The 123,243-nt window shown below is 49.0% G+C and overlaps 3 protein-coding genes across 16 annotated transcripts; 2 read left to right on the forward strand and 1 right to left on the reverse strand.

Moving 5' to 3' along the window:
- Positions 1 to 18,562: 18,562 nt before the first annotated feature.
- Positions 18,563 to 22,851, forward strand: PCBD1 (pterin-4 alpha-carbinolamine dehydratase 1). Its single transcript, XM_059170013.1, has 4 exons — positions 18,563 to 18,787; positions 21,339 to 21,470; positions 21,688 to 21,768; positions 22,314 to 22,851. Exons 1-4 carry the CDS (start codon positions 18,785 to 18,787, stop codon positions 22,410 to 22,412), a joined length of 315 nt encoding a protein of 104 aa, XP_059025996.1. The 5' UTR covers positions 18,563 to 18,784; the 3' UTR covers positions 22,413 to 22,851.
- Positions 22,852 to 25,000: 2,149 nt separating this feature from the next.
- Positions 25,001 to 93,206, reverse strand: SGPL1 (sphingosine-1-phosphate lyase 1). 8 transcript variants are annotated; one of them, XM_059170010.1, is made up of 16 exons: positions 78,194 to 78,287; positions 77,727 to 77,870; positions 77,352 to 77,413; positions 56,626 to 56,791; positions 50,593 to 50,660; positions 47,373 to 47,520; positions 44,550 to 44,626; positions 42,989 to 43,117; positions 35,430 to 35,518; positions 33,945 to 34,050; positions 32,449 to 32,547; positions 31,754 to 31,903; positions 30,290 to 30,528; positions 29,037 to 29,183; positions 27,982 to 28,102; positions 25,001 to 27,478 (listed from the first exon to the last, which is right to left on the reverse strand). In XM_059170010.1, exons 3-16 carry the CDS (start codon positions 77,376 to 77,378, stop codon positions 27,338 to 27,340), a joined length of 1,707 nt encoding a protein of 568 aa, XP_059025993.1. In that variant the 5' UTR covers positions 77,379 to 77,413; positions 77,727 to 77,870; positions 78,194 to 78,287; the 3' UTR covers positions 25,001 to 27,337. The 8 variants fall into 8 exon arrangements, with proteins under 8 accessions (XP_059025993.1, XP_059025995.1, XP_059025989.1 ...); XM_059170012.1 differs by lacking the exons at positions 77,352 to 77,413; positions 77,727 to 77,870; positions 78,194 to 78,287 and adding exons at positions 87,208 to 87,314; positions 93,045 to 93,206; XM_059170006.1 differs by lacking the exons at positions 77,727 to 77,870; positions 78,194 to 78,287 and adding an exon at positions 79,872 to 79,893.
- A 71-nt stretch (positions 93,207 to 93,277) lies between these two features.
- TBATA (thymus, brain and testes associated) lies at positions 93,278 to 107,863 on the forward strand. 7 transcript variants are annotated; one of them, XM_059170016.1, is made up of 13 exons: positions 93,278 to 93,398; positions 93,933 to 93,976; positions 95,861 to 96,014; positions 97,318 to 97,547; positions 99,437 to 99,592; positions 100,488 to 100,567; positions 102,065 to 102,238; positions 103,349 to 103,409; positions 103,643 to 104,056; positions 104,405 to 104,486; positions 105,270 to 105,414; positions 106,516 to 106,568; positions 107,530 to 107,863. In XM_059170016.1, the coding sequence occupies exons 3-13, from the start codon at positions 95,965 to 95,967 to the stop codon at positions 107,744 to 107,746; spliced, it is 1,662 nt and encodes a 553-aa protein (XP_059025999.1). In that variant the 5' UTR covers positions 93,278 to 93,398; positions 93,933 to 93,976; positions 95,861 to 95,964; the 3' UTR covers positions 107,747 to 107,863. The 7 variants fall into 7 exon arrangements, with proteins under 7 accessions (XP_059025999.1, XP_059026001.1, XP_059025997.1 ...); XM_059170015.1 differs by having other exon boundaries at positions 93,295 to 93,398; positions 93,929 to 93,976; XM_059170018.1 differs by lacking the exon at positions 93,933 to 93,976 and having other exon boundaries at positions 93,285 to 93,398.
- The last annotated feature ends 15,380 nt before the right edge of the window (positions 107,864 to 123,243 follow it).

The following is a 123,243-nucleotide window of genomic DNA, read 5'->3' on the forward strand; positions in this document are numbered from 1 at the left end:
TGTCCTGCTCCCCTCAGAGCCTAGCCTGGGCGTTGACTAGCAACCTAAGAGGTTCAAAAGCCCAGGACCTTGGACTGCCACAGCTGGAGGGGCCTTCAAAGACCCTATGGTCCAAGCTCTGCCTTTCCCAGATGGGTCATGGGGGTCCAGAGAGGGCAATGACTTGCCCGAGGCTGCACAGCAAGCCACCCACAGCCAGGACTTGTACATAAGCTGAGATCTTGGTGATGTGACTCATGGGCACGGAAGCTGTGCTAATTGTCTCATCACTGCCACTCATATGGAGTCGCCTGGGACAAGGGGGGGTCGCCCCCACCTGCCAAGAGTCCACAATCAAGACAAGAAGAAGAGATTCTAGCGGGGAACAGGAGCCAGAGAGTGTGCTGTGCCCTCCCCCATCATCTCCCCACTGCCTGTCATTCCTCCATAAGTGAACTGTCGTTTTGGGTTAAACACTGCCCTCTTTATAGAGGAAGTTAACAAAGTCATGTCCTAGCATCACGTATAAATGAATTTGTCAGAAGTCCTTCCCTGGGGCAACAGGGACCCGGGATCAAATAAAGGATCCAAAGAGAAAGACCCTTGCTTCCTCTGGGGAGCAGACGGAATGCCTAGAATTCTCTGCCCAGGGGCAGCCCTATGGTCTCATACACTGGTTTATAGCTTGTCCCAGCTCACGCACCCGCACACCACACACACACACACACACACACACAGGCGCACACATCCCACGGCCAAGGCCAGAGTGAAAGCATCAGCCAAGCAAAGACCTTCTCAGTGTCAGAGCAGGCTTTCTCAGGGGTGGGGAGCTGCCTGACCCTGGAGGCATCCAAGCCAAGGCAGCGGAATGACAAGGGGACTCTTTCATCCCAGAGAGACTCAGATACTTGGCCGCTCCCCACTTCCCCTCCTCCTGCATGAGCCTCCCAGTTCTGCCAGTCTGCATGCAAGTCCACGAACGTCCTCCCTGCCCTTCCTCTGCCGTGCTACCAGAGCCCTGGCATTCGAGGGAGTTCTCTGAGTGGCCAGTGCCGGGGTGACCCTTCACAGGAGCTGGTAGCCCCCTTGTCATGGAGGTCCAGGGCCCCCAGAGCCCCCACCAACCAGGCCATAGCCCACACCTTAGTTGCTGGCCCCAGGCTGCAGGACTGCTCGTCGGCACCCATGGGGGCACGAGGAGCCATGGGAAATGACAGCCCCCAAAGGCCCTGGCTCACAGGCAATCTCCCATGTGCCTGTGGGGACTCACCCACAGGGCGGGTGGGCAGGGCGGGCCTTGGGGGGAGACCCGGCCTTCAGCTCTCCTCCCTCTACTGCCCTCCACTGCGCATGGCTCTCCACTCTGCCAGCCTTTCCCTCCCCTCGGGCTCTTCTGTGTGTCCCACTGCCTCTCCATCTCTATCCCTCTTTGTCTCTGTGCCTTCTGCCCCTCATTCCCTACCCCCCAAGCCTCCCGCCCTCCCGCTCTCTGTGCCTGCCCCAGCCCTGCAGGGCTGCATGCTGAAGCCACTGCTGACCAGTGTTTCTGAGCCCCTGCGAGCTAAGGGTAACTCTCCCTTCTCCCCAGCACAGCCCGCCCCCTGCCCCTGTGCCCTCCTCCTTGCCCTCCCCACACCATCTCCTGGGTGCCCAACCCTGTGCCAGGCCAGAAGGCAGGCAGGGGAGAGGAGAGGCAGCCATATGCTGGCCCAGGCACTTCCCTCAAATATCCAAGGTGGGTTGTATGTCAAAGGACACAGAAACACAGAGACATAAGGAGACCACCCAGCCAAGCTGAGGTTCAAACCCAGATCTGCCCGACTCTAAAGCCCAGGGGCTTTCTTATATCCACATCCAGGAGGCCAGACAGCTGGGCTCATGGGACAGCCAGGATTTGAACCTCCAGCCCTCCGGGCACACAGGGACTAGCTCTGAGCCCAGAGATGCTCACGGAGAGGTCAGGTACCTCAGGGCCTGCTGCTGGGGGTCATGCTGTCCCAGGCCCCAAACAGGAAGTCGACGCTGAGTCCTTGGGGAGGTCAGGAGGCAGGGAAGCCTTCCCAGGGGTGGCTGAGCCACAGCCAGGTTGTGGGGGTGGGTGCTGGAGCTCTACAGGCAGGAGGAATGTGGTGAGGAAAGGCTGGAGGGGAACCCAGGAGAGCCAGGCAGCGCCGGCAGGGGCTGGGCTGGGGAGGGGGCAGTGGTGTCATACAGAAGAGTCTGGGGCTATTGCACTGCCCTCCCCAACTGCCCCAGAGCAGGACCCCACCTTCCTAGGCCTGCCGCATGCTTCAGGCGGGTGTTTCCACGGGCCCTAGCAGGAGCCCCCAATCTACCGGAGTCCCAGACCCTCATCGCAGCATACCACAAGGTGGGCTGTGGTCTCTGGCCATCCCCCGCTCCCCCAGGTGCGGTTCCTTGTGGTACATCTGAGACGGCCTCCCACCTGGGGGGCAGCCAGCTGTGGGGTATGGGGACAGGCACTGAGAACACTCCTAGTTGGATCCAGGTCCCGAGGGCTTGGAAATCCCTCTCCTTCTATTCTAGGGTTCTGTTCTCCCTGCGAACCTCTCCCTCAGGCAGGTGTTCCGTGCAGTGGGCCACACGTCCCCGAAGCTCCAGGTTGACATCCCATCAAGGGGAAAGATCCTCCTTTCCAATCCAGCAAAGACCTAGGATGGGCATCCACGGGCCAGGCCTGGTCACATGCATGGTCTGAAGCCAGATGGGGCCCACAAGCAGAACAGGGACAGGGATGAGGGATGAGGCAGGTGGGTGAGGAGGAGGAAGGGGCATCCCCACGTTGGAAGCCAAAAAGGCGGAGGGCACCGGGAAGTCCTCCCCACGGCTGCCAGATTTCCCAGCCGACGCCACAGCCAAAGGCAAGGAGCGAGTGGTGCCCACAGGCTTGTCCAGCAAGGTAAGGAGACCAGGAAAGGTCAGTGTCTCAGACACCAAGAAAAGATCAGGTTCCCAGAAGGAGGAGAGGGAGGGCGTGGTCACCATGGCCGCAGGGGCCACAAAGTGTCCACTAGATTGGCCACCAGCAGTCACACGAGATGGGGGCAAGATTGGGCATTACTCAAATGGCTGTCACCTGGGGGTACCATCCAGGACAGGGGTGGGGCGGGAAGAGGCAGCAGGGAGTGGGAGATGAGGGACCCTGGGGGAAGAGCAGGAGGCAGGGAGGGGATGAACGCAGCAGGGGAGGAAAGATGGTGGGATGGGGGAGCAGGGGGGTGAGGGGTGGGAAGGGCAGAGCAGGGAGGACCCAGGAGGAAAAGACAAAGGGAAGGAGACAGGAAAAACCGCTGCCACAGAGCCTTTCCTCCCCTCCCCCAACGCCGAAAGTTAAAAATAGGTTGTGTGGTGAAAGAGAGACAGAATGAGAGCAGGCATCTGAAGCAAGAGGTACAGGGCCGGATGAGGAGGAGTGTCCCTGCAGGCTCCCGCCGGGACAAGCCAGCGGCTGTGTCTCCCTCTCTGGCCCCGGCCCCAGCTGGAGGCTGAAGACATCCTTCCACCCAGAAATAACCTACCCGTGCAGCGTTCGGTGGGCTCAGAGCCAGGCTCTAGGCACCCAGACCAGGCAGGGGAGCCATTACAACCCCACTGTACAGATGGAGACACTGAGGTTCAAAAAGCCACATGACAGGCCTGACTCCTGGGTACCACCACAAGGATTGGGCCGCAGAGAGGACAGACACCTTGTGGGATTCCCTGGGCTCAGAATTAAAGATGCAGCCCGCCACCACCCCCTACCCAAGTGCTCTCTCTGGGCTAGCACCACGCATCAAGGATGACAGAGAGGAAAGTTTGAGGGGCGAAGTCCCAGGAGATCTGGCCACCCGTGCCATGATGCCCCACTGACTTTCTGTGTTGGCATCTCTGGGGGAGAACAGAGGCCTAGAGAGGGTGAGCCGTTCGCCCTGGTGATCACCACGGTGGCAGAAGTAGGCGCTGAGAACCAGGAGAGCTTTCTGTTCCCAGCCTGGCCCTGCCCCTAAGCAGCTGGGTGGCCGGGTTAGACCCCCCCTTCCGGGAGCTTGAGCTCCCTCATAACCCCATGCCCTTCCTGCCTACCTCCTGGGCACGCCTGTGGAGGAGCTAATTAGTGGTTAGTTTGCAGAGGCAAAGCCCCACATGAACACAGAGAGTTATTAGCCCTTGGAGCCTGAGAGGGAGGCCGGCTAGGAGCTGCCGTGCTGACGGGGCTAGTTTCTCTGCCCAACTTTAGGGCGTCATTACTTTTGTTAGCAGACAGTGTGATTATTGGATGTTGTTAATAATCTCTTAGGTTTATAAACAGCCTTTCTTCCAAGGATCTTAGAGCTCTTCCACATTTAGCTTCCCATGTTACCAGCAGGTCAATACCACAGCACGGAGAAGCCCAGATTGCCTCATAAAAGGCACAGAGAGGTTAGGCCTCTTGCCCAAAGCCACACGGAGTTGGTGGTCACGGTCTTCTGGAGCCTGGGAAGAACCTCTTCTGTAGACTTATGGATGCTCTCGGTCTCTCTCTAGTTGTGTCAGGACAAGCCCACCCCCATACTTGTCTGGGGTTTTCTATCAGAAGCGATCCCCGGTGATCAGAAGCAATCCCCGGTGATCAAGGCAGGGCTAGTGGAATCATTGTTACCATTGCGCCGGTGAGGCTCAGAGAAGTGAAGTGACTTACTAAAGATCCCACGGCAGTGGGCAGGTCTCTGGACTCCCCCTCCAGTGCTCCAGCCAGCAGCTGAGCTGGGGAGGCTCAGGGGAGCAGGGAGGTGCGTTCTACAACAATGACAGGGGAGGAAGACCTTGCCCTGTTAGTCTTTCCCGCAGGGTGTGGGGGAGGGGGCCAAGCCGGGGCAGCCCTTGGCCATCTCCCTTCCTTGGCTCACAGTTGGTCCTGAGGGTGGTAAATGAGAGGAAGGAAGGTAGCGCAGACGGAGAGGAGACCCCGAGTGGCTGACTGAAGTGGCGAGCTCCCCTGTGTGTGCCTCCATTTCCATAGCTGCCATATGAGGAAGGGGCCGGGCAAGGTGAACCCTTCTGTTCCTTCTGGTTTGGAGGCCACTGAGGTCTCAGAGAGCCCAAGGTCTGAACCCCAAGTGCAGCCCACCAGAGCCCCTCTAGCCTGTCGAGGTGGAGGTGGGGAAAGGCCTGCGGCCCCAACCTGTCTGGAGGGCCTACAGCAGAGGTGAGAACCCAGCCAGTAAGGCAGGAGGCCTGGCCTTGTATCACAGCTGACAGTGACCTTGAGCAGGTCCCTGACCCTCTGGGCATCTGTCTCCTCATCTACCCAGTAAGGAACTACCACGAGATCCCTTCTGGCCTCTGAGACTCCTAGGGGGAGCAGGTACAGTTGGCTGGTTTTGGGATGCAGAAGTCTAATTCAGACATGGATAAACACCGGTCACACAGCTTTCCCACGGCCACCAAAGGCTACAGAGAGACACCAAGGAGGCCCTGCTCATCTTCCTTCAAAGCCACAGTCCCCAGAGCTTTGGCCCAGGGTGGCCAATTCTGAATAGCACTAGGGGCCCAAGTCCCTGGTTACTGAAGACAGATGGGCTCCTCTGGGCTGCAGGGAAGGAAGGAAGTCAGCAGGGCTGGGGCTGGGGGAGCGGTCAGATGGGCAGGGGCTAGAGGGGAGAAGTGATTCCTAATGGAATCACTTCCTGGGCCTCCTCCCGAGAAACTGCCCCAGGGGCTCAAGGGTTTCCTGCTTTCTAAGCTCTCAGGGTAGGTGCAGCCCCATCCCCTGTGCCCTTCTGACTCTGGGGAGGGAAGCAACAGCAGGTTTGATCTCAGCCCACAGGTCCAGAAGCAATGCGGGAACAAAGTTAGTCATGACCCCCTCATCAACCAGGCACAGCGCTTCCATTGGTCAGGATTTGCCGGGACAATCTCCCTGGAGTGGCCTGGAGACAAGTCCTCCCACCTCATTTCGTAGCCGGAGAAACTGAAGCCCAGAAAGGGCTGGAGACTCTTACCACATCTCCCAGGATGGGCATGAGCTTGACTTAGGAAATTAGGAAAGGGATAGCTCCCTCCCCCATAACTCACATGCCAGAGGCTCCCCCTATACCCCTGCACCTGAGCTCAACCCGCCCCCACCACCCCCACCCCCGGGCCCTCAGCTACAGGGAGAGATGCAGCGAGGCAGGGCTTGGGGAATGGTGCAGTTCAGTGCCTCCAAGCTGTGGTCTCCTGACCTTGAATGAGACGTAACAAGACCTCCCTCGTGGGCTTTGTGAGATTAAGACAACACGTGCAGTGTCTGGCACCCGAATGGCTCTCCACCCCTCCCTTCTCGGCCGTCCCTTAGCCAAGTTCATGTCCTCACTGCCTCACCTCAGCCTCTCAGAAGGGTCTCCTGGCTGATGCCTGGACGCCAGCCCCTTGCCCACCCCACCCCCCACCCATCTCCCATACATATCCAGCCTCGGCGAGCTTCTGGAAATGCTAACCCAACTCCCGCCATTTCTGGGCTTAAAAATCTGTCAGTCCTGGCTATGGGATAAAGTTGAAGAATGCCTGTTAACTTTGTTCAGGTGTGCTCACGGTAGTGCGGTTGTGTTTTGCTTTTAAAGAGCCCCTAAGTTTTAGAGATCCAAAAATAATTTATATATGAAATGATATGTGATTTGCCTCAAACTAATCTGAGGGTTGGGTACAGTGGAAATGAGCCCGGCAAGCTGTTCATCGCTGAGCTAGGCAGGCAGTCGGTCTGTGAGGTTCATTATACCAGCTCCCTGCTTTGGTGCGTGTTTGAAATTCCCTATAATAAGTTTTTCAGACGTGGAGGGACAATGGATGAGAATGTGGGAGAATGTGATCATCATTGGCAGGCACAGGGAAGTCGTTATACTACATACTTTGGTGTGTATTTGTATGTTTTCACGATGAAAATTTGTTCTGAGGTTGTGTTGCTAAAGGCAAGTCTGTCTGCACCTCCTTGCTGCCCCAGGATGGAGCACAGGTCCTCCAAGAGCTGCACTCACACCTGAACACCCCTTGTCACTGTCCCAGCCTCCTGCCCACCCCCCCGCCCCCTGCACTTGCCTACACCTCATGTGCTGGAATCCAGGACCACGCTCAGCCTCCAGACATTCCTGTCTGTGTCCGCCCCCACGCACCTTGCCCTGTCCCTTCGGTGCACATCTCCAAACCCCATCTACCAAAAGGTCTCGGTTGAGCCCCCAAATGGCCTTCTCTAGGGAGCAGATCTGATGCTTCCTCTGGCCTCCACCCTGGTGGAAGTGATTGCTGCTTCCTTGCAGCCCCTATGACTCCTGTGGCCAGGGACACGGGCTGCAAGGGGCAGGGTGTGTCTTTGTCTTCATGCGTCCAGAGCCTAGCACCAAGCCTGAAGCTCAGTCATTGTCCCCTGAGTATCTTGAGGCCTCATGAAACACTGGACATCCTCTGGCTGCCCAAATCCCAGAGAACCAGGATCATTTCCTGAGGTCGCCTTGCCCCCTGTTGGTGGAAAGCAGCTTTGCAGGGATGGGTGGACACAACACGGGGTTCCTAGCACCCTCAGAGCCCATAGCTGTGGTTCAGCGGAGAAGGGGAAAGCAGGCCACAGAGGCATGCAGAGTCCATCTCCATCAGCCCCCTCCCACCCCTCGGGGCTCCCATGTCGTCCCACTAAAGACTGTCCTTAGGGATAAGCCACACCCTCCCTTGCCACCTGATTCTGGCCAGGAGCTCCCCAACATATACATACCTTGTCTCTGCCTGGCCCGCTCCTGGTGCATCTTCATGGCATACACCGAACATCCCTGCAGGTGGGCACTTTATTGCCCCCCACATGTAGAGTTACTCTGTGTCCCTCTATGACAGCCACACCACAGCCCTTGAGGATAGCACTTGTTGCCTGTATTACTGGGGTACCTGACTCCTTGCCCAGACCAGAGGGTCCTTGAAAGAGACCACTTGGTCTCAGCATGGCAGAGACCCACTAAGAACCAAACTCGTGGGTCTGGTTTCTACCACTCCTGCCAGAGCTCCCCACTGTCCTTGAGAATGAAGGCTGAGTCATTAGACAGGAGCAGGTGGCAGTTTTGGTCTCCCTGGGGAAGAAATGAAGACTTTCTATTTCTAATGTCTAGAACAGTCCTGTCCCGTATGATAGCCCCCAGTCACCTGTGGCTCTCCGAAGGTAGCTGACCTACCTTTCCATCATCAGCAAGTACTTCTGCCCAGATGGCGGGAGCCACCCCAGAACGGAGAGTATCATTAAGGGAGTGAGCGCCCCCAAACTGGGGGCATTCAGGGCACCCTGGGGACGCCTCATTCTAAAAACTAGTGGCCACCTCCAAGGGTGCTCAGGACTCTTGGGCTGCTCCAAAGCTGTCTTTCAGATCTCATTTCACCCAACAACATTTAGTGAGGGCTTGTCTGAGCCATTCGCTAAGCTGAGCACCAGCAATATTATGGGGAGGGGCCACATGATCTCTGGGGGACAAAATCATCACCACTGCCACCACCCTGATAGAGAACCATTGTCCCAGACCCTTCTGGTAGGTAAGCATGGTCCCTATGAGAGATGGATGGGAAAGAGTCATCTGTGTTAGGGGTGGGGGAGGGAGCAGCCCCCCTGCTGGAGTCTCTGTGGGCCCAGGAAGGAGGGCAAAGGCGGCAGGTTTCAGGATATCCGCCAGGCAGAGCCTGCGGTCCTTGCCCCCGCCCCGTTCTGAGGCTGTGCGCCCTTTAGGAACTGCTGAGAGGGTCCCTGAGGAGCAGCCTAGGCTGCTGGGGGCAAGGACACCCACACTTTTGCCTCGGAGAAGGCTGGTTGCTGGAACAGAAGCATGGATCAGCAGCAGAGCAGGGGCCCAGGGCTGGACAGCAGCGCCCTCTGTGGCAAACGTAGAGGCAAGCCACTTGGAAAAGCAAGACTGCTCCCAGGGAATAGAGGCTTTCCTTTGGGAGGAAGCTTTCCTGGGGTTCGTGCTTGGGGCTAGGGACATGCCTAGGGACATGCGGTGGAGGAGGAGCCTCCGAAATATACTTTGCATTTCGAGCCATTTGGGGGTGTGGGTCTCTACCATGCACTAATTGAAGAATATTTTAAGGGATACCACTTGCATCCCAAGGGTGGGAAGCATTTATATCTTCAACTCTCATCTCAATATCCCTTTCCCCTCCCTCCCGCCCCTTGTTGCAGAGCTCAGCATGTAGAAATCCAATAATAACAGAAGAAGAAGGAAAGGAAGACAGGAGGGAAGGTACCTCGTCCTTGATGATCCTGTGCTCAGGAAGATGGCTGAAAACAGACACGATGACCAGAATCACGAACTCAGGGAAGCTCACAACTGGAAGGGATCTAGGATGGGAGGTGGAGAGCTCTGACCCATGCAGCTGTCCCTACAGCAGCCCTAACCGGGTCAGCATTTAGCTGCTGCCAGCCAGGTACAACAGAGCCCTCTGCTCTTGAGGGAGGAAGCCCTTGTCCCCTGTGGGACAGGCACGGCTGGTTTGAAGTTCGGCTAACCCACAGGAAAACATTAGAACTCCATAAGGCAGCAGTGGGACTGCAGACAAGGTACCATCAAAAATTCACACCCCACCTGCCCACCCAACAATAGCCAATTAGAAATGTAATGGGAAAAATATCCCATGCACAATGGCCAACCGAGACTATAAAATATCTAAGAGTAAACTTAATGAGAAATGTCCAAGTCCTACACAAGGAACACAATAAAACTTTACTGAAGACATAAAGAAGGCTGAATAAATGGAGAGATATATCATATGCTCCAGATGGGAAGACTCGACAATATGAAGATGTCAATTCTTCCCAAATTAAATCTATAAATTCAATGCATTTCCAATCAGAACCTGAAAGGGATTTTTATAAGAACTTCACAGGCTGGTTTTTAAGCTCATCTGAGAGAGTAAACAAGTAAGCATCACCAAGAACCTTTTGAAAAAAGAAGAAAAATGAGATGAGAGTTGACCTTCCAGATACGAAAACACGTTGTAAAGCCAGAGTAATTACAACAGAGAGGAGTTGATGCATCAAAGGAACAGAACGAAGACTCAGAAGCCACGCTACGGGGATCATGGGAACTGGGCAAAATGTAAGAGCAGAATTCAGATTGGAAGGGGGCAAGATGGGCCAGTTGAGATATGGACAAATAGTGTGGGATTTTCCCTTATCCACTTGGAAACAGAACAGTAAGTATTGTTCTCCAGTTTTTTGTTGTTGCTGTGGTTAGTATTAGTATATCTGACATCATGCCCAAAAGAAAATTCCAGAGAGATTAATAATCTGAGCACTTTTTACCAGCTGTCCAATATTTGTTCATTCTCAGTATGAGGAAGTCCTTTCTAAGCTAGACCTGAAATCCAGAAGTCACAAAGGAAAAATCAGATAGATCTGCCTGTCTAAAAATTTAACATTTCAGGGTGCCTGGATGGCTCAGTCTGTGAAGCATCTGACCCTTGACTTCCCCTCAGGTCATGGTCTCGGGATTGTGAGATTGAGCCCTGCGTCAGGGTCTATGCTGGGCATGGAGTCTGCTGAAGATTCTGCTCCTCCCCTAGCCCCCTCCTTAGCACCTCCCCGCAAAATTTAACATTTTGCTGTGTCGCTAAGCTAAAAAGCAAACAAGATTCAGAGAAATATTTACAACATCTGTAATAAATAAGGGACTATTATCCTACAAATCAACAAGAAAAGGACCATCTGGAAATATGAAAAACAAAGACTGCAGGCCGGTGGGTTGGTGGGTGCGGAGGAAATCCAGGGCATGGGCTTTGGAGAGCAGGCAATGGGCTTAACCTGCTAGGGACCCCTGAGGGACCATGTAGAACACGTGAGGATTGCTCCCCCAAGGAGCAAGGGAGAGGATTTGACCCACAAAGCCCTGGTACTCACTGGTGGAGAGTGGGGCATTACCCTCTCAGTCTAAATGTCTAGACAGCTTGTTCTAGGGGTGGAGAATGCCCTCAGGTGGAGGGAAGCAGAGAGCAGCAGTGGGAAGACAGACCATGCATGTGACCTTCACCTGGGGTTGCGAAGGCACAGGCATGGTGCTGGGCACTTGCCACAGACTATCTCATTTAGTCATTGCAAAAAACCCTACAAGGCAGCTATTATCATCATCATTATTATTATTACTCCCATTGTACAGTTCAGTAAACTGAGGCTCCAAAATGTTCAGTAACTTGTCTAAGATCCCACCCTTAGGCTAGTGGAGGAGCGTGACCTCAGAGCAAATGTCACTCCAGTTCCTGCGGTGGCCTCCACATGGTGACCCTCAGTGGGCATAAGGCGGCATGGAAAGGTGATTTTTACCGTTCTCCTTATTATGCCCGGCCATATCAACACTCTTCTTGTTAATTTTTGTTGTGTGTGTGTGTGGTTTTTTTTTTTTTTTTACTATAAGCATGTGTTTCTTCCATAATTAAAAAAAAAAAGTTTGTGTGACTTATTCGATTACAATGTGTAAACCTGAAACTAAGTTATCATTGGATGTCAGTTTTACTTCTTTATACAATAGAATTAAAACATTTTTTCCTCAAGGTTGTGTATTTTTTGTTTTGTGTTTTTTACTTTAACTTTTTAGATCCTTAGCCTAGGATCTGGCAAAAAAAAAAAAAAAAAAAAAATTAAAGGTAGGGAAATGTGAGTCTGAGCGGTGTCCCTTGTAGATCCTACTTCTTGAATACAGTTGGTATGTCGCTCGGTAGCCATTCCAACCAGCAAACAGACATGAATGTGGATTTGGGAAGCATTTGTTGAAAGCATCTTAAGCAGATGGCAGAGTGCCAGACACCATGGGGAATTCAGAGATGCCATACTGCATCCTGCAGAGCAAGGGGAGGAAAGGAAATGTACTGAGGACACAGATGCAATAAAGCATGGTCAGGAAGTGGGAGGGGCCCATGGGAAAGGCCCAGGGCAGGGGTGGATTTACTGGAGCAAACAGATTCTGAGCCTCAGAGCCCTGCACCTGAATGGGACCCAGCCAGGAAGCAACCTGCTCATATCCTTTTGTGAAATTGGCAAAAGAAAGATATTTTCATATTTTAAATACAATGGGCTGAGCCCCTTGTCTTCTGTCTCTCCAACACCGTCCTGAGGTTGCTCACCTCAGGCTGGGTTGTGTTTGGCCAGATGCTGGTTGGGTTTGGGGATCTGGCTAAGGGCAAGCTGAGTTGGGGATATGCTTAATTTGTCTTCAGAAGGAAGAGTACATGGATGTTATTCTCAGTCATTTCCATGTCTAGATGAGCTACTGCTGGCCATTCTGGTTGTAGGAATGTCTTCTAGAAATATTCCCACCTCCTGCTATGCAGAATCCTCAGGTAAGTGACAAAAAGGTGTAGGGCAAGACACTGTAAGTGACATGAATGCATCCCTTGGATCCTGGCAAAGGGCACATGGGTAATGCAGGAGAGAAAAGTCTCTTTATGTACAGAGCCAGCATCTAACCTCTAGAACATTCTTCCAGTTGTCAGTTGGGTAATATTTGTAAGTAGGCATCTTCATTTTGGTCAACACCTGGTTAAAAAAAAAAAAAAAAAGACATCTCAGGGCACCTGGGTGGCTCAGTCGGTTAAACATCTGACTCTTGATTTTGGCTCAGGTCATGATCTCCAGGTCCTGAGATCAAGCCCCACACCAGGCATGGAGTCTGCTTGATAGTCTCTCTCTCCCTCTGCCCCTCCTCTCTTTCTAATAAATAAATAAATCTTTTTTTAAAAAAAGACATCTTCTCCCTTGTTAGCAAAATTCTCAATAATGTAACATATTCAATTATAAATAGTTATTTTTTTCTTTGTGTATTGCACAGATATAATGTATCAGAATTTCATTGTTGGTCAGATCCAACTAGCAAGTCTGCATATGTGTGAGGTCAGTTTGTGCATCTAAATTATGAACAAAATAATTAGTCTTTCTTCTAGCATAATGATCAAAATTTATTTTCCTATTCTCTCTCTAAAAATGCTAACGGAACTATCATCATATGAAGCAATCAAAATGTAGAAGAAATTGTAGGAAATAAAAACTATTATAGGTGCATGTCAGCCACCTAATTAAAATATTCTATTATCTCTATGAACTCTGTGATATTTATGGCAGTTCTTTTAAATTTGCAATTTGTTGTGACTGCCTTTCTCCTTCTAAATAAATATTCACATTTGAGCCTAAATTTGTGTGGAGAGATTTTTTTTTCTGTAATTTGTGTTATTTTGCTTAAAGAAGGCCTCCCCAATTGCATATACATTAAAGTTATACAAAAATTCTGGATCTGCCTCTACTTCTTGGAAGAGGTCATTAATAAGTCATTTTATTTCTTTTTAAATTTTTATTTATTTGAGAGAGAGAGAGAGCACTAGCAGAGGGAGGGGCAGAGGAAGAAGCAGACTCTCCACTGAGCAGGAAGCGCAATACCGGACCAGTCCCAGGACTCTGGGACTGTGACCTGAGCCAAAGGTAGATGCTTAATCAACTAAGCCTCCCAGGTGCCCCTATTAAGTCATTTTCATGAAGGATGAAATTCTGGGGCTACGTAGAATGGGAAGATCAGAAGATGGCCCAAATAAATCCAGACATTATGAACCTCTGGCCTCAACTAGGGAGCCTCAGAAGTTTCTCGGGGCCAGACCATGCCCCTGAAGCCTCAAACATGCCTGACCCACGGTCCCATGCTATGGAGCCTAAAGGACAGCCTCCCTTTCCACCTAGAACAGCATCCACCCTCTCTAGGTGCTCCATCATGGGGATAGTAGACTCTGGTCCTTCATGTAAGTCATCAGATACTTCCAGCATCACTTCCCAGGCATACAGTAGAATTGCATTTCCCCACTCCCTCCGAAGCTAGGCACAGCCATGTGAGCTGAAACTGAGGGGTCAGAGCTAACCCATCCTATCCCCATCCCACCCTTGTAGTGATTAGTGATTGTGGAAATAAGGAACACAAGAGATCTCCATTGGCCTAGGTCTCCATGTGACTACAATGGGTAGAATCCACCTGTCACCCTGCACTGGGCACGTTGTGAGAGGAGGGAGCTTTGGCTCTGTTAAGCCAGAAGGAGTTGGGGGGCTATTTGTTACTGCAGCATAACCCACTCCATCCTGACAGAGGCATGAAATGGAGAAGCGAGGCTGCTCAGACCAGCATGTGGCCCCAGACTGCTTGTTTATTCATCTGTTCACATTTCATCTTTCGAGAACATGGCTCATGAATCAACACATACCTCACTGGGGCAGAAGGGGCCAGAAGGGACATGACCCTTCCTACAGGAAGATAACAAGGCATTTTCACCAGAACATTGCCCTACTCCAAACTTTCCTCAAACTTGCAATAGCAGGGATAGGGTGGCTGGATAAACACTCCTGCTCAAAAAGGGGAAGGAGAAAGAGGTACATGGCAGTCAGTGGGCCTTAGCAAGTCTGAAATCCAGCAGGGCATGCTCCTTGTAAGATCCTGAGTCATAGCCCAGTCCTGCCCCTGGGAGTGAATCTTCATAGCTCTTGGCTTAGAACACTGAGTTCTTGCCTCTGAAACGGGGCTTACTTTTTCTTCTTGATAAGAAGAAGACTGTTTGAAGTACAGTCTGAATTCTGTCTGAATTCTACTCCTAGAAGGCAGGAAGTACACTGGACTCTTTGCCTTTTCAATTGTCTCTTTTTCAATCCAAGTTGTTAGTGCTATTACCAATACAATTCTCTTAAAAATTTGGTGAGGTTCCTATGAACCTTATGGAGGTTTATTCTATTAGACAAAAATTCCAGCCACAAATCTCAAGAGAGGCCCCTCTCTGCCTTGGGCTGTGAGTCAGGGCAGGGCAGGATCCTGTCCTTGGGATTTTTAACAGCCCTCCTGTCTGACAAAATTGGTCTAAGAATCACATCCTAAAGATTCTTCTAGAAGACATGTTGTCTACCTGAAAGTATGACACACAGCCTTAAATCTCTCTAAGGTCATAACAAAGAGTCTTACAACTGCACCCCTGAATTGACCTTTACTGTGAAGTCATTTCTTACTTTGAGAATCTTCTGCAACCTGGAAAGATTGTCCTGGGACCTCTCTGTTTCCTATAAATTCTGCTTAAAACAAAAAAAAAAAAAAAAAAAAAAAAAACCAAAAAAAAAAAAACCAAAAAAGACAAAAAAAACAGGTCAGGGTTCCTGGCTGGCTGAGTCTATAGAGCATGCAACTCTTGATCTCGAGGTTGTGATTTCAAGGCCCACAGTGGATATAGAGATTACTTAAAAAAAACAAAAACAAAAACCACTAATCTGCTCACCATTCCCACTTTTCTTGGTGTTATCACAGGCAGCTAGAAAGCTCAGCACAAGTTTATTAGATAATCCCTCTTCCTTCCAGGTAACTTAAAGAGATAGTCTTTGTAATTGTTCCTGAGTCCTCTTTTTTCCAAAAATTTATTCACTGTGCCTTTAAAAAAAATTTATTGACATATACATATAAAACAGTTCATAACTCATACAGGTACAGCTTAAAGAATTTTCACTAACTGACATACCCACATATCCCACACAAGGATTCAGGAACAAAACATTACCAGAAGCCCACTCACAATCTCTCCAATATTAACTATCACTGGGAAATGATTGTCCTGAGATTTCACACTCCAGGCTCATTTTTCTAACTCAAGTTTATTGAGATATAATTTATATATTCATACTTCTTGGCAGAAACATCTACTAGTCATGGGACACCACGATCATAATATAATAAAATATTATAATTACCCCCCCAAATTCCCTTGTGCCCCTCCGTAGTCAGGTCCCCCCACCAGCCCCTTGTAGTCAATCAGGAATGTTTGCCCATAGTAGTGTGGGTTTCAGAATGTTATATACATGGAATGATGTAATATGTCATATAATATGGTATGTAGACATCCAAAATGCTGTCCCTTAGCATAATGTGTTTGGGACTCACCCACTACACTGACCGGGTCCACGGTCCACTGCTTTCCCCTGCTGAGTACTATTCCACTGTCTGGATGGACCACCTGTGTTTATTCATTCACCTGCTGATGGACACTTGGATTATTTCCAAATACAGCTGCTGCACACATTTGTATGGAGGTCTTTGCATGGACATATTTTCACTTCTCTTGGAGTAGGATTGGTGATTTATAAGGTAAGGGGTGTTTAACTTCATAAAGAACTGCCAAAGCATTTTCCCAAGTGGCTGACTTATTTTGCATTTCCAACAGTGTCCTGTGAGGTGCGGCAACCAGGGTTGTTCCTCCTGCTGGAAATGAAGCCACAGTGGGTCTTTACGAGGGTCCTGGGCATGCTTGATATGTGGCCCCTCTCCTAGTGACTTAGGCTTTTGCTCCTTTGCAACAAGGGTCTGTAAGAGGAGGGAGGGGTTGGCCCTTTCCCCACAGCAGCTGCCAATCCCCTCCACCCTGCTCCTGGTTGGATCTTCCTCCCGTCTTCCACCCGGCTCCTGCCAGAGTTCCTCTATGCAAACTGTCCCGGTGTCTGCAGCCCCAGCTCCTCAGGCTGGCATGCCAGCACACACCTGGCTCCCAACTATTTGATAAGACTTGAGCTGATTTCTGGGGTCCCTGGAAACCCTCCCCTTCATGATGCACATGATGTGAGGACCAGAGCAGCCCCTGCCCACAGCGTCTGAAACTATTTTTGGATACACACCCATGAGGGAATTGCTGGATTTATATTCTGCGTGTGTTGCACACTCACAGGCTGGGGGGTGGTGGTGGTGGAGGCAGGTTGTCGGAAGCGAGCCGAGCATCCACCACTGGAGGAATGAGAACTTATGCTGGGTGCTCCCCACGGAGCAGCAGTTAGAAGCTACACATGAAGTGTATATACAAAAATGGCAAAAATAGGTGAAAGAAACAGAATGAGACACAGCACATGGATCTATTTACAAAAAATAAATGGCACAGAGATGAAACAACAGCACCTGTTGCCAAACAGATACAAACAAAACTACATATCAACACGTTAGATTTTGCAGAATAACGCACTGGGAGGAGAGGAGTAAAAGTGGACTATAGTGATGAAGGTTAATGGGAAGGAAAAACGTTTTTGACTGTTAGCGGACTTGTATTACCTGACTCCAAGACTTCCATGGCTCCAGGAATCAAGATGTATAGCATTAGCATCAGGAGGGACAAACAGGTCAATGAGCAGGCTAGAGTCCACAATATATGTCCAATTATAAGGAAACCACACATATGCCTTCAACTGAGTTTTTACAAAGGTGTAAAAGCATTTCAGGGGAGAAAGGAAGAACTGGATATTCATATGCAAAAAAGTGAATTTGGATCCATAATGCAATGCATAGGAAAAATTAACTCAAAATGGGTCATAGACCTAAATGGAAAACCAATAACTATAAAACACAGGGAAAAAACGTCACAAAAAGGAAACATAACAGAAAAATCTTCATGACGGTAGGGTAGGGAAAGATTGTTTTAGTTGCAACACCAAAACACTAATCCATAAAAGTAACATCGGATAAATTGGATTTCATCAAAATTAAGGGTGTCTGCTCTTTGGAAGACAGTGTGAAACACAAAGCAGTAACTGGCGAACCATGTCTCTGGTAAAGTGCCCATATCCAGAGTAAAGTAGTCAAAAGCCAGTAAGAACCCAACTCAAAAGTGGGGGGGGGGGCAGGAAATTCGAAGACGATTATCAGATTTACCAGTGAAAATAAACACCTGAAAGTGTTCAATATCATTAGCCATTAAGGAAACTCGAAGGAAAGCCACAATGAGATACCGCTACACACCAGTGAGAATGACTGAAATGAAAAAGATTGACCGTAGCAAAAATTGGTGCATCTTTGAGGATGTAGGGAAACTGGAACTCTCACACATTGCTGGCTGGCACCTAAAATAGTACAACCACTTTGGGAAGCGTCTGGCAGTTTCCTAACAAGTTATAAACACACATGTGCCGTATGAGGTAGCCATCCCACTCCTAGACCTTTACCCAAGAGAAATGAAAGCAGATATCTAAGTTGACTTGATGGGAAAGCGCACAGCATCTTTATTTGTAATAATGAAGAATTGCAAACAATCTAAATGCCTATCAACAAGTGAACAGATCAACAAATTGTGGTATAGCCATACAATGTAGCACTATGAAATAAATTTTACTTAGCCATAGAAAGGAAGACACTATTGATACACGCAGCCACAGGGGCAAACCGCAAAGTGACAACGTTGAGTCCTAAGGAGCCAGGCACAAGAGTGTACACTGCATGCTCTGCATTTACATAAAATTCTAGGAAATACAACCTAACATATTGTGCCCGGAAGCGGATGAGTGGTTGTCAGAGAAAGAAGGACACTTGTAGGGACGCTGGCTATGATATGTTTATGAGCGTGACTGTAGTGATGCTCGCAGGAGCGCTAACAGACGTCAAAAGGCATCATACAGTACATTTTAGTTCTGTGCGGTTTCTTCTAGGCCGATACCTCCATCTGTTGCCTTTAAAAAAGAAAAGCGTAATCTCGCGTCCAGGGTGACACGGCTGGTAAGCGGCAGAGAGCGATTCAAACGCAGAAGGCTGCACCTGGAGCCAGTCCTTCCCAGCCCCTGAGCTCCGGGTAACAGCAGACCGGAAGAAGGGACTGGAAGGGGGCAGAGGCCGAGTGCGCGGGTCGCGGCCGAGTTAACGATTACCGGTGGGCGGGTCCTCTCGGCCCCTCCCCGCCCGCGTCCCCGAACGCCCCGCGCCGTCCGCCCGCGCCGCCGCCACCTGCTGCTCGCTCGAGTCCGTCAGCACCTGCGCCCCGTCAGCACCTGCGCCGCGCCCGCACCTGCGCAGCGCCCGCCATGGTGAGGGGTTCGCTCGCCGCCGCTCGCGGGGCCCGGGCGCGCGGGAGGGCGGAGGAGAGGAAGGGGCCGATCGCGGCGGCGGCGAGGGTGGGGGACGGTCCTTGCGAGACACCCGCCCGCCGGCCGCTTGCTAGGCTTAGAGAGCCAGGGCTAGGCTTGGAGAGCCGGGGTCTCCGCCCTGCTGCCACCCGCACCCCCAGTGGCGCGCGAGGCGAGCTGAGGCCGGAGAGGGGCGGTGGCGCGGCCGAGGCCTGTCCCTGCCCCCAGGCCCTTGTCTGCCGGCCGCCTCGCAAGCGGGGCGTGGGCGGTTGGCCCAGGGCAGGGGTGGGGGAGGCAGCTGGTGAGCCTGTAGATATCTGCCCCCTCTCAGTGGCGGGTTCTCGTCCACATGGGGGTGGGGGGCGTCCGTGTGTCAGAACGTGAGTAGGAGGGAGGCTAGTAGGAGTCTGTTTACCGCCGCCCTTCTGGCTTGCACTTCCGGCAGGGTCTGGCCAGGCCCTCTGCGCACCCGGCGCTGCCCCCTTGGCCTCGTAGCCAGGCCCTAGTGCCTCGCTTGAGGCTGCGCCCAGCAGTGGGGACCGACTGCTCAGGATCAGCCCTCCTCCAGGGAGGGTGTTCCCCCAGGAGGGCCTGGGCCCTGTGGTCAGTCCTGCTTCATCACCTCCACCCTCTCTCTAGCAGTGAAGTGGAGCCCTGGCTGGGGAGAAGGGTGTAGACCTGGGAGCATTACTAAACAGCCCCTTTCAGATCCCAAAGCCTGAGGAGCAGTAGAGACTGCGGTTCGGGGCAGGGCTGGTAATCAGTAACCGGAGCGCACACTCCCCCAGAAGGCTTGGCCAGGCCTGGCCTGTGATTTACTAAGCAAACAGTGCCCCTTCCCCAGTCTGACCCCAGCTCTCAGGGGGGCCTGTCCTCTCAGCCCCAGGCTATGAAATCCCAGAAGACACTAAGGGGCACGGGGTGCCTCCTAGGAGCTCCCTATATCCCCCTACTTCTTTCTGGGCCAGAGAGCGAAGCAGTGGGTTCTGATCCCTGGGCTGACATCATTCATCCAGTTGCCTGGATACATGACCAGGCTTATCAGCCCCAGAGAAAGGGCTGGCTCTGGAATGGAGCAGGGTTTGGGGGCAGGATGCAGAGCTCTAAGAGCTGAGGAACCGGACCAAGCCAGATCAGTCCAGAGAAAACAAGTGTTTTCAGAAGGGAGGGAAAATTTACTTAGAGGAGACTGTACTGCTTTTCTAGTGCGACCCCCACAGCCGACCCCACACCTGCAGGACCTAACAAGCCCTTTACAAAACGAGATGGCAGGCCCTTAATAAGGATGGACTTACTCATAGGTCCCATAGGCTCCTCTCACTGATCTGAAATGGAAGTTCTGGGCCCCTTCTACCTTTCAAGCCAAGGGAGGTAACCATCCTGCTGGCCAATGCCAGAACTGGGGCTTGACCCAGCCCTGCCAACGCCCCCATGACTGCCAGGCTGCGGGCTGCCTCGTGAAGCTGAATTAGCCTCCCTCACATTCTCTCCCCAGACCTTACGGGTTCATTTTTCCTTCAACACTCTTACAGTTTCTGTTGGAGGAATCACAGTTCTGGGATCCCTTCCATGCCTAGGCCTGGATCCATCCCCCCAGAGAATGGAACTGGCCTTTGCTTCCGTCTGTCTCTGAAGGTTCCACTCAGCCCCTGAACTGTGCCAGCTCTGGCTGCCTGGAGGGCACTTTGCACAATAGGCAAATAGGCCAAGGGGCTAGGTTTGCCAGTCGGCCTTGGCCAAGTTACTTCCATTTGGCATGAGCTCTGTGGCTCGGGCTTCCCAGGCTGATGGAGTAGATGAGAAGGCCTAGCAGCTGGTACTCAGGGGCTGCGTGGTGGCAGGATGAATACCCAGTGGGAGGTAGTACCAGTGGGGATCAGTTCTGGTAGAATCGCCTGGAAGGTGTTGTAAGCACTTGCTCCTTTTCTCTGGGCCCAGGATGCAGATTCAGACCCCTGTGAGAACAATGTCTGTGCTCTGAGGATGGAAGGGGACGTGGGGGGAGGAGAACCATGGTCATGTTCTCTTTCTAGGCCTCAGTTTTTTTGTGCGGACCTGGGGGTGAACTGGATACAGTCTGTAACAGAAAAAGGAAGGTTGGACAGTCATGGGCAGTCTTTTTCTGAAAAGTTGTGTAGTAACACATTCGCATCTGGGTTTGATTTTGCTTTTACTCCCTCATTGATATGAGAGACCTATGGTGGGGGTGCTCTGTCAGGCTTTGGGGACAGGGGCGGGCGGGGGAGTGTTGCTCAGTCCCAGTGACTTGCGTCACAGGCTCAGTATTTTCTGTTCCCTGAGCAAAGTGTCAGAATCTAAGAACCCATCAGTGCGTGAGCCCGGGCCCCACCCCCAGGGCAGGGTGTCCACCTGAACGGCTCCCTGTCCATTGCTTTAGACCACGCCACCAGAGACCCCATGGAGGTCAGCCAAGGTCCCCTCATGACTGGGGCCCTCTCCTGGGTCCTGGAGGGAGAAATGCCCGTGGGCCTCTGCTGATTTCCTGTCTTAGGCCGGCAAAGCGCACAGGCTGAGTGCCGAGGAGCGGGACCAGCTGCTGCCAAACCTGAGGGCTGTGGGGTGGAATGAGCTGGAAGGCCGAGACGCCATCTTCAAGCAGTTCCATTTCAAAGATTTCAATCGGGTATGTTGCCTGGTGGGACAGAGTTTCTGACACTCCAGAACTTGTTCTTTCCCTTGAAGGCCTTGCCACCTAAGCCCCTCGGCCACTATCCTTGTCGGGCTGGAGTGTCCTTGGGGACGGGAGTGGGGGGCATGGGTCTTGGGGGTCTCCACACCTGGAACTCTTCGAGCAGCCCTATCTCTCACAGCGCTCACCCGGGTCTCACTTCACTTCGCAGGCTTTTGGCTTCATGACAAGAGTGGCCCTGCAGGCCGAGAAACTGGACCACCACCCCGAATGGTTTAACGTGTACAACAAGGTGAGCGAGGCGTGCCTGCTGTGCCGGGCCGGCTGAGCTCTGAAGGCCCTTCCCTGGCCTTCCCTAGGGGCCTCCCCACCTAGAATCAGCACCGTCACCCCTATGGTAGTCAGGCTCGCTACAGACTAGAAAAGTGCAAATTAAAACACTCTTGAGCGAACATGCGGTTAAGGTGCACAGTCGGCATTAGGAAAGCTGAACCACAGAAGGCTAGGCCGCAGGCACTGGCCGTATTCACGGCTCATAGCTCTGTGGCCCAAATCCTCCTGAAGGTGTGGTGTGGAGGAATGAAAAAGTAGTCACCGGAGCTGAGAACACACACGCACAGCAGACAGGTCGGACCGCAGGCTGTCGGAGGGCGGTCACGCGACCCCTGCCACAGGCCACGGCGGGAGGGTTGGCAGTGTTGCTGGAGACAGTCAGGAAGGCTGTCCCCGGGCAAGAGCATGACCAGCTACCACCCTGGCCTGGAGCGCTCTGTGTCGCCGACCCGCACAGCCCTGACCCTCTCCCGCTCTGGGCCCGAACCTCTGGTTTTGTTCCAGGTCCATATCACCTTGAGCACCCATGAGTGTGCCGGCCTTTCGGAACGGGACATAAACCTGGCCAGCTTCATCGAACAAGTAGCAGTGTCCATGACCTAGGCCCTGCCCTTCCTCTGTGAATTCTTCAGGGGAAGGGAGTGACTGAATCAGGAATCTGGGGGGGGGAATCCAGGGAGCCAAGATGTTGCTGCAGCTAGAAGGGCCAAGTGGACTGTGCTGCCACCAGCTAGGGGAGAGTCCTTGCTGTGGAACGAGATGCCGGCATCAACGCCGACCTTTCCCCAAACCCCTCTTCATCCTTGGCGCTGTTATATGTATACTAATTGAGTCTGATCTCTCTCTGGAAGACTTCCTGGCAACAGTATTGGTCTTTTTGCCAGGCTGCATCCTGCTCCCTTTCTAATTCATTTCCCAGGAAGCTGTGACAAAGAGGTACCAAGTCTTAATCTCAGAAACCAGGACCCTAAAGTCAACCTTACCATATGTAACACAAACACCTGTGCTTTTATGTCTTAAATAAAACTAGTGTTTCACTCGGTCTCAGGCTCTAGAAACTTCCTTTCCACAGGTCAATCCAAATTGGAGTCAACAGGCATTTAAATAAGCACTCTGTGGGAAGCCCTGTTCAAGGCCCCGGGGTCAGAGGACCAGACCATGGTCTTCATGTAGCGGAATTAAGCAGGAAGCAGTTCACTACCACGGGGCAGGATGGATGAAGTCAACACTAGAGGCAAGGGTAAAGAAATGAGTTAAGGGAACATGAAGTGATTGACAAGGGTGAGTCTGAAGGCTTCACTGACTTGTGCCTTGAAAACCTGAAAGGGATTCTTGACGCAGCGGTGGCCAAAGGGGTACCATGACTAACAGGTAAAGGTATGCAAGTACCATGTACTTGTGCGCGGTGGCATCTGGGATGAGGAAGGCAGTCTGCAGCCGTTGTTGCATTCCGGCCTACAGCGTCCCAGGGCGGGGAGACTGCTAATCCCGGTAGGGTCTTGCAGTTTCTTAGAGACTTAGCCCTTCTCGAGGCTTGTGCGCTTTGAGGCTTGTACGCTTTTACTGTGTGAGGGAGAGGGCAGAAATTCTAGCTTAGGAGGTGCTGGGCTACTTTCCATCCAAGCAGTTAGGGACTGGATTCCTACAGATAAGTCCTCCAACCTAGTGACTCCAGGATACTGTTCCCACTAATGCGCTGTGACTGGGAGAGGGGGTGAGGCACAGAGCTCAGTCTCCTCTCCCCCCAGTGCACGCGATGCACATAGCAGTCCAAGTGTGCCATGACGCAGGACTGTGGGAGGCCCTTCTGATGGCTTCTCATCTGAGATCCCCTAGCTGGATGCAGGCAGCTTCTGCATTCTAAGCTGACTTGCAAATGCCAGGGTTCCTTGGAGCAGACATTCAGCAATATTACAACCCAGGATGAGCTGGTCACATAACCGGGGCCAGAAGAGAGGCAGAGGTCGGTGTCTGAGAAAGAAGCATGTTGTTGGGAGAGGTACCGGCAGAATCTGAGGATTGACAACACCTACGTCAACGGGAGGTTCTCAGAAAACTTATTCTGATGGTGGCCCCCATCTGCTCCACTTCTAACTTCCCTTTTCCTAAGTGTGCTTCAATCTGATGACTGTGGCTTAGGGGACAGAAGCCACCAGACACAGAGGTATGGAGCACGTGTTATGTCACCTCCCTGCCTCTGCTCACCGAGGGATCAGGAGCTGAAAGATGCCAACCTAGAAGAAACTACAGTTCTGTGACAGACTTTGCTATAGGACAAAGACATTAATGATACTTTTTCAAAAACAAATGTTTATTCTACAATTCGTACAAATAACTGAAGTTACAGGGGAAGATGTTAAGGAGAGATTATGAAAAAAAAAAAAGCCCAAGAAAAAGAATGCCAATTAAGACTCCCAACTTGAGAAAAGGCTTGGACCCAGGCTGTAGTTGGCAGCTGTCAAGTCAGGCCTCTGAGGAGACGTAATGACGTCTCTACTACAGGGTCTGGCTACAAGTGGCTCGCTGCTACCAAAAACCCTCAGAGAAGGCAGAGGGGTTCACAGCACTAAGTAGCAGGTATAAGCATCCAAACACCAATTCTTGGATTGGTGGGGGGGGGGAGGGGCAGGCCTCATCCTCTAGGATTAACCCCAAAGCAAGCAGGTGCTCAAGAAACCAAGTCATTTAGCAGAAAACTAGCAAAGACAGGCATTCCTTGACTTGACTCTTAACAAATTCCAAATGGGCTGAAATGCTGGTTCCCGAGTGACAGGCCCCAGGACCTGTGGAAGGAATTCTCACTTCCTACTTGTAATGGAACAAGAAGCCCAGCGGTTACATGTGCAGAGAGATATTCTGAGGGGTTCCATCAGCTCCCAAACCAAATGCAGGGCTTGAAGCCAGCGCCCAGCTGGCTGGAGACCCCTCGGGGGATCCATCATCATTAAGGTATAGGCAGAAGATGGTGGTGAAGAGGACAGAAAACACAAGGCAGACCCGGGCTCTGGGGAACTAAAGGCCTGAGTTCCAGACCTTCTGTTGAAGCCACCACCCTGAGTCTGTGTGGCCACACACAACCATTTCACCACAAGGGGGCGAGCTCCCACCAGCAGCCAGGTCTCCCGTGGCCACCACCCCTCCAGGGATCTCCCACCTGCCCCTCCAGAAGCAAATGAATGCAACCACATTGGTGACGGTTTCGGTCATTTAATTACTGAATTGCTCTTTAAGATATTATTGCTGCAATCAGGAAGGGAGCACTGAGCTGGGAAGAAGGAGGTTAAACAGAAAAGACTTAAAAGAGGCAAGTACCATTTTGCAAGTATAAAACCAGTAATATTAAAAGTGACATGGCAGTATATAGTCTGGCGGCTACTCCCTCTGTATAGAACCCAGACACTACCGTTTCTGCAGAGGCCAATGTGACATCTGCTAGCAACACAACATCTGAAGACATCCTGCCTGCCTCTGCCAGACTAGGTGTTCTAGGGCGCAGGTATGCATAGAATGGAAAGCCCGCAAGTGTCAGTCAAACTAAGGCTCGTGATATAAAGTGGCTACTGTAGGTCCCTTTGAAAAAACACCACTGCCTCCGGGGCAGCAGTGCCATCACAGCAGAGGAAGGGCCCGCAGACACCGGAAGCAACAGCATGCCCATCGCTCTATCCGGCACAGGCTTCTCCATTTTCGCTGCCAACAGAGTGGTGCCAGGGTGGTTCTGGGTCCCGGGTACTCCTCCGACACCATGATCGCACCAGAGACCCAGAAGCACTGGTGCACAGCTCCGGCCACAGCAACTCTTGGGAGGTGTCCCCCAGTTCAGCAACTGGAAGGAACTTGGCTACCATGTCCAAAAGATCTTAGCATCTCCCTCTAATGAGCATGCGCGGACACACACACACACACACACACACACACGCACACCCCACCAACCCCCACTCCTGGAACCCACAAGGCACAGGAGGAACACACACTCCAGCCCGGCAATGACACAGCCAGCTAGTCACAGTTATTGTGGCGGAAGCACAATGCCAAAGGCCACTTCAGACACATGTGCTATGAAGCCCCGGGGAAGGCCTGGTCGTCCTGGCTCTCCCCACCAGCATTCCCAGTGAGGGCATGCAGGAGGACAGCAGCCTGCAGAGGCTGAATGGTTCAGAGGTCCCTGAGAAGGGGAATGAACAGAGGACATTTTCTCATGACTTTATCCTAAAGTCCTCCCCCACCCAAATAAAAGCTTGAAGACTGACCCATTTCCCCTACAGCCTGGGTCAGGAGTAGCCCCTCGCTGCTCAGTGCTGAGGAAAAAGGCACACGGTAGGTCGTCTTCAGAGGAAGACTGTGGCTCCACCTAGGTCAGGGCCCTGTGTAGGGGTGAAGAGGGCAGGGAGTGGGCGCAGGGTTTGGTTCTGTCCCTGCACCACCCTGAGAAACTAGTCTTAGGAAGGAATCCCAGGCCCCAGGCCCCAACTGACAGTTGCCATCATGCTTCCCTAGCCCAGAGTTAGCCAGGGCTGAGAAGTGTCCAGTACCTGAGGCTAAACTGCCAGAGTACCTGGGGAGCCAAAGAGACAGAAAGAGGGAGGAGGGATACACGAATGCTGAGAAGTTTCCTTGCCTTGGAGGCTCTCTCATGCCCCCTTGCACCCATCTAGGGTAGGTCAAGGCAACTTGTGAAGGTGCTCTGAGCTGTTCCTTCAAGCAAACGTACTCGCAGATGAGAGGGCTTATAGCAGCGGGGGAGTGGACGGCCACCACCAACTCTGGGACATGTATTTGAATGTGACAGAGAACCTGAGAAAAGGCTCTGGTTTCTGATCCTTAGCAGCCCAGGAGAGGGTCCAGGTGTGCTCTGAACACTGCCTGTGCAGACAGGCAGTGCCAGGGCCAGAAAGGCCTGGGCTCTCTGAAAACTGCAATCTCTTCCTAATCCAGGGCAGCAACAACAAACCAATGGGAGCCCAATTTCAAGCACATATCTCCACAGATGGGGCCACCAAGTATCAAATGGGAAAAGAAACTGAGCTGCACTACCAGTGACTCTCCGAGACAGACAACTCACTACCCAGAGAGGAGGCGGAGATAGCCTCACGCTTAGAGGGCGCCTAACTCCCACCCGGGAAAACATCTTCCAATCTGCCTCGCCAGTCTGCCTGAGAGAACAGAGAAGCTTCTTTATCACGTAAACCCCCCCAGCCTCTGTAAGGACTCAGGTCAGAGCCGCTGCACAATGATTAAGTGAAGTTGAAAGCTAGAAGGTAAGAGAGAGAAATGACTAAAACAATTCCTAGGGCAACATCTGAGAACAAGGGCAAAATAATTATATAATAGGCTCCTTCAGGTCTCCACATAAAGACCACAGGAGGAGGACGAGAGGAGGAACAAGAATCCCAAGGATCAAGCTGTCTCACGGTCTGTCTTGTCGTGCTCCATGGAGCAAGACCAGATGCTGACCCTGCACACGGCCCATTCTGCACCCCGAGCACCGTCTGGAGGCCAGGAGCCCTTCGGGGCCAGAGGGTCCAGGCTCAGCGCGGCTTCGGAGAACCATTCATCTGGCTGCTCTGAGTTACAGTGTCAGTGCTGAAGAGGCTGTCCAAGAAGACTGAGGACAATTCTGCGACCAGGTTCCTGTCAACGGTTGTCTGGGCCATGCCGTAGATCGCACCCTACAAATCCAGTCAGAGTGTTAGTGGCAACAGCGTATGGGGGTGGAGACGAAGCTGCGACTTTGATTCTCCCCCACCCCCCAGAAATCCCCACTTTCCACGTCCTCTCCACACCCTGGCTCCACACCCACCCAGGCAGCACTTCACAGGTACTTGCTAGTCTGCCTTTCTGCCCAAAGGAACTGACCCATGGGATTTGCCAAAGAAAATTCCAGAGAAAACACGCTTATTGTCTTTCCTGTGTCAAAATTTTCCATTCAAAGGGACACGACCACCACCTGCCTCTGTAGGACATGTTCAAATCTATAAGGTACGTTATCTACAGCATGCCTCACTTGAGACCAAAGAGCCTGGAAACGGGTGAGGCAAAGGTCATGAGCTCCAAGGAATAAGGTTTGCAGAGATAGAACAGAGGCAGGAAAAGACTTGAGGTCACCTGGTTCTTCCAAACGCCCCACGACACCTAAACTTCCATAGGAAGATGAAAATCCCCAGCGTCCTACCATTCCTGTGGTCTTTGCTTTAGGATTCTTCATGATTTGAGTGACAGACTCCCGGATGTCCCTTAGGAACTGTACGGCTACGCGCTTCCGGGTGTGTACTAGCGTGATGCAGAAATGAATACTGTGGGAGAACAGAGAGACAGGCGGAGATGAACCTTGGGGAAAGAAAACCAAGTTCTAAAATAAAGGAGCTCCACAGACTGGAATTTATCACTTGCTTCTTCATGTTACTTGTGAGAAGTGTTCCCAGTCCTGGAACTCGGGGCTCTCAAATACACGGCTGTCAAGCCTGGCCCGGCACGAGGGGGTCACACTTCCATGTGAGCAGCAACATCCCAACAAAAGGGAGTACAGGCTGCCTGTTCTGTCCCACCTCTCCCCTCAGAAACTGCCAACCTCTATGCCTTGAGCCACAGGGCCAAGGGGATGCTCTCCTCGCAGATGATAACCCCCCACATGCTCAGGGCCATGGGGGTCCTGAAGGACTTCAAAGCACAGAAGAAATGCTCACACCCCCTGGAGGGAGACTGAGGCCCAGAGGGATCATGAAGAGGAAGAAGCTGAGTCCAGGTGGGACTGGCAAGGGCACCACCAGGTGAAAGGATCAGGGTGCCCCGAGGATACCTGGGGGTGGGGGGTGGGGTTCTGCCCTCAGGGAGCCATGTTTATTTACAGGCATCACGGGGGATGAGATGACAGAAGCATATTATAGATCAGGGCAGTGGGCCTGAATGATGAGAAGCCTGTGGAAGGTTCTAAGCTAAGTATGACTCAGGTCATGAGTGCGTCCAAGGACAATCTGAAGGTGGTTACGAGATGGGGCGCAGAGTACACAGCCCAGGAAGAGGATAGGGTCTGCTGTAAAGGGGTTCCTGACCAACCAATGGTCCCCAGAGTTTGAGTAATGCCAGGTGGAGAGATGAAATCACACAGATAGTCCATCGGCACCAGGGCGCTGGCCTCGCCGTCAGTCTCTAGGCTTCAGGTGACCCCGCTACTCAAGCTGCTGGGAAGTCACAGAGCACATCGAGGGCAGGAAGCTCTCCGGGGCTTACCTGGGCGGGAACTGCAGCTGGTTCAGGTTCCAGCCCTTAGCAGTCATCAGGTTGAACAGCCGGTAGATGTCAAAATCTCGGGAGCCCAGAGCAATGACTGACAACTGGGGATTCCCAAAAACAAAGATGCCTTTGACATTTTCCAGTCTTAAACAAACAAAAAAAGGAACAGAAAGAAAATTTCAGCCACATATACTGCTTGGGTCATCAACTCTTTCATCATGCAACATCTCCCCTATAGCACAGTCTCCTCTTTTAGGGCTTCAGCTTGCTCACCTTCTAAAATCAGGTGGCAAGACTGAGATCAGTGGTTCCCAAACATTACAAACATCTGAAGACCCAAACTCCACTGAGCTCGGATGAGTCAGAGTCACTGGCTCCTACCCTGTCTGCCCAACTCCCAAATTATGATGTGCCCAGGGGCGTATGAGGCATAAAAGACACACTTAAAAAAATAATCCTGGAAAAGAACCCCTCCGTGTCTGCAATTTAAAAAGTCATGTATGTAATCCCTAAAGCAAGAAATGGCAGAGCAGTTCGCAAACAGATGGGTGTATTGGCTGCGTATATGTAGGCTTTGTTCAAATGAGACATGCCTCCTGGCTGCTTTCACTCACCCTCCAGATTCTGAAAAAGCCTCCCCGGGGCGGGTGAGCCACAGAGATGGGTGGGGGGGGCGGTGTGCAGATATACATGAACAGGTGTGTCAGAAAATGTGCTGCGTAGTTCTAGCTTCATCCGGGCCCTGGGTTTCCCAGCCCGCCCTTCCCCCAACTCCCTCTGCCTCATCTACCAGCGACTCTAGTCCCACAGGTTCCGCATCCCAGAAATGCCCGTCCGCAGACTCCCATTCCAAATGGACGGGATGAGAAGCCTGTGGGGGGCACAGCAACGTGTGTCGTGACTGGCCCTCCCAATGATGATGACACACGGTCACATGTGAGAGCCGCAGTCTGCAGCATTCACGGCGCACAGCGTCTGGGCAGTGGGTAAGAGCGGCCAGTCATGAAGACGTCCTCTGAGACACAGGGGCCTACACATGAAGCCTGGATTGGACCCTCCAAGTCCTAGCAGTGCCAGGGAATTCTCCTCCTCCCAGGCCAGCACCACACCCCTAAACTGCTGTCCTAAACCCCTGGCCACTAAAGGATGCTGACTGGGCTGGGGGCACAGGTGCTGGGCCCAGTACATGCCTCGAGCCTAGGAGCAGACAAAGCAAGAGACGAGGCAGAAGCCCAATCTAACACACATACTCTGACTTGAGGAAGCGAGTAGTTTTGATGATCTGTTTGGTGGCCTCAACATAGCCACTCTCACCGAAGTGCATCAAGGCAGCCCAACAGGCTGCGCTAATGCCTCCGGGCCGGGAGCCTGCGATGGTTGGGGACGCGTAGATGCCGCCCTGCCAGTCTGTTGCCACGAAGAACTGATGGCTCCTGTACTTCTTGTCACTGTAGAGCAGCACAGAAGAGCCTTTGGGGGCGTAGCCATACTGAGGGGGAGAAGCACACAGGTGAGTGCCCACCCAATGAGCTCCTCCCGCACTTCTCCTCCTGCGCCCCTTCTCAAGGGCCCACCTGCACAGGGAATTCGGAGAATTCGCACTCAGATGTGAAGGGTGGAGGGCACACAGGGCCTGTGCTGGTGAGAGGCCGAGCCCACGGCCCCCAACCCAGCACGTAGCTTCTCTTCTGTAAACAGGACCCCAGGGCAGGGCGTCAGGATGGAAGCAAAGATAAGCTCCCACTGGAAACTGGGGTAAAGGGTGGAATTCACATGAAGCAACTAAAACCCCGGCTGACTCCTTCCCATCCCTCTCGCTCAGTGTTATACTTCATTTTTAGGAACATCAGGGTGTTTAGAATCTTGAAACTACTGAATCCCCTTTAAAAAAACAACCTACTCCTTAGTTGCCTTACAGCAACCTGCCCTCCTAGTGAACTCCTGCCGCAGCAAGCACGGACGCGGCTTGGCTCCCTGAACCACACAGCAAGAGACTGGTGAGGACAAGGGCACAAGGGGTGGCCTCAGGGCTGAGGCCACCCCAAATCAGGTCCCGACAGGAGATCCATGTGCATCACGCAGGGTTTGAAACACAGGTCTCCTCTGTACTTGGGATGAAAACAAGCTCCATGAGTGAGCACACATTCCTGAGGCTGCTCCAACTCCCCCACAACTGCGTGTAGCTTCAGAGCATTCCTGACCAACTTAGACGTTGTTCTAGGCCACCGGGGGCGGCGTCCAAACCTTCTCGAGCACGCAGTTCTTCGTTTTTGCCAAAGGGCTTCCCTTAGCGGGCTCCTGTCACTCCGGGCAGTAGCCCCGGCTGGCTGTGTGGGAGCTACAGCACCAACGTCCACCCTCTCAGGAATTCCACTATCAGCTTCATCACTAGCCTCCACCCCACGGAATCTCAGCACGTCAGGAACATTGTTCTATGGGCCCCTGTCCTGTCATGTCCTAGCTACATACGGCCAGTGGATGCAGAACTTCTCTTAGCCATATGCCACAAAGATAACAGGTCCCTTTTCACGATTACCGGTCACCTCTAGCACCATACTTTGTCACCTGAACCAGCTACGCGGGGGAGATCAAAGAGCCAGGTTAAATTTTACATTTTGAGTGGAAGTTAATGCTTTAACCAATTTATTTTGTTGACAGTAGTGAAAATAATCAACCGCCTACTTTGATTAGCATTTGGTCGCTTCCCATCTCACCTTGTGGGTATCCGCTGAAATGCTGGTCACACCTTTCACCCGAAAATCAAAAGGCTGCTCCAGCGGGTATCCTGCCTTCTCCATGAAGACAATGAGGAAGCCCCCCAGACAAGCGTCTACATGAAGAGGTATTTTGTATCTGACAGCCAGCTATTCCCAAAAGACAAAGACCACAAGAGAATTTCATTATAACCATATAACAAAAACTTGCAAGACGCAGGTGGAAAGATGTGCTGTGACCACAGGCCACTATATACCGTGTCTTTCAGGCTTTAAAAAATATTTTAATACACAGGGCCTCAACCTCACTCTATAATCAAGCAGGGCAGGAGCAGCCCTCTGATGCTGGGCACAAGGTCCTGCTGTAGTAACTGCCAGGTGGGGAGGAAGGGCGACAGGCGGGGCCGCTGCTGGACGCCACCATCGGGCAGCAGACTCCAAATGCAGCTCATTTTCCCGGCTGAATCGAAATGCCAGTACTCTCCCAGAATATCCAGTTTCAACAGTCTTCTTCCCACAGCAGAAGCCAGTAACTTTCTGAGGCTCCAAACAGAGCAGCAGGGGTTCCTACAGGGCTCAGGAAATGTGTGCACGTGTCCAAGTTGAGACTTGCTTCTCCCTGCTGAGTATTACACCATTACATTCTACTCTCAAATCTCAGCCTGCGTGCCTGGCGGCCCATTTCTCCCACGTACCTTGGCCACTTCAGGGACAGGATCAATGATACCATGAGGAAACTGGGGTGTAGAACAGACAAGCATGGCCGTGTTCCTGGAGATGGCTCTCTTCATTGCCTAGGGGTTTAAAGTTGAAAGGAAAATGAGAAGCCACGTCAGAATCCCTCTTCTGTGCTGCTGCCAAGAGCACTCCAAGCCACCAGCTCAGGGTCTGCACTCGTCTAGCCCGCCTCATCTGCCTCTCCAACCTGGGAGAGGACAGCCCCACGCCACAGAGGCAGCACGCAAACGCGGCCAGAGGGCTCCATCTGGGGAAAAGTCTGAGGCCACAACTTGGCAGGAGAAAGGGCACTGGGCCAAGAGGCAGAGAAGCCTGTGTGAGTCCCAGTCCTGCTCACTAGTGTGGAACCCTGGGGCAAACGACTTAACTCCATACAAACTGTTTCCTCACCTGTGTGCTGTGCAAGGACAGACAGTTTCTACAGCCACCCCCCGCCCCCCACCCGGGCTGTCACAAGACTGAGATGCAATTCTTACAGCACCCAGGCACTAGAGAGTTCTCCACACGGCACGACATAGGAACAGTGACTAAAGGACTACTACAGGGTCTTTAAAAAAGCAAGTCTGCCACCTGTGATGACATGGATGAACCTGGAGGACACTCTGCTGAGTGAAGTAAGCCAGGGACAGAGAGACAAAGGCTGTGTGACCTCACATACATGGTGCCCGTGACAGGCAAACTCGGAAGCAGAAAGCAGGATGGCGGCTGCCAGGGGCTGGAGGATGAGGGGCACCAAGTTGCCTGTCCGGATGTTCTGGACCGCTTGCGGATGGCCATGTGGCCGGGCTGCACAATACTGCACTGTGTGCCTGAAGCCAGCTAGCGGTCCAGAGAGCAGCCCCGTGTATTCTAACCCAGAAACAAGGGAGAAGAAGGATGATGGTAACTATGTGAAATGGGATACGCTCCACAGTGCGGCTGTAGTGAGGAGCTGGCTGTGTGGACACGCGTCAGCGGAACATCCAGCCAGCACCTTAGATATGCACAATTTTTATCTGTCAATTAATTATTCAGTCAACATATCAATAAAGATGGAAGGCAGAAATAATGCTAGTGCTACGAAACTGGGCAGTTTAGTTCTGAAAAGATACAGTTCCTATTTTATTGGCAAGGATATGGATTCAGGCTCCTAAAAACCACAGGGAGAGTCCTGGGCCAAGTCAGTCCGTGCTCATCTTAGAGAGAGGAGAAAGTGAAGTTGCAGAAGTGAAGCCCAGGTCTGCCAAGTATCAACCCAGGACTGGACCATCCTGCTTCCTCAGAGCTCAAGACTTTATGCAAACACCGAGCCTCACTCCATCCCCACAGCCGGCGGCAGCTTGGCAGCCCCGTTGCCCACAGTCAGAGGCCACTGGAGCCTCTCTGCGCACAACACTGGAGAACGTCTGTCAGTCGGTTGTGTCCCTGCTCCTCACAGTCCATGGCACAACACGGGCCCTTCAGGGGAACTCACCCGAACATCCACCTCCATCATTTTGTTCAGTGGAACCCGTATAATCTTCATCCCAAAATAATTGGCTGCTTTGTCAAACGCGGCATGGGCACTTTGGGGGGCCACACTGAATGAGAGGGAAAAGATTAATGAAATTCAGATAGAAACAGGGCTCAAGAGAGAGCCAAGTTAGCAGCTGGTTATTCTTCCTCACATTTTTACAAGTGTTTATACTGTTTTACCCTTTCAAGCACAAAGAAAAAGAGGTCAACTGATTTTCTACAGATATCTTCTCCCTATGGTTTAGGAAATCCAAAGCATAAATTAGGGCTGACAGGGAGAAGATGAGGGCCTGGGAATTTAGAGCAGATTGGCATCCGGCAAAGCCTTCTTGCGTCAGTCATCCAAAGCCAGGAAGCTGTGAGGGGTAGCGGGGTCACAGCCAAGGAAGAACCCAAGACTGCTTCTATGAGGTCAGTGGTTCCTTCCAGCTCTGAGAGCCCACGAGCCTGTGAGAAACTATAATTCCTGTTGTTCCTACACACTTGGAAGCAGCACTTCCACAGTACTGAAATGGGGGTGCCTGTCGGCTCGATCAGTAGAGCCTGCAACTCTTGATCTTGGGGTCCTGAGTACAAGGCCCACACTGGGCACAGAGCGTGGACAAATCGCACTGAAAAGGGGACTGAGTCATGGTTAAGTATCTGCTTTCAAACTTCTCTCAATTACTGCACTCTCAAAATCAATCATTCCCTTTACAGAAGGAAAGACTCTATTACTGAGTACCAAGCACCAAGATTTATATACAGAGACTGATGGCAGCCTGATGGATTCTCTCAGGCCGAGGACGAAGCACAGCATGAGACCACGTGCAACCCTTGGGTCACTGATACTTGTGGGGAAACAGAAACCCAGAGGATGTAGCATAAACATTCTGAGCAAAGAGAGTGTCTAGAGAAAAAAATGCAGCCAAATATCAAAGTTATGCCCATGGGGTGGCGTTATGGATACATCTCAAAAAGATTTTTAAAAAGTTCTTCTCCCAGAAAATAGCCTGCAGGTTGATTTTCTTAGGAAGCACCCTGAGACAGCCTATCATATTTAAGTAACTAGCACTGAACTTAAGGGAATTAGAGAGTTTTTCCTTGGGCTTCAGATTATTTATAATAAATATCACAGAATTCAAAGATGTAGTCCTGTTACTCGATCACTTTTAGAAAAAGGATTTCATTCTTTTTTTTTTTTTTTTTTAAGAATTTCATTCTTGCTTTCAGTATTTACCATGTATAAACTTGGGGGTTGGGAAATGAATGACCTTTAAAATTAACTGGCTAATCCATGTAGGATTCTGTGAAATGTGAGAGGATAAGGGTTGAGGGTACAGGACAGGATGAAAGAGGACTGGAACTACCAAAGGAAGAAGGAAGAGAAGGAGAAAACAGATGGTCAGGTTGTTTCCAACCGCAGTACTCCAAACAGATAAATCCCAAAGCCACGCAAACATACATTTCTGGAGTTTTGATCCCGTTCTCAAAGGCCAGGTCCCTGTAAGCTTTGCAGGCCATCAGTATGCTTTCTGTCCCCCCAGAGGTCACCTGTAATAAAGAAGAGATGTCATCCTCGGAGAGCAGAGAAGGACAGCTATTGGTATGCATGTCCCACCCTATCTTGGTGGTGTCTCATGCAGGAGCAGGTCAGGTCAGGTCTGGCATGCACTCTGCAGAGCGGATATTACTGTGTCTTCCGGAAGGAAATGTGGCTTTATCAGCTAAGCCCAATCTTGGTTCAGAAGAGTAAAAAACTATGAAATAAGAATCTCTGCACTGTATGGAAAAATGCACCAGCTCCCCAGATGTCGGCAGCACATGGGCTGTTTACACTTCTACTACTCATCCGGCTGTGGTCAGGACAGCGCGTTTTACACCACTCAAAAGTGTCAGGATTACAGACTTTGATCTATATTCCCAGTGCCCACTGCAGAATACACTGCAGTCACAAAGTCCACTAAACTACGTAATATCTCAGCAGACCGAGAAGAAAAGTTTAGATATTCTGAAGTGAACTGTGGTTTCTCTTTGAAAAAGAAAAGCAGAAGCCTCTACTTAGAAGTTGGTTATCTAAATCTTAAAAAAAAAAAAAAAAAAAGAAGTTGGTTATCTCACTTACCTGAAATCAAAACAAAAATCCTAGTGTTTTTAAACAAAGTAAAATGTTTTCCTCAAGCTAGGCCTAGCCCTCTGTTATTGGTGAATTGCTTTATCAGAGTTGAAACGTAAATATTCAAAGGTCATGTCGTGTGTCCAATTTCCCTCACGAGACCATAAACTCATGAAGGTGGGGACCGATCCCCTCGTGACAATATTCCAAGCACCTAGCCTAAAGGCTGACACCTAACAGAACCTCACCTAACTTTCTCAAAGCCTGATCTGACACTCAGTAAACCATGACCAACAAGGCACATCATACCCATCAGGTTAACTTTTGATGACATCTAAGAATGAATCATTTCAGGGAAGTCAGGGTGGCTCAGTTGATTAAGCATCCAACTCTTGATTTCAGCTCAGATCAGGATCTCAGGGTTGTGAGATCAAGCCCCACATCAGGCTCCACGCTCAGTTGGAGGTCTCCCTCTCTCGCCCTCTGCCCCTCTCCCCGACCTCTTCTTTCTCTCTCAAATGAATAACTAAATCTTTAAAAAAAAAAAAAAAAAAGAATCACTTTAAAAAAAAAAAAAAACCCAAAACAAAAAAAGCCACAGCACTGAGCTAGGTGGCTATTTTCTTAGATTTCTCATCTCCAAAAATTCATACAAGGTTAGATAACTTGTTCAAACTTGTTCATTGTAAAAAACTCAGAAAACTGAGCCCTAAGAAGATTAAAATAATCCACCCAATGCCATCTATTAGCATCAGTTGATAAAAAGTAAAACTTTGCTGCAGCACCTTCTTGCTAGACATGTCTTAAAGGCAAGGGAACCAAGGGCAAAAATGAACTATTGGGACCTCATCAAGATAAAAAAACTTTGCACACCAAAGGAAACAGTCAATAAAACTGAAAGACAACTCACAGAATGGGAGAATATATTTGCCAATGACATATTAAATAAAGGGCTAGTATCCAAAATCTATAAAGAACTTATCAACACCCGAAGAACAAATAATTCAATCAAGAAATGGGCAGAGGACATGAACAGACATTTCTGCAAAGAAGACCCAGATGGCCAACAGACACATGAAAAAGCTCCACATCACTCGGCATCAGGGAAGTACAAATCAAAACCACAGTGAGATACCTACCACCTCACACCAGTGAGAATGGCTAAAATTAACAAGTCAGGAAATGACAGATGCTGGTGAGGATGCAGAGAAAGGAGAACCCTCCTACACTGCTGGTGGGAATGCAAGCTGGTGCAACCACTTTGGAGAAACAGCATGAAGGTTCCTCAGAAAGTTGAAAATAGAGCTACCCTATAACCCAGCAACTGCACTACTGGGTATTTACCCTAAAGATACAAATGTAGTAATCCAAAGGGGCACATACACCCCAATGTTTATAGCAGCAATGTCCACAATAACCAAACTATGGAAAGAGCCCAGATGTCCATCAATAGACGAATGGGTAAAGAAGATGTGAGATAGATACACACACACACACACACACACACACACACACACACACGTATACATTGGAATACTATGTAGTCATCAAAACTCTCAAATCTTGTCATTTGCAAAGACATGGATGGAACTAGAGGGTATTATGCTAAGCAAAATAAGTCAATCAGACAAAGGCAATTATCATACCATCTCTCTGATATGAGGAATCTGAGAAACAAGACCGAGGATCACAGAAGAAGGGAGGGAAAAATGAAACAAGATAAAACCAGAAAGGGAAACAAACCATATGAGACTCTTAATCTCAGGAAACAAACTGAGGGCTGCTGGAGTTGGTGGGGAGGGAGGGATGGGGTGGTTGGGTGACGGACACTGGGGAGGGTAGGTGCTATGGGGAGTGCTGTGAATTGTGTTAAGACTGATGAATCACAGACCTGTATCCCTGAAACAAATAATACATTTTATGTTAAATAATTGAATTTAAATTTTTTTTTAAAAAAGAAAACTTTCTACATTTGTTCATTTGGTGAAGCTTAACATGAGGGGGAGAATAAGAGAAAGGGATCTCTGGAATTTCATATAATACCCCCACAGAGGACAAAAACACCATTGGCTACAAAATCCCAGCGGTCAGGAGTTACATGGAAGATTAGCTGAGAGAAGTTAGTCATACTGTGATTCAGGAAGTTTTCACCAAACACATGCCCATCACCCACTAAGTAATGCCACTGAACTTGGGCACAGGACGCCCGCCTGTTTGTAGCCTCTGCACTCTTCTGCCAGAGGAGATGAAAATGCTTATAGCAGAGGTCAGCTCTGCAAATCAGCAGCTCGCCCTGTGGTCTAGCACAAAACCTCAGACTGTCACATGAGGACCCAAATGAGCTGTGAAGCAAGTCAGGAAAGGACCGGCAATGTCCAAGTCTCCAGTGTGTCAGCCCCTTACTAAGGTTCAGTAATGACCTACGCAAAAGGATTTCTAAGCCCCTAGTCACCCAGCACACACGCCCTATTTTTAGTCCAATAACTAATCAGATCAACATCATTATTTGTTGGGCAAACAGCAGTGTACTTCTGACTGTAAAAGCAGGAATACCTAAATTCTACTTCTAATTTTTTTCTAATCCCCAAATTCTGTGTCTAAACATGCTATTAACCTCCCATTGCCTTCGACCCTCTGTGCCCAAAGAAAATTGGAAATTGTGTAAACAGAAGATGAAAGCTTCAATAACTACTAATGTTAGTCAGCTTCTTCCGACATTTAGAAAAACTCTTGCTATAATATAAGAGAAGTATGTCAGAGAATAAGAGGAGAACATGGCCTGTTGAGAGAATTTTCTTTCAGATGCTGTTTGGACCCAGAGGCCTTTGCATAAGCCAAGACTGTTCCCCAGGGCAACAGAAGTTCTTTTGGTATATGAAATCACTTCTCCTCCATTATTAACAGAGCCAAATGAAGTTAGTAACAGGAAAGATGGTTTACACTGAAAAACAAAGAACCTAAAAAGAGCTTAAGAGCTTGGCCATGCGGCTCTGTCTTGGTTCCCACCTCCGAACTTTTTTCACTGAAAGCAACTCATCAAGAGAGAGACAAAGAGAGAGAGACAGATACTGAGAAGAGTGAAAGAAACAGAGAAACTCAAAGTACCCCAGAGGTAATTAGTTCTCTTATAAAAGTCTAAGTATTAGAAACGACTAAGGGATCTCAGACTCCATCCTTCTCCAGAGCCCCCGATACCACAGCAATGCAAAAATGCCCCTGGGGTTGGACTTGGGCATTAAGATGAAACACTGAACCCACCTCACAGCTACTTCCTCTCCCCTGGTACCTAAAAGTAGGGGAAAAAAAGCTGCAGAAAGCTATAATCGCAACCATCAAAGAGAAGAGAGAGAATACAATGCAATAAACTTCAAATATTGGCAATGAAAAAGAGAGACAAGTTACTAAAGCACAGCAGAGAGCAAAACACAGTTCCTAATCCCTCTTCCAAGCCCTTCAAATTGTCCAGCGAGCCAGCAAAATCCTGAGGATTCTCATTAATACCCCTCCAAATCTTCCGAGAAGCAAGTGGATGGGGGTTCCTTATCTTCTGCTCTGTGAGTGGTAGACAAGGCAGCTAGGGAGAAACGGGCAAAATGGGTTAAGAGAACACTGGGACCAACCCCTCAAAGTCATGGCTTCAGGGATATAGAATGGGTTAAAGAAATAATCAAAACCCAAAGGGTATTACTTTCTTCCAACTAGGCAGAGTGAACTCTAACAGGTAACTTTTAACAAAATCTCAGAAGAGACCCAGTTATTCTAACACAGGTGTGGCCTGATATTCTAATACAAGAGGCCCTCAACCTAATGCTCTCCGATGAGAAATCAGCCAGCATGTGTCAGAACAAAACAGAATATTCTGATCAGCATGAGCCACAGTGAAAGAAAATGGCATGGTAACTAACTCAAAAGATAACAGTCTGAGGAGGAGAAGGGAATTCCTCACCACTGTTTCTCACTATAGGACAACATGACAAGATGACAAATTCAAGAAAGTAAGAGCTGAAAGACTGGACACCCAACCAAGAGAATGAGACCGCAGACCTAAAACACAGAGTACCAAACGACCCCGATACAGGAGTAGTAACGACACGAGGAATAGAATAAACACTGCCGAGAATAAAGATCAGAGCTTGGAGGAAAGGTTTAAGGCAAGTTTAGTGAACCCATATTAAAAAAAAAAAAAAGACAGAGACTGAAAGATCACTGCCTCTCCACACTTATATCCCTCTGGCTGGACACACATAACCAAAAGGTGTTTGGAGAAGAAACACGGGCATGGTCGCCAATCTGTCAAACTGTATTCTCTAAGAATAGCTGAGTAGCCTAGGAAGAAAGTGGAGAAGAGCAGATCCAGAAGGAGAAGGCTGTAAAGTGTACAAAGATCACACGGAGGGAAAAAACAATCATGGAAATCCTATTTCCAGCACTATAGATAAGCCATCTTGGGCAGCCCCAAGGGAAACAACTAAAAAGCCTCATAAAACATTAGAATTTATTTTACATCCACCACTGAGTTTATAACATAAAGGAATATGCTGAACTCGAGCAGAGCAAAATCAAGATAAGTGAGTGCCAAAGCTGGTTTCAACTCTGAGGGCTGCTACCACCCTCTGAGACCCCCGACCCCCACCGTGACAAATGAACAGGAGGTAAACTGCGGGCCTGTCCAAGGTGGAGATCTAACAGGAGATAGCTGGAGAACCTGGGACTTACACCCACATCTCAAGGGAACAAGAAATTAAAGCCCCACTGGTGCAGAAGACGACAGCTCGAAAAACTGCTTTCTCCCTGACCCGATGCTCTGGTCAAGAAAAATAAAATGCTCTGGTAAAGAAGCATTGATGCTCTGATAAAGAAAAATAAAGCTCTCTCTCAAGAATGACTCACGAGACAGCTCTCACGTGGGTCTGCAGCGTGAACTCACGCGCCCTCTGGAGGATGAGACTGCACCCTGAGCATCAGACTCAAATGGGTTCCCATGTGACAGCACCTCCCAGCAAGTCCCTGGCAACTGCCAGAAGTAACTACACATGTTCCCTGCGAGAACTTCACTTCAATCTGGAGACTGAAGTTCCCAGAAAGATGTAAAAAAAAAAAAAAAAAAAAAAGTCACAAATATAAGGATACAAGAGGATTATGAGTGAAACCAGCAGAAACGGAGAGTTAAGACTCATGAGTAACAATCCTGTCTGATAATTCTATCAGACGCAAAATATAAAATACTTACACGCAACATATTTAAATGAACAAAACATAAGCCAAGGAAAGAAACGATAAAGAACCACCATGCAGGGACACCTGGCTGGCTCAGTCAGCAGAAGTTGCAACACTTGACTTCAGTGTTCTGAGTTCGAGCCCCACATAAGGCATAACACTTAAATAATACAGAAATAAATAAATAAATAAATAAAATGAGCAAAAACCTAGTCTAAAAACAAAAGAATCCCCAGGTAGATTAAGACAAAATTCTCAAAAATGAAGAACACAGTAAATGAGGTTAAAAATAATAAATAAACATGGGCGCTTGCATGGCTCAGTGGGTTAAGCCTCTGCCTTCGGCTCAGGTCATGATCTCAGGGTCCTGGGATCGAGCCCCACATCGGGCTCTCTGCTCAGCAGGGAGCCTGCTTCCTCCTCTCTCTCTCTCTGCCTGTCTCTCTGCCTACTAGTGATCTCTGCCTGTCAAATAAATAAATAAAATCTTAAAAAGAAAAAAAAAAAAAACTCAATAGGAGAACTCAAATGCAGAGGAGACATGGCTGAAGAGGGAATCCATGAAACCCCTGTACTCATCTCCCAGCTCCGACAAGCAGCACCTCACAGCCTGTCTTTCCTCCACTTGCAAACGCCCCCGCCGCTGCGGCTGAGAACACCTGCTCTTTCAACATTAATTACACCCCAACCAGGTGCGTGGCAGCCCTTCTTGCTCCAGCCCTCATGTCTCACCCAACTCCTTTGTGCTGTTTGTCCCTCTGGATGTTTTTCCGGCTAATTTTGTATAAGTCTTATTCTATAAATTGGGTTAGGAGCCATGTAAGTATTTTACACCATTCTGAATGAAACAGGGCTCTTCGGACAAATGGCTGGCTTGGTGTCTGGAAATGCATAAAGCGACCCTGGAACATTTCAGCAAATAAAAGTATTTTGTCAACAAAAGAAGGAAAGAAGCTTTCAAAGACCACTTGAATCATACAAAAGGACCCAGAGGCCAAAAATAAGAGGCTCCCACTGGTCAAAATGGGCTAATCTGAGCATCACTCAGAGCAGCAGCTCCGATGGACTGAAACACAGGGAGCAGTCTGTAATTTCCCCCACTGCTGACTGACATTTGAATTACTTCCAGTTTCCAACATCACGGACAATGCTGCTAGGAATATCCATCTATCCTGACATACACGTGCCAGTTTTCCAGAGGTATGTACCCTAAGTAGTGAAATTTCAGGGTCGTGAGATACATGTTTCTTCCACTTCTTCAGATGAGGCCAAACTGTTTCGGGCTTGCTTAACTGATGGTCTCCTCAGAGTTCAGAGAGTCGATGGCACAGGAGAAGGCCTACCTGCTGGGAGTATACTGGATGGGTCGAAGAGGGAGGGGGAGAAATAAAGGAGCAGACACAGCAGATGTGCAAAATATTTACAGTAATGGAATCCACAGTGCTGTCTTTCTAGTAACTTCAGGTTTAAAATTTTTCAAAATATAAAACTGAAGGGGAAAAAAAAATCTTAAAAAATATACAATAAAATGCTGATGCTCTAAAAATTCCAAAAGTTAGCATTTTTACATTGTTGTTAATCTGATCTTCCTATCAATAATCACATTACTTGTGTAACAAAATGTTTCCAACAAACTCTTCTACTTTAGGATAAAAACATAAGGTTATTGGAGGCCACCTGCATATACTCACACATCCACAGGAATCCGGCCCCCCATTGAACAGGGAACAAGCTATCCTCACAATCTCGGCCTCGATCTTGCGCAGTCCCGGGAAGATGTCTGGATGCAGTGGATTACTCCATGCAAAATCTCCGTAAGCCTGCAAACCGATGCACGCAGATATGAAGCAGGAGGGATAAATACACGGTATGGGACAGGAAATCATGCACTAGACAAAGGTTTCTAGATGCCAGGCACAACCCTAGAAACTGGAAAAACGGGAAGATATGTGCTGCCCTCCAAAGAAGCTCAAAATACAGTGGAGGAGACAGACTTGCAAATAAGTTATTTTACAATGTTGTTAGAGAGGAGATGTGAAAGTGGCTCAAAGCACACACTAAAACACCAAACAGACCCAGTTTGCAATCTTAGCTTTGCCTATTATTTCTTGCTGTGTCATGTGAGGTCAAAACACCTCTCTGAGGTTCAGTGCCCTCATGTGCTCAAGGAGACAATCATGGTCCCTACTCGATAGGGTTCTAGCTAAGTAAATAACATTAGGTATGCAAAGCCCTTAGGAGAGCATCTGGGAAAAAGCAGCCAGGTGTGTGACAGCAGAAGTATGCAAGTGATGAAAGGAGCCCTAAGGAGGGAATAACAAACAGCCTGAGGGGTCTGAGGTGTCTGTACAGGCAGAACCTTGACAGATCAATAGGAATTCGTCATTTTGAACAGGTGGAATGAAGGAGGGGAGGAAAACATGGTAAGAGCAAGGTACACTCAGTGAAGAGGAAAGGCGGAAGGAAGTTCATATTTACATGGGAAAGTAACAGAGGTAGTTGAAAAACACAGGTGGGAGCCGGCTGAGGCTAGGCTTGCATTTTCTGCTATGTAAGCAGCTTGGGTTTTATCCCATAGATAGCGGGAAGCTATCTTTCAGTGGACATCTTTCAGTGGAAAGATTTTTAAGCTAAGAAGTAAACTCAGAGCATTATGTCAAGGTATAGCCGAGCCAAACTTACAGTATTTAGTAAGGTAGGAGCGGTTTCATAGTTACCATAATTAAACAAAGACCTTAAACACTGTTGAGTCCAATGCCAATGCCAAAGTGGGGTTTAGGAAATAAACTGGATTAGGAGAGGAAGAAGCTACAGGCAACCCTAAAGTCAACCAAAAACATGAGAATTATTTCAATTATGAGTGAACCTATTGCTTATTCTCAAAATCAATTGATCTGAGACTCAGGTGGTACAGGGAATGAGGGACAAGTGTCTGTTCCTCCTCTCTTCTCATCAAAGTATGTCTTGTCATTAATAACCTCAAGTGATGGGGAAACAAGACACCCTTCCCCAGTAATCTGCCTTCTACATGGGGCACTGATAAAGCATGGAAACGTAAGTAACATTGTCCTTTTTTATGGACTGAAGATGTCTCTGACAATATTACCCATATTCACCTATGTATGGGTAAAGAGAAACTTTTCAACTATCCTTAAGTATTTTTTTTTTTTCTTATTACAAAAGGAAGGAGAAAAACTGAGGTAGTATGAAGGCCACAGACCACACACGCTCCCTTGGGGTGCCAGCATTCACCTTCACCAGGAGTTCGGTGAGCTCCTCAGCCCCACTGTACACCGCTCCAGAGGCTTTCCCTTCCTGCCAGAAGATGTCTGTAGAGAAAGGTAAGACCACTGGGTCAATAAGCAGGAACCTCCCCAAAATACAAAGAAACACCTCTGGGTACAAAAGAAGAAAAAAAAAACTTTTGAGTAGAAACCCAAAGGTGTTCTTATGTTAAATCAAGAAAAAGAATTCCAATAAAGACTTATTATCATAGCAAAATAAAGATGAAAGTGTGAAACTACCAATAATAGTGTGAAAAAGACAGTAGGAGCATCCAGGTATAATACAGTCCAATAACGATGCTGTCATCACCCCAGCGGCCTTCTACCAGTACCAAATTGTTCCTTTATCTAAACCCATTTTCTGGTCTCTGTATGGCTAACTTGACTTTTTTCTCCCCTTCCTATCTAGTCAAAGGAAGTGTGAGAACTACGATGAGCAGAGTTGGCAGGAAAATGCAGGGCGAAGTGCAAGATTTCAGTACACTATCATCAAAGGTGGAACCAGAGAACTGAATCCCTGACCAGACAAACCATGATGATGAACACACCATCAGCACCCTGGTCTCAGTGGCCCTGGCCTCGCACAAGCCCCAAACCCACCCACAATTCCACCTCCGGTCTAAGGTGCTTCTCCAAAGTCAGTCTATGTTCTATCAGTGATTCTGCTGATGTGGGTAGCAGGTACCTCTGATCCAATACAGTTGTGCCCTACTGAGAGTGGGCAGTGACAAAGCTACCAGAGACACACTAACTGAAAACTGTTGCCACGGGCCCCACAAAGCCACACTCTTCAGCTCCAGCAAGAGAGCAAAAGAATGAGTAGCGAACATCCAGACAGACCCCTCATTTTCAGCCAGCTATGGCTTGATTCCATAGGACTTTCCCTCTTTCCTTAGAGGACACTGGACTGTCCCATGCATGTCTTCAGACCAGAGGCCACCAGCCCTTCAAAAATAGAATATGTGGTTTTGTTTCCTGTTATTTTACCGGTGCTACTGTCAATGACTCAGAAAAGGGAAGGCAAGGCAATATGGTGACAGGAATGTGCCCTGAAGATCAATGAAATCTTTAATATCCAGGTCTCATCTGGCTGATCCCCGCTTTATATCACCTATAAATTCTGGACTGCAGCTAATCTTATACTATCCAATGTCAAAATCTCAACACATGGCAATTAGAAATTTTTCAGTGTATTTGCTGTGGTATCCTAGATTGGAACCTAGAACATTAAAAAGGACATTGGTGGAAAAACTGGCAAAATAGGAACAGAATTTGCAGTTTAGTCAACTATTATTTTGACAAATGAATCACGGTCACTTTAGATGTTAACTTCAGGAGAAGCCAGGTGTATGGGAAACCTCTGTTCGTATGAATTTGCAAATTCTCTGCAAATCTAAAATTATGACAAACTAAAAAGCCTGTTTTCTAAAAGTACTTACAATACGATCTTACTCTGTAACAAACCTGCATTTGTGTTAATAGTCAACATTTTGGGGCACGTGGGTGGCTCAGCCAGTTAAGAATCTGTCTTTGGCTCAGATCATGATCTCAGGGTCCTGGGATTATGCTCTGCATCTGGCTCCCTGCTCAGTGGGGAGTCTGCTTCTTCCTCTCCCAGCTGCTAGTGCTTTATCTCTCTCTCTCTCTCAAATAAAATTTTTTTTTAAAAAAGAGTCAACATTTATTGAGCACTTACTACATGGCAGGTATTATACATTTATATGTATGACTTTATTTAATCTTTGTAATCATCTTTTCAAGTAATCCCCATCGTAGAAAGACAGAGACCATGACATAGGTTAAGTAATTCACCCAAAGTCACAGCTTAAATGGCCCAACCATGATGTGAATCCAGGCTGATTCCATGGGCGACACTCTGTTTTAAAAGACCTTTGCATTTTTTTAAAGTAATCTCCATATCTAAGGTGGGGTTTGAATTCACAACCCTGAGATCAAGAGTCACATGCCCCCCCAACTCAGCCAGCCAGGGCTACACTCTTAAACATTAAGAACATTAAGCTTACTTGGTATATTTATCCTTCCCTTACATGCATGCGTATATATGTATCTATCTGTGTGTGTATGTTTGTTACACAAAAACACTATTAAAATTCATATATATATACACATACATACATATATATATATATATATATATACACACACACACACGTGTGTAGGGGTGTGTGTGTGTATTTCATCTGTGTTTATCTTGTGATGATGGAATTTTCTTTTGTGCCTTTGTGCAGATTTCACAATTTCTGTAATGAATCTGCATTTTATTTTTATTACGTATATATTCTCTCTTTCTTTTTTTTTTTTTTTTTTTTTTTAAGATTTTATTTATTTATTTGTCAGAGAGAGAGAGAGAGCAAGAGCAAGCACAGACAGAGTGGCAGCAGAGTCAGAGGGAGAAGCAGGCTCCCTGCGGAGCAAGGAGCCCGATGTGGGACTCGATCCCAGGACGCTGGGATCATGACCTGAGCCGAAGGCAGCTGCTTAACCAACTGAGCCACCCAGGCGTCCCTCTCTCTTTCGAAACAAACTATGTTTTATTCAGGCTCACAAAAGGAAATGGGACCAAGTTCCAGTTCCACTGTCTCTAAGATTTGTTTGCTTTATGGATGAAGGATGAATTTAAGCATAATTTTTATAATAAGAAATTCAGCCTCTGAGACACAATGAACATGTTAAGTTCCAGGGATGAAGCATTCTTCACCTACGACATTAAACAAGGACCAAACCGGCCACACTGGGAAAGCAAGCAGCGTGCGTTTGACCAGAATCATACCCATAGAGCTGTACTCCTTGAGCTTCTCCAGGACTGCAGCCGCACTCAGACCTTGCGAGGGCAGAGCTCTTACATACTCTTTGTCCACTTTCAGGAATGACATGTTCTTGCTTATATCATCCTTGGTCTTGTTCACCTTCTCTTGGATCTCCAAAGGGAAGAAAGGCAAAGTTAAAAAGGATATAGAAAAATACAGGCCAGGGAGCAGAAGAACCAGTTATGACTCCGAGTCAACCACTCTGGGCTGGGCGCCACACGGGTGCGACAGAACAGGGATGGTATTTTTTTTCAATAGATACGAGGAGGTGCTGGCTGCTCAGCTCTTTGCTGGCATGTGAGACAGGCTCTTAGGAGTCTGAAAAGTCAACTTTCTTTCTGAAAGTCAAAAATGCATTCAGTTTCCCTCCCCCACCCCCTTCCTCTGGGATGCCCGACATCAGCCCTGCTTTACTGGGTTTGCTCGAGCCAGTGCCGGCACCTGTGAGCATGGTATCTGGACCATATCCGGGCCTGGCAGCAGCCAGTGTGTGAAGAAACAAAGGTGGAGCCACGAACGGCAGCCAGAAAATAGGCCACGTGCAGAAGGGATGCTGGTGCCTGTGCCAGTGATGGGCTCCGTCACCAGACACACACGGAGCACACCCAGAACGCGGAGGCCCTGTGCAACTCCCCACACGTGTGCACAAGACCGCTGGGGGCAAGGGGAGAGCACACTCCCATCTCCTCGGTCTGTCTGCTGCCTGTACTCCCTGAGGCTTCAGTGCTAGGGGAGTGGCAGTCCTTTCCGTGTGGTTCATCAGCTACAGCTGTTTCTCCTTGGCCCTCATCCTCACCGCAAAAGCCCGTGCTTTCCCTTCCCCGTTGCCCAACAACCCCTGTGGGCCCAGGAGACACAGCGACCAAAACACACTAACTAGGCAGTACAAGTGAGAACAACTTCTGTTCTCACGGCGCTTCCCTGTAGCAGCAGACACAGAGAGTGAAAGTCAGGTGGTGGAAAGTGCTGGGGGAGGACAGAGCAGAGTTTTAAAAACACACCAAGCCAGCAGGGGCTGCTATCTGCACTAAGGGACCACTGAGGGTCAGGCCTGAAAGAGCGGCTGCAGGCCACGATCTATAAGCATTACAGCAAGACCATTTCAGCGACCTGTTTGTGAATGTCCGAGGCCCAAGATCTGACCCCAAATGTTGCAACTTTCCCATCTCTAGCTGTAGAGGATTAGAATAGGAGAGGTGCCTCCTAGATGCAGCCCCCAATGAAACCACAGGGAAAGCCGAGCCTGGGAACCAAGCCCACCAGGCTAGCAGGCAGGCAGCAGCAGACAGTGGAGGCCACGCCCAGGGTAGCGGGGAGACATGTGATTGCCATGAAAGCATTTTTAAAGTTGTACATAGACTGTACTGCCAAATGGAAAGCGCACAGCAGGACCAAGCCATGGGACTAGGTAGACTAGTCTGCTGCTGTAATAAAACAGGCCTAGACTGCTGCTGTAATAGAAGAGACACGAAACGATGATGATCATATTAGAAAGCACAGCATATACCTTTCCCCCAGTGCCTGCCTCAGAGCCTCAATCATATTCTAATTTCCTCACTGCATTTATTTCAAAATGAAATTCTTGTGTATTTGTTCATGTAGCTATTTTCTGCTTTTCCCAGGAAAATTGCACAGATTGGGGACTTAGTCCCCAGCACCCAGAGCAGTACCTGATGCTGAGCACGGGCCTGCAAACCATCAGCTGAGTTAAGTGAATGTAGCGAAATGAACAAGACAGGGACACATCATGCACACTCACTCAAAACAAAGAACTATCTCTGAGCCTCAAAATCTGCTTCTAAAAAATGAAAGGTGTCTGCTTAGTTTCTAAGTGTCTTCCAATTCTGTTATTTTATAAATTTAAGAACGGGTTTTGGAACCCTAGCATTTATTTGTCCCCAAATCTGAAACTAAAGGAGAAATGTGTGAAGAAAAAGCAAAAAAATACGGGGAATGGAAAGGGGAAATGCTAGTATCCTTTGAAATCCAGTCCACTCTCTACGGTCGCCCTCTCTCTATCCTTTAAGTCTAGAACGACTCAAGGAAATTTCATTTTAGGGCTTAAGATGATTTAGGGTCAAATAAAAGCCCATCTATTCCCATTCCCCTTTTCTACCCCAATGACTATTTCTGCTTCCCTATCAGGAAGTGAACCTGAAAATAAATACACAGTTACTGGAGAGTTAGTTAGCGCAGGGGTCTGAATGGATTTTGGTAGAAAGGCTAAAGGTGACTGACATCTCTTCTGATTTGGCCAGGAAAGGGGAAAAGGAAAAGGGAACTGAAAGCCAAAAGTGAAAGAGGGACAGGCAGGGCACGTAGGGAGACGAAGACATCAGAGGCTATGTGCCTTCCTTAGGGCTCACATGGGGCCTGCCCTATTTATCTTCTGCGATAAAGAGCCGGTGGAAAGGGTACAGAGGTAACGGTCTCATCCTCAGCATGGGTGAGGGGACAGAGGACACAGAGAAGAGAACATACTGTGCTACAGACAGGTACAAAGAGCAAGAGAACAGAGCTCTCTAAGTTCAAGACCTGGGACCCACAGACCACAGCTGGGATCTAGCCCCTGGCTATTCAGGGGCTCATCCCTTTACCTACCCATGGCCCTGTGCTGCTTTCCTGCTCCAGGGGCAGACGTGAACAGTTCTGACAGATATGGTATGGCCTGCAAAGCCTAGAATGTTTCCTATCTGGTCCTTCATGGAGAAAGTCTGTCAAACCTGCCCTAACCATGGAAGTACCTGACCCAGACACACATCTCAAGTTAGCACAGCCAAACACTGCTCAAAAGCATCATGCCACTTTGGTCAGCTTTCCTAATTGTAAATTCTGTCTCAACAGGTGTCACCTGTCTCCTTTGGTCAAACAGGTTGGAGAGAGGGTTCAGGTGGGTTTCTTAATCTTGGCACTTCAGACATTCTGAGCCAGGTAATTGTCTGCTGGGCCCCACAGGATTTTAGCAGCACCTCTGGCTGTGTTCCACTGAGAGCCAACAGCATCCCACTCCAGTTGTGACAACCAAAGGCATCCTCAAACATTGTCAGATGTTCCCCGGTGGGTAGGGGGATAAAAATCACCTCTCGCCCTGGGGAATTCACACTAGGTTCAGTAAACAGAAAGAAGACGTCATGCTCATGGGGGTGGTGGGAGGGCAGAGAGATCTACACAGATTCCACTTACCTTGCGACCGATAATAGGCATCTTCCTGACAAGCTTAAAACATCTTTTTTTGAACCTTGACCACAAACCTAAAAGAAACAGAGGGTTCCGTTACCCGAATAAATTCCCACGGATAAGGTATGAACTCCTCAATGGGCCTCCTGCAACCTCACCCACCTACTGATCATAAAGGTATTCTCTCTGTTTTAAAAAACCGTTAAATTTAAACTGCCAAAAGTAATGTATTTACACGATTCAAATTTTTTAAAAATTGGGGTACCTAGGTGGCCCAGTCAAATTAAGCATCTGGCACCTGGTTTCGGCTCCAGTCACCATCTTAAGCTCCTGGGATCAAGTCCGGAGTTGGACTCCACACTGAGCACAGCGTCTGCTTCAGATTCTCTCCCCCTCCTCCTCTGCTTCGCCCCCTGCTCATGTGTACATGTGCAGTCTCCTTCTCTTTTTTTCTCTCTCAAATATGTAATAAATAAAGTCTTTAAAAAAATTTTTTTTAATAAATACACACAGTTAAAAGTTTCTCTCTTGGGCGCTTGGCTGGCTCAATCATTTAGCAGCTGCCTTAGGCTCAGGTCATGATCCCAGGGTCCTGGGATTGAGCCCCGCATCGGGCTCCCTGCTCCACAGAAAGCCTGTGTCTCTCCCACTCCCCCTGTTGTGTTCCCTCTCTTGCTGTGTCTCTATCAAATAAATAAATACAATCTTTAAAAAAAAAAAAGTTTTTCTCTCAAGGATTCCCCAGATTTTCATCCTACCCTCAGGTAAACACTACTACTCTTCACTTCTAGAATAGCCATCTAGAATTTCTTTATGCTTATACAAGCAATAATAAAGATAAAATCTTATTTGCCCCACCTTTTAAACAAAAGGTAGCATACAATAGCACTATACTAGACCTTGATACTCTATTTAGGCATATTCTCTTAAAGCTCAGTGCTTCCTCATTCATCTGTATTTTTTTTTTTTTTTTTAAGATTTTATGTATTTGAGGGGCGCCTGGGTGGCTCAGTGGGTTAAAGCCTCTGCCTTTGGCTCAGGTCATGATCCCAGGGTCCTGGGATCGAGCCCTGCATCAGGCTCTCTGCTCAGGAGGGAGCCTGCTTCCTCCTCTCTCTCTCTCTCTCTGCCTGCCTTTCCACCTACTTGTGATCTCTGTCAAAAAAATAAAATCTTAAAAAAAAAAAAGATTTTATTTATTTGAGAGACAGAGAGAGCACAAGAGGGGGAAGGACAGAGGGGAAGAGAGAGAAACAGACTTGCCGTTGAGCAGGAAGCCGGACATGGGACTCGATTCCAGGACCCTGTGGTCATGACCTGACCAGAAGGCAGACATTTAACCGACTGAGCCACCCAGGCACCCTAGCATTCACCTTTTTAGCTCTAAAGTAATCCATGATATGGATGTATCATAACTAATTTAACCAGCCCCTTCCTGATGGACACTTAGGTTATTTCTAGTACTTCCTATTATCAACAACAGTGGAACAATAACCCTGCAGCAGGTACCACACACCTGACAGCGTGTCTACAGCATGAATTCCCAGTTCTGTTCCTAACAGAACACTAGGTCAAATGACATATGTATTGCAGAGCTGCTGACCTTCCCGAAGTTCTAGATGCCCAACACAATATGTATGTATCATAACTAATTTAACCAGCCCCTTCCTGAGGACACTTAGGTTATTTCTAGTACTTCCTATTATCAACAACAGTGAAATAATAACCTTGCAGCAGGTACCGCACACCTGACAGCATGCCTACAGCATGAATTCCCAGGAACAGAACACTAGGTCAAATGACATATGTATTACAGAGCTGCTGACCTTCCCAAAGTTCCAGATGCCCAACACCTCTCTTTCCTCCATGAACACAAATGACCAAGCCATGCTTTTCTTCAGGATCTATGCTCTAGCCTCTCTTCAACATACCCCCTGACAACTTTTCAACACTTACAGACTTAAACAGGCCTTCAGTATCACGGACACCAATCAGACTCCCTTCTGTCAGGCAGTACACAGGACAAATACGGAATTCTGATTCTATCCACTGCAAGAATTATAAATACATGGCATCCAAAGAGGCCATCATAACTTTTAATAAATTCACACTCAATATAGGAGGCACCTAAGGATCAAGCATTAATAATTTGCTGAAGGCCACAGGTCACAACAGTGACACAGCAGGCATTTAACTGAAGTATTAATTTTCCTAGCCCTAGAACCCCAGGACTCTATGCTGCTTCAAACACAGAACAGAAATTCTCAGTTATCCCGAATGAGTCCATGAGGAATCTAGACCTAGCTTCTGTGCAGGCAGGAAATGAATGTGACCTTTTACTACATTTCTAGGAGATGGAGACGCTCCAGCTTCCCTAGCCAGTGGAGCACTCTCCAACAAGCATGGACTGTCTGTGCCTCCTTGGTACTGATTACACGACGCCCTGCATCTTTACTGCTTGTTTTTATGTGCGCTATAACCCTGCCTTTCCTCCTTGCCCACAGTGCCTACCACCAGTGTCAACACTCCATAACATCTGGGACAAAATCAGGGAACTGAGACCGAGAATGAATAAAAAGACAAAGGGACTGAAATCACTTGTTTGTAGGTTACTTTTTTGTTTAAATTTTGGAGTATTTCCTCTCGGGCCTATGTTCTACATACAGCTGCGATTTTACGGTATGTACAACCTCGTGTCCTCTTGTCACAGCCTTTTCTACATTAAAGATTCTTCCTAAACAGAGTTTTTAAAATATTATCATAATAGGCCATCAAATGAGTATAACTTAGCATTGGATATCTAAGATGCTTATTATCTGACCATTTCTAACAATGTTGAAGTTGTAAAGATTCATAACACCTTCCTTATTTAGTAGATGAGGTAATTAACTAATGAGGAAGAAAGAGGTCAAAAACTCAGTAAATGGGAGTCACTTGTCCAGTAGTAGTCATGTGGCTAGGTGAAGGAGGCGAGAATAGACGGAGTGTGTGCCAGCTGTGAGATTAAACAGGACAGGTAAAAAGAAGAGAATACAAGATCAGAGACAGAGAAATTAGAAATGAAGAGATCATGTGATCATAACATAAAAAGATGATCTCAGAAGTCCCCAGAAGTACAGAAAGAAAAGTAATTATAGTGTTTATTATAGTGTTTTAAGGTAATAAAATAGGAAATGCAGTGTAAGGACACCAAAGCATGGCTCTTTACAGGTGACAAATTCCTTTCACACAAACAAGGCCTCCTCAATACTGACATTACCCTATGAGTAAGTAAGGCGGGTGACACTTGGGCCCATTTTACTATGAGGAAACAGGCTAAGAGAGCTTAAGGGCGTTGTTCAAGGCGCCACAGTCAGAAACGGGCAGAGTGTATCACCTCCTCCTGCCACATAACTCTGATTTCTGTTCATGAACTATGGACAATCCCACAGTTAAATCAATGTCAAAGAATAATGATATGCGCTGATATCGCAGAGCAGAATTAGGGACGAGATAACACGCCTGAGAGCAGCTGACCCCTGCCAAAGCTCTCACTCCCATCCTCTTGACACTTCTAGTTCTTATCTACCCCAGTGTCCATCCTATGTTCCAGAATTATCCTCTCCTCTTAGACGTGTATTCAGAGTTTGAAAATCAGCAAAATTTATCACTAGTCTAGACTTTAAGACTCTTCTGGGGCAATGGGCTGAAAATAACTCAATTGTGATAAGGACAATGCCTCTCCACGAGCAAGGTACTGAAAAAATGGCAATGCTGCCAAGGTTATCCCCAATCTCTAGAGGGAAGGCATTTTGATCAGTGTCTAAAATTCAAGTTAGAAGTTACAAAATAAAAAGTGTAGGGTGTGTATATGTGTTAAACTATAGGAAATTGCTAATATTAAAAAATGCTGACCTGGGGTGCCTGGGTAGCTCAGTGGGTTAAGCCTCTGCCTTTGGCTCGGGTCATGATCCCAGGGTCCTGGGATCGAGCCCCGCATCGGACTCTCTGCTCGGCAGGGAGCCTGCTTCCCTTCCTCTCTCTCTCTCTGCCTGCCTCTCTGTCTGCTTGTGGCTCTCTCTGTCAAATAAATAAATAACATAAAAAAAAATGCTGACCTATTGAAACAACATTTTTTATGTCTGGTTCAACTGGATTCAGATACAGAAAAAAGATACCTGTGTGTACACAGTGGTTGGCTCTAGGTAGCAAGATTTTCATTTAGTTCTTATGGATTATTGGCATTGCCTAATTTTCCGCGATGAACCTGTACTACTTTTATAATAAGAAAAAAATGTATTTAAAAGGACTTAAATAGCTCGGAGTTGGGCTTACGAAGATTTCCATGGCACATACCATCACACTGCTATGGGTAATTTTCTCACGGAATGTATGGAGGCCAGTATATTCTGTTTGGAACAAGGCAGGTATGTAAGTACCAGGGTCTAAGGTGGCTGTGGGCAAAATGCACACAGGCACCGTGGCCTGCAGAACTAAAAACAGAAGTCAATATCTAAAGCAAACACTAATCATAGTGAAGAAATAAAAACTCAAGATCTGTAACCTTACGTTGGTTTTAATAAATGCACTACCTTAAAAGGAAAGGTACACAGACTGATGGCCAGCAGGAGCTGGGGGGAGAGAGTGACAGGGAGTTATATAGTGGGTACAGGGTGTCAGTGTGGGATGCTGAGAAAGTTCTAGAGATGGACAGTAGGGATGGCTGTGCAAAAATGAGAATGTACTTAAAAATGGATAAAAGAATAAATGTTATGTACAAATATTTTATCACAATGAAAAAGAAAGGAAGAAGTCTATTTATTGCTACTCCTTAGAGTCCTCTGGAATAAGTTACTTCACCTGGAAGGACAAGATGGAGCAGAAACTGAGGACAGAGTTTTTACAGCCGGAATGGACTAAAATGTAGACAGGGCAAGCAGGTCTCATTTCCACCTTCATTAAGCGCAATGTTTACTGCACCTTAACAGCAATGGTTACTAGAATGGCTCAGTGGCTATCTGCAGGGTAAACAGGTAAAAAAGAAACTGGCTTCTAAGTTAACCTTCCTGGGGGAGAGAAGAAAAGCAGGAAAAGTATAGTTTAAGAGCCCCTTCAAACAGATGTTATTAGGGAAGCAAACAGTCATGGACATTTTAAACAAATGAGATATGACACGCAATTCTCTTCAGTGGTGTTGGTTTTTCATCCCAAGGAAATTAACTCAGGCACTCTACTAAGGATTGGGAAGGGGTGCAGAGGAGAGGTCTAAAACACCCAGCGCCACTCCTATTTTACTTGTTAAGCACAACCTGCAAGAGGAAACGATTCACAAGGAGGGAACAGGCAATCAGGCTGGGAAGGATGGAGGACTTACAATCCCATAACTAATAGACTTCTCATCTTCCTCTGCACTCCCTGAGAAGTGGCCTCCTCTTCCCCATGTCAGTTTGGCTCCCTGAGTAGTAGTGCACTACCCTGCTGCCTGGAAGTTCGAAGTACACTGTCCCCTGACATCCGTGTTTAACTCCAAGAGGACAGGGACCCTGTACGACTTGTGCAGACAACCCCAGAGCCCAGTACAGTGCCTGGCACACAGCGCATACTCGTAGGGTCACTGCAGGAGTGCTGTTTCAATTTCCCATAATCTATACTAAAAAGATGGCCTAAAATGAACGCAATAAATTCCTGCTTGGGGAACTCCAGGGTATGCAATTATGTTCTAGGCAAGAAACTAAAAATGAGAAAGTTCATTTAAGCCATGCTCTGAGATACCTGCGGATCCTTACAGTAACTACTTTCTTGGGAGTTTTTGTGCAAGCTGCAAATCCAGAAGGATCAACAAGAGCAGTAACAGACACATGAGAGTAGCTATTATAACTTTATGTATGGAGTCCTACTATAGCTTCATGGTCAGAAGATAATGTCCCACTCCCGTTTAAATAGGTTTAAAAAATCAGAACCAAATCAGAAGGCAAAAAATTCATCCAATCCATCAGCCATGGGTTCTAAGGCTGGTGAGACTCCACTGTACCTTTCCAGGAGAGGGGGAGGTGTACTTACTCTCTGGCTGGAAGACAAAATCGTAGGCCCAGACTGCGAGCAGGGTGCACAGGACACTCCAGGCAATGAGCTGCCAGGGCTCATACTTGGTGCAATGTCCGTTTACATAATTCTTGGCCTTTGTGCAATACACTTCCAAAATCTCAAAGTAGGGCTCAAAAGCCTTCTAGAAATACAAGAAGAAGAAAAAAAAAGAAACATGACATTCAAAAAGAGAAAGTCTGTTCTTCATCTGTTCCTCAGCTCTCATTTTTCAAGGGCAAGGCCATTCAGGATCTGGCCCTACCCCAGTAATAATCTTATCTTCCTCCACCATCCTCCAGGCTTCTGCTCCAGGCGCTCCAGGGTACACTGCCCCTCACGAGTCAGGTGGACTTTGACAAGGTATTTGATCCTCTGCCTGGTCTATAAAACAGAAGGTTCTGCGGGATCATCATCTCCATCTTGAAGCTTCACTGTGACTACAGTATCCATCGTCCCACTCTCCTAGCTCCCCCGAGCCCGTCTTCCCCTCCTGCTCTGCTTTATTTGGATCTTTCCCATCCTCTAACCCAGGGGTCAGCAGATTGTTTCTGAAAAGGCCAGAGAGGAAAGGTCTCAGGCATCCCAGGCTGGCTGGTCTCTGTCACAAGGACTCGGCTCTGCTGCTATGGCAGCAGCCCCTGATAGCATCCCAGACAACGGGAAGCCAACGACCATGGCCGTGTTCCAATAAGTTCATTACAGATGCTCAAATCTGCATTCCACAGAATTGCCCATATCACCAAATACTCTTTTTATAAAAACCATTTTCACAATGTAAAATATCATGCTTAGCTCTTGGGCTGTACAGAAAGAGGCAGCAGATGCTTCCAATCTCCATTCTCACATCCAGCTTGGCTAACACACTCTTAGAGCAGAGACAGAAGCTTACTGCTACGTGTGTCCCTCGCAACAGCCAGCATGAGCAGGAATAAAGTCCTCTGCCCTGATCAGCTACCAGACCCTCACAAGAATGAATCTCTCCCGCTCAAATCTCAAGTCTCCCCTTGTGCCGCCCCACAGAGCCTAGCTCCAGGTGGCCTGCACTTGGCCTACTCCTCTGTTTTTATCTTCTTCACTGTGCCTGAAGCCTGAGTCCTTCAATGCCCATCAGATATATGTGTCATCTCCCCAAGCCCCAAAACTGGTTCATCTGACAGTTTGTTCCTCACTGGCTTATTCCATGTTTACTAAGCATCCCCAGTGCTGGAGCCTTAAGATAAACACCACAAGTTTTTGCCCTCACTGAGCTTACAGTCTAATGGGAAGCGGGGGTGTGTGTGTACGCATGTATGTGCGTGTGTGTGCCCACACAGGCATACACATGAAAACATACACTGGCAGACATATACATGTAAACTCTTCAGGATAAAAAGTATTTAAGGGGGCGCCTGGGTGGCTTAGTCAGTTAAGCATCTGCCTTCAGCTCAGGTCATGATCCCAGGGTCCTGGGATCAAGCTCCACATCCAGGTCCCTTGCTCAGGGGAGACCATGTTTCTCCCTCTCCCTCTGCCTGCCCCTCCCCCCCATGCTCGCTGGCGCTCTCTCTCTCTCTCTCTCTCTCTCTCCCCTAAAAAAAAGAAATATTTTTTTTAAAGTATTGAAGTAAAGTGCTAAAAGAGACCACTAAGAAAAAAGGCCTGTCCAACTCTACCTAACAGGAGACAGGGAAGATATTATTAGAAGGGTAAAAGAACTACCAAGGAAAATTCTCTTGGCAGAAAAGATAAAAGAAAAAAAAAGTCATAACCAGGAAGAGAAGAGGAACTGCAAATGCATAAAGAAAGTCTAGGAACAGCAAAAAAGTTCTGCATAGTGCGAGCAGCGTTGAGGACAGGGAGCTACGTGTGTCATCAGTACTAGGCCCCCAGCACACAGCAAGTGCTCCACAAACACTTGGAGGGTAGCCGGCGGCGACCCAGCATGCGTGTCAACACGTCAGTCGGAGAAGAGAGGCTGGCAGAAGTAAACTAGGTCCAGATTAAAAATGGTCTTAAAAAAAAATATGGAGAGTGGGAATATAATTTGATAGGTACTTTTTATAAAGCAATTTGTTAGTATCTATTGATGTTTTCAATGTACATTCATTTTGACCCAGATATTCCACTTTTTGGTATCTACTTGCTTTTCATTGTGCACAGAGACAGGTTCAAGGATAGTCATTTCAGGCTTCTCTGTAACAGTGAAATATAAATACCACAAATGTCCATGCGAAACAAACTATAATACATACCCTAATGTATTCATACTATGCAGCATTTAAAAGAAAAATCTAAATGAACTACTTAGAAAAATTTCTAGAACATAATGTTGAGTGTAAGAAAAAAAAAATTGCAGAACCACAAGAGCAAACAAAAGGTTGTTAATCAGGAGAGTACTTTTTTTTTTTTTTTTTTTAAAGATAACTTGATGGGAGATGAAGGAGAGACAGAGGTCAGAAACACAAATCCCAGTTAAGAGGACTGCTGAAACAGTTCAGAGGAGAAACAAACTAGATTTGACCTTAAGCAGTAGGACACTGGGGCTGAAAAGCAGCACAGATTAAAAACCCCTTTTGGAGGTGGCACAAACAGGGTTTGCTAACTTCAGATACAGGAAGTATGGAGTGGGAAGAGTACATGTAATTCCAAATGTTCATGTTTAAGTCTGAGAGAGCAGGTGAGTGGTGTCAGCACTAAGCCCAGCAGACTAGAAGAGAAAGGGAAACTGAAGAAAGTAAAGGAGATTTTGCGATAAAGATAATGATACTGGTTTGAGTTATGTTCCTGTTGGATATCTACCTGCAGTGTTCTAGTAGGAGCATGAAAGCCGAGGAGGACAGGTACTCAACAAATGTTTATTGAAAACATTTCTATCCTTAGCAATTAGGCTGCAGTGTAAGGTCATTAACATCGGGCAAGTGCTAGGTTCCCTAGAGGGCCAGCCATGGAAACCCAGCTGATCTGCAACCCCCCTCATAGTTCTTGGCCACTCCCCAGAGTCCACTGTTGCTATCAACAGCCTCAATCCTGCCCAGCAGTGACAGTGTCGGTCAGGACCTGGGGAAGACCAGAAGAGCCTACCCATCAGCAGAGGTGTGTCCTTATTTCCATCATTATGAAGAAATCTTCTAGTGTTAAGGCTAGGACGAAACCAAATGGTTAAATAGTATATATGGGGTATCTGTTTGGCTCAGTCAGCAGAGCATGCGACTCTGATCTCAGGGTCATGAGTTCAAACCCGACACTGGGCATGGAGACTACTTTAAATAATAATAAATACATGAAATGAATAATGTATACAAATGGAATGACAGAAGAAATAATCATGCAGATCATCTTCTCCTCCTGTGATCCTAGTTCCTAATTTACCCAGAAAATAGAGCTTACCTAGGTCAAAAGGTGCCTGTAGATATCAATTTTTCACAGCACATAACAAAAAGTAATATAACTAGTATCAGGGAGAGAGCAAAGAATCAGCAAATGTAATCTGTGTTAAGTTTTACAAAGCCTATTAAGATATGAACGCATTCCTTTCTAACATTTATAAAATTACATTTCAGTGAGAACGTATTTTCTTGGTAATTGCTCTAAGAGGATAATGGGAGTCCTTAAATTCCAAGTCCTTAAATATATCTCCTTAGAAAGAGATCTGTTTCTATATTCTCCTTCTCCAAAGACAGAATGCTGCTGGCCTTGGAAAGGTCCTAGTAAGCTGTCTGGTAGACAACTAGATGGTCACAGAAATCAAGTCCTAGCCTCAGCCCAAGGTCCTGCTGGTTACCACAAACAACCTAGGTTCCATCCCCAGTGAATAAACACCTCCTGGCACTAAGAGCTCATGGCTTTATAGGGCTCTGGGGCTAATGCACACCATCTCCTTGGAAAAAAGGATGAGGCAGCTCCTTGGGGCCTTGCATGTGGCACAAGCCTCAGGCCGGGGCCTGATGCAACACGGCAGCCCTAGAGAAGCATACAATCCCAATGCTGAAGGGAACCCTAGAGATCAAGGCCACATTTGCAAGTGCACAAACAGAGGCCCCGTGGTGAGAAAGCCATGCTAAGCCTAGCCACAGAGGCTGTGTCCAAGCCCGGGCCGCCAGCTCAGGGATCAGGGTTCTTTCCTGTTCTTCATTTTAAGTGTCCATAAGCAGATGGTCACTTAATACGTTACCATCCAGTGCCATCCCACGAGCTTCCTTCTCACAAGTTGTGTTTTTGGCAGAACCTACCCTGGATATATGTACAGTTCAGAGCAAACTAAAATGGTAGAAGTAGGTCATGACTACAGATATAAACACACTTAGAAATAGCACAAGAACATAATATCATTACAATTACTACTTCCCACCATGTCTTCCTGTTTACAGAAATACATTTTTGGGGGTCAATATACACCTGCATATGTGTTAATAGTCAATATTTGGGCTTTTATTTCAACCTAATCCACACATTTGTCTCTGGAAACAAAAGAACCACAAGTGGACATCTGTGAAGGCCACTGGCTTGTCGTGCCCTCCAGGTAAGTATTTCACCAATATGTGCCTCTGCCCTTCACCTAGAGGAAGGGACATAGGATAACAGTCACACAAGAAAGAAATTGTGTCTGTGTAGATGTGCATCTGTGTGTGTGGGGGGGGGGGGTACATGTGGGCATGTATCTCCAACCCTGAACAGAGCAATTTTGGTAAAATTTCTACAAGGAAAGCATTCCTTCCTCCGCAGTTTGTTATCAGATTGGGAATGTATTCCCCTGGAGAAAACCAAAATAAAACACTTTGCTCACTAGCATATTTAAAATGATGACAAAGAATACCATAAATCTTATTAAAATAGAAAGATAAAATATAAAGATTCAAAAGGGTAACTACTTTAAGGAGCTACTGTCAAAGATGAATAAACTAACTGGCTCTTCTCTTCTTAATTCTTTCCAATTTCCCATCTAATGATTAAGTTTTAGCTGATGCCTACAAACCACCAAAATAGTACTCAATAATCCTAATCATTATCAGACAAAAGGCGGCAGCTAGGATTTATGGGAACTTAGTGGCCCTCTTAGTCCCAATCATACTGCACTCTTCCAAAGGAGCAAGACACTTTCATATAAAAGTAACACAATAGTGAAAGTCTACAAATTCTGTAAATTTGGGACATGTGCCTTTTTAATTTTTTTATTTTTATTTTTTTGAGAGAGAAAGGAGGAGATGAGAAGGGGCAGAGGGAGACAGAGAGAGAGAGACTCTCGAGCAGGCTCCATGCCAAGCTTGGAGCCCAACATGGGCCTCGATCCCATGATCCTGAGATCATGACTTGAGCCAAAATCAAGAGTCAAGATGCTTAATCGACTGAGCCACCCAGGTGCCCCTGCATGTTAATTTTTAGACCACAGGACTTCATACTTTTCCTTTTTTTTTTTTAAGATTTTATTTATTTATTTGGGGGGGGCACAAGCAGGGGGAAGGGCAGAGGGAGAGGGAGAGCAGACTCCCTGCTGAGCAGGGAACCTGATGCGGGGCTCCATCCTGAGCTAAAGGCAGAGGCTTAGCTGACTGAGCTGCCCAGGCACCACCAGATCCACACTTTTCCATTCCAGACCTGCAAAGTGTATTTTACAACCACCTAGCACACAGCAACAGAATGGTAGGAAACCAAAACAAAGGTTTCCAAAATAAAACCTAACATCTGTTACTTGTGCTGCAGGTACATTTTTTTCTCTTCTTTCTTCGTTCTCTTTTTAAATGTTCAAACCACTAACTTGATTCTGCATCCCTCTGAATGGATCACAGCCTTCAGGTTTAAAAGCAGGGCCTTACTGTGAGTCTACTCCTGGCTTCTCCGAATAGAGAATACACTTGTGTAACGCAGAAGTGGGAGTTAACTGGAGGTATGTTACACTCTCCACATTCTCAGTGGTTTTTGCTCTTAAGATTTATTCTCTTCACATTTGTGAGTCCGGCATTATGACGTCATGAGCTAACGGTCAGTTGAAGAGATGCTGAATCTTTCCATCACAGGTTCCTCCCCTACTGGTCCCAGCCCACAGCCACTCCCAGCGACCGCTAACTCTTTCAGTTCCCACATCCCTCCAGGAGAGAAGACTCCACAGGCAAACTTCCCTCAGTGGCACTACCCACACCCTTCCCCCAAAAAACCCTCTTTGAGAACTAGAACTGCACTTGGCCAACAGCCAATTAGGCAGTGATATTTCTTGCCCATTGATTTTGACCAATGCATACTAGAAGAAACACTCTAAGAATGGACAGGACTGAAAGAGAAAATCCATCCAGCAGACAGCGCTTCCTTCCTCGGAGCTACTACAAATAACAACAACCCTCTCTCCATCATCTTGCAGGGCGAACCATCTGTACTGGCTTTGTTCAAGAGCTTGGGCATCTCAGCTCAGGCGGCTCCCTGCGCTGCCTCCCACACTATACGAGAAGATCTCAGGGCTACGCTGCCTGCGCTACACACATGTCTACTGCTCTCCACTTTTTCCGCCACAGGACAATTAGTGTCTGAGCACCTACTATCCCCACAGCGTTATCTTATAGGGATCAGAGATCACCAGTTTGTTTTCACTTGTAACTTTCTCTTTCCTTCAAAACTCCAAGACTAGGTGACCCCCTGATCACAGAGGGACTAGAATGAAGATGGGGAAGGCCCCAGGGGCCATGATAAACACGCACAGGAAAAGGTGAAGCACTTAAAAGCATTAATTCATTTGTAAAGAATACCCAGTGATATTTATAGAACTTAAGTTTTTAACCAGGTTTCACATTACTTTATGTGTACTTTATAGCCTCATGAGGTTCTCAGATTAAGAATGAATATTTCAGGGCACCCGGGTGGCTCAGTTGGTTAAGCGACCGCCTTTGGCTCAGGTTGTGATCCTGGAGTCCCAGGATCAAGTCTGCTTTTCCCTCTGACCCTCTCCCTTCTCATACTCTCTCTCTCCCTCTCTCTCTCTCTCAAATAAAGAAATAAAGTCTTTTTAAAAAAAAAAGAATGAATGTTTCACAGGCGCCAGGGTGGCTCAGTCAGTCAGACATCTGCCTTCGGCATGGCTCATCATCCCGGGGTCCTGTGATCGAGCCCCCCATTAGGCTCCCTGCTCAGCTGGAAGTCTGCTTCTCCCTCAGCCCCCCCTCAACTTGTGCACTCTTGCACTCTCTCACTCTCTAATAAATAAATAAAAAAGAATAAATGATTTGAGGAAAAAAAGAATAAATGGTTTCACTTCATAGGTGGCAAAAAGTGAAATCAAGATAGGGTAAGTATGCTTTATAGCAAGTAATAAGGAGCAAAGTGAGAAACACGGAGTTGATTTTCAAGACGCCCTGGACCCTCTCCCAGGGCTCCATGATACCATATGTAACTAAACATTAACTGGAGGAATCGGACCTGAAAGAAGAGAACTCAAGGAAACCAAAACGCTGTGAGGCTAAGCAGAGGAACCAGCAAGTTATTCCAACGTATGTTCTGCTTCCTGACCCTCCCACATCAAAGAAAATCAGGCTAAACATCAGAGAAAAACATTCCCACTGTCAGAATGATTGACTCTACTAATAATTTCTGACAGAGACATGGATTTCTCGCCAAAGAAAATGTAGCAATTTTGCTCAGTTGATTATTACCCAGCACAAAGTCTGCGAAGGTTTTTTGGGTCAAAGCTAAAGTGCCCACGAACTAGTTTCCCTAGTTTTCTTTGGTTCCCGTCACAGCTTGGGCCCCTCCAAATGCTTGCTCATCCAAATGAGGGCTGCCGTCCACGACGAAGACCCAGGTTCAAGTTTAAGTCTGTCAGTTGCAGGAGGGAAAATTCAGAACAGTGATTCCTATCAATATCACTGCAGGGTCACTCTGAAACTGGGATTCTGGGAAAGTTGCTTTGCTACAAAAGCTTCACCTCCTTATCCCAGCACGGTGACTGCTCTGCATTTCCGTGTGCCTCAGCTTGGGTTATTTCTCAAGAGTCAATCAGCACCAAGCGGCATTAGCCAATTGCACTGTGAGTTAACGCGTCCCAGAGGCAGAGCTGTCAGCCCTGGTGGGGGAGAACGACCAAGTAACTGTTTCCAGACCTGACCTCTCTACAGCACCAAGTGCTGATAAGAATACAAACAACAGAGAAGGCATAATTTTTATATCTCCTATAACACCTTCAACACGGCGGAAACACGAGATCTATTGGTTCAACTAAAGTGAAATAATTCTAATACTGCATCCACTAGGACTGCTCTGTACGGTCCTAGGGAAGATCCTGTCTCACCTCTCCCACACCTCTCCTGGTGGCAGGGGCTCAAACCCGAGGAGGACAAGGGCACGTATCTGTAACCAGCGGGCACACACCAGCACCATTCAGATGAACTCACAAGGCACCTCACGTCATTGGCCGCCGGAGGCAGCAGGGAGTTTCAAGACTAGCACAGGGCCCTTCTCCACCCCTCAGAGATGAACACACTGAGGCTGAAGCTCACATGACTTCCCCATCCCCTGCTGTGGTAAAAGAAAAATGACTGAGACTCAGTCGCCACACTTTGTGGCTATCCATCTTTCAGATGACTGTTTAACATCGCCAAGTGTTCCTGGAAGTGTCAGTGAGGGCCCGGCCACATCATGCACAAGACCACACACTGCTCCCTGCTTTTATCCTTAAGCCAAATACTAATGGGAATCAAAATCTCCCACCCTGCAACGCTGCAGACAAAAAGCACTGGTTTTCTTTTTCCCTCCACTTTCTTTATACCCGATACAACTACACACCTCACCACTCTATAGTTTTTCCCGAAGAGCCAGAAATCCGAGCTTTAAAGCAGGAATGGGCTGCTGAGGAAAAGAAGACCTGTCTTACCGAGTTCACCCTCTGCCTTAATGCCTCAAGATCAGAGGGTATTTAAAGCCTGGGACTCAGGTCAAGGAGTAGAGCTAAGACATAGAAGACACCAAAGAGTTAATGTAGTCATTCTTACATACTTCTGCCCTAAAAACACAGAAAACAAAGCAAATTAAATCTGGTTCCCTTTCATATCATATTCCACAGAACTTCAAAGTGCAAAGTAAACAGGTAAGAAAACACTATTGTTTTTGGAACCTTAAAAGGCATTAAAGTTTATCAGCAAAACCAGATCACAAGCCCAAAGGAAAAACTCCCTTGGGTCATTAAAGAAGTAAGAACTGAGCAACAAAACCAAACAGTCATCTGACTGCATTACAGAACTTTTTGAAGGGACTGAATCATCATTTCTTAGGTGGTAAAGAACAAACCATATACTTCTTCCAAAATTCCACCACATGTGTGGAGGTCATCGCAACGAGCTTAACGGTCCATGTTTGCCCTGCCAGCCACGCCTCAAGAGTCAGAGGTACAGCTGTACTGCTCCATAACACTTAACACGTCTAACTGCTCTGCACTTAGCACTGGAGAAGCACTGGAGAATTCAGACAAGCCCCTGACCATCATTGAGACATAATCCTGGCCTCAGAAAGGGGACAGACATGCAGCGCTAGAAGTGTACTCATGGAAGACCAAAGCTTCTGAGCTCATAAACGGTGATGACAGCCCTAAAACACTGCCAAACGGGTGTGCAAATTCTGCATTTATTTACTTGTGTTGGGGGTAAAGACACTGAGTGAAGACTGATGCAAATTCTGTCACTGAAGACTTGGAGCCCTTCTCTTCTGTGATGCATCAGAAAGACACCCATGCAAGCTTCAACCAGGAGAAAGTTAACATGCAGGAAACCAAGTTCAGTAAGCCGGGGCACAGGCTGAGGGATGCTGAGGTAAGAGCCTTGCTGAATACATTCTCACCCAAACGCAAGGAGGGAAGATGGTGGCAGTGGGGGGAGGTCTGTTCAAACTTGACAGCTACGAACTTCCAGAGCCTTTTACAGTAGTAGCTAAATGACTATGCACGTACATATAAGCTACCTTTCAAAGTACAAAAGGAGTTCACTATCCTCTGGTCAATTAATGGGAACTCCTTGGATTACAAATAAGGAGCAGCAGAAATAATCCCGTATTCTTCACACATTAACGGAAGTCTTGACTTCCCTGCAAATATCCCAGCTGGGGAAGGAGTCACATGGCCTCTCCCTTACCATCCTTATTTACTGATAGGATTTCTACCTTTGTCACTGAGCTCAGGTGCCTACCCTTTCCATATTATAGTTCAGAAATCTCCATTTCCACCATCATGCTGCTATGAGACAAGAAACAATGAATCTGTGCTGGGAAGCTTAACCTAAGTTAAGCCACAAAGGCTCCTTCTCTGGAGATTCCTAACGTGTAACCTTATTCAAAAGCACAAATCAAAGACCTGTCCCTGGGTCTCTAACCAGCCATCAGGGAATATAAACACCCACTGGAAAATCTGCTTTCAAAACCTAGTCACAAAGAAGCTACTTTTTAAAAAGTGAAGAAAGGTCCAAGTTTAATAGTAACACCGGGAAAAGTTTCTGACTTTTCTAATAACCTGTTGAAAGTGCAGATGTGTGCTTCCAATGGAAAATTATACATTATCTAGGAACTCCCTTAGGTTACCTGATTTTGACTGTAAGGAAGTTATTGTACAACCCTTTAAGTTGTATGTAATTACAGCAATTTAAACTATTCTTTATCTATAAACATGTAAAATCTGCCAGGTCTGGTAATGGTTCACGTGACTTCCCTCTTCACTAGGGAAGAAACCAGTTTGGGTGCTCTTTACATATTCATTTTAATATCCATGACCTATAAATGTGTTTGTTCTTTAGACCTTTCCTTGAAACAATTATAACATCTTCCGGGTTTCCTCATTATAAGCAAAATAAAAATTTTAATGTGTGTTTGTTTTATATTTGTATCACTGTCATGATTTTACCTTTTTTTGAAAATTATCTTTCAACAAAGGCTAAAACCCATAGGTCCCCAAACACCCCCCACCGAAAAAATATCTGGGAACATGAAACCTGTAAATAATTACAAAGGTTTCAGAACATCCTGAAGGCCAGTCATTGGGGTCTATATTCCCTAGGTTAATAAACCCCTCTTCAAAATGAATCACAGCAATAGCTTTAATATGACAAAGTATCCTATTATATGTAGAGTAAACCCAACTCCCCTATGCTGCCTGGAGGTGAGAACTATTATCCATTACTGAAAATTGGGAAAAGCCTTATGATTATAACAAAATGGAATGAAATTCTGATCCAAGCTACACAATATGGATAAACCTTCAAAACATCATGCTAAGTGAACAAAACTATTTCATCACAAAAGACCAGACACTACAGGATTCCATTTATATAAAGTGTTCTGAGTAAGAAAATCTACAAACAAAAAGCAGTTTGGGGGTCACCTAGGGCTGGGGGACTGGGAGGACATAAGGAAGTGACTGCAGAGATAAGGGGTCTCCTCTGAAAATGTTCTGAAATTGTGGTAACAGTTGCACAACTTTGTGAACACAGTGAAAAGCAATGAACTGGGTGCTTTAAAAAAAGAAACAAAAAAAGGCATTATGACCCAGCAGTTCCATTTACTCTCAACTGTTCTCTCAGCTAAGACCAACCACCTAAGATTCACAGGCTTTCTTTAAAAAACAAAACAAAGCAAAAAAAAAAAAAAAAGCCTAAAGGCCTTTCTGAAAAAAAGCTGAGGTATCGGCCAAAAACAGCAGAAACTCTGCAGTTCCAGAAACAGAGAGCAAAGCTTTGGACTCCAAGTGAAACCAATCCTGAGTATCTGAAGATAACTCAGAAATCTGTAGAGCAATTATGTATAAACTAGACAACTAGACAAAGCAGGTCATTATTGCCTAAAGGTATGTATTTTTTAAGAGTCCATAAACAGAACTACTAACTGCTAAAAGAATGAAATAAAAAAACAAACAAACAAACAAAAACACTTTCTCCCCTGGCAGCTCATAAACCAGTGCTCCAGCCACTACCAAGGATATGAAGAAAGGACAGCCGGTTCTGGGTGCTGTTCTGAGCCGACACTCATCACCACTCCTGGAGACTCACTGAACGTCTGTTAATCGTGTCCTACAAACAGCTGCGGTGCCCTGGAAAGTCTGCACTGGTGAGCAGAGGCTTCTACTCTACTAATGTGAGCTCTGTGCGACCTCTGGCATATGATTGAGCCTCTATGCAGCTGGATTTTGCTGATCTGCAAAAACAGATGCCATTGTTGTCATTCAACAAAAAGTTCACAAGACAAACAGACACCTCAAGTAGCTACTCATAGGGTGGCTGTGACTGCGCAGTCAGGGGGTAAGAGACTGACTGCAGAAAATGAACACTTACTAAATATTTGATGAACCTGAATCTCTGATGATAAATGCTTTCCTTTCCTGCTCAGTGAGCAGCAAGGCAAAGTGAGCTCTGCCATGTCCCCAGCGAAGTCCCACAGGCAGAGCAGGGAGAGGTTCTAAGTGGTTTGCTTCCCCTGCCTACGTCATACTAGCTTAAGTACTATCTTACAGATGCCAATGTTTAATAAGACAGAGGTAAGTCAACTCTCAGCCTCCAACTAACTCAATCAGAAGGTTGCAAGCGCCCTCTCACCTACAAAACAGGATTATATTGGTTACCTACTCCTGTTTACAGATCACAAGCCTGATTTCAGGCATGGGGATAGATTGCTGTTTGATTACTACTGTTAGGACTCTTGGGAAAGCACTTGAAATCACAAGTTTATCAAAAAGGGCTGGGTAGCTTATTCCTAGGCCTTCGTCCACCCTGGCTGCAATGCAGCTACACAGGGAGCAGGTCCCTGGAGGCATTCTTGTTTTTGGTCTCTAGAGTCCTTCCTACTAGAGTATGAAAACAGAATTTTCTATTTGCCTCAATTGTTTCAGCACCAGTAAGACTAGAACTCACGGTGGTTTTAAAAGAGAATATATCAGTCCTCTCTGCCAAAATGCATTTCAAAGGAATACATTTAAATGCTTTCAGAAAAGCCTCCAGAAAAAAAAAAAAAGGTCTCCCCAGGATGGAGCACAAAGTGTAAATACACTACAACAGCTGCTTCTCAACAGAGAACCCAGGTTGCTCTCTTTCCATCAAATGTTTATTAATAGTTAGAGACGAGATAAATAAGAACACAGTAGGCTTTTACTCTCCGGGGAAATTACAGAAAAGGAAGGACATTTCACACTTTAAAAGTGCTTACCCTACTTCAGGACAGAGTTCTCAATGCTGTCTTCCTACATCTAATGTGCAGGTAACAGAAATCTAAGATTCGCTGCCCAAAAGCTAAAAGCACAAGTTACACATTAAGAAAATCCTGTGGGAGTATAAATTGGTACAACCACTTGGGAAACCCATCTGGCAGCAGGCCTCATGACCTGGCAATGCTATGTTTACCCAAAGACATATTCAAGAATGTAGCAGTGTCACTGAAAACAGCCAACAACTAGAAACACAAATGTTCACCAACTATAGAAGGAATAAACTTCAGTATTTTTTTTAAACTGCGGCATTTTATACATGTAAAACCACACAGCTATGATTTTTAAAACTATTGCTACATAAGAGCACGGCTGCATCTCGCAGATTCGGCAAAAAGGACACTCGAAATAAAACATACTGTATGTCTCCATTTATGAGGTTCAAAAATCAGCAAAACAAAGCCGAAGTGAGAAGGATAACCCTGGTGGGTCCAAATGGGAGGGAAGGAAGAACTTGCTGGGAGGCTGGACATTCTTAGTATCTAGGCAGTGAGCACAGTGTAACCACATGCAAATGTTATTACTGAGCTGTATAATTAAGATTCCTGCCTCTACTGTATGCAAGTTCCTCCTCAAAAAAGAAAACTACCTTTTTTTTTCTTAAATTCAAAAGTGATTTATCCACTGTCAGTGATAACAGGCCATATAAACAGCAATATGCCAGAAAAACGAACCAGGATAAAGACTGTTCTGCAGTTCCTGCCTATACAATCGGCAAGACACTCATTCGATTTCATCAAGCATTTACAGTTTCCCCATTTCAGGACAAAAAGCTCATGCAGCTGTATTATAGCAAGTCAAAACGCACTATTAGGTTAAAAGCGCAACTTACTAGGTAAGATGGGATCATTTTAAATCTGCATGCACCTAGTAACAAAATCTCAAAGTACATATAACAAAATCTACTACAACTACAAGGAGAAATAAATAATTGAGAAAGTGTTTAAGATGGGAAGAGGCACCCCACAAAACACTCCATATACAAAGAGAAGGACACTTACCCTCAGGAGTAATCAGGGAAATGCATATGGGAATCAATTAGATTTTACCCTCCCAGAATGGCAAAAAGTATAAAAAGCTTTTAAGTACCAAGTCTGTCAAACTGCACAGAAACAAAAACTCTCATACACTGTTGCTAGGAGTATAAACTGCATCCACTTCTGCAAAGTTTGGCGTTATCAAGTGAAGGTACAATGTAGCCACTCTACTCCCAGGAGGAAATCCCAGAAAAACTTTGTCATATACAAGGAAGTTCACTAAGGTAATGTTCAAAAGAGCCCCAAACTGGAAACCACCTAAGTACCCACCATCATGCACTGGATAAACTGTGGTAGTCATACAGTGAGGCACTGGGCAACAATGAAAATGAATGAACTAGAAACTCCAATAACTACATGTAACAACATAGAGGAGTCTCACAAATACTGAGCAACATAAGGAAATCACCAAAAGATACATATACACAGATTTATAGCAAGTTAAAAAATGAACAAAACTAAACTTAGGGACATATATGTAAGTGGTAACTTTTTTTTTGGTAACACAGCAAGAGATTAATTATTCCAAAAATCAGGATAGTTATCCCTAGAGGGGAAGAAAGGAGATATAATCAGGGTAAGGCACATGGGACTGGGAGAAAATACTCTTATTTCTTAACCTGGGGAGAGTGTATGACTGTTTTACCTTTATCCTTTAAAATACAGATAAGTGCTTTATATAGCTCTCTATATGTATAACAAATTTCATATGAAAACGTTTTTAATTAAAAAGGAGGGCAAGACCTTCTCCTTGCCTTTGCTGTTCCTACCAAATAAAACATGAATGTAACAGCTCAAGCTCAGGGCAGCTATGCTGGACCAGAAGGGGACACACTGCGTTTGGTAGAACCTCCTCAAAGCCCTAGGAACAGCCAAAGCAGCCAGCCAAGAAGTGTCTACTCTGGCTTTCTCTTACTTTAGAGAAATTCATTTCTACCTTTAAAAATCTCTATTACTTTAGTTTTTCTTTTATAGGCAGCCAAACCTAACCCTCCCGGATATGTCAGTGATCTGGACAAAAGGAACGCTTTCTACAATTAAAGCTGTCCAACAATGGAAAGAACTCCATGAGAAAGCACTCTGCACGCACCCCTGGCAGGGCACCATGGAAAGGATTTCCACACAGCAAGGGAAGCTGGACTGCAGGATCTCTCAATGCCCTTCAGGCAATTAAGATTCTAAGGCTACTCCTGGAAAAAAGCAGCTCCCGCCTTGCCAAAGCTGTGGCAACATTTTGCCTCTGAATCTATCCTTCTCTTATCAGTGAGAACATTCCTTTTCTATAACATTCTGTGTTCTATCCCTTCTTCGAGACTCTACTAACAAGCTATCTTCTCGCTTGTGCCTCTCAGAATGAACTTGACCTCAACTTGAGCATGCTGGCTATCCTCCCCTGGCTCCTCCAGATCCTCTATCCAACCTTCTCCACCCCCCTGTGCCTCACAGGACCGCCCTCTATGAATTAAACCTCCCAGGCTCCTTTCCTTATCCTCTCGTTTCCAGCTGGGTTTGGCTGAGGAAAGGCTCCATCGTGAGATCAGAGGGTGGGAAAAGGAAGGGTGTGAGGTATGTATTCCCCGATTCCCTTCCTGCTATGGTACCAGTTGGCAGTGGCAGCATTCCTACAGGTTACCCTCTCCTCCAGCTAAACTTTCAAGGTTCCAGAAGCTACTCTCTCTCTTTGCCCACTCAGGCCTAAGAATAATGATGACTCTTAACCCTGAGGCGTTTCACCAACCCCTATGGGTCTCCTTAACTCTACCCAGCTTTGTAAACAGTCCTTTCTTCTCCTCAATCACACTACCGGAGGGTGCCAGGAGATTGCAGATATATCCAACCCTCTCTTCAGCCTGCACCATTCCATCTTCCCAGATGCCTGTTTCTTCTTACCCCCCCAATGGTTTTCCTCTCAGTAGTTGTGCTCTATACATTTCCACATACGGACTGAGTCACTCTAAATCAATTCCCTATGGGAAATTCTTAATCCCAAAATGATTCCCAGGTTTGCCACCAATGTGTACAAACTGTATGTTTGGGAAGAGCCTAATTAAGAAAGCAAACAGCACTAAAAGCTCCTGACACACAGACTGCAAAGCCAAGCCAAATACTGGGATTTGGCATTTATCTATTATTTATCACCCCTCCTTCCTTTAGACCCATGGCTGGAGGAATTATCGAACTTGTTATTGTAGTTTTGCTTTACCAGTAAGACTGGACAATGCCAAACATGGTGCCATCTTACAAGGGCCGTTCAAATGGTCACCAAAATTTTAAAGGTCCTACCAGCCCTAATGAATTTTCCCTTTTTTCCCTAGACAATCCTACAAACAAGATACCAGATTCAAAGTCGATCTTTTGGCTTATGGCTCAAATCCGACCTGACATTCAGAAAGAAAGCATGCCTAAGAGAGATTCAAGGCTCAAAAGATAAAAGCTCTGAGATCTGGAAAGATTCCATTTTGAACCCAAAAAACAAAACCAAGACAGGCTTACTGTTTCCAAATCAAGAGTGCTTCAGAGATGTTGTGAAGGAAAGCATTTCTCAAGATTTTACTGTATTACAGAAGACTGTGCTGTATACAGTCCAATACAGACATTCCAAAGCAGGACTTGGTCCATGGACAAAATAACCCGAAGGAGCACCGGAACAGACCCACCGAACTCTAAGAAAAGGCCCCATCTCTCACCCACATGAATGCCAGGGCTACACAGACGCTATTACCTATGTTAAGGAACCTTGGACCAGGGTTTCTCAACCTAAGCGTTACCGACATTTTAGGCCACATAGTTCTTGGTGGTGGAGTGCTATATGCACAATAGGGCCTGTAGTTGCATTCCTGACCTCTAGCACTCAGTAGGACAACCAAAAGTGCCTCCAGACATTGCTGAATGTTCCTGGGGAGCAAAATCACAGCCGAGAACCTTGGCCCCAGATAAACGAGCACTCCACCTCCACCCAGCACTGCCATGGCGTGAATGAGTCACCGGATGAGAAAAGAGAAAAGAGGGCGCCTGGGTGGCTCAGTGGGTTAAGCCACTGCCTTCGGCTCAGGTCATGATCTCAGGGTCCTGGGATCGAGTCCCGCATTGGGTTCTCTGCTCGGCAGGGAGCCTGCTTCCCTCTCTCTCTCTCTCTGCCTGCCTCTCCATCTACTTGTGATTTCTCTCTGTCAAATAAATAAATAAAATATTTTAAAAAAAAAAAAAGAAAAGAAAAGAAAAGAGAAAAGACACCCAAAGGAGCAGACTTACTCCTTTCTTAAAAGCTCTAAGTATTTGACAACTTACAAAGTGACACCATACCCTAGCACCAGGGAGGAGGAGAACATGGGTGAAAAGAATGTGGGCAAAGTGGAGAGAAACTGCTAAAAAAAAAAAATCTGGATTTGAAATCCTTCTGAAAGCATCGTGGGTCTCAGATGAATACCCTCCCCCCTTTCATTCTCTTTGAGACACAGGTGGAAAGTACTACAGTTCATGACACAAGTGAGCAAATGGAAAAACTCAGGCAAACCATCCTTATCAAATGAGGGCAAAGAGTAGGGCAGGAAGGCACAGCAGATGGCGGCCGCAGCCCTACAGTATGGAGTAGGATAAGGCTTATCAACTCTGGACTCTGGTTCATCTTCATGCTTTCGTGCCACAGGATACTGTCCACATAAGCAGTTTCCAACACTATCAAATGTGCCGCCCTCTTATTAGAACAAATATTTCGTATGCCCCTTTTATGGTTCTGAAACGGAATTCAAAGACTACCTGTGTGAACATAACTTTTAAAAATCTCGGCATAATGCCCTAACTGCCAAGGTAGGAGAAAATCAGAAGATCTGTCTCACGTAGCATGTATTTTCAGACAGGACCATACTAGAAAACAAAAGCACCCCCACATGGGTTTCCAAAGTGCCCCCCTCAGGGGACAGAGCTATGCTGCCCCCTTGCCCCACAGGAACCCCTGTCCCGTCACTCAAAGAGCTCAGCAACCTCTGTCGCTGTGCGCAGTGTGGTCCAAGGCAGCATCACAAAGCAGAAAAGGGGGCGCCTGGGTGGCTCAGTGGTTAGGTGTCTGCCTTTGGCTCAGGCCATGATCCCAGGGTCCTGGGATTGAGCCCCACATTGAGCTCCCTGCTCAGCAGGAAGACAACTTCTCCCTCTCCCGCTCCCCCTGCTTGTGTTCCCTCTCTTGCTGTGTCTTCTATCAAATAAATAAATAAAATCTTAAAAAAAAAAAAAAAAAGGCAGAAGGAAGGATCTGACGTCAGACTAGCTGGAGTTCAAATGAGGCTCCACCAGCTCACGGCAGCAGTACCCTCTCTGAGCCTGGTTTTTCACCTACAAGAGGAGGATGCCGGCATGTTTTTCAAAGGGTTTTTGTGAAAATTCAATGAACATGGAGAGTATCTGTTTCCGCACCTAATATGTAAGACATGTTCAATAAATGTTAGCTACCAGTTGTATGTTATTATTCCTGGGTCCACCCTGGATTGTGAACCAGCTTATGCCCATCTTATTCCCCCAGCAGAAAGGATGGATGACAGGCTATCCATTCATCAGATATGCTCTAAAAAGGATTCACATACAATCTAAGTGAGAAGTTGCATCACACGGCCTCCAAGATTGCTTCTACTTCTGCGGCTCTACAACCCGCTGCCTGGCATGGAGGCTATTTTTTTTTTTTTTTTATTACCTGAGGTCCTTTCTTCCCTGTTAGAGGGCCCAGAACATCTTCCACTTCACACAAAGTAGCTAAAGAATGCAGATAATGACCGTTTACTGCCTTCATCAAGAACCTGGCCCTGGCCACTGGTGCTTTACCATTTGGCCTCAAAAACGCAGCACAGGCAAAGAATAACAGCTTTCCCAGAGAAAGCACCTCAAGGAACATGTACAGTATCCTCAGAGAGTTAGGATTCTCGAGAGCCAGTCATTGTCCATGTGAATGTATTCCTTATACCAACAAGCAAATGAACACCCGTAATACTCTAGCTTATCAAATGAGGAAATGAAAACTAATGGTGGTGGCCAGAGAAATGCTTCAAAACAAAACAGATGCCCAAGTTAACATCCTGAATAAAAGCCCTGACTGGCCACACCTTTCAAGAGAGCACACGGGCCCAAGAAGTCACAAGCTCATCTCAGGCAATGAAGATTTCCTTACACAAGGAAATCTTAATTTCCATCAACATATTGATCCGTCTGTAAGGGGAAAAACAAACTGCCAATCGTTACAAATCATTCTACATTAACCCTCTAAGGTGTTTATTTCTGAATAGTGTAATCATTGGGGGGTTGCTTCCTTTTGCTTATGTATAGCTTCCAATTTTTTTTAATACATGGCTCCTGCAATAAGAATTTAAAATTTCATAATAAATAAGGATTATCTACTGGCAATCCATGAAATTTGAAGCAAAAAGCTACTTTAAGTGAACTCTTTATCAGGATCTTTGAATAAGCCAAGTATTTACCTCAGTCTCTAAAACCATCCTTGGTCTCTGCCTCAAACCAGCACTAATCAGCACCTGATTTCCTTCTTTATCCTTCCCACAGACCTTACAGGTTTTGCCACTACAGAAAGTCAGAACTGGGTATTTAAAAAACAAAAACAAAAAACCTCACTGCTAGGTTTTTTTTTGCCCATTTCCCAGGGACAGCTACCAGCTCTCTGGGAGAGTGAGATAAAGAGAGGGAGATGAATTGTTCTGAAATCAGTGTTTTTGCACAAAGACACATCAGACTCGGAGAAGTAGCTTATTAAAAACAAAATGCTGTTTTTCGAGATAGCTATTAGAAAGCCACGGGCTCCCCACAATACCCCCCAAAAAGTCCCTCTATGGAATCATAAATGTCCCAAGAATAAAAGCTCATTTTGGGAAACACTCATTTTGCAATGCTATTCTCCCTGCTGGGGAGGGGTGGAGGGGGTGGGGAGAAATAGGCACAGAAATCTCTAGAGGAAAAAACAAGACTGTACCAAAGCAGGGAATATTCCTCAGCCCAAGAGAAAAACTTAAATTCAAATTAGTTTAACTCGACAAGCATGTGTTTAGCACTTACTATAGACAGAGCACTATGACAGCTGTTTATTCATCTTTAAACATGTAAGACATGATTATCTGTTTTCTGAGGAGTCTTAAGTCTAGTCTGAGAGACAACCGCTTATCAACGAGTACAGGGCAGACGCAGGCAAAACTGAATACAAGTTTTAAAACCGTTCTGGGAGTATGGAAAGGGAGAGATTAAAATCAACCACAAGAATTCTGTAAAAGATTCTTCGCATTCATTAAATACAAACATATTCGTATATGTAAATCAGCATTTATCCATCCCAACCAGCACACCCGAACTAAAAGGGGAGCAGAAACGCTCGGCTACCAAAAGCAAGCACCAGGAGCGAGATCCACACACTCAGATCCTCTCGACTAAAAATAAAACTTAAGGGACAAAGTGCCTTATAACCAGGAGGATGTTTGGGAAAGACTCACCAACATCAGAAGGTCCGTACTCGGCATCTTCCTCCCCCAGCCCTCCTCTCGGCGCCTCCCCTCTGCAAAAGGGAACCAGGTTTGTTTACTTCTCGAGCTTCAAACTGTCGCCTCGGCCCGCCGAGAGTCGCAGGAGCAGTCAAGAAATGGTTCTCTCCCTCCTTTGAGAGCTCCGATTTCACTCGCAGCTAGGACACTCCACCCCCTCAGCACCCAAGCCAGCGAATCACAACCCTGCTGGCACGGTGCTTCCTCCCACAGCTGACCGAACGAATCCAGACCCAGCCTCCCACCCAGCGCGCCCCCCGGGTAGACACCCGGGGAAACGCCCAGCCCGCCCCCGACCCGGCCCCGGGGCCCGGGAGCCCAGCCCACCAGCGCAGCAGGGAGGAGGGTCGGACGCCGCCGGTAGCTCAGCTCAGCTCAGCTCGGTTCAGCTCAGCCCAGCCCAGCGTCCAGCCTCCCGAGCCCCGCTGGCCTCGCCGCCGACTCCATCGCTCCTAGCCCGGAGCCCTTCCTCTGTAAGGAAGGATCAGCAGATCGCGGCGGTCCCGGTCCGCTCCCACCTCCGCGGGACGGGGGCTCCCTCTCGGGCCCACCCCCACTCCCAGCTCCCTCAGAACTAGGGGCTCGGCACGCCCACACTCAGCCCGCACCCCTCGGTCCGCCGGGCCCTCCTTCCTCCTCTTCACGCCGCTGCCCAGCCCACCCAGGAGCCATCCGCGCCAGCCCGACCCTCCCTTTTCCGGAGCCGCAGCGGCCCCCTGCACTCCCCTGCCCCGAGTCCGCCGCCCCGCTCCTTCCCTCAGCCTCTCCCTGTCGCCGGCCCTGCTCCTCCTCACCACGCGACCGACTCGCCGGCAGCGGAGCGCGGGCTCCCCCTGCAGCCGCCGCCGCCGCCGCCGAGATTGGAGGGCCGACCGCCGGCGGACCCGCCCCTCCCCGCCCGGAAATGGCTCCCCAGTCCCGGCGTGCGCGACCCTGGCATCGAGGGCGCGCACGTTCCGGCCAGGAGACCGCGGGGGGGGGGGGGGAGGGCGAGGCCTGCCTCTCCTCCCAGCCTGACGGCGCGTGCGCGCCGCCTGCTGGCCAGGCAGGGACCGGCATCTCGGCGGGCCCTGAGAGATGGTGGAACCTGGCGACAGACCATCACCCCCTTCTCCTTCAGGCCGCCTTTTGTAAAAACCAACTCACTGGTCACATTTGGTCACTTGGAGCCCTTGAGAGAGTCAGCATGCCGAGCACTGCACCAACTAACCCAAAGCAACCACTCAAAATGGGTCCCTAGAAAGACCTTTGGGATTTTAATAGGTGTCTCAGAGGTTTGCACCTTTTCTTTCCAGATTTCCTTGAGGTCAATAATGTCTGAAGAAAAGCTACATGAAAACTCCTAAAAGGGATGGGGAATTATCCTCCCCCTTCTCCCCTCCCCCTACAAACATGAAGAACAGAGACCAGGTACTGGGCAAAAAACGTTACCAATATTACTTTATTTTCATGAGCAATGTCAGGAAGCGTCTAACACTGAAGTGAAAGTGCCCACCGGGACCACAAATGTCAGCTTTCATTTCCCGATGAAATAGCTCAATCTCAAATATGTTTTTCATGACTTGCCTAGGACACTAACTCAGCAGGAGCAAAGATAGGGTAGTCTCAGGTAACTGACCAGTGATCAGCATGCAGTATTTTTTTCAACAGATTTAAAAATGACACCTAGATGGAATCTTGAAATCTTAACAAAAATGACACGAATGAGGGTACCCAATTGCAACCCCTTGCAAATGTTGTCAGGACACTAACCTAGAGTGTCATCGCTACCCCTGGTACCCCTCAACCAGGGCTCTCGGGATGGAATCCCTTGTTAGAATGGCTGCCCTCCTTTGCACACCCTGAGGGGCTGTCACTTCCCAGCCTGGCCGCCAGAGTGGTGAAAACTCTGAAAGGGTCAAGCAGGTCTCAGCTTCCTCACCGTCAGCCCCACCCCATCGGAAATCCCAGACATCTCTGCCATTCAAAGCTCCTGAATCAGTCACTGATGCTCCCAAACCCTTACCCCCTTGCTGCTATCTCCCAGCAGACATCCATTCTCAGTGTGGAAGGGCCAGGAAATGTTCTGGGCCCTTCAGCCAATGTCAAATCATCAAGAGTCACTTTGAGATTCCAGGCGTGATCTCCCCACTCCCCACTTCCCACTTCTACCCCTCTTCTTTATTTCTTCTTCCATCCTAGGATCTGTTGTCCCTCACCTCCTCCTTAGCTGCTACCTCCCATCCTTTCATCTGAAATCTCTATGCCAGCTGACTGAAGGACCAGGGTCCGTCTCTGGTCCCTCCCTACGCTTCTGCAGTACAATTTCGCAGTTCCTTAAAATGCAGCAGGTCATCCTGTCATTCTTCCCGGATGAACCAACCAATTCAACGTTATTGACTAATCCTTATTGTGGTGGACTAAAAGTTTGTCTCCGCCCCCCCCCCCCCCGCGCACCCCCTCCGGCCCAGAATTCGTCTGTTGAAGCCTTACCCCCCATTGTGGTGGTGGGGTCTCTGGAAAGTCATTGGGTTTTGATGAGATCCTGAGGGCAGAGCTCCCATAATAGGATTAGTGTCTCTATGAGAAAAGGAAGAGGCCGCAGCCCTCTCTGACTCTCTCTCCCCAGTCAGGCACAAAAAGGAAGTCATGTGAGCACGCGTAATGAGGTGGCCCTTTGCAAGAAAGAAAGAGGAGCCTCACCGAAACCCAAACCTGGCAACAACTTTATCTTATATTTTATTGTGACAGCCTGAGCTGACTAAGAAACTAAATTTGCCAAGAACTAAACTAGGTACCTTTACAACCAGGACTCTCTTTAGGTCCTAACTTGCCCAGATCAGCTGACTCTCATTACCTCCCAATTTGCAGATCAGGACACCAAGGCCCAGAGAAGGTGAATGATCACTCCGAAGACACACAGAAGAAGGGGATAGAGTTTTTGGATAAAAAGTTAAGGCTTTAGATTTTGGAGGGAGAGCCTAAAATATGCTGGTTGATTTATTAAATTCAAAGATTTGAGGTGGAGGAGACTTCCACTCTTGGCCAGCTCAACCCCATTGCGTATGCGTGAGGAAACCAAGGCCTAGAAAGGAACATGACTCTTGGCTGTTGCTGGCAGAGCCCAGAGGTTGTGTGTGTGTGTGTGTGAGAGAGAGAGAGAGAAAGAGACAGAGACAGAGAGATTCAGAGACAGAGACAGAGAGACACTCAAGGCCCCCGGCTCCTCTGCCCCACGCTCCCTCTCCCCCTAACCACAGGATAACATCAGGGATTACACAAGAAGCATCAAGTAGACAGTGGCCAGGGATAAAAGCAGCATGGGGATTAAGGGAGATAATTTCAGCCTTCACGGGGGAATCACATTATACTAAAACAGAACAAAATCCCCACAGCCTCTTGGTCTTATGTGTCCTAGCTATATCGGTGGGCCCTTGGGAGAAAGCTAGAGAGAGGAGAACAAAGGAGATAGAAGAGAGAGAATTATAATGCAGTGCAGAGGGAAAAGGGATATGAAAAAGCAAGAAGCAGTGGCTAAGGAGAGGACACAAGCAAATCTCCTTCCCCTCTCCCCCCACCAGACTCTCTCACAGTGGGGGCTTCAGAAGGACGGGTTGGGCTGGCTGGTGGGAGGCAGAGGTAGGGTTCCCTGGAGCTTCCGAACCCAGAGTATGGTTTCCCCAGGAGCATCACTGGCATCACTGGGACACTTGCTAGAAATGCAGGTTCTTGGAGCCCCACTCCAGATGATGAATCTGAATCTACATTTCAACAAGCCCCCCAGGTAATAGACATGCACCCTAAATTCTGACAGGCACTTCCTGGACACCCTGCTTGCAGAGAAAGTACAGTGTTTGTTTGGGATGGTGTAGGGAGATTGATGAATATTTGGGGGGCAAGGGGAACTAATGCTCCCAAGTTGGCCTTCGGTGACATCATGGTGCCTTCCCGGATAACAAAAATAATGGGAGCGATTGGAAATACCCATGAAGAACCAGCAAGGGACTGGAATTTGTGTTGATGACGGAGGGTTTGGGGTGGCAGGGGCCACAATGAGAAGAAATATAGTCTGGGATTTTTTTTTTTTAACCCTACATGGTGGCATCGTCTTTTTTATTCTTTTTTTTTTTAATTTTTTAAAAGATTTTATTTTTATTTAACAGACAGAGATCACAAGCAGGAAGAGAGGCAGAGAAAGAGAGGAGGAAGCAGGGTCCCTGCTGAGCAGACAGCTGGATGCATGGCAACATCCCAGGACCCTGGGACCATGACCTGAGCTGAAGGCAGAGGCTTAACCCACTGAGCCGCCTAGGTGCTCCGGCCCCCGCCTACACGACTTCTTTTAAAACAATTCATGCCAGCAAATTGGGCTCTGCTTAAAATGGCAGCTCTCCATGGCCAAGTTAGTGACACCCCTCCCCCCATCCAGGAGAACACACGCCCCACTCTAAAAAGCAGGAACATACTACCCACACCTCCATTCTTGACCCTGACACCTCCCCACCCAACTGGGGGCCTTCTGTGGAAGATCACCTCAAGATAGGGCTATGGGCAGATGTTCTTGCAGCTTCTGAACCCCTCCTGGAAAGGAATGGCCTGCAGGAAAGCCCCCATGCAGGACCTCTGATCATGGAGCCTGAAATGCCCTCCCCATGGAGAGGCAGGAAACCAGCCACCAGCAGCAGGTTGGATGACACAAGACCGGCCTGGAGAAGGTAAGTTAAGGGCCGGCCAGACACAGTGGGGGCAACTGACATGGGGAGCAGGTGCCCAGAGTGTGCCATCCTGGGATAGACAGGAAGGTTCCACTGGGTCACTGAGCTCCATGTCCCACGTACCAGTTCAGCCAAAAGTCAGAATGGCCAAAACCCGCAAGAAACAAATCATTTCCCAAGGAAGCCGGCTTTTCCTGAGGAAGCCACCCATTGCTGTCTGGGCTACGGGATCACTTTTAGCAAAGCCTCACACACCGAGTGACTGCTTATCAGAAGCCAAATAAATACACCCTTCCTTGGGCAGAAGGAAACCAGCTGGGGCCTGTGGTGACAGAACTGCTTTGAAGGCAGGCACATTGGCCTCTCCCGGATCGCTGCATTGGCCTCGAACAAGTGGGTCTCATGGTCTGAGCCTGGGCTTCCCCAGTTGTAGAACAAAGGTTAATAGCCTCTACCCGAGGGCAGTGGCGGCACCTCAAGAGACAGGCGCGTGTACCCAGCCATGAGCCAGGAACCCTCCAGAGCATTAGTCAGATCCACTCCACGCGTGTCTAGGAGTTCAGGTAGGATTCCAGGCTGCACTCTGGGACCAGCTAAACCAAGCCCCGCCCCCTCACCTTGACCAGACCTCCAGGTCTGGATTCATTCCCCATCAGGACCTGATCCTGACAGTCGGTCAGTCTTTCTAACCTGACTTTGGCCGCCGAGGGAACCCAAGTCCTTTTCAAGGCTTGTCCAAGAGCCTCAGATCTCTCTATGGTCTTCCTACAGGTTTTGTTTATTGATCGGTACATTTCAGACCAAACAGACCCAACACCCCGTTTATGTGAGTTACAAAATCTGTTATAAATAGAGAGGCAGGCAGAGAGAGAGGGGGAAGCAGGCTCCCTGCTGAGCAGAGAGCCAGATGCGGGGCTTGATCCCAGGACCCTGAGATCATGACCTGAGCTGAAGGCAGAGGCTTTAACCCACTGAGCCACCCAGGCACCCCTGGGTGGACTATGTTTTTAAGAGAAAGCAATAATTATTTAAATGTGGTTGTCTCTTTGTCCTTTATAATTGACATTTGAAAAAGAGGCTAAATTTGGATCTTGCTATAATGATGTACAATTGTTACATCAATTGTACAAGCTACAGCTGCAGACCAGTATGGAGGTATCATCCGGTGACTCATTGGCTGTATAAGCCGCGTCGTCCTAGGTGATGTGATTTTTCTGAAAGGTTGTTGGATTAAGAGTTGCCAAGTTTCAAGCAAGATGAGGCAACTTACATGCAACTCTCCACATGGTAATTACCCTTTAGACAGTGCGTATAGTAAAACCATATTTTTAAAGAAATGCACTTTTTGCATGAAAGTCAAATCGGGGAACGCCCGGGTGGCATGGTTGGTTAAGCATGCAACTCTTGGCTTCGGCTTAGGTCAGGATCTCAGCGTCGTGAGATCCAGCCCCCCACAGCAAGCTCCATGCTCACTGTGGAGTCTGCCTCAGTCTATCCCTCTGCCCCACCCCTCCCCTCTCTCTGCTCCCCCTTCCCCCCTCTAAAATAAATAAGTCTTTTTGTTTTTTTTTTTTAAAGAAAGTCAAATATTTGGCTCATGTGACTATGATCTGGTTTTTTACCTATATGAGTATTCTGGTAAGATGTTATTTAAAAATTGTGCAGGGGGTGCCTGGGTAGCTCAGTGGGTTAAGCCTCTGCCTTCAGCTCAGATCATGATCCCAGAGTCCTGGGATCGAGCCCCCGCATTGGGCTCTCTGCTCAGCAGGGAGCCTGCTTCCCCCTCACTCTGCCTGCCTCCCTGCCTACTTGTGATCTCTCTCTCTCTCTTTGTCAAATAAATTAATTAACTAATTAAAAAAAAAAAAGGTGTGCAGGACTCGGGGGTAATTCCTCACTGTGAGGAGCTGTCCTCACAGTCTGCAGGGCAAGATCACCGAATGCCAGGGAACCAACCTCATCACGTGACAACCGCAATTTTTAAATTTTCAGGTTGCCTCCTTGGGCTCGGAGACGTCCCACTGAGACCTGTCACCGTGGATTGATAACAGAAATGTACTTGAGCATGAGCCTCACTTTAGTATCTGCAGCTGAGTATCTGTCAAGCTGGAAGGGACTTGAGCATCGGCCAGGCCCAGACTTCCCAGGTATCATGGTGGGTCAGAATCTCCAAAAACCCTTTCAAAATCCGCATGTCAGGGCTTTCCTGCAGACCCAGTGGATGAGGGGTGGGCCCCAGACACCTGTATTTTGGGCACACCCAGGTAAGAGCTACTAAATTCTATCCATTCTCATCAGTTTCTATGCTTTGGCCCCACAGCTAGTGGAGACAAAACCAAGAATTCTTGACATTCCAGCTCCAGAAGCCCAGACTCAGGAACCGTAGTGAAAACTGTAGGTTCTTATGCCGGCTTTGGGATTCACGTACTGTGTGGCCTTGGGTGAACCATTGACCCTCTCTGGGTCTCAATTTCTTCACCTCAAAATTGGATAGGGAGAGGAAGCAGCTCTCCAACTCTGTCAGTCTAGAGTTCTCGATACCTCACTTGGGTTAACACTTCCCCGGAGCCTCTGTTTGGAAACTGCACTTCTCTGTCCCCAGGTTCCCGGGAAAGGCCCTAGATCACAAAGTTACTTGATTGGGAAAAGTGTTTGTCCCGGTCCTGTTCTGAGGGTGAGTGCCATGGCCCAAATGCCCAGGGAAGCCAGGGCCCCCTTTCTCCTCCCCGACCAGTGTGGACACAGATGGGATGCAATGAAGAAGCCTGGGTAATATAAGTCCTGTGTAAACAGAGGACCAAGTGGTAATTATGAACCTTGGCCTGTGGTTACTCCTTGCCTTGTCCTGCAGAACCAGTTCCCAGGCTGACTCACTCAGGGGAGCTTTAGATGTATCCTGAGCTCAGGGGTCAGGGGAGGAGGAGAGAGCATCCATCTGCACAAGCAACTGAAAACCTTAGTCTTTAAAAATGGAGTTAAAGTAATTTTCTCTAGCAGGTTTTATAAAAACTAAGGACAGTCATTCTCCATGATCAGGGGAGTTGACCCGGCAGAGGGATCAAGGACAGCTTGAGCTGAGTGCAGAGGATGAACAGGAGTTAAGCAGAGAGAGAGGGGCAGGCAGAATGTTCTGGCTGAGGGTGTCATATGTGCCAAGGCCCAGTGGCAGGTACAGAAAGCAGTGTAGATCAGTAGGGATAGTTGTGCAGGGCACATGTCTTCAGGAGCCCAAGCAGGTGACGTGACTGCCTCGGGCTCATTCATTCACTCATTCATTAAATGCTAAGTGGCAGTATCCCAGGCAAGGGGTGGATCATTGACCAAAACAAAAACCCTTCCCCAGTACTACTTGTACTCTAGTGGAAAGAGTCAGACAAATAAACACAATAAGTAAACTATATGGCAGTCCAGAAAGTGCCAAGGACTATGAAAAAAAAGAAAACTGAGTATGGGAAATAGAAAGTGTGGGGCTCAGGGCAGGGTGTCCTAGGTGCTGTAATTGCAAACAGAATGGTAGAGTAGGCCCAACATTTCAATTTCACAAGGAAAGTTATAAATCCAGACTTTTTGGTAAAATCTCTCAATGTTAACATTGCTATGTCCTAGAAGCCTGCTGATATCAGCGATTGTGCTCTTCTTTTGGCTAGGACTGCTTTAGTGTTCTGTGTCAAACTATGCCAATGGGCTCAACACCCCAAGAGACAGAGTCCACTCAAAGGGCTTGTCACTGCCCCAAAGCAGTGACATCCAGAGACCACCAGTGATGCTTTCAGCCATGTGTAGAAAGCTTTTCCTTTTTTTCAGATGCCCAAGCTATTCTAAACTCCCTTTTTCTCAGGGCAGACATAGAGGAGCTGCCCACAGCCAGCCTCTTGCCCCAGCTCTGTTGGGCAGATGGTCCCTCCAGAGGCAAACCATGTTCTATACTGACAGGCAGACACACTCCTGATCTTCTCTGGGTGCTGGGAGACAGATGGAACATACAGATCACTCTTTATTCTTAGCAACAGGAAACAGCAAGCCAGCACGAATTCTGGACAAAAAGAGCTCAAAAATGTTGTAGGACTATGTTGTTTTCTTGTCACAGTTTCCATAATTCATCTTGTGACCATGATGTAACTTACCGAATCGCCCCTGTTTGTTCATTCCATCTCCTCCCCTTACCCCCGAGAGAGAGAGAGAGAGAAATCTATAGTTGTATGGTGATTGTCAAGAGATCGAAAAGGTCATAAAGGGGAATGTGACCAAGGAAATCCCAGAGCTTTGGGTAACTTATTCAATTGTTTTGAAGTTCTGTCTCTTAATTGAAGTATACCCTATGAACAGGGAAGTCCACAAATCAAAGACTAAGGTTTGATGAATCTTCAGGGAGTGAACATCAGTGTTCATCACCCATATCAAAACACAGAGCATTTCTGAGTGCTGGGCCAGCTCAGCTGGTGGAGTATGTGACTCTTGATCTCAGGGTTGTGAGTTTGAGCCCCAAGCTGGGTGTGCAGATTACTTAAAAATAAAATCTTTTGAAAGGAGGAAGGAAGGAAAGAAGGAAAAAGAGAGATAGAGAGTGAGAGAAAGGAAGGAAGGGGAAGAAAAGAATGGGAGAAGGAAGGATTGCCAATTCAATTTTTTTTTAATTAAATCAACTGAGACTCGCTGCAAATGTTAAGCTTCCTGTCTGAGACCACAGGGCCCTGTAGGATATAATATTTTTTTTAAGATTTTTTTAAAAGTTATTTATTTGACAGACAGATCACAAGTAGGCAGAGAGGCAGACAGAGAGAGAGGGGGAAGTAGGCTCCCCGCTAAGCAGAGAGCCCAATGTGGGGCTCGATCCCAGGACCCTGGGATCATGACCTGAGCAGAAGGCAGAGGCTTTAACCCACTGAGCCACCCAGGTGCCCCGGATATAATATTTTTATCTTAATCCAAATATCAGCCAGCAGCCATTGAAGTCATTTTAATTGTACCATATTTGGGTCTTCATACACTCCCCCTGCTACTAAGGAGAATGGCTAGATGCAGACTAGCTACAAGGCATTCACACTCCTCCAGGTGAAGAGTGGAAGGCGCTGGTTCTAGGAAAGAACAGTGGCATCAGTGGGGAAGACTCATACCTGGACAGATGAGGTCATTCTGGATAGTGTGGGCCCCTCATCCAATATAACCGAGGTCCTTCAGAAAGGGGAGATTTGCACATGGACGTGCACACAGGGAGAGTGCCCTGAGAAGATAAAGACAGAAGCTGAGACGTTGCTTTTCCAAGCCAAAGAACACCAAAGATGGCCTCTAGGGGACAGGCGTGGGACAGGTTCTCCCTCACGGCACTCAGAAGGAATCAGTCCCACTGACAGCTTGATCTCAGGTTTCTAGTCTCCAGAACTGTGAGATAATACATTACTGTTGTTGAAGCCACCCAGTTTATGGCCCTTTTTGACAACAGCTCTGGTAAATCCATATGTTGAGATTCTCAAACTCATTCCAACCTTCATTAAGTTGACGCAGGAGGAATGAGAGAGACAGGGTGAACTGTCCATTTTGAGGAGCCTTGTGTCCCCTTGAGCCAGGTGTCTGAGCAATGACTGAAGTGCAAGAGCCCCCAGTACCCTGGGGACCAGGGCTAATCCTGAAGCTAATCCTTGAGGTGACCACTACATTTAGTTTTGGACCTGGCACCTTGGAATGCTGCAGGAACCACTGCCAAAGAAACCACTCACCCAGACATAGTTCAAATGCCCTCCCTTACCATTCATTTTTCGTGTATTTCAAGAATTGCAAATACGTAAACTCTTTACATTGGCTTCCCATTCAAACATCTAACTCAAGGCTCCCTGGTTATTGCATCATCGTAGACCCAATTAAACTCATTTCGTTTGAAGATTCTTATAAGCCTCTCCAATACACAAATCACTCCCCTTCTTTAGAGCAAGTTGTTTATAGCTAATAGGCCTACTCCCCACCCGAGCTAGCCCCCTCCAGGGAAGCCTTATAAAGTTTCTAGTTGGGAACAGAAGGCCCTGAGGGGATTGCCCAATGTTGTCTCAGGACACAACCTCACAACCATAAAAACAAGTCAACACTGAGGTCTACTGGCAGAGAATCAGTTATAGAATATGCATGAACAAGGGTTAGCAGAGGTAGCCTCGGCCATACCCCAGACTATGCAGAAAGCACTTACCTGGTTAACTCATCCATAAATGGCAACCCACAGCAATAATCATCTTACAGTAGATATGCTGACCTATCTGTGAATTAGATTACTTCTGGAGAAGATGACCTCCAAGGGAAGACGCCATACAAAGTTCAGTTAACAGAAGGCTCTTCTTGAACTTGGCCCACAGGCCCCTTCTGATTAGCCTCTTCCTTTTTCTGCCTTTACCTCCCACATGTCTATCTCACACCGAGGCCTTATTTCCCAGGCATAGAGCGACCATATAGTTTATCATCCAATATGAGATGCTTTTGATACAGACCTATTCAGTTTCCCAGGACAAAAGGTATAACCAGGACTGTTTTACCCAATCTGGGACTTCTGGTCTCCATAGCCATGTGGAGCTACTTAGAGCTCCCATAACATGTCATGGGCTCTTGAATCCCCAGAATTTTGCTCTCCTCTTCTGGTTTACTTGGAGCACATTCTATAATCCATTCTTCTGTGGAGCCTTCCTCAAGACTCATAGGTGGGCTTGGGCTCTCCTTCCCCTGTGTCTTCACTGTCCCCAGCATATACCACATTCTGTCTCCATTTCCCTGGCTCCCCACAAGACCTGTAACCTCTTGAGGACAGGTATTGTATCTTTTCATCATTGTGTTCTCTAGTCTTTTCCATGTTGTAGGTACTCAACACGTCTCTAATCAATGATTTTGTAATTAGCCTGTGAGTTTGAAGAAGGTAGTTTGAAGGTAGTTTGAAGAAGCCTGAAGAGCAGAACAGGTAGCTGTGTCCACTAGCTTCCATCGTCTAAAGGGTTGTGATCACAAAGAGGACCTAGACTTGACTTATGAGACCACCAGGGAAGAACAAGAATACTAACGGGAAGCCTCAAGGAGATATATTTCAGCTCAGTATTAAGAAGAACTTTCCTGCCAGCAGGACTACACAAAATCAGTAGGCAGCTTTGAACAATAGAGAACTCCCTGCCACTAGGGCTGTTTTGTTGACAAATACTAGTCTATAGTAGGAATTTTGAGGGAAGGACTAGGGCATGTAGTGGGTGAGTGGCCTGGATACACTATCTTATACTTCGTGATTCATCCATTCATTCATTCATTCAGTGAATATTTACTGAGCACCCGGCATTGCACCAGGAGCTCAGTGAATTAGCACAGCACGGACACACCCATGTAACCACCATGCAAAGCAAGGGCGTATGCTGGCTGATGCTTGAGGCAGATTTGGCCTCTGACCTGTTGGAGCTTCTAGGTTTGCAGAAGAGATACAAACAATTGTATGAGGGGACGACTAGGGGTGGGAGCCAGAGAGATATTAAACTTGAACAAGGATGAATGTAGGAAGCTTGTGGGGTTCCATGACCTTAGATCTTTCTAGAGAACTCAGGATTCTTCTCTCTTCTGTGATGCCTGCTCTTCCAGTTGGGTGACCTTTCTGAAGGCTGGCTTAGACCAGTCTCTACCTGTCATGTCAGTTCCAGAGCTGTGAGTTCTGCTCAGCTGACAGGTAACCCAGTAACTTTGATCATTCCAGGGGAGCCATGTGTGGTCTTTAGTCATACCTTTTCTTTCCTTCCCTTGTCTCTAAAAGACCACCAGAAGGCTAGTCACACCGAGTTTGGGACAATAGAGGCACCAGCAATCCCATGGTGGGTGAACCCCCAGAGCCTGGCACACTCTCCACTTTCAGAACAGCCATTAAAGCACTAGTGGTACTGGCCACAATCCAGAACTCCGTGTCCAAAGCAGAAAAGAAATAGCAGGTGAGCCAAGAGGCATGTGATCACAGGACTTTCTCCTGCCCTGATGGGGGACAGCACTAGGATAACACACAGCTATTCACGAAATGTTTGCATGATTTGGGTAAACAATAGTAATAATAAAAGAAAAATGCCATGCCTCAAAGCCTTTGCTATGGGTCAGGCACTGTTCTGGGGTGATTATATACGTATTATCTTCCTTAAGCATCAAACAGCCCCATAGGGGCAGAATTATTATCCTTGCTTTACAGAAGAGGAAACAGAGGCCCAGAAATTGTCAAAACTTATCTGAGATCAAGTACGTAGGGAATGGCAGGCCCAAGGATCTCCAGAGCCTGTGCTTCTGGCCTTCATTCTGTTGACCTTTTGTGGGGATAAATGAAAGCCCACCAAAGCAGAATGGGTCAAAATGGGCTCTCCTGTGTGAACTCCAAAAGTAGGTGAGTAAGCCCTCAGCAGACTGGCCATCGAGCAGGAGAGGGGATCTCAAACTGAGTTCATAGCATATGCAAAGTCTAAGAAAAATAATGAACAAGAAAAAATGTCTTCTGACTCATGTTACAAAGGGATAACGACTCTAATATACAAATATTCATGTAAGAAGGACAACAAACAAATAGAAAAAGTGGGTAAGAGATATGAACGGAAATAGCAAGAAATATACACAGGTAGCTATTAAGCATAGGAAAAAAGATGCTCAATCTGACTGAAGAAATGCAAATTAAACTGGCATTGATCCCCTAAAAACTGGAAAGCCACGCGGGATGCAGCTATGATGTCCTCAAACGTAGACTATATTTGAAAAGAAGGAAGCAGAAAGTCAATGAGCTAAGTATCCCTATCAAGAAATTATAAAAAGAACACAAAGTAGACCCCCAAGAAAGTAGAAGAAATTAAATAAAGAGGACCGAAAACCTAAACATTGGTTCTTTGAGGGGAAAAAACTGATTTAAAAAAAAAAAGAAGAAGAAGAAGAAGAATCTTTGGCAGGATTTATCAAGGGGTTGAGAGAGAGAGAGAGAGATCAAATCCAGTCCACTGTCTGGAATGAAACAACGGGTATCACTATAGTTCCTGGAAACAATACAAAGATATGACCTCTGCGATACAATTGAAAATGTTGATGTTCTGGAGAAATTCCTCAAAATACCCAATGATGCCAATACCAAAAGGCAGTGATGTTAAAATTTTGTGAGGAAGATTTTACAGAAGCCATGATAATAAAAAAAAAAAAAAAAAAAAAAAAAGTTCTAATGAGCAATGAGAAACACACTGGAGATAAGTGATGGAAAAGAAAATAGAAAGTTTTGGCAAAGTAATAGAAGCTATAATGAACCAAATGGAAATTTTAGAAATAATTGTAATACCTGTAACTCAGGATTTCTCTGATCATTAATCTCCTCAACTCTAGGATTATGAGATAACAGGTCTAAAAGGATTAGCACAGTGCCTGGCACATAGAAAGTGCTCCATAAAATGTAATGTTTCTCCTCTCATAACTGAGATGTCCGAGCAGGAGGACCAAGCTTCAGAGCATTTCCAGGCAGACAGACCCTCCTGCCTTGGATGCTCCATAAAGATGATGTCAGGAGGGTTTGCTTAGCAATTATGTTATCAACCTTACAAACCAGTGTTGAAGGCATTCCCTAAGGTACTCCCTTCACCCCCACAGCTCAATCTACATGCAGACCCTGCTGTAGGGTTCTGAAGAATACAATGGAAGTGTAAGAGGTACAATCAGAAAGGGAAGGTGGGCTTTAGGTTCAGCTGCCTCAGGTCATCTGGTGGGAAACCCCCCAAAGTGGGTTGGAAGCAACAAGGAGGGACTGGGCAGGAAAGAAGCTTTCCCTTCTTTCAAACACAGTACTGTTTATTGTAATAGTAGCTACAACTCCAGAAACGTGGAAGAAGGATCTTGCAGAATGGGTTCAAAGGGATCTCCTTATTCCCCCAGAGACAGGCCTGGGAAAAGCTTCACTTACTTGGAGACCATGCTGACCTGTATGGATGGAGGAGTACTGGGGGCCAGGCCAAGATCAGGCACTGCCCACAGTGGGTCATAACCATTGTTGGAATCCCCACCCTCTGCTGGGACTAGCAGAACTCCTGAAGGAGTTGGGTTTGCCTCTAGCTTTCCTTCTTCCTTTCCTTCCTTCCTAGCCGAGGATACAGCATCAAGCACGTTCCCTTAGTTCATAGAACCAGCATGCACCCCTCACAGTGCCTGATCTTATTGTACCCTGCGGACAAAAGGTGTTCCAAGTTGAGCCTCCAAGCAATCAAGTGAATTACCCAAGGGAGTTCTCGGACTAAGGACTTATCCCACCTACATAGGCATGTAGAGTAAAAAATCCTACCTCCATCCTGACACCAATACTAATGAGCATTGTTATTACCATTTTTGAGCATCTCGTGTGCACCAGGTAAAAGACTAGGTAGCTGAATTCCCTGAGCTCATTCGTCCTTCAGAAGGACACCAGAGGTAGAGGAGACTGCCCCGTCAGACAGGCTCAGAGAAGGCAATAACGGTAGGAGATCATACTGAGTGCCTGGCATTGTTCTAAACACTTCAATGTGCATGAAATCATTCTGTCTTCCCAAAAATCCCATGAGCATGTTCATTTCTGAGATGTGATAACTGAAGTTCAGAGACATCAGGTAATCTGTCCGAGGTCACACAGCTTGCAAGTAGCAGAACTGGTATTCAACCAAGCCTTCTTACCACTGTTCCATGTTTCTGGCAACACGGGTGATTTCGAAACCCAAGGTGCCACATCTAGGAAGTGTTCGAATCAGATTGAAACCCCTGCCCAGCTAAAAACCAGAGTCTTCCCACCCCATTATCCTGCCCAGAGGAGGGCTAAAGGGAGGCTCTAGGTCACTCGGGCAGCCTCCTTCTCTCCAGCTAAGAGGCAGCTATCTTGCCAATCAACCCCCAGAAACAGGATGTGTGGGAAGCAGAGCTCTCTAGAGTGGCATCAGGCCTGGTTGGGCTGACAAAGCTGGGACCAACCTCCACCAACCTTCTTTGCCAGTTTTTCTGTCTGCCGCTTGCTGGCTGAAACCAGCCCCCGACTCTCATTGTCTTCCCCGGCCCCCACTGAAAATGCCGAGTCCCAGGTGGAGAGGGAACTTGGAGGGAACCTGGAGGGTTCAGAGGAGCTGGGGGGGGGGTGGCAAGGAGAGGGGTGCTGGGGAGTGGTTCTGGAGTTGTGGGGCAGGGGTAGCCTAGCAACCAGTGCCTTACGTGGTCACAAAGCCGACAGGCTTGCCCACAGAACCAGCGAGCCTGCCTGCCTATTGATGTGTCTTCTCGCTCCTTTCTGCTCAGGCAGCGGGGACTTCTCATACACAGACCGTAGCAGGCACTCGCCTTGGTGAGTCCACCACGGATGTCTCCCGGGGAGGAAATGGACACTAGAGCCAGACAGAGGGGCCAGGGGAGGGCCTCCAGAGGCCGAGATGCAGAAAGGGAAGGTCTAGGATGGGTGTGAGTGTTTGGACTCCTTGTGTCCAGCTGGTTGGGGGCCAGGCAGAGAGGGGAGTGAGGACGGGAGCAGACACAGCAGGGCCCGGCCTGTCCCACTCTGGAAAAGACAGGCCTGCCTGAGTCCCTGTTGACCTCTACCGCAGCTGTGGGTCATGACCCATTTGTGGCTTATAAAATCAATGTAATTGGTCACAGCTAACATTTGCGAAATGAAAACAAGAAGTAGGATGAAAATAGTGCTGTGCATGCTATGTGGCAAGGGTAAGGATTGCTCTAGAATGTTCTTGCTTCAGTTTCACATACACAGATGTGTGTGCACGTGTGTGTGTGAATCAGGATCTAGGAAGGAGTTTCTTAGTATGATCACAGTCAAAAGCATTTGAAAGTCTTTGTTCTAACGAGTACTTTTTCCTGTAGGCAGATGGGTTTGGGCTTCCAAATGGCCTGTCCTCAAGCCTGCAGCATGTGAGTGCTCTAGACCCAGCCCCCGTCACCAAGGATGCCCAAAGCTTCCTTCCAAGGAAGTTCTGCCGACTGTTTTGCTCTTTAGAGAAGAGACCAGGAGACTTAAAGGCAGGACGCCTGAAAGTCTCCCCTTTCCCGAACTCAAGAAGTGCTTGAGAGGCTGGCCCTGAGGATCTCTGGGGTCCTTTGCAGATTTTGTGACTGAGAGTTCATTTTCAGAGTGCACTGGCTTCCTGTCCCAACCCCATCACTATCCTGCACATTGGAGAGATATAGACAGATAGATCTAGAGATCTACATACTGTATGTGTGTGTACATGTATGTGTAAATGCACATGTGTATGTGCATGTGTACTCACGTGTATTTTTATGTGTACCTGTATATGTGTGCTATATATGTGCCTGTATATTGTGTATATATATGTGTATATATACATGTGTGTGTACATGTGTATAGGTATGTGTATACAAGTATACGTATATACAAGTATCTATGTGTGAACATGTGTGTGTGCTGTGTGTATATGTATATGTGCATGTGTCTATGTATGTGTGTGTATGTGTATATGCGTGTATGTGTACATGCATGTATATATGCATATACTGTATTGTGTGTGCATGTGCACGCATATATGCATGTGCATGTGTGTTCATGTGTATTTGTATGTGACCTGTATATATGTGCTGTGTGTACATGTACCTGTATGTGTGCATATGTATATGTATGTGTATGCACATGTATATGTACGTGTATGTGTGTGGTATATTGTATGTGTAGATGTATGTGTGTGTTTGTATGTGTGTATATGCAATCACGTGTGCATGTGTATGTATACATGTATGTACATGTGCACATACTATATAAATGTGTACATGTGTGCGCTTATGTACATGTATATGTGTGAGTGTTCACGTGTATTTATATGTGTACATGTATATCTGTGTGTGTACTATATGTGCATACGTACGTGTCTGTGTATATGTATGTGTGTGTATATATTATGCATATATGCATATATATAGCTATATTCAGGTCCATAGATTTAGACCAATCACAATTCTTTTTTTTTAACATTTTATCTATTTATTTAACAGAGAGAGGCACAGCGAAAGAGGAAACACAAGCAGGGGGAGTGGGAGAGGGAGAGCAGGCTCCCCGCTGAGCAGGGAGCCCTATGCAGGCCTCCATCCAGGACCCTGAGCCAAAGGCAGATGCTTCACCCACTGAGCCACCCAGGTGCCCCCAGTCATAATTCTTGACTTCAACACCTATCATCTTACATCCATGTCACCAAATTAGTTTATTTCATTTTATAATGAGCACCAGCAAAGGCGCCTCTCAAACCAAGAACTAGAACACCACCAACAACAATCTAACCCGCCCCCTCCCATCCCATCCCCCCCTTACTTTCCTCAGAAATAGCCACTAGCTGAATTTTGTGTGTCCTGTTTTCTTGCCCCCCCCCACCTTATTTTATCACATTTATGATACTTTTGCTTGCCTTTGAACTCTACCTCTAAAAAGGAATCTCAGGCTCTGGGGCTTCTGGGACTCACTTTCCTTGACCTCACATTATATTTGTAAGATTCACCCATGTTGTTCTGCGTAGCTGTGGTTCATTGTCATTGCAATATGATGCTCAATTGCCCACATGCAGCACAGCTCATTTTCCCATTCCTGCCACCATCGGACATTTGGGATGTCGCCAGGTGTTGGCTAACTTGCACGATGTTAGTCTGAATATTTTTACATACAGCCCCCGTGGTACCACCGCAAGGGCCTCCCTGGGTATATGTCAGGGAGAGGAATGGCTGAGCGCTCTATGCCAGTTCAACATGCCAATGTTCAATTTTACAAGATATTGCCAATTTTTCTCCCCCAAGTGTCTGTTCCGGTTTACACTCCCACCACCAGTGTATGAGAGTTCCTGCCATCCATCTCCAGCACTAGTATTAGGTGCACTGGCCTTTATTCTGTCAGAAAGGCTATGATGGCTACCGAAGTGAAGACCCAGTTGGCTGAACATCCACTGATGGCGTAAGACTCCGCATGTGCCCCCCGCTGCTGACCAAGGGGGTGGTGGAGGCAGGGCGGGGTGGGAGACAAAGGTGGCCAGGGGAAACCCAGCAGACTGAGGGGCCTCGCCTTCCGCTGCCCTCAGCCAGGTCCCCGTGGGTTTCTGAGCCTGAGTTTAGCGCAGGTCACACACCGGGTCCCTCCCTGGAGGGAGAGGACATGGTGACGGGGGGCCGAAGCACCTAGTACTAGAATTCCTGGGGTTTCTGAGGGATGACTTCCTCCATCACTTGGGGGGTAGGGGACCACCAGGTAACTGCAAATTTCAGAGAAGGTTTGCTTTATTTCTTTAAGTCCCAGATCCCTTAGAGGCCAATCGAGGACGGCACAGAAAACTCAGGGGCCTGGTCAGCGAAATTCTCAGAGGGTCCCGGGGCAGAGCACCTTGCTTAGCATATCCAGAGTCCGTCTCTTCTCCAGAAGGCCTCCCTTCAGCCGGGGCCAGCGGGAGAAGGGAGTGCAGACAGCACGCAGGCAGGTGGCCCCCCCAGGCCCCAGGCGGAGAGCACCCCACCTTTGGATCCTTGTTGGACTGACCTCGAGCTCCTCCTCCAGAGGCAGGGCCTGGCATCCTCAGCGGAGGGCAGGGGCGCAGGGTGGAGGTCAGACAACCTGAGAAGCTTGTCTCCAGCAAAGCAGAGCAAGAGCTTGACGCTTCCCTGCAGCGTTGCGACTCTGAAGGCTACCGCATCAGCTCTGCGTCTCCTGGGAGGGGCCCCCCGGGAAAAGGACATGCTGGCGCCATCTGACCTCGGCGCTCCAGCTTTGGCCTCTGGATGCCTGGGCCAAGATTGTCTGGGGGGCACAGGGTGGGGGTGGGCTGCCTGTAGCTGGCTTCTCCTGGACTGCCAACAGTCAGCGTGGGGACAGGCCCTTGCTGTGTCTGTGTATATAAGGTCCCTTTGCTTCTACCCAGGTATTTGGTTGAGTAGGTGGGTCTGAGGCTTCTTCCCTGTGGCTTGAGAGAGGGTTTGTGGGAGAAAACTGAGGTCTTGAGAGATTCCATCTGAATTCTTTCAAATAGATTCAAGCTCCCTGTGAAGGCATCTTAGGAAGACAGGAAGCTCCCTGGGACTAGATTGTACCAGTTGGGAGTGGACCCTGGGAGAGGCCCGACTTTGGGTGCCAGGGGGGTGGGAGAGAGATCCTGGAAACCCGCTTCAGCGTGTCTCAGTAATAGACTCCAGATAAGACCTGAGCTCCAAGCTGGGTGGGCACTGCTGCCCGGAGGCTCCATTAGCTTCTCCTTAATGTTCTCCTTCAGTCCAAGGGCTGAGCCTAAAAAGAAGTCAGGACACAGGCCGAGGAGCCATGGGGACGGCAGGCTGCAGAAAGAACTGATGATCCCAGGGATTGTGGATTTCCAGCTGATCCAAACGGCACTGAGGGCCCCCAGGCCCCAAACCCCTGGGACCTACCGCTTTGGCCGCCTCAGCCACCACTCCTTCTTCTCCCGACACCATCCGCACCCACAACGTGTGACCCACATCCAAGGTAGACCTGGGGTGGGTAGGGGCCCGGCTGGAGGTGGTGGGGTCATCTTAAAAATGGGAAAGGGAGGTGTCAGCCCCCATTTCCAAGCTGAGACCTGGAAAGGGTGGGGATTTGGTCAGGGTCAGAGAGCTCCTTGGCCACTTGCAAGCACTTGGTCAAGCAAAGACTTGACCCTGGGGACAGGCTCCAAGGCCAAGTGTTTAGCCCTAGAACATGTCCCTCATTACCAATCCTCCTCTCATTTTAGGATTCAGGGAAAGGGATAAATGTTCTGCCCCAGAACCGCACTCTGTTCTGGAATTCCAGCCAATTAATCCACTTAGCCATCTATTGAGTGTGAACTACAGGTCAGGTACATTTTAGGTGCTGGGGATATGACTGAATAAGACAGTCCCTGACCCCACAGAGTTGACTCTGGTGAGAAAGGATAGGAAACAGATAAGGTGTCAGCATATAGAAAGCGCCAAGGCTCATGAGGGGAGGAAACCTCATCAATAGCATGGCCTTGGGGCAAAGAACTAAAGGGATATTGTGGATATTGGGGGAAAAAATGTCCCGGGCAGTGGGAACACCAAGTGCAAAGGCCCTGAGGCACACATCCTGGCTCAGTTGGAGGGTCAGTAAGGAATCCGGTGTGGCTGGAGCAGAATAAGGAAGGGTAAAAAGGAGATGGGCCAGAGAGGTGATGGGGGTCCAGAGCACGTGGGCCTTGGAGGTCACCCACTTACCATTGAGCCATCTCGCTGAGGCAATGGGAGCCATGGGAAGGGGCGAAGGCAAAGAAGTGACAGGAGTGACATGTTGGCCGCTGTCTGGAGGGTGGCATGGACCAAGGAGGTAGCAGTGGAAGACTGAGCGGCCCTGCTCTAGAGACCTACAGAGGTGAAGCGAACAGGATTTGCGGACTGGTTCGAAATGAGTGGGAAAGGCAAAGAGCAGTCAAGGATGACTCCCTGGTGCTGGGCCTGATGGCTAGAAAACCAGAGTCCCATGGACTGAGGCAAAAAGAGCCCGAAGCGAGGGCCCAAGCTGGGTGGAAGCGGGGTTGGGAATTTGGTGAGGACCTGGGAGATGTAAGACTGCACAGGACTTTCAGGCTTGGGGGTGGAAGGGCAGAGTAGGCGGCTGGGCCCAGAGTTCAGGCGAGAGACCCCGATGTGGCCATTCTAGGAGGGACGCCATTGGTGAGAAGGAAGGAGCAGAGGAGGTGAGGAGTGGCCTGCGAGTTAGGAGGGACCAGCAGAATGAGGGGACCCCTGGACAAAAAGTAGAGTGTTTCTGAAAGGACAGAGTGAGCCACCATGCTCGGTCCTACCAGGCTGGTCCTTGAAGCTTTACGGTGGGCGATAATACATGGCCAGACTGTAAGGCAGCAGGGTCCTTGTGAGTAAGCGGCTCGCCATCTCCCCCAGGCTGCCCGGCACAGGCTGACAGATGGCAAGGAGTTTTCTCCAGAGGGGTCTGGCTAACTCTTACCACTCCCTGTGATTTGAGCCCAGGCCCCTCTGGTCACAGACTGTGGCTTAGCGCCCTGCCCCATGCCTTCCTCTTTACGCTGTCTGCCTCTGTGTGTTCACACCTGCAGTTCCTTGCTCTGTCCTAGAACATCAGAAGGACCCCAGTACTAGGGTTCCAGAAAGCCTGGGTTCCTATCTCACCTCCACCTGACTCGCTAGGTGAGCCTGAGCACAGCCTGTCACTGTCTGTTCTAATGTCCCTGTGGGTAGGGCCTCCGTGGCTGCGGGATCTCCCAGCTCCAGTGATCTATGGGCTTTTGTGATTACTGGAAGAAGCAGGTTCAGTGCTCTCCCTGCCCACCGCCTCCCAGTCTCCCGGGCTTCCTAGGGTCCACCCAGGGTCTCCTTCTCACGGCCTCTCACCCTTCACAGATCTCACCGGGAAGCCCGTCTGTGTCGTCAGAGACGAGTTCTCTCTAGCCCCCGTGCCTCAAGTCACACTTTTATCCCACTGCCTGATGGGGATGCCTGGCATCTCTGTCCCCATTGGAGACCCACAGTCCAATCGGGAGCCTCAGCTTTCCTCTGGTGTGTATGTGGGCAGCAACCCCTCTCCAGGTGCCTGGGAAGGAAAGAGCTCTTAGGTTGCTGGGGTCCCATGGGGTACCCTAGATTTTTCCACATTTCCTCAGGCAGCAGAATCTGCATTCTTCCCCACCCCCTCCCCAGGTCCTCAGAAATGTGGCCCCTACTCAGATTTGAGGTATTTGAGGAGTAATAACCATCAGAGGAGAGGCAGAGGCGGGCCACAGTCACGTGACTGACAGCCAGAGACAGGGATGATACTGGAAATGTTGAGTGGCTTGTATGCTCCATCACCGGGCCGTCGGAGCAGACAGCCAGAGATGGAGGGGCAGCTCTCAGGCGGCCATGGCCCTGCCCAGGCCCTTGCCCTTCCCTGCGGGGCCAAGGGGAAGCTCACTGGTGGGTGTGGGGAGAGGCCCCAGGGAGGAACCAGGACAGCGGTGTAGAGCAGAGAGGGTTCCGAGGCTCTCTGTCGCCAGCCTGCTCCCAGACCAGCTTCGCCAGGAACAGGTAGATGTCTGAGTGACTGGTACAGCACAGCCACTGGGTCTCCAGCCTGGCCTCAGTGTCCAAAGGAGGCAAAGCTGGATTAACCCGCACACTTCCTAGCACAGGGAGCCAAGCATCTCCAGCATCCCCCAGTGAAGCCTTCACAGGCTAGGGTATCAACGTCAGCCGCCCGCCAAGTAGTGACTGCACCAAGGTTGCGGGGGGGGGGGGATTCCTCCTCCCTCCCTCAAGGTCACTGCCTCCCCCCAGGTCACTGCCTCCCCCTTTCCCTGTAAGACATGAGGCTGGGAAGGCTGGGGAGGTGGCCAGGCGCTTCCCCCCGAGTGCTGGGTACCACAGGGAGGGCGGGGAGTAGGACCCCACATATCAGCTAGCAGTGTCTTCCCAGAGACCTGGAAGAAGGAGTTGAAGGACCTGGCTTCCCGGGTGGCCGTCTTCACTAAGGAGAATGCGCTGAAGAGCAAAGAGGTGGGTGTGGATCAAAGGCGCTGCCGGGAAGAGATCCAAGGGTCCATCTCTTTGTAACAAAATCCCTCCCAAGGGGGTTCCCACCTCATGGACAGTAAAGCCCGTGTCCACAAGAGGTGGGGGGCTGTTGGCCCAGGGAGGAGGGGGCTACAGAACACCGGCCTGAACGGGGAGGGTCGCGGCAAGGGCTCGGAGGAGAAGAGAAGGCGGCTGGGTGGAGAAATCCAGGAAGGGTTCGTAACAGAAGGGGGATGTGAAGAAGTGGACAGGGGAGGCGTCCCTAGGGGAGGCCTGCAGCACAAGAACACAGAAGCTGGGAAAAGCAGGACATCCTTAGAGACCGGGCTGACATGCAGGGATACGTGGGCAGCCATGGCAGGGGGAAGGGGGAAGTGTGAGAAGAAGCTGACTTTGAATGTGGACAAAAAGAGGAGCTTGTTCTTAATTTCTGAACTTACTGTAGTGTCGGATCTCATTAAGGAGGGGAGATTCACTGAAGGATTTCAAATAGGATGGGGTGACCTCATGGGTGCCATTTGCTGGTAATTCAGTAAAGACAATTGGAGGCAGCCTGGAGGTAGCTGGAAAGGGACTGAGGGCAGGTGTGGCCCTTGAGACGGACTCTGGCTCCACCCTTGTCTGGGGCAACAGAGCTCTCACGATTGCTTTGCGGCTAACTCAGTGCAATGCTCACAGCAACTCAGTTAAGCAATCCGGGTCTCACTTTTCTTATCTTGAAAATGGGGAAAAGTATAAGGGTGCCCAGGTGGCTCAGTCAGCTGAACATCCAACTCTTGATCTCAGAGTCCTGGGATCGAGCACCACACTGGAGTTCTGTGCTCAGCACGGAGTCTGCTTCTCTCCCTCTTCCTCTGCCCCTCCCCTGCTCACACACAGGAGCTCTCTTGATCTCTCTAAAATAAATAAACAAGTAAATAAACAAATAAAATAGGATGTATGCCCCAGTCTACTGGGTTGCAAGGGTAGGAGGTCTCAGGCCTCGTACCCACAGGCCTGGCTCAGGAGGGTTTCCCAGGGCAAAGAAAAGATGCCAAGCTCTGGGGGACAAACTTGGGAGCAGCTGACCTGGGAGTTAAGGTAGGCGATGGGGACCATGGCCCAGGATACTGCTTTCAAATCTGTGATGGGCTTGGGGGAGGGGAAGGAAGGAGGGTCTCCCTAGGAAGAAGTACGAGGACTTCAGAGGATCACCAGGGGCTCCAGCATTCAAGTTCCAGGAGGAAGAACTTTGGCTATAGAGGGGCCCCTGGCTGGGGAAAGGAGTCTAGAACAGGGTGGGCTGGCCTGGTCATCCTCCTAGTTTCCTGCAATGTGGTGATGCTGGGATTTCAGGAGGGGAGCGAATGCCCTAGAGGTATGACTGGGCCCCTTCTGCCTTCTTCCTTGAGCCGCGCCCCCTGCCCTACCGCCCCGCTCTCTCTCTCTCTCTCTCTCTCTCTCACTGCCTGGAGTCTCTGGCCACTTTGCCCCCAGCAGAAGGAGGAACCTCAGCGGGAGCAGGGGGCAAAGTACTCAGCCGAAACCGGGAGGCTCATCCCCACTTCCACCCGAGCCGTTGGTCGCCGCCACTCTCGCCAGAGCCCCCGGATTTATCCTTCTGGCAAAGATGGAGGAGCTCAGACCATTGTCCTGCGGGATCAGGAGCTGCTGGTGAGGCCCTGGGAATGAACGCTGGGAGCTATGGCCTGATGGAGGTCTGGTCTGAGGGCTGAGAACACGGGGGTTGCTGCTCCCAGGCTCCCAGCAATCCCAACTAGGAGCTTAAAAACTTCAAAGTGTGCTTTAAAGTGTGGCCTCTCGGGGCGCCTGGGTGGCTCCGTCAGTTAAGCGTCCAGCTCTTGATTTTGGCTCAGGTCATGATCTCAGGGTCGTGGCATGGACCTCTCCACTTTGGGCTCCATAATGGGGTGGAGCCTGCTTGGAATTCTCTCTTTTCCTCTCCCTCTGCCCCTTCCCCCACCTCTCCCTCCTTAAAAAAAAGAAAAGAAAAAAGGCAGCGTGGCCTCTCCTGGGGACACATGTACCTGAGACCGTCAGCCTCAGGAACTCCGGACCTGGGAGTCCAGCCCCCGGATCCAACCCCCTGTTGCATCCAGGTTTCTGTGGGAGGCTCTCCCTCTCTTTGAAGGCCTTCCCCGCTCAGGGATTTAGTTCCATGATCCACCCAAGCCAGGAGCATGAACGGCTTGTCAAGAAGGGCTGTTCCAGCTGTGGCGCTGGAGGAGTTCAGGAAGGGAGCCGCTGTGGCTGAACGGCTGGAGAGGAAGGTCCTGCCTAGTGTTGTTTTCCAAAGCATGCCCTGCTCTGCCTCGGGCTGCAGCCAGCCGGGCCAGTCCCAGCACGGTCTTCCCACACTTGGAGGGGTTTGGTCTCTGCTACAGTGATGCACAGACTCACCCCCCCCACCCCCCCGCCGCCCACCACCTGCACAAGTTTCCCAGTCAAGGCCTGAGATGAGTCCTTGCCCCTTGCCAGTGGCTTAAAGCTATCTCACAGTCCCTTTCCAAAAGCATCCATGTTCTCCAGAAAAGGTTACACACAGCGCCAGTCTCTCAACACCCTCCCCGTGACCAGCGCTTCCAAGCCTGCAGTCCTTTGGAGAACTGCACGGCTCCGCTGAAATGGATAGCGCAGGCAGGGCCCAGAATCCCCATTCCACAGACGGCGAGGCTAAAACCCTGCCCGGTGACATTCTGTGGCCCAGGCCCCCAGAGAGGGAGCGGCGTAACTCGAACTAGAACAGCACTTTCTCCACCATAGGGCGGCCTCAACTTGCCTGGAATTAGGTTCTCGGGTCCTGTGGGGAGGGGGCCCAGGGCAGGTAAGTTGGACGCGGAGAACGGAGAAGGGCCCAGGGGCAGACCCAGGGTGGGAGTCACTGCAACAGGTGGGTATGTGGGACCAAGGGGGTGCCCTAGGCGGCAGAGGCCTGGGAAGATTCTCAGTCCGGTTCCCACTCTGCTGAGAATGAGGCAGACTTGCTGGGGACCGACAGGCCCCTCCAGGTCCTGGGAATACCAACTGCCAAGCACTGAGGGGACCCCACTTTCCTAGGACTCCAAGGGTTCCACCTGCTACCGCGAGCCCCAACTCCAGCCGGCCGTAGCCACAGCCGCCATCAGCAGCTCGGCCTAGGGAGCCCCCGTAGCCTGTTCGACACAGAGCTGGCTCTCCCCCGGATGACACTTGCCTGGAGATCACAGGGGGAAGAGGGTCGGAAAGTGGCAGTGACACCCGAGGCTGAGGAAGCAGCTGAGGAAGCGGCTGGGTGTGAAGTGCGCACGCCACTGGGGGAGATGGAATCCCAGGCCCGGCAGTCTGCAGAAACAGCCAGCCCTGAGCCACAGCCCGCCCACTCCGATCACCCCACCTCTATGCTAGCGTCTCCAGACCCTGGGAGCTCCAGGGAGGGGAGGCCTGTGGGGTTCCTTAAATCCCCAAGCCCAGGACCCAGGGATCCGAGACTCGGTGCGTCTCTGAGCAGCTGCGCGGCCCGCTCACACTCTGCCTTCCCAGTGAGGGACTCTGGGGTACCATCAGCCCACACGGGGTTCAGGGAGGAGGCATCCACACATGGGGTTCAGAAGCGTGGTTCTGCCGCACTCTCCCGGCTGGGTCCTCAAGACTCTTCCTCCGGGACTGGTGGGACAGAAAGTGCTCTGTAAAGTGCGAAGTCACGGGGCAGGGACCTTGGTGGGGACCAGTGGAGCCAAGCATGTGGCTCTGGGAGCCCACGTTGTGGGGGCGGGGCCTGTGCTGCTGGCTGGGACGTGCCTACCAGACCCGCTGACCCGGGGCCTATCCTCCTGCCCGCAGATCCTGGAGCTCCTTTGTCAGATCCTGCAGACAGACTCCTTGAGCGCTATCCAATTCTGGCTTCTGTACGCTCCTCCGAAGGGTGAGGACACGGCAGGTGCCTGGGGCTTTCTCGGACTGGAGGTTGTTGAGGGCCTTGTTCTCTGGATATCACTCGGCTCCCACCCAGAGCCATCCCCCTGGGCTGCTGCTCCGTTTTGGAGCCCCAAACTAGCATTTTCCAACAGGACGGTCCCCCTGCTCCATGCTCCTGCTCCTGCTCAGCAGGATTTCCACACCCCTGCTTCTCAGAGGGGGCTTCAGGCTGACCACCACCCTGGACACCTTGCAGGGAGAAGTCCAGAGCTGTCTTCAGCAGACACCCACTGCTGTGGGAAACATGCACACACAGGCACAGCATATGCACAGGGACACACGAGTGGACGCACATGCACACACTGGGATGGTGGATGGAAGGTGTAATCAAGTGGGGGGTTGAGGAGTGCTGATGGGAGCTGGAGGGAGTTGGGGGGGGGCGGGGGAGGGGAGGAGACAGGTCCCCAGGGGGCTTTCCAGAGAGAGCCCAGAGGCATGGCGGCTGGGCCAGAGAGGGCCAAGGACAAGGTACAGGCATGTGATCTTGTGGTGAGAGAAAGGTGGGGAAGGGTTGGGTGTTCTGCACACACATGGGCCAAGACAGAGAAGGCCCACCCCCCCCCCCCACCAAAAGGGGACCTGGACGCAGAATGTCAGATGGTTAGAGAGAGCTATCCTGGATCAGGGTTGGGCAGAAGAGCTGGAGGCCCTGCTTCCAGCCTGTCCCTTATGGGGACAGGACAGCGTGGGTCTTGCCACTGAAGACCGTGCTCCCCGGCTATGCTTGCAGAGAAAGACCTGGCCCTGGGGCTCCTGCAGACAGCGGTGGCTCAGCTCCTTCCACAGCCCCTAGACTCTCTCCCGGTGGAAAAACTTCTCCATCAGCTCCACGAAGTCCAAGAACCTTCTCAAGAGAGGCAACAACCACCCTACAGGTGGGCTCCACTCCCCTCACCTGCCCCTCTGCTCCCAGAGCTGCTCCCTCACATTCATCCACCTGCCCTCCCAGGGGAGGCTGGGGTGGTCTGAAAAAGGAATCCGGGCGCTGGCCACAGCCTGGGCTCACTGAGCCTGTGCTGGAGGAGGAGAAGGCCCAGTCCCTTCCCTGGGGATTCCCAGGTCAGCCCCTGCTACAGCCCAGGCTTCCGTGGCTGGCTCTGGGGGATGCCCTAGGGGCGCTCTGTGTCAGCTGTAGCAAGACAAGGGCCAGAGGAGCCACATGGAGCCCTCCTGCTCTCAGTCTTTGGGAAGACAAGTAGAGATGGAAATCTAACAGGCAAGTAGAAGTCCCTTACCAGGGATGTTACATGCTTCCTATGGCTGGAGGACACAGGAAAAGGGGCGAGTAGGTAAATCCTCACAAAGCAGGTGTGTAGGGCCAGGTGCCAGTGACGGATCTGGCAGTAATACATGCCCACTACGCTGCCTGACCCTGGCAGATGTCTCACGTATCTGCAGCCCACACAACCATCTGTGGAGGCAGCGGTACACCCCCATTTTACAAATTGGAAAACTCGGGCTAAGCCACCACTACATGGAGGCCCAAAGTCACCCGAGGGGTTCACCCTGGAGCTGGGATTCAGCCTGGGACTAGTCTCACTTCCCAGCCCAGCAGCACGCAGATTTGCAGGAGACCTTGTGGAAAATGCAGATTCTGGAACATTCTAACACAGCACGTTGGGGATGAACCAGGGGCTGTGTCATTTTGACAGTCTCCCAGAGTTTTTCCAGTAGAGCTTGGGGAACGCTGCTGGGATTGGTAGAACTGGAAGGAGCCGATGAGAGGGTGCGAACAGTCAGAAGGGGAAGGCAGGAATGGGCTCACTCTAGGGAATGCTGAGTTTGAGGGTGGTTGCAGCTTGGGGGCTGGGGCTTGTGCTCATTTAGGTTTGAGGGCCTGGGTTCTCGTTCTGACCCTGCACTGGGCTCTCAGGTGTCTCCCTGGAGCACTTCCCTCCCCGCCCCACCCTCCCTGCCACTGTGCCCCAGTGGGCTCTGGCCTCACCTTCCCAGCCTTGTCTTTGTGTCCTTTATAGCCAATCCCCGAAGAAGACAAAGACACCGCCCCTACCCAAAGGCGACAAACCAGGTAAGATTCCAGGCAGCAGGTCATCCTGGGCACTCCCCGAAGCCCACCCTGGCTGTATGCCCAGGATTCAAGGACCCTGGAGATAAGGCCCTGTCCCAGGAAGCTTCCCGTTCTGTCCATTCATCTCTCCACTCATTCAAGAGACTTCCTTAGCAGCTATGAGCTAGGCTCTGGGGAAGAGTCCAGATGGGCTCCTGTGGCCACGGGGCTTATGAGGAGGAGGGCAGCCAATATAAACATTTGAGGGGGCCAGGTACCAAAAGGGGAAAAAAAAGGTAAAGTGAGGGACAGTAGGGAGGACTGGCAGGGTGGAGAGAGGGCTCCTTAAGCCAAACAAAAGGTAGGATCCAGCCCGATGTGGGTCTAGGGAGAGCCCAGAAGTAGGGCTCTCACGTGCCCGGCGTGTGGGTGAAATCACACACAGGCCAGGGTGCCTGGGGCCTTGTGGGTCAGGACAGAAGTAAGAAATGAGATAGGGTAGGTGGGTGGAATCGGTGGTCCCATGCAGAGGGCGTGGGGGTGCCCTGGAGCCTTATGAGCAGGGCCTGGGGGGACCCGTGGCGATCCAGTAAAGAATGGACTGTCGGGGGCCAGGGGGGGAGACCAGGGAGGAGGCTGCAGCATCATCCTGGTGCCTTTGGCAAGGGCAGAGAAGAGGACAGCTACCTGCCATGTATAATATTCTCCCCCACTAGACTGTAAGGGATCCTAAGGGGGCTGGCTATCTGGCCCTCTAGGTATTTTTTGTCTGGATGGAGAAAGGGAAGGGGAGGTGAAGCTCTGAGAAGGGGGTTGGCTCCTTCCAGGTCACCAGCAGAGCCCAGAGCAGAAGCTGGCCTTGACCCACATCTTCCTGGGGTCTTGTGGGGAGAGCAGGTCCACCCAGGTCTCCCGAGCAGCTCCCAGCTAGGAGCCAGGCCCCTCCCTGTCCTCTCCTGACGGATGTCTTCCCTTCTCCCAGAGTATATCGGAAGAGCACAAGTTCTTCGGATGCATTCAAGCCAGATCGCAGAAGAGAAAGCCTCACAGCCAAAGGCAGAATGCTGAGTCCGAGTCCCTTTGCCCGCCTTGCTCAGGAGCTGCCCCCTGGTTTGAGGCTGTTCTCAGCCCTACCGTCTCAACAGCAATACCGACTTGCCTATCACACGGAGCCCATTAAAAGGCTGCCTTCCCTTTAGGAGGACAATTCCACTCTCCTCTCTGTAGTGGGTCTGTGCTTGGGGGCTGGGTGATTCCAGGAGCTGGGATGGGCTGTGGAATGGTCCCATTCCCTTGGAGAAAGTCTAAGCGGTAGAATACAGCACTTAGTGTGTAAGTGGTGTTCTGTGTTCCTAACGCGTTCTATGTTCCTAAGAGTTGAAGGGCAGCCTAAGGAAGAAGTTCTGTCCCTTCCACGCCAAGACACACAGGGTTCCAGGGAGGCTAGAGCAGAGGTCAGGAACCCACGGTCCTCTGGAAAGTAACCATCCATACCAACACTTTAGTTCCTTGCAGTACCATATTCGATTCTCCCAAAAGTTCTGTGCAGCAGACTATGAGTAGCATCACTCCCATTTTACAGATGAATACATTGAGGCTCAAACAGTGAATAACTTGTCCAAAGCCACACAGTAACTGGCAGAGCCAGGCCCGAAATCCAGCATGTCTGGCTGGGGAACCCCCTCTCTCCCCCACCGTGCTCTCCTGCCTTCCAAACAGCTACCGTGCCAAAGGTGGCTGCACAATGGTGGTTGGCAAGATCAAGGAGGAAAGAGACCTTCCATAAATGGGACCCAGCTGGGGTTTTGCTATCCTTTACCGTCTAGAGAAGGTGGCCTTTGATGCTCTGGGAAGTCCAGAGATGGCTGCAGATTCTGTGGAAAGCCGGGATGGGGAGACATGGGAAGAAGCATTGGGGTTCCTGGTCACCTGTGGCTCTGAGTTCCTACTTCCACTGAATCAGGTCCCTGGACTGTGGCTCCCTCCTGTGCTGGCAACACAGGTCCAGCTCATAGCAGCTCAGATGGATTTGGTCCCTCCGGGTTTTCTCAAAGACCCCATTTGCACAAAATCTGTGTGTACAGCCAGCTTCAGCCCAGATCAGGGGCTGGATGGGGATTCACTGTGAATCCAGCCAACAGGATCTTGTCAATATTAAACCGCCGTGTATTTTTCAAGTTCCCCCTCCCACTGAGGATGTTCCCCTGGCTGCAGCATCTAACAGCCACATGCCTTGTCATCTTGCAGGCTGTCCTCCCCTGTACGCACTCCCCTGTACGCACTCCCCTGTACGCACTCCCCTGTACTGCCCCCAGTTCGCCCCCAGTTTGCCCCACGAAAGCCCACGTACATTGTGTTGTTCTTCTTTCTCATTTTTTTTATTGTGGTAAAATCCACGTAACATAAAATTTACTATTTTGACCATGCTTCAAGCATACAGTTCATACATTGTTGTGCAAACATCGCCACCATCTGTCCACAGAACTCTCTGCATCTTGCAAAACCAACTTCATGCCCATTAAATGCGAACAGCATTCCCCCTCCTCCACCGCACAGCCCCCATCAGCACCTTTCTACGCCCCGTCCCTATGAACAGGACTGCTCCAGGCACCCCATATCAGTGGAGCCACAAAATATTTGTCCTTTTGAGACTGGCTCTGTTCATGGAGTAGGATGTCCTCAAGTCTCATCCATGTTGTAGGAATTTCCTCTCACATTTAATTTTTTTTTTCAGACCCACCAGCCCCTCAAGGCCCATTCCTAGAGTCTCCAGCTTCACGTTGGCCTATCCAGCCCCATCAAGGGGCTGACCTAGAAGTCCGTTCATGGAATGGTCCTTGAGCTCTGCCCCCCACCCCACCCCTACCCGCTGCCGTGGTGGCTAGAACAGTCTCTCCCTCCTCCATAAGGAATGATTTTTAAGAATCCACACACTAAAAAGTCCTGGAAGATATCTGCTTCTAGAATAAACCATACTTGTTGGCACAAACAAAAAAAACTTGGCTCTTCTGGTCATCTTTCCAAGTCCCCTTTAATTGCTCAGGAAGTATGGCCGACCCATTAACATTTACAGCAGCGGGTTCTTGTCAGTTTCTTATTCCAAAGGCTGCTGAGCCTTTGGAAAAGTAACATGTTGAAGTTCACAGATTAATTGATTTCACTTTTGCAACTCCCTGCAAACTCCTTGTGTCACTGCCCAGCCTTTGTACCCATTGTCAGTGCACTTAAAGACACAGCTTGCACACATAAGGACAGTATGGCAAAGAGCCCTGTGATACACACCCATGGGACAGTGCCATTGTGCAGACATGTGGACGGTCGAGCTGGGCCTGCACAGATGACCTGACCTCGTTCAGCACTCACGATAACCTGTAAGGCAGGTGTCCTCACCCACATCTTACAGGTGGGAAATCCGAGGCTTAGAGGAAAAGTAACATGTTGAAGTTCACATGGCCAGTAAACAGTGGATCGAATCCAGGGTTGTTGGGCTTCTCAGTCAGTGCTCCCTTGCCACCTTACCAGCCACTCTCCCCACCTCCAGGCTGCTTGTCTCTCATTTCCAGCCACTCACCCCCCTCCCCGCCTCCCGCTTCCTCTTCCCCTATCTCTCAGATCAGAGAGCTTGTCAGGGTTTCCTCTCACTCACTGACTCTCTTCAAAGCCCCTCATCAGGCCCCCATCCTCTTCCTAGGTTTTAAGGGAATTATTGCTAAATCCCAGGGAGATAGCCAGCTGGGGGCACTTGAAGGTTCCAGACCTGTACACGGGTCAAAGTTGTCATTGGCCTTCTTGGAAATGTGAGCGGCGTCCAGCCTGCCTTCCTCGTCACCTGCCCCAGGCCACCTGTGCCCTCAGATCCTACGTGGGTTGGAGGCCAGACTGGTTCCCGGGCTGTGGCCCCTAAAGGCTGTGCAGTCTCTATGTGTTGCTTAGCAGCACTCCCTGGTGGCAGTGGCTGGACACCCATTTGGCCATCATGGCCACCTCTAGGTCACTCTTAAGTTTCTCCTGGCTCCAGACCTTGAAATTTCTCCCTACCTTCTGCCTGTCTGCCTGAAGCATGAGGACAGATTGTTCCTTTCCAATCTTCTCCCAGATGGCTCTGGGTCCTTCTTGGGATCCAGTCTTCTTAGGCACTGTGGTAGCCATTGTTTGGGGTTGTCCAGATGTCCCCCATCCTCTGTCCAGGGTGGGCCTGAACCTAGCTCCATCCAAATCACAGCACCCCATCCCTGGGCACAGTGACTGGTTCCGGGGTAGGATAAGCATGTGACCCAAGCTGAGCCAATCACAGACTCGGACCTGGCCGATCCTTGGACTTGGCCAATCCTTGGTCTTGAGGTGGAGGGAGAGGAATATTGGCCTTTACAAGATGCCATCATTGGTCATCATCATTCCAAGGGGACAAAGCATCAGTCACACCTGCAGCCCCTGACTGTCCCCCATGCCTCCCTATTATATGTGTCCCTAAAATTACTTCTTACAGTTGATTTGTATGCATTTTTAACATAACACTTAGCATCTTACCCATTGTCAAGAGTCCAGTTCCCTGCTCATACATGCACACTGTGCAAACTTCACCACATCAACCCACAGAACGCTCACGTCAGACACGAAGATGGCAGAGTTGGGCTAGAATCTGTGTCTTCTGCCTCCCAAACCAGTGTTCTGTCCCCTACATCCTCCTGGCCATTTAGCAAGACAATCAGCTGAGATGATGCCAGAAGATCCCTCGAATGTGCTAGGCCCCTTGGGAGCATCATTAGGAATGCCAGATTCTTGCCAAGTAGACAGCAAAGTTAAAAATTTCTGGTAGGGTTGTCCATTTGGATGCTTAAGACTTTTTGAAATGTTTTGAGAGTAGATGGTATAAACCAAAATTTAGAATATTTGGGCTGTCATCCTATTACACCATGGAAAAGACTAAAACCTGAACAACCTTTCTGGATCAACCTATCCCAGTTGGCTTAATTGTGAAATGTACGTCAAGGGCCCTCAGAATGTGATTTCGGTACATTTTTCATTCAGATGCACTTCTGGAAACCAGGAGTTTCCTAAGAAAAACCAGGTAAGCCAAAAGAGATTTACCTTTCCATCATTTTTTATGATACCAAAATTTAGAAACAATGTCAATTTACAGTACTAGAGGATATGGTTAAATAAGTGATTATCTAGCCATATGATGGGGTAGGAGGTATCATTGAGAATGAAGACACACCTCGACATATTTTAGGTTGGAAAGATCTCCTCCTCCTCCTCCTCTTCCTCCTCCTCCTTCTTCTTCTTCTTTCTTCTTTTTAAAGATTCTATTTATTTATTTGAGAGACAGAGAGACAAGCCAGGGAGAAGCAGACTCTCCACTGAGCAGGGAGCCCCATGCTGGACTAGATCCGAAGACCCTGAGATCACAACCTAAGTTGAAGGCAGACACTTAACCACCTGAGCCACCAGGGGACCCAAGATGACCTTCTTCTTTTGTTGCAGGGCTAGAGGGGGAAGGAAACAAGTTTCCGGTGGCATGCATGGTAACGCCCAGGTGTGTGTGTGTGCAAGTGTGTACATCCGAGCACAGATCTGCATATGTCTAGAAGGATAACTAAATGGTTAACAGAGGCTACTGCTAAGTAGAAAAACAGATTTTCTTTTCTATTTTATGGGGTTTTTAGATACGTTTTCAATAACAAGCTTGTAATTTCTTGTGTAAATTTTTTAAAGAAAAAGACTTGAGGTGTAGGCCCTGGGATTTCCTAGACAATAGGAGCTGGGTCCCTGCCTCCCCCTTCTCTTCCCCATACCCTCAAACCCGGCACACCTCTGCCTTCCCCCAAGCCCTCTGGCACCTGAAGTGAGGGAGGGAGCAGATACTTCTCAGAACATCCCTTGGGAGTCTCGATCAGATACTGCAGAATGCCCACCACCTGCGTGTCTCTGGTCCAGGGGCTTAGCCAAGTCCTTTCACCCCCTGGCCTGCAAGGGACAAGATCCAGACCCTCTGGGACCAGACCCATGCCTGGGTTCCTGTCCAGCTCTGAATGCCTTCCTGGGGGCAGGTCCCTTTACTTCTCAATCCACCAGTGTCCACACACAGAAAGTGGGCAAACATACAATGAAATTATTTCATGAAAGCACTTTGCAAACTGGCAAACTGCCAGCGTCAGACCCATGGACAGTATTAATACATGAGGTAGAAAGCAGCATCCCAGACCCCTGATCCAGGGCCCTACCCTGCATTCAGTTCCATGTGGCTCTGTGGCCCTCTGTCCTGCTGGCATGGCATTCCAGGGCAGACATCCTTGAACTGTCCCAACTCCCATAGTCTACAGATTTCTGGAGCTCCTGCACACTGAATCTTGGACCCCCTGCTCTATCCCTCGTGTTAACCCAGATGCAGAATTTGGCTCCTACATAAATTGCAATGAGGAGTCCAATCGTGATGTGCACAGGGGATCTCTGCATTTTACATTCTTAAGGTGGCATTCCTACCATGGTCTCCCCATGGCCATCTCTCCATCAGCTCTGTAGGAGATCTTAGAGACTATCCTTGCTTCGGAACAGAAGCTCCCAGCCTTTGGCAGTCTTAGTACTGGGGGACACTGGCCTTGCATCCATGATTCCCTAAGTGGCATTACCAAGACCTGTCCCTAAGAGGCCCCTCCCTCTGTCTTATTCTCAGAGACAGACAAAGCAACCCCCCCGGTTCCTTTTCCCTAGGATTTGCTGCTGGGCCAGGATCTCGATACCTCCAAACTGTGGCCCATCAGAATCCTTACAGAGCTGAGAGCCTCTGTTACTGACCTGTACCCTTTTCCACGTTCTCTAACCCCACAGTGTGACCTCGTCCAAGGCCTCCCCTGCTCTCCCTCCCCTGCCCCTTCTGGGTGGGCACAGCCACCTCTGCTCAGTCAGAGGCCTCCCTGGGACCACCTGCAGAGCTCCTGGACATCCACAGCCCTGGAGCAGGGCACCCTGCTGGAGTCACTCCTGTCTGCAGCTGTCCTGGGCCCTAGGGAGGGACAGCAGAGAAGTGGGCTCTGGTGAGCCAGGCCATGTCCCTGCTGCAGGCAGGCACAGCAAAGTGACAGAGACTGAACCTGCTGGAGGGCCACCTCTCCGGAGCTAAGCCCCTCCTCTTGCATCACCCTGAACACAGCCAGGGACAGAGCTGGGGGACAACTTGGGCCGCAGTCCCCTTGGAGCACTTCCACACCTGCCATGTCACTGACCTGGTAACGCCCAGTCTCGCTCTGGCTCCGGGCATCTCCTGTTTTCCCTATCCAGAGCTCCTTCTTCCTTGGTGGCTTTCCTCCACTCAGCACATGGCTCCTTCATAGTCATTCCTCAGTGTGTCACAGTTGGAACGGCCCAGAGAGGCCATGTGATTTGCCCAAGGTCACACTGTGGGCTCCGTGTCAGTTTTCTGGACAGTTGGCATGGGACTTTTTTTTTTTTTTCCCTGAATTCCTTGGCCAATTTGTTTCTTTTCTAGGGCTGCCATAACTCAAGTCCCACAAGCTGAGTGACTACAACAACAGGAATTTATTGTCCCCCGTTCTAGAGCCCAGAAGTCTGAGAATGAGGTGTCAGTGGGTGGATTCCTGCTGAGGGCTGCGTGATACAGTCTCTTCCAGGTGCTCGCCTTGTTTTTGGTGGTTCGATGGCAATCTCTGGCATTCCTTGGCTTAAAGATGCCTCATCTGATCTCTGCTTTCATGTTCACATGGCCTTTCTCTATATGTGTGTCTCCATATCCAAATTTCCTCTTTTTATAAGAACCTCAGTCACGAGGATTAGAGCCCCCCCCCCAACTCTGGTATGACCTCTTGTTACCTAATTACATCTACAACAAGGCTATTTCCAAATAAGGACACCTTCTGGGCTACTGGGGTTAGGTGTTCAACGTATGAATGGGGGGACACAATTCAACCCACAACACACGTGTGAGGTCTTCCAGGCCCAGCTCGTCCTCGCTCTCAATTCACAACCCACAGTGTCCTGCACTGGGCCAACACACATGACTTAGGTGCCTGAATTTTAACTGTCAGAGCCCCACCAGGCTCCTGCCTGGGCCATCTGCTCCCCCTCAACAGCTCTCTCCCTGGTGGCCATCCTTCCAGCTTCCTCATAAGACACCTCAATAAACTGAGAGCCCTCACACCTGCCTGCCCAGCCCTATCCTCTACCCTGAGCTGCTGCCTTCCAATGTCTCCACTTCAGGGCTCCCAGTATCTCACACCTTGTATGTCCGCCGGGTAGTGCTCTTCCAGCACTGCCCCTCACTCACCCAAAGGCTCAGCAACCTGGGGGATCCCCTTGACCCCACAGCCAATCCATCTCCACCATCTGACTCGCACCTTCACCATCTGACTCTCAGACCCACTTCCGTTGCAGGTGACCTGGTCCAGGCCAGCAACATTTCTGAGCTGATGGCAGCGTCCTTTCTCCCGTCTTCCTCCCTGTTCCCTGCAAAGCCAACTTGAAAATGCAAACCAGATCCCATCATTTCTTGGCTCCACACTCTGCCCCAGCCATAAGCCCAGCTGTGGCCATCATCCCATTTCTTTGTGAGGGCCTCCTCTGGTTCTCTCCCCAATGATGCACACGTCTCTGGATGGTTGGGGAGTCAGTCCCGTTCCCATTGCAGAGCACCCACTCATGCCGTTCCCACTGCCCGCGGTGATGCTCTTCTGGAGCTTGCCTGCTGCTCCTTCTTCTTTTCTTTCTTTCTTTATTTTTTTTTTTTCAAAATTTTGTTTATTTGACACAGAGAGAGAAAGATCACAAGTAGGCAGAGACACATGCAGAGAGAGGGGTCACGCAGGCTCCCCACCGAACAGAGAGCCCAATGTGGTGCTTAATCCCAGGACCCTAAGATTGTGACCTGAGCTGAAAGCAGAGGCTTTAACCCACTGAGCCACCCAGGGGCCCCACCTACTGCTTCTTCTTATGCTCGGGTCTCAGCACAGTCACTGCTCCCTCCAAGAGACCCCCTCTCATCCTCCTCAAGAACAGATGACCTGTTTCTTCCTCCTAGACTTCAACAATCTGTAAGGACCTCCCCAGCTTCATTCTTAATGTGTTTTCCATCTGCCTTCCCCATCAAACTATAAGCTCCAGGCAGGGAAGGACCCCATCTGTCTTGCCCACCTCTGCGTGGCCCTGGTGCACACAGTAGGTACTCCATAAATGCTGATTGAATAAAGACCAGGCCCCTGCCTTCAAGGAGCCCCAGCCCAGGAGGGGACATGAGTCAGTGAGGGATGTGAAGGCAGGGTCCGTAAAGAAGCTCAGTCTGCACATGAGCGGAGGGCATCGCGAACTCACCTGGCTTCCCAGGGGAGGTGACATCGAGGCCCAGTCCTGAAAGAAGAGTAAGGGAAAAGTGGGGGAACTGCATGAGCCCGGGCCTGCGGTGGGGGGGGGACCACCTGAGGCCCCCCACCCCCACGACTGTGGTGAGTGCTGCAGGACCATGATGAACGTGCAAGCACCTTCCAGATGTGTCCAGTCCATGTGAGCCTCTGGACACAGAAACTGAAAACCAAAACCCAGGCAAGTCTGGTGCCCGAGGTTGGGGATGGAGGTCCTGAGCCCCCCCAGAAATGGGTTCTCCTCAAGCCTGTCCCCACATGGGTGGTGAGGTTCCTGGATTTCTTCCAGCTTCCTCTCAGCAAGTGCTTGGCCGAGGCACAGGGTAAGGCCCCGATGATCTGGATAATCATTCCATGTGAACGAGCAGGAGGCCCAAAATGAGAGAGGTCCCCCTTTGGGGCTGCCCCCAAAACATATTTCCTGTTCTCTGTGGCTGCCTTTCACAGGGGTGCTGAGTTGACAGCAAGCTGGACATGGTCACCCACGGCCTTGGACATGGCCATGGTAGCATCGGCCAGCGCCGTGCACCAGACACCAGGGTCTGCCACTGCGGGAGGGGGAGACATCCTTCAGGGAAGAGGGGGAACCCCAGGACGCTTTGGTCCACACCAGGGTCTGATGGAAATACTCCCAGAGTGGCCCACTCTGTGCTTCACACATCCGCTCGCCATTCCACAAGCGTTTACTATGTGCTTGCTGAGTGCTGGGCTCAGAGCTGCCAGCCCGGTTCTCGGGGCTTCTCAGGTTAGTGCTGGAGACCGATGCATCACACCCAAGACGGATGCCCTCGGTGCTGTAGGAGCACACAGAAGGGACAGCTGAGGCAGCTGTGATGGGGGCTGGAAGAGTTAGCAAGGAGACCAGGCTTTGAGCAAGAGTAGCCTTTCTGCCCTCACTTTGGCCCACAATACCCTCTATCTTCTTTCCCAGGAAACGCTGGGATGGGAAGAAACACATCTAGCAGAACTTGTTGCCCTCTTCTAATGTTGGGCTCGTGCTGGGCTCAGAAAGAAAAGTACAGGCTCCGGGGGAGAGAGAGAAATGCACACAGGGCGGGCTGGCCTCCTGGGTGCTCAGGAGGGGCCTCAAAGGCTTCACAGAGGAAGAAGCCTGGGAAATGCTAACTGTTCCCAGTCCTGCAAAGCCCGAGCTCATTCAGAGCCCCTCTCAGCTCTATAAGGGGGAGACTGAGGCTCAGAGAAGGGGCTCCAGCAACTAGGTCGTGGGCTGGGATCTGGCCCCTGCGGTGGCTCCAACAACCTCACTCTACCTGCCACTAGCACGGCTCCCTAAAGGGATGGCACTGCGGGGGGTGAGAATGGGGTGGGCAGAAGCTGGCCAGCTCTCCCAGGCTCCTCCTGGCAGCAGCCTGGGACAGACCAGGGGCAGGAAGGAAGGATAGGCCAAATCAGAATCATTTCTGATAAGATAATCAGGTGTGCGTTGGAGGGGGAGCATGCTGGAGGTCGACACTGCCGAGGAAATCAGTAGACCTCGTGAGAGGCTGGTGGACCAAGACTGGGAGGAGGCAGAGGTCTTGGGGAAGTGGGGCCTCCCTTGGAGAGCTTAGGAGGCCAGTTCCTGAAGCCTGGCTTCTCTCTGCCCACAGGGGCAGGACGTGGACCCTCCTGCAGGCTGGACCACCTTGTCCCTCACTCTCCTTCACAGGGAAGACTCCACCAGTCCCTGACATCATCCTGGCAGTGCTCCACCATGTGTCTACAAGGCCACAAGGTGCTCCACTCGTCCGGTCTACAAGGCCGTCAGCTCCTTCCCCAGCACTGGGGCACACCATGCAGCCTGAGGCCCTCCTTCCCACAAGCCCTGTGACACGGAGTTCCCAGAGTCACAGAAACATCTATGAACTGGAGACGGAGCCCTGAATTCCCGCCTGGACCTTGCCACCACAAGATTTGGGTTGGGAAGAATCTTTTGTTTTCTTTGGGCCTCAGTTTCCCTACTTGTACAAGGAGATCGGACCTGTCCGCACATTCTCCTGCAGCTAATCTTGTATGGACAGAAGGCGTCAAGTGCCCTCTTACAGATCCAGCCAGCGACAGGCTCCTCCAAGGAAGACACTCTCTCCTGGACTGAAACCAGCTCCAAGACCCAGTGGGTGGCCCGCCTCCCCTGGCTTCCAGCTGCCTCTGGGTTTCCAGGGCCTGGCCCCCAGGGAGGGCCTAGGGAGGGGGCGAGAGCCCTGTGGGGCCTTGAAAGGAGGCAGAGAACCCGCCATCTCTGGGCACTGCTGTTTATCTACCCTGTAAATACTGCTTCACGAGACAAGAGCCACCCTGAAGGGGTGCGTGGCCCGGGGGACAGACAGGCTTCTTCAGCGACCGGAGATCACCTCACGAGCGCACCGAGTGCTCGGAAGTCACGGCAGGAGGAAAGCAGCCTAAGGAAGGCCAGCAGGGCCTCTTCTCCCCAAAGGGGATGGAAGCTGCTGAATGGCTTTTGGCCAGGCCCGCATGAGGCAGAACTGAATGAGCCCCAAGCCAGTCTCCCCAGCTTTGTCTTGGCATCATTCTTTGACTTTATTCTTCATCGTCACATTTTTAGGAACAGTAATAACCCCTCACCCATTGAGCATAGTCATAGATGAGGTTTCCTTTGCTCCAAATCAGTCCTGTGAACCGCTCTCCACACCCCCGTTTCGCAAATGAGGGAGCAGAGGCCGGAAGGGCGATGAGCGTGGTGGGGCGGGCTGCATGGGGGCCCCCGAGCCAAGGGCAGAGTGGCCACCTCCCGCCTCTTCACACTCGTCCTGGGACTCGGAGCTTCGGGAGTTAGTGACTCCTGCCTCTGTCCCTCTGCGGAAGATGAGGCATGGCCAGCCCTGGGCGGTCACCCGGTCCATGGCAGCAGGAACAGGCCCTTCTCCTGGGAGTCAAAGGCTCAGTCTGAGCATCTCAGGCTGTCCTTACAAGTTCGTCCTGCACCATGCCAGCCAGGGCCACAGAAGCAGGGAGTCCTGGGGTCCTTGTTGCTGCCTTTGCGGGGTCAAGAGGCAGGGAGAAAAAAAAAAAAAAAAAAAAAGAAATACAAAAAGAACTTCCCAGCTGGCTGCTGGCAGCCTTGGTAGGCTGAGTCAAATGTGTTAAAAATGATAAGGAATAATTATTACTTATAATGGAATAATTCTGTGCCAGACGCAGCACTCAGCACCTTCCATAATGATCACCAATCCAATAGGTAAGAATTGTGCCCATTTTACAGAGGAGAGGGTCTAAGTCTCAGAGAGGCAAAATGACTTTTCCCAATCCATCCAGGTCGCAGATAGGAGGCTGGGAATCAAACGAATCCGTGTTCCCTGAGGGGACGGGGAGATGTTTTCCACCAGGGACTCAGGGCAGCGTGATCTCAGCGATCCGGGGTGGACAGAGTGTCTCCTGTTGCCTTGGTTATGTGACTTAAACGTTTTTTAAAGATTTTATGTATTTATTTCGAGAGAGTGAGAAAGAGAGAGTGTGTGCAAGCAGAGAGAGGCACAGAGGAGGAAGGAGAGGGAGAGGAAGGAATCTCCAGCAGACTCCAAAACCAAGAGTCAGATGCTTAACGGACTGAGCCACCCAGGTGCCTCGATTTCAATTTTTTTTTCTAACTCCGATTTGATTTGCACATAAGAAAGTCCATTTTAAAGTGTGTGACAGTCATGTGCGGCACCGACACCATCAAGAGTGAGAGCATCTCCCTCACTCCAGGAAGTTCCCAGCCAACCCTCTCTCCCTCCCCCAGCCTGGCTACGAGGGATCTGCTTTCTGTCCTGACAGTTTATCGGAATATCCTATGAATGGAACTGCCCAGTGTGTAATCTTTGAGGCCTGGCTTTTTTTCACGAAGCACGATCCAGCCAGGTCAACGTATGCATGTATATATGAGTAGCTTATGCCTTTTTATTGCTGAGTACAACTCTGTTGTACAGATATGGCACAATTCATCTCTCCATTCACTGTTTGGTAGACGTGGTACATCTGGGTTGTTTCCAGGTGGAGCAGACGTCAAATAAAGTTGCCGTGAACATTTGCACACAGGTCCTTTTGTGGGCAGATGTTTCCCTTTCCCTCGTGTGGATACAACACAGGGGAGGCATTGCTAGGTTGAGGATAAGTGTGTGTTTAACCTCATAAAAATCTGTCAAACTATTTTCTGAAGTGGTTGTACCATTTTGTGTCCCCACCCCCAAGTAAAGAGTTCCATTTGCCTAATGATGTCCCAACCCTGGATGTGATCCTTCTTTTCCATTTTAACGCTTCCCATAGGTATGAGATAGTATCCCTCTGTGGTTTGAACTTTTATTTCACTAATGACTCATGATGGGGAGCGCCCTCTTCATGGGCTTAACTAGTCATTGTACATCTCTGGCAAAATGTCCGAGCCCTTTGCCTATTTTTTATCGGATTGTGAGAGAGTTCATTATGTATTTCGGCTGCGGGTCCAATTCCAGATATACATGTAGAAAGACTTTCTGGTGTTTTGTCTTTCTTGCCACTGCTTTTTGAGGAATCGAAGCTCTTAGTTTTGACCTGTCCAATGTGTCCCTTCTTTCTTCTGTGGCGAGTACCTTCCTTGTTATCTCTGTCTCACCCAAAGTCACAAAGGTATTTTTTATGTTTCCTTCTGGAAGTGTTAGTTTTGGTTCATACCTTTAAGTGGATTACCCATTTGGACCGAGTCAATCTCTGTATAGGATACGAGGGTTGAGGTTTATTTTTGTTCATCTGGAGTCTCCAATTTCTCGGATCATTTATCGAAAAGACTCACCTATCCTAATTGAATTATCTCAGCACCATGGTTGTGTGGTTGTGATTTCACGGTTGTGAAATCAGTTAGTGTAAGTTCAACCACCAAGTGCTTTTTTCAGAATTGTTTTGGCTATTCTATTCTAGACACTCTTTATTTCCATAAAAACTTAATGACTTTTTCCAATTCTAAAACAAACAAAAACAGTCTGCTGAAATTTTTGAATTACCATTAAATTTGTAGATCACTATGGGACTGTAATTGTCCATCACCAGAAATTGACATCTTACCAACACTGAGTCTTATGATTCATAAACAATCTATTGTTAGATATTCTTATGGTTTTCTGTGGAGAGGCATTTTGATGTGTATTGACTGCCTCCTCCATTTGCATTCTCCAACTTGGCTGGAGCCCTGAGGCTGGAGCCCTAGATCTTTCTCCCATACATCCAGCAGAGGCCTATGGACAAGAGCTAATGAGGACATATAGAGCTACACTCCCCAACCACTGCCTTGTGCATAGGGCGCCCAATGATTCTAAATTGTCACACTAACATTTACAAATCTGTTAAATTTCACTTGTATTTTCTTACTCGCCCCTCTGTTGACCACTTCTTCTCTACACCCTCTCGGCTGATAGGGGGTTGTCACTCTGGAATTTAGTTCATCGGCTTGCCATGCAAGCTCAACCCTCTGAGAAGCTAAGAAAGTACCACTTTGACGGGGCGCCTGGGGGGCTCAGTTGGTTAAGCATCCAACTCTTGGTTCTGGCTCAGGTCATGATCTCAGGGTCTTGAGATCTAGCCTCCTGTTGAGCCAGGCGCTCAGCATGTAGTCTGTTAGAGTTTCTCTTTCCCTCTCCCTATGCTCTCCCCCCCTCTAAAATAAATAAAATCTTAAAAAGAAAAAAAAAAAAAGCGTGGCTTGGGCTCCCCAGGCCCTGGCCAACACTTTCATGGGCAGAAGGGCTATAGGGAGACTGGAAAAGGGGTAAGACTCCTCAGGTGGACGTCTGAGGCTTTTCAGGAACCCGGACTCTGACTCTGGCCCACTCCTATGGCACAGCCAACAGCTCATCTGATCCCCAAGGAGGAGCGGGTCCCCTAAGTTCCATTGTAGGAACTCGCCAGGGTCAATGCCATCCCTGGGAGACAACCTCCCCATCGTCCCTTGCATTTCCTGGTCAGGTCGTTTCCACTATTTTCACTGGTAGGCAGGGCACTGCCATTTTTCAGATGAGCAGAGGGATCGTGTCCCCCAGAATCTTTGGGCCCAAATGCTCTCTAGAGCGATCCCACCCTGCACTAGGCTCTGTGGGGAGCCTAAAGACCAGTGGAGTTTCCTCGGGGCTGGCTTCTGGTTCCCTCTGCCCGGACTGGAGCTCTGCAGACCTGCTTTGAGATATGGCACTTCTGCCTGAGATGGCTGAATACGGGTTCCCAACGGTGTTCAAATTACCCATTCAGCCCAATGGCACTGATCCTTGTCCTGATGATGGCAACTTTAGGAAGGATTCCTACAGCAGCCCAGGCTCAGTGCAGCCACTGCCTGGCAGTGTCTGCCATGGCACACAAATGGGGCATCTCTGCACACATGCCCAGGTGTGATACCTGCCCACTATCAGAGCTGGGGTGCTGGGGTTCTTAGGGGGGCTCCCCTCTGCCCCCCAAGCCAAAGACACAGGCCCATCCAGCCCAGGAATCCCGCTCTTTCGAATGTCACTCTGGGTGCCTCGGCCCACAGAATTCCCTGTCTCAACAGTCAGGGAGCAACTGTAGGGCCTGAGCTGGCCTCTCCCTAGGCACCCTAAGGAGTGACAGGTTACTGTGTGTGCACCCCTAGGCTCCAGCAGTATGTTTAGAATAGGTGGTTCCCAGGGGGAGGCTGTTTGATATAAAGGGATTTCTGTCTTACAGGCTAGACTGTCCACACACAGGCAGGTGAGGCCTGGAGAGAGTCTCTGTGCCCAATCACGAGACCCACAACTGGCAGGGAAGGACCTGGGGTATATTCATTAAAAGACCATGGTCGGGCGGACAGGGTGTGCGGCGCCTGGGTGGCTCTGTCGGTTAAGCGTCCAACTCTTGATTTCAGCTCAGGTCATGATATCAGGGTCATAAGATCAAGCCCTAGCTGTGGAGCCGGCTTAAGATTCTCTCTCTCCCTCTGCCCCTCCCCACAGCTCTCTCGCTCTTAAAAAAAAAAAAAAAAAAAAAGTGTGGTGGTGGATTAGCGATGTGTGACCCAGCAAGGTATGAGGCACGGAGGGACGGCTTTGAGCTCTACAAGCTCCATCAGCTCTCCCTGCTCACCCAGGCGGGTCACGTTCCTTCTCCCTCCTGTCTGGCACTCTCGTTCTGCCTGGACTTTTCTGGGGAGAGTCCTCAGCTTCCCTCCCCCCCCCCCACTGTCTACAGAAGCCACCCTTTGCATGTCTGAACAGCTCCGCTAATTAGAACATTCTTCCCTAAGCACACCCCGAAACCACCTCCCAGGCATGTCTATCCTTTGGATCAGATTCTGGATGGTGACCTTCCTAAGCCACAGAACTACTGAATGGAAGAATCCCCAGCCCGTGGCGCTG

This window comes from Mustela lutreola, chromosome 4, assembly GCF_030435805.1.
Source record: "Mustela lutreola isolate mMusLut2 chromosome 4, mMusLut2.pri, whole genome shotgun sequence".
In the NCBI taxonomy this organism is placed as follows: domain Eukaryota; kingdom Metazoa; phylum Chordata; class Mammalia; order Carnivora; family Mustelidae; genus Mustela; species Mustela lutreola.

Excerpts from the sequence above, each read along its gene's own strand:
- PCBD1 (XM_059170013.1), top strand. Across the intron at positions 21,471-21,687 it reads ATTTCAAAGATTTCAATCGG|GCTTTTGGCTTCATGACAAG; the intron begins GTATGTTGCCTG and ends TTCACTTCGCAG. Across the intron at positions 21,769-22,313 it reads GGTTTAACGTGTACAACAAG|GTCCATATCACCTTGAGCAC; the intron begins GTGAGCGAGGCG and ends GTTTTGTTCCAG.
- SGPL1 (XM_059170004.1), bottom strand. The coding sequence starts at position 78,071 with ATGGCTCCTGGGTGGGCTGGGCAGCGGCGTGAAGAGGAGGAAGGAGGG. Across the intron at positions 47,521-50,592 it reads TGCCTATTATCGGTCGCAAG|ATCCAAGAGAAGGTGAACAA; the intron begins GTAAGTGGAATC and ends TTCCCTTTGGAG. Across the intron at positions 32,548-33,944 it reads TGATGGAGGTGGATGTTCGG|GCAATGAAGAGAGCCATCTC; the intron begins GTGAGTTCCCCT and ends TTAAACCCCTAG.
- TBATA (XM_059170014.1), top strand. The coding sequence starts at position 93,325 with ATGTGTCTTCTCGCTCCTTTCTGCTCAGGCAGCGGGGACTTCTCATAC. Across the intron at positions 100,568-102,064 it reads ATGCGCTGAAGAGCAAAGAG|AAGGAGGAACCTCAGCGGGA; the intron begins GTGGGTGTGGAT and ends TGCCCCCAGCAG. Across the intron at positions 105,415-106,515 it reads AGGCAACAACCACCCTACAG|CCAATCCCCGAAGAAGACAA; the intron begins GTGGGCTCCACT and ends TGTCCTTTATAG.